General features: G+C 43.8%; 2 protein-coding genes across 4 annotated transcripts; one reads left to right on the forward strand and one right to left on the reverse strand.

Moving 5' to 3' along the window:
- Positions 1–3,913: 3,913 nt before the first annotated feature.
- On the reverse strand, positions 3,914–32,817 carry KBTBD12 (kelch repeat and BTB domain containing 12). The gene is made up of 5 exons (XM_058813045.1): positions 31,748–32,817; positions 30,543–30,813; positions 27,187–27,337; positions 16,532–16,729; positions 3,914–4,294 (listed from the first exon to the last, which is right to left on the reverse strand). The coding sequence occupies exons 1-5, from the start codon at positions 32,815–32,817 to the stop codon at positions 4,125–4,127; spliced, it is 1,860 nt and encodes a 619-aa protein (XP_058669028.1). The 3' UTR covers positions 3,914–4,124.
- A 23,682-nt stretch (positions 32,818–56,499) lies between these two features.
- Positions 56,500–118,514, forward strand: MGLL (monoglyceride lipase). 3 transcript variants are annotated; one of them, XM_058813197.1, is made up of 8 exons: positions 56,500–56,703; positions 57,753–57,891; positions 77,284–77,390; positions 101,645–101,781; positions 103,262–103,372; positions 107,317–107,406; positions 113,205–113,420; positions 114,756–118,514. In XM_058813197.1, exons 2-8 carry the CDS (start codon positions 57,767–57,769, stop codon positions 114,879–114,881), a joined length of 912 nt encoding a protein of 303 aa, XP_058669180.1. In that variant the 5' UTR covers positions 56,500–56,703; positions 57,753–57,766; the 3' UTR covers positions 114,882–118,514. The 3 variants fall into 3 exon arrangements, with proteins under 3 accessions (XP_058669180.1, XP_058669179.1, XP_058669181.1); XM_058813196.1 differs by lacking the exon at positions 56,500–56,703 and adding an exon at positions 56,862–57,171; XM_058813198.1 differs by lacking the exon at positions 56,500–56,703 and adding an exon at positions 57,434–57,472.
- Positions 118,515–121,852: the final 3,338 nt, after the last annotated feature.

Consider the following 121,852-nt stretch of genomic DNA (forward strand, 5'->3'; position numbering starts at 1 on the left):
TTAGGGGAGCAGGCAGTGAAAGGGACCACCCCCGTAGCTAAGACAGCAATCACTAGGTATACAGCTGATTAAAAGAATGTCATTGTCTTCCAAATCAGCAGAAAAGCAACATAGATCTTTGTGAATATATTGTAATATTAAAAAATATATTCTAGCTTCTTTTATTTTTTCACTGATTGGAACATGATCATGGATCTCAGTACACATCTCAAGCAGAGGGGAAAAAAACCCCAGAATCAGGAGATCCAGGGCCGAATCCACCACATGTTGTAACACTCTGGAACCTCTTCCCATCTCTGTTGTCAGCCTCTTGTACAGATGCTCCCTCAGCCTCTTACCTGGAGCATATTTGGGAGTGCTGGTAGAAGAGCTGACAGCTCTGTGCGCACCAAGGCAATTTTCTTTTGGCAAATCAAGGCTTTCTGAGTATCAATGTGTGTCTGCTGGAACAAAATACAGACACTGCCCCATAAATCTCAATATTGCACACATGCGAAATGCAGTGTGTGTGTGTTTGCCTGTTGTGGGCAGGGACTGAGACCCAGGCAAGCAGCCCCAGCAGTGCTGGGTGAGGGTGAGCAGTCAGATGCCTGGTGGTTTCCTGCTTGACAACATGTATGAAAACAGACATGAGAAATCCTGCAGGAATCTTTATGAAGTCAGTTATCTATGGACAATTTCAAAATTAAAACATTAGCTGGGGTTAAAAATTGAGAGCTTCAATTAGCTTTTTGTAGCATTTCACTTTTTTGCTTTTTTCCCTGTGTGCCATGTGACCAGCTACCATTCCAACTTTTTTCTTCATGTATGGGAACCAGTGAAATACTTCAGCACCTCAAGTGAAACTGTGGTGTATGCTTTTGCTTCATAAACCCCCCATCCATTTAAACAGCTGGTGGCTTCCAGCACTGCTTGCATTTTAGAGTTATGGATGATGTAAATTCAGCCTTGATGAAACACTAAGCTAACTGCTGCTCAGATGGAAAGGGGCTGCAGTAAAATATTATTTCAGTGAAACCCACACTTGGTGGAGGTTGGAGAATGCATACTCTGCAATTTATTTTTTGCTTGTATCAGGTTTTGTCATAGAAGAAGTTAAGACTCTTAACAACTTTGACAGCAATGTGAGATTACCCATGGACACAGCAGAGCTGCAGATTCTTATACTCTCAGAGGGATGTTGGTTGACATCTATACCTCTCAATAAGCATGCTTTCTGCTTCTGCCTGCCTCAGACAAGCTGCACTTTCAAATACTGGTTTGGAAATTTTAGTCATCCCAAGGGCAACCCAAGGAACTGCATGGGGCCCACATAAAATTAAGAAGTTAGTGCCCCCATTCTAGATATTTAATCCAGAAAAAAACCCCAAACATTCCCCTGTGCTAGACATTGTGACTTGGGCAGAAACAGAGACAGACACATGGGGGTCCCCCCTGGCAGTCAGACCCCATGGGCAGCAGGAAAGGTGATGCTCAGAGCATGTGAGGGAGGTCACTTGGCCCTGCTGCATGAAAAAAACCTTGTTAACTGGCCGGTGCAGCTCAAGCTCCCTGATTGCAAGGCCATTATATAAAATGTCTGTCATTATTCTCCTCAGTTATCAAGACAGACCTTCTCAGAGTATATACTTTCCTTCCATCCAGCTCATTAAATATCAGTATTAAAAGCAAAACATATGAAGTGAGAAAGAAACAGCAAGTTCACTACTGAAATAAAAGTTTAATTGGAGTGTGCCAGCTGAGTTTCACACACATGTCAAATATTACTAATGAAAGGTTGCAAATATCTCCCTTTTTCCCTTGAAATATTTCAAATAGACTGTCTTTTAGGGAGTGAAATCCAGTAATTAGCCCAGGCTTTAAACCACAAGGACTGTAAGAAATTGACCACAGAGCAGAGACCAAAGATCAAAAAAAATCCATTAAAGAAAAAAAAAAAAAAAAAAAAAGGAAAGAATTAGGTACAGTTACAGAATTTGATGTTCACAAGGAAACCCTTAATGGATACTCAAGAGCATTGCTTCCAGCTGCCTTAAGAGCCTTGTAGAGAAATGAAAACAAAATTATTTCACAGTAACAACAAAAGTCAACAAATTTCCAGTATTGGATGGTTTTTGATTGGAAGAACTTTCTACTGATTTCATTTAAAAACTTATTAAAGCAGAGTTTGCCTTCTTGATCTTACACCTACAACTGCACTTGATGACCAGAGGGGTTAAGATTTTAGCAACTGGTCACTGATTTGCACTGCTCAAGTTCATGGTTGTCACTACTCTGTTCTAGGCAGTTGATAACCTATATAAGCAATGGAAAGAAAAAGAGGATTGCTGAATAATACAGAAATTATGCAAACACAAGAGTACATATTTAGGCTGTGGCACACATTCTGCTTGGGAAATGCAATGGAAGACAAGCAATTAGATGTAAGGCTCATGGATTTACTCTTTTTCTATGTGTTTTCCTTAATTTCTTCCCCTCAAATCCCTTCTTGTCTGAGCATTCCTCAGTGTCCTACAAGAGTTATCAGGGAAAATTAGTCCTCTTCCTCTTAAAGTTTTTATATGACAGCTTAATATTCCCACTGGATATTTATAGAATAATTAATGAATAACACAAGTTGAAATTGGGAAAGGGCTTTTGGATCATCCTCTCCATCTTTCTCTGCCATAAGCAGAGCACTGCAGTCAGAAAAGCAACAAAGAGAGCTGGCATTCTTGCAGCCTAAAACATGATTGAAAGAGAAAATTGAGATGCTCTTAAACAGAAATACTGGAAGTAACTCTGGGTAAACTATCTGATGCACTCCCTCATTTCTTTGCTTTTTTTTTTTTTTTTTGTTTTTGTTCCACTTTTGTTGCTGCTTTTGTAGTTATCAAAAGCCACTTCTTGCTGGCAATGATTATTCTCACACAATATCATAGTTTAGTCTTATGTTTGCCTCTGACATGCAGTCTGCATTGCAGCATCTTCCATTTACAGCTGTGGCCCAAGAGCACCATGAGATTTCCAGTTCTCGTCTGCAAGAGATACACTGCAAGGCAGGCACCAGAGAACTGAGAATAGTTATTGGTAATTCAAATAGGATAGCAATTTTCACTCTAACCTACTGTCTTCAAGCCCTACAAAGGCTAGCACTGCCTTCAGAAGCACTGTTTGAATTGTTCCTCTTCCCTGTGATTATAGCCAATTCTGTTGGTAGAGAATTAGCCTTATTAGCCTCCATTAAAGCTATTACAGAAACATTTATTGTTTAGCACATCTCTCCTTTCCCTGTAGCTGCAATGCTGATATGCAGATAATAGTGGTCTCATTTATTACTTTTTAGTTGGCATTCCTTTATCCATCTCTCAAGGGAAGTTTCCTAACTGAGCTCCAAGATCCTGGTCATACCAGGCTTTGTAATAAATAGGATTTATGTGAAAATTTAACATCTTTCTTGTCTTTGCTAGAGACTGCCTACCAACCCTACTGAAAGGCTCATTTGTGATTTGTTGCCAAAGGATTAATTTTCTACCAGCACAGGTTCAGGTCTATTAGCAAAGACAGGATGTCTTGACTGTTGTGTCTGTGCCTTAGATAGTGTTTGCAGGAGCTGGTGTTCTTGGCTAATGGACCTTGGCTAATGGGATTTTGTTTCAAACAAAGGCTTTTCTATGTTTTACCTTTGCATCAGTCAATTACAGTCTGGCACTTGTTTCTCATCAGCTGACTTACTCTATTTCTTAGCTTCCTGGGGATGAACAGCAAAGGAGGGATTTCCCTGGCTGGAGCTTTCTGCCATGTGTCTGCTGTGAGCTGAGCCCTGGCTGCCACTGTGCCTGTCAGGCAGAGTCCCAGCAGCTCAGGCTTCACCCAGCACTGGAGCTTGCACAGCCAGACTGAAGATGCAGAGGCACACACAAGGGCTGGACAACCTTGCCTTTCAAGCACAGAAGTGCAGAGCACCAGAACTATCAAATTAAGCATCATCAGAGAAGCACAGCTCAAAGGCAATTACGTCCTTAAGCATGCGTTGCCCTTCCCTCTGTGTGGGACCCAGCTGTGATCCAGAGCCAGTGCAGCATTTTTCTCCCCAAATTCTTCGGTATCTGCAGAATCTGGAAGTGCTGAGAGCCCCATGAGTTCTATTGGTCCACTAAATCTGGAGGAGGAGGGATGAGGTCCCGTGGGTTCAGCCGGGCCACGAGGCACACGTCGTAGCTGTCGTGCATGAGGACGTTGGTGGCCACCACGTTCCACTGGTTCTCCCACGTGTCCAGCTCCAGGATCTCCTTGGAGATCACTTCATGACGAGCTGAAAAACAAAGGCAACAGCAGCAGGGAGCAAGTCAAACAGGATCCAAGAGGTTTGGGCAGTTGTTATTATGACCCTTCTGAAAGGGGAAATAAAAAGGTAATTTCTGTGGTACTGACACTGTCAACAAACAGCAAATTAAAAAGTTCAGATGGAAATCTCCACAGTGCAGTCAGTCTTCACACTCTGGGTGCCAGGTGCAGAGACAAAAGCACCAAGTGCTTCATCATTGTACAAGTATGCAGGTGGCAGTTTATCCTGCAGTCAATTGTCAGATGCTCATCTTTTAGAGCCAGAGTGTTGCCTCTTGTTCACAAGCATGCCTGCATGCAGTGTGTTCTTTTCTTGGCCCCAGCCAAGATGCAATTCTCAGGCTGCAGGAAGCACTCCAATACTATGGCTTTTCTTGGGTGCACAGTCTGAACATCCTGTGATTTAGGGAGAAACAAAGACAGAAAGAGCCCCCAAGGCTCTAGATGCACTTTAGATGTTCTGAAATGCTGAGGAATTTGTCATGGACAGGCAGGTTAGAAGAATGTCATTAAATCACAGCCAACCTCCAGACAATAAGCTTTTTACAAAGACAAACAAAACATAAAGGAATCACCATGAGGCAGAGAACCAGCAGTGCTATATCAAAATTCTTACAAGACTACAAATCCTTCCTTTGCTAACAACAGTCCTGAGCTCTGCAACAATTGTTACTCAAAGCCAATCTTATGTAAAAATAAAACCATCTTTCATTTCTGCTCACTTTTTCTTTTCATCTTAAAGCTGCTTTCTCACAGCAAGTAACTTTAGCCTAAGTTTTCCTTACTTTGAGCTGAGGACATGCACGTGCTTTGCTGTCAGATGAGCCTCAGAAGAGATGCTTTAAAAGCCAGGTCTCAGACTTCCAAGGACAGACACTTTGCAGGTACCAGGGCAAGAACCATCACAGCAAGAAACATTGAATACTCAATGCTGTTTTATTGAGTCTTAAGAGACTGGTAACAGGATAAAATTTACAGGCTCCAGAGTGAGATTCCCATTCAGCTATCCCTTATAGGAATTTTTTAATACAAACAAACCTCCAGCAACAGCCCCATCTCACATCTACCTCATGGTTTGGGCACTGCCCTTATGTGTAACTGACGCTGAAGGATTGAAGAAGGGCAAAAGAATGAAAGCAGAAGAGCACCCAGAGACACAGATTGTTCCTCACGTTGGAAACAGACCACATATTTCTCCAGGGGACGGCAGCTCTGGGGGTTGAGTACAAAATTGGTGTTGATGTTATAATGATGCAGTGTGGTGGGATTCAAAATACCCCCCCAGGCTCCCCTGCAAGGAGGAGCTTTGGGATGTGGGGAGGTCAGATGGAAACAAGGCTTCTCCTCCCAGAATTGGCTCCCTTGCTGAGTGGGTACAGGACAGTTCTGTTTCCAGCAGGTTCTGAACATGCACGAGATCTGTGGATGTTGCACAAGTTTTGTGGACATTTCTGCACATTTTTGTCATGCTTATCTAAGGAATCCACTCACCATCACCCTCTTTCATCTGGATACAGGAGGGCAGCACAGCGTTTCTACCCCCGCTTCCACAACTTGTTCTCATTTCCCCCCATAATTTATTGTGGTGTAATTTTTGTTGGTCCAAAGCCAGACCTCTGGGACTCTCATAGATCTCCACAAGCCTACTCTCCAGGAGCTTTGAGCAAGATTGCAGGATACAGTCTCATCTGAACAGTCTTTGTTCCATTCCTTTTTGTGAAACAGGTTATGATGGATTGCTTATTGAACCTGGACTTTATAGGAGGAAAATAATACATTGGAAGTCTGCAGCCATTCAAGACAGAAGACAGCAAACTGCTAAAAAAGCCATGTGTGAAGAGAGAAGACACAACTGAAAAAGATCAAACAAATAACATGTGCCACTACCAGCAAACTCCTGTGTGACCCTGCAAGAGTGAAGAGGTTTTTCCTGAGGCAAATGCAGGAACACAGACCAAAGCTGTGGCACGGGAGGCTCCTGTCTCTGTGGTTTTTTATTAGATCATCTCTTTTATGCAATAAATTTTTATGCCTGGATTTTCTTTGGCATGCACGATGACAAAAATGAGACAAACACAGGAAAAATAATCAAATGCTGGAACCAAGACATTCTGTGAGTGATTGCAACACTTCAGAAAAAGAATTCATAATTAAAAGATCAAAGGCAGGTTCAGCAGCCCTTCCTTACAAGCCTTGCTGTGTTTTTTCCTGACCTGGGTGACTCTCAACCTTTATGTCCCTTGTTTCCCTTTTTCTGTGGGATCTTCTGACTGGTTTTGTTCCACATTAGAAATTCTGCTTTGCAGCACAAGCAGTGTTAGTTAACTGTTAACCCTTGGGAGATAAAAAGAGTCAAGGGAAGCAATAACTTCTCTAGTTTTATCTTGTTTAAAGGAAATTAAGCAGCACCCTTTAGATGAGAAAGTTCATGTGAGGCAAAGCACTGCTCAAAATAGTCATACTTCAGAAAAAAAAATTACACCTTTTCTAAAAGAGAAATTAGTTGAAAACCTTCAGTTCTCAAGCCTTCTTTTAATCTTATTTTTTCTTGGTAAAAACAACAGAAAAAGTGGTGCTTTCCAAAGAGAATAGCACCTTTGATTCCAGGCTATAATGCTGGATTTGGGCTTTAATCCCAATAACAGCTCGAAGGTACAAGTCATTACTGATTCTTCTTCATTGATTTGCCTTATTTAATTGCAATTTTAAAAAGGCAAGGTCATAGATTATTCTGCTCACAGGAGAATCATATGACACCTGCAGAATGATATTGGCTGTATTGCAGAGATCACCTTCCTAAAAAGCCACCCCACACAACTCTCTGTCCTCATTGCATTATTCTGCCTCACCAGACAACCACCTTCCCTAATGAAAGGGTTTCACTCATTTTATTTCTACAGAATGAGGCATTGTTTTTCTGCATGTTCTTGTTTAAGAAGTTAAAGTTTTAAAGAAACTTTCTTACCCTGTGTTTTTCTGCACAGGATTTAAACCACTTTAGATTAGAATTATTCCAATTGTACAAACCTATGCCTGATGCAGATCCTTTTCTAGCAGTAAAACAGTGATTTATTCATATTCAGGAAAGAAAGAGGCTAAACCAGCAAAGGGATCATTAATCCCAGTGTAACTTAATCCCCACCAGAAATGGTGGGGTGTTAAAAAGACTCAGAACTCTTTTGGTACAGTTTTGCCTTCTTGATGTACAAGTCCAGACTGCAGGTTAACAGTGACCCTAGAAATCCATCTCTTCCCAGTGCAAGACTTAAATTACACCTGAAAATGTTCTATTTAGGAGAGTTAAAACTGTATTTTATATATGCAAATACAGTAGTCAAAGCAAAATTAGTTTTAAGATTAACTTTTATATTCTGGTCTGCAAACAAAACACTTTTTCACATCAAATTTTTCTTTGAATGTGCAGAAAGGAAAAGAACACAAATATTAATTTTCAGTAAGTGATTGCCTGCTTTCCATATACACAATCATGTTTTTTCTTGGAAAGGTTTGTGACTCACTCCCCAAATATGGCCAGACTTCACTTTATGCCATAAGTTTTTTCATGCCATTTGAATCAGGATTGAACATAAATCAGGATGAACAATTCTTGGAAAGACACACAGTATGACTGCAGGCAACATAAATATTTCATTTGCTTTTTCATCTGTTTTGTTGTTGGTGGTTTTTTGTTTTGCTTTTTGGATTTTTTTGCTTTGTTGGGTTTTGTGTCTTTGTAGGTGTTTTGATGGACTTTTTTTTTTTACCACGTTACAATTCTGATTTGGAGGCTCGGAATGAAGGAACAACTTCCCATATTACATTAGTATTTATTATCATCCTTTTTGGACTTTCTTTCTCATTTGTAACTGAAAATTCAGGTACAATTGTCAGGTTTTCAGTTGAGAGGGACAAAGGGAGGCAGATGTAGAAGAATTAAGCAATATGCTTAGCAGGTAGAAAATCCATACTCCATCCAGGACTACTAACCACACAGCAATTACACTTGTAAGCCAAGATAAATAAATCCTTTCTGCTGTAGCCTGCTCATTGTCCAGAGGATTGAACTTTAAAAAAAAAATCATTCTGAATTTCCATTCACTGGAGGGAAATCTATGGCAAGTTTGCTGAAATGTGGTTGATATTTCATTGTTTCTTGCAGAAGCCCATTGACATCAGCTGGGAGGTTTTGGGAGGTTTGCTCCAGCACAGGAATGAGGAAGCAGAGTGGTGGAAACAGTGAGAGCAGGTGCCAAGCCACAAGTCATGGTGCCTCTGCATCAGTGCAGAGCAGAAAAAAAAAAAGAGTATTCTGGGACAAGTTCACCTGCCTTCTAGCAGTGACAGAGCCACACTGACACACTGTTAGATGGCCAGCAGCACCTCAGCAACTTTAGCCAGAGCAGGGCCACCTCGTGTGCTGGGAAAAGCCTCAGTCTGTCCTTGAGGACATTCTCACACAGGCCACTTGTCTGAGCTCCTCCTGATGCTGGTTCTCAGGCTGATACAACCTTTTGTCCTTTCCAGTTTGAAGGCTTCTAATACGTTATCTATTCTTTTGCCATAGATCAATTTATATGAATAAATTTTATAAAAAAGACATCCAACCTGTAGCAGTTGGACTGCTGTCTGCTCTGCTCTTGTCATGGAAAAAAGCACCTGAATATCACAAGGTGCTTGCCAATTCAACAGTCCTTGAAATATTTACTCAGGTGTTTCTTTCACTTGTCTGCCCAGTTCTTGTCACCAAACAGCCACCCAGAGCTGCCTTGGAGCAGTTCAGCCTCCACTGCTGGTTTGTACCTGTTTTTTCATGCCATTATCTGCACCAGAGAATGATTTCAAGCACATGGGACTAGCCTCTGCTACTTATCTTCCTCACCACTAATAGCTGCTTCCATAATTACATGAGGTGGAGTTAGGTGACCTGGGAATTCATATTTGTGTGGCAATGGGATAGAAGTGCATTTAGATCATTACTACCAGATGTCCTGGCTCCTCATTTGCAGTAGGAAAAATAATAAGTTCACCGAGTCTGTGGCCTTCAATCCCATTTGTGTGTGTGAGCTGCTCCCTATCTCCACCAGGGAGACACAAGCAGCACCCTCAGGAGGTCAGGGCCATCCATCATCTGTGCCTGTGGGCAGGAGCAGGCAGAGAATCCACAGCTTGGCTGGGCTGTTTGAGGCTGGCCAGGTGAAGTGCCCAGGCAGTGTGTCCCACCAGACACACCCAAAGCTGGGAGGAAGGCGGGGGCTTCAATTCACCACTGTGCACCTTGCTGTTTCCCCAGCACCTGCATGGAGTAAGGTAAGCTATTCATTCTCATAAACAGGTCCTCCCTCATCCTGATCTGCTGTGCAGTTCTTCAGGACCATAGATTCAATAGCCACCCATTCACTGAAAAATCAGTGGAGACAAAAATTAAATATATATATATATAAAGAATGGGCTGGTCTACAGAAGGGAGCTCCTAATTCAGTTGCTTATCCTTGGGACTGACCCAGCTGCTTAAGCTTTTAAAATCTTTCCAGATTTTGCCTCCTCTTCATGGCCAAGGCCTCTTTCAGGCACAGTCTCACAAGCAGGTGATAGCAGGATCACAGGTTACTGAGGCAGCAATATGAATGAATGCAATATGAACTTATATGGGTAAAAACAGCAAATCAGAGTAAGAACTATTTGGCTCAGCCCATCCTGAAGTACTGTTCCTAAATGCCTTACGATAGGTTCATATATAATTTATAGAAGATATAAAACATGTTTAGACTGTGCATGACAGTTTTGAACACAGTTGATGTCACACATGGCTACAAGCCATGTTTCTAAACAACCTATTGACCTATTCAGCAATTAATTAAAATGCATTAAAATATCTATTAATCATTCATTAACCCTTTATAAACAATAAATGAGCCTCAGTAAGAAGCAGGACTGAATAGCTAATACCACTTCCAGAGAGTGAGAAGGTCAAATTTAGATGTGAAATGAGCAGGTGCTGCTGCCCAGCAATTCCCCTGACCTGATTTGGCCTCATTTATGGCAGCACATTTCCAGCTAATGAGCAGGGTAGAGGAGCAGCTCTCCCTGGGCAGGCAGCATTTGCAGGGGTCTCTCCCAGTGCCAGCAGCTCATGCTGGTGCTGGGGGAGGATTTGGTGAAAGGTCAAGCTGCATTTTTTGGGGTGGATGTGGCTTGTGAGCTGCAGAGCCATGGCAGCGCCTGCAGCCCTGAGCAGAGCAAAATGCAAGGGCTCTGAATCCCTTCCATTGGTGGGAATATTTATTCTAATGGCAACAACTGTGGGCAGGAGAACTTTAATTATTCATCTGTGCACACTAAATTTTAACAGAGGGAAACAAACAGTGCTGCAGATAAGCAGCCCGGGGTTTGAACCTCTGCTTTATTTAGCTGGGAACATGGGAAGGTGCTGGAGAACCAGGTTTTGTTCCAATCTCTCAACCCCCAAGCTTCACAAGTGCAGTATTTACTGTGCCAGACTCCTTAATATGTCTATATTTAATTCCAGTAATGTTCCATAACCACTATAATAAAAAACAAGCACTAGAATGATTCTCCATCTAAATCACATAACGGAGGAGACTAAGGGGAACAGCTTCCATGGGAGATTAGTCAAAATAAATAACTATTAAGTTAGTCAGCTATTAGGAGTGGGCAGCGTGGAGATAAAAACTCATTAGCTCAGCTGGAATATAGTAATTACTACACAGTTCTGCACTGCTGCAAGCAGAGCTGCTTCTATTCCAATGCATGGATTGCAGATTATGTAAATGAGGAAGAATAGACTAGAAAATTAATCCACTGTAAATTTTTGTTTTGTTTTGTTTATAAGAATCAAAATTAACACAAGTAGCAGGACTCTGTATCACTGTCACCTATCCTGGGTAACAGTTGCAAGCACAAAATAATTTAGGTTCTTGCATGTCCATTTCACAGATATTTCTTCCCTTCTTTCTTTCTCTGGCAGTAACAATATTCAAGAGAAAAATTTATTTCTACTTGATATGAGTAAGTAAATAACAAAACTGGATTAAGCAGCTCTGGTACCATATAAAACTACACACATTACAGAAAATTTCAACATACATGTTAGGGAAGTACATTCTCCTCCTCTGCCCTAAGCTACACAGGAGGGAGATGGCAAAACTGCCAGTTCAGAGACAGCTCCACAAAAAGCCCCATTACTTGATGAAATTATGAGACCTTTTAGGGGATATGTGCTGCTAAGAGCAGATCTATTAAACATTTCATAATTTGCATTGGGGTGCTTGTACCTGTACTTTGCACATCAGCTGATGTCACATGGATGACAGTATCACAGTAGAGGTGGCATTTTAATTAACATCATAGAATCATTTAGGTTGGAAAAGGCCTCTAAGATCACCAAGTCCAACCATTAACTCAGCACTGCCAGGCTACCCCTAACTCACGTCCCAACTACATGTGGCTTTTAAACACCTCTCGGGATGGTGAGTCCACCACTGACCTAGACAGCCCATTCCGGTGCTTGGCAGTGCTTTAGATGAAGAAATTTTCCTTAATATCCAATCTAAACCTGCCCAGGTGTAACTTGAGGCTGCTTCCTCTCTTGTCCTGTCACTTGTTACACCTGGGAGAAGAGACTGACCCCACCTGGCTACAATCTCTTTCAGGTGCTGTAGAGCCATAAGGTCCCCCTGAGCCTCCTTTTCTCCAGGCTAAACACCCCAGCCAGTCCCAAGGAGGTTTGTGCTCCAGCCCCTTCGCAGCTCCCTTGCCCTTCTCCGGACACACTCCAGCCCCTCAATGTCTTTGTGTAGTGAGGGGCCCAAAACTGATCCCAGGATTTGAGCTGTGGCCTCAGCAGTGCCCAGTACAGGGGGACAATCACTGCCCTGGTCCTGCTGGCCACACTGTCACTGATACTGCCAGGATGCGTTGAGTTAAAAAAACCCAAAAAACAAACCAACAACTCAGCTCTGGATTTCAGTTTCCAGACAGCTGGACCAACACCTATAGCCTGAAACTAAAGCTACAATCCCCAGCCACCAGATACAGGCTACAAGTGACAATGACTGCAGATGACATAGTCCCAGTAAGCAGGCACACACACACCTTTTCTTTCATTACTTTCACCAGAAAAACATTTATAATGCTCAGAAGCAGTCAAAAAGAAAGAACCTGATCTGGCAGGCATTTTATAAGGGTGTAATCCTGCATACCTGAAGAGCTGCTCCCCCTCCATCAGGGAGCCACACTAATGAGGCTGCTTCTGCTGGGCACAGGCTGATGTCAGTAGCTGTCAACCTGTGCAGCCTGACAGGTTTTTGTTCAATGAAAAGAAAATAAAACACATCAACAAGAGCACTGTACAGTCAGGCTGCAAAAGCTGGTTTAAAATCCACAGTTACAGCAGGAAATGTGGCAGTGTTTCAGCAGAAATCTGACTGGCTGTTGCACACTGAGCCCTGCTGAGTATTCATACTTGGGGTAGTGCTTTCACCCTGTGCTGAATTATAAACCAATGGGAAAAAATTAAACATGTGTGATTATCTTGATGAGTGCTACAACAGTGCTAGAAAATGACATTTGTGACAAAAGCTTCATGAGCTGGAGCAGAGACATGCAGGTTAATGGCTCCTGTTTACCATGGACGTTTTAGTAGAATATGAGCTAATTTATATAAACAACTGGACAACAGATGAAGTTTTGCAAGTCTCACTAAGGAGGAGACAGATTCAAAACAAGAAGTGTGTTTTTTGGGTACTTATGACTGTAAAAACATACAAATTAATCAGCTAGTGATAACAATACAGAGGTCTCAGATGTTTGCACCATCAAACCAGACACCAAGTTCTGGATGTCTTTGCCCTAGGTAAGCCAAGTTAGAATCCCTCACATCCTGATTTAAACCTGAAGCTTTAAAAGAAGGAGAGCTCCTCTGAATTCTGAATTTCTTTCTGCTCCTTCAGAGCAGATATAAAGCACCAAGGATCTGAATCTCCCTCTGAAGTGTCTGTGGTTCTCCATCTGCTGCAGGGAGCCCAGGGTTACCAAGTGTAGGCATTGCAGAGAAGTGTCTGAGCTTCAGCTGAATTAATCCCCTCTCCTCTTCCATGGCCAGCTTTGAGCAAGCTTCTAACCTGAGCAAGCCTCAGCAGGGGAAACCTTACAAGCATTACCAACATATCTCAACATTGAAAAATATTCCTGGCAGTTCAGAGGGAATTTGAACACACTTTGGAGTTCACTTATCTTCTAGAAGGACTCCCATTGCTACTGTCATCCAGCCAAGCTGACTTCCCTCTTGAGTAGCTGCAGTTTTTCTTCCTTTTCTCCTGGGGATGATGTTAGGGCTGCACCATTTGTCTTCCCTTCAGGCAGACAAGGACTTGTGACAGGCAATACATATGGAATGGGAATCCTGCCATCACAAAACTTCAGTTGTCACATGGGACTCAGAGAAGATGGTAGGTGAGCAGTACTTATCCTTTCTTCCAAATTTAGGGCCCTTTAAGCAGTTAACAACTGCTTTTCAGCTTTGGCTACAGCATCTCTGGGCTCTAATGATCCACTTAGGTCTGTACACAGGCAGGAAGGCATAGAGAGCATGACACATACCAGTCAAAAATTAACATGAAACAATGTCTTTACCAGGTCAACTTCCTGCTGGATCAAGAGTGGGTTTAAGCAAATGCAAAGGCAAGTGAAGGCTGAAGAGATTAGGACAGATCTATACTATACAGGGGGTTAGTTTCAGCCCTATAGGCTAAGACTTCAATTGCAGCAGTGATTTTGGCTTATTTTCCTTTTTTTTTTCTTTGCTGTGCTTATTCTTGAATGATCACAGCAGTCTTTTGGCATTCAGCAGGCAGAAAACCCAATGACTACAGCTGTGCTTCCAGCTTGTTCCAAGAACTCCAACTGGATGAAAATAAATTACAATGTTTTGTAAAATTGGAATATCCTCTTTCAGTCACATCCCTCACAAAAACCAAAGTGACATGCCAAGAAGCCCAAAGACCAAAACCAAACAAACACATCCTAAAATAATACTATCTTCTACTAAAGCAGCAGAAGCACATGCTGTTCTGTACCTTGAGGCTGCTGAGCAGCTGTAATTGTGAAAGTGCAGGGTCAAGGCACCCTCTCCAAGCTCCCATGTGGCAGTAATAACCCTCCCTCACTCCAAAGGGTAATAAACCTCTCTTCATCAGGCAAGAACCCTTTCCAGCATGCAGAGAGCATGTGGCCAGGGAGAGAGGCCAGCCAGGTGACACCTCCACCCTCAGCTCACGGCCTCTGCCCATCCTTGTCCTGATGATGGAGCCAGAAGCTGTTATTGTTGTGACCACTTAGAAAGCCCTTTTCCTGTACTAACTTGCAAGTCACATTAATCAGCCTGTATTTAAGGCACAGGTTCCTCTCAGCTCCTAAACTATGTGGTTACACTTGATTTGACAGTGAGACTCTTATTTTGGCTGCCTTGTTAATGACTGCCTAACAGCACAACTGCACACCACTTCTTTACTGGTGCACAGAATGCACATGTAGGGGGTCAGAATTCAGGTTGCACAGGTAACTGCAAAACTGGCATTTTGTAACTTTGACTTCTTGTTTTCCAATTTAAATAGCACTATTAGTACAAAGGAGTTCTATACATAATGATACAGAATGCAATTGTAGAGGAGGAATCAGGACCCCATTGAGCTGGCATTATACAAATATACAAAAGACAGCCTTCTTGAAATCCACAGGAGGACTTTCAGCCTCTCCCAGAACAACCACTCTTTATACATGACTCAGTGACAGAACGTGGTGGCATTGTACAGAAAGTGTTTTTTATGGCTCTGAAGTTACACTAGTCAGAAAATCTCATATTAATCTGTTAGTCATCTGGAAAAAAATTGCTTCATTTTTCACCTGTTAATGATCATAGTCATCAAATTGTTTAGGGTGAAAAAGACCTTTAAGATCATCCAGTCCAACCATTAACACAGCACTGCCAAGCCCACCGCTAAACCACGTACCCGAGCTCCTCATCTACACATCTTTTATCTCCCTCCAGGGATGGTGACTCAACCACTTCCCATGATTAGCCTTTTGAAATTCTTACCCACTAACTTTAGGCTCTTTCATAATGTTGCTGAGAAAAAAAAAACACAACTAGAATGGCACAAGATTTGCTATGGAAACACGGTAATTTGTGATAAGCAAAATTTCTCTGACGTCACAGAACTTCCATCAGAGATGACATGGAACACGCCAAACAATTCTTTTCAGGAAGCAGCTTCCTCAAACAGCAGCAAATGAAAGCAGAAGGCAAGTTGTGAACTAGCTGATGAAAATCATAATTCTAAAATAACAGCATCTTTAAGTTTAGACATTGTTGTACAAGTAAAACTGTAATGAGAAGGACAGGTCTCCCAGTGATACCACCATTCCTGATCAACAGTGAGGCTGACATGATATTTATTAGCACTGGATAACTGCTATTGCTATCTGTGCTATTGCTTTCTCCTAGAAAGGAATTTGGGGTGGCAGCTGTATGTAGCAGAATCGTTTAAGTGTGCTTGTTTTGCAATCCTTTGCATTTATAATGAAAAAAAAATAGGTTATGTGCACTGGAGATCTAGATAAAGCTAAGCAAAGTTGGAAGAAAGAAGACTTAAAAGCAGAAAGGTGTCCCTGGGGCTAAGATTATTTAAAATCACCAGACCTAGACCTTCAGTCTTTTTGTATCCCAGGGCCCTCATTAAGTACACAAGCTTTTTCAACATTGATTACAAAAAGCATGTAAGTAAGCAGGCAGAGTGAGATAGCATGGCTAAGGACTGATGGACAGGGCCCTAATCTTCAACAAATATGCCCAAGTTCTCTGATGTCCATAAAACACTAAGCTCCTCATTTCTGTAACTCTAAATATAAATCCAGAATAATTCTGCTGAGGTTTTAGATTCGGACAGGTTTAGAAACAGATCACAAACATCCTTAAATTTTTGTGTTTTGTTAAGGAAAACAGCCAAAGCCAAACATTCAGAACCCAATTCATATTGACATTAGGAGCTGGCAGTCCAAAGGGCAGAATCAGGTCTGTGACTCCAGGGCATGCCAGTGCCACCTGATAGGGCTGATCACTCACCAGGGCAGTCTGTGCCCCGTGGAACTGATTGTAACTCCACAAAGCATGCTGGACTCATTTTAGTACCTGCTCCATGAAATCCTCCACAGAGGTACAGCTTCCCCTCCACGCAGCCTGCACTGGTGGAGTTGGTTCGTAAGGAGAGGAGGGGAGAAGGCAGAGGGGCTCCATCCCTCCAAAAGTCTCCATCAGGGTTGTAAATCTCCACTGCATCAAGGCATTTCCGTGTCTGTCCTCTGTCATAACCAAGGCACCCAATTCCTCCTGCAAAAGATACAAAGGTGAAATGTAACAGTCCCACGTTCTGCTGTGAAATACATTGCTGGCTGCATTCTGCTTGCATCCTCTCATTTCCCACTCTTTCCTCTTTGCAGCTTCAGAAGTTTGTGAGAGAACACAAATCAGGAGCTACAGCACCTTATCCACAGACACCAAAGCAAGATCCCCTCTGAAGTCTCATATCAAAGGAAGGACAAGCAGAATGCCTTCAAAACACAAAGGTATTTTGTTCTATTTTCTTCCCATATGGTAGAAATTGTCATAATTATTTGTTCTATTTGCTGGACAAATTGCAATGGATGAAAACCTATTTTTCAAATACTGTTGCTGGATTTGACCCTCACACATTACTAGCAATTATTTGCATTTTTTGGTGAGTTTTCTTCAATATTATACCTATCTCTTATGCTAAATTACACTTATTTCTTAAAGCAAATAAAATTCCTGTAACAAACCCATTCAACACACAGGAGAGCCAGCTGAGTTATTAGCAACAAGCCCTACTGTTGAGTGGCTAATTAAGGTGCTTGAAGGCAGTATGCAGGATTGAAACAGATCCCAGTTTCCTTTTGCTGGGACAGCCTGCAGGTGTACCTGAGATCCCCATGCACACTGGAAACAGTGGCAGTACTTTGCAAGCTCTGCCTTTCCAAATCCCTTCCAGTGATCAAATCCACATTTTGAATTTGCAGCCTTTGGTTCCCAGGAATTAATATGCTGACATCCTCCCCATGCAGGTTTTCCATCTGTGCCAATGGACACAATACCCTGTAATGAGCACTGATGGAGTTCTTTTGTGCATGTGTGTGCTTGTGGCTACTTTTAAACATGAAATGGCTGCAATAGGCAAGCCATTTCCACATGGAGGCTGGCATTCCAGATACACGTGTGGGGCTGCTCAATTGTGCAAATCCAAAATGCATTGTAAGCATGTAATTATGCCTATGCAAAGGGAAAGGACTGCAAGTGCAACCTGTGCTGGTTCAGCTGCTTTTAAAATACATTGTCCCTAGTGCTGTTTAGCTGGTCTGTCAGAGAAATGAGCCCCTATTGCTCCAAGTTTTACTTGTATATGATTTTCAATCTACCTCTTAAAATGGACTGTGTTATTTTTTAAATCTCTTGTGCATTCTCCAAAAGTGTTTGGAAGAGGAAGCTCCCTATAAATGGGGACTGCAGTGCTCCAAATTTGCTAGCACTCTGTTTCTGATTTGCATTAGCATTTAGAGTCAGGCAAATATAAAAATCAGTTAAACCTGTATCAGAGCAGAAAAATTAGAATGAAATTCAGTGTTCGTTAGCACCAGGAAGTTTTCCTCTGGCTGAAATTAACAGCATTTTATTTTGTTCAATATTTGAAATTGAAAACCTTCATCAAGTTTGGTTTTCATCTCCTTTTCCAGCTCAGGGAACCTTTACTTGCCCCAATACCCGCCAGCAAGGTCCTTGCATTTGGTACTAGATACCCCTTAGTGTGTGCCAACACAGGGCTGGCACTGAAATATGCTGAGTGTTAACATCCTCAATTAAAGCAGCATTTGCTCTGATGGACTCCTCCTCTGAGGCTTGATTCACCTGAGAGCTGAGGTAGAGATTAACTGTGGTCATGGGATTTTGCTAATCATTTCCTTGTCAAAAAGGGAAGCATCACCCTACTGAGCCTTTCTCATGATGGAGGCTCACTGAGCTATTGCTTGGGGTATTTCAGAATTCAGACATTTACTGTATTGCTCTTTACACCAGAAGCATTGTCCTCTCCTGTGCAGCCTTTTCCTCTACTCCTTAATGCCTCATTAGAGAGGTGACACTCTTAGAACAGGACAATAGTCTCCTAAATTTATCAAGAAAAAAATTTAAGAGCTAATAATATTTTTTAAGCTATTTAATTGATTGCTCATCTCATATTGTTTCTGATTGTACAGATCCATTGGCAGATTCATAGAATACAGCATGAAAACAATTTGCCACCAGTTTATGTACAGTCCACAGACTGCAGTGTAATGCAGAGAGATTCTCAAGGCAGTTTTAACTGGGAACCAATAATATTAGAACTCCCCACAGACTAAATTGACCCTTTCAAAATACATCTTTGTGGTGCCAAAGACAGATGGCTGCCGGTTGTCAAGCTAGATATTTTTAAATTAGCCCAGTTGTTACTGTACCCCACTGAAGAATATGCACTTACCCAAAAGAAAAGTCTTCATGTGAAAAATGAAAGAGGTTCTTGTTCAATCAGAGGAATAAATGGCACCAGCTAGGGAATGCATGCAGCATGTCAGAAACCAATAACTCAGCTGATTGCCTTATTATTTCAGGCAGGGAGGGGGAGGTGAACAAAATGGCCCTGAACTTCTTTAGAAGCATAATAGCTGTTTATTTCTTACTGGTTTTTTTATTGCCATTTTCTAAATAGAGTAACTGTGGGGCAAGGTAACTTCAGAAAGAACACAAATAATCAGGTACAAAACTGACAAAGCAGTCAGTGACTTTTTGCAAAAAAACCTCACAACCATTACCTTTTAATGAAGGCATTCAGCTGCCAGTCCAGGGGATCTCCCACCAAATATTTTTCCGGTATAGTTATTAGAAAAGCAGTTTTCCAGGACCTATTGATGCATCTTTTCAAAAATTTCAGAGCTACTACATTTTCAAGCATTTATGAAACCTTCATGGGGTGGTTTAAGCAACTTATATTTAACCTCTGTTAATCCTGTCTTTATCAGAGACAGTCCTGAAGGTACAAAACATTTCCATTTTATTTAAACCCTGCACAGCTATTTCAGCTAAATCCAATTTCATATTCAATTTATAATGGCAAAACTAAGTTCTCAGCAAATAGAAAGGAAGAAGGAAAAACCAGAGGGGAGTAAAATTTAATTTTCAAGCTTAGAAGAAGAGCATTATGGAAAACAAGACATCATGAACTTCAACCTCTTCTCTTAAAGCAATGTTAACACTGCCAGGTTGCTAACAAAGGAACTGAGGATATCAGACTCTCTAAGCACTGTTTTTCTGTGTTCCCAGATGCAGTAGCTGAGAATTACTCCTGTGAATAAGTATATTTTTCCTCTATGGAAATGGATGTCTCAGGACTCTTTCCAAAGAACTGAATACAAAAACCAACAAAAGTCTCAAATTTAAAACAATTCACATCTACAACTGAGTGGAAGAATCTCACATTAACCAGGCTATTCATAATCTACAATGTATATATATATATATACACAATGTGAGATTTCAAATTGGCAGAAAAAGTCCCCTTGCTGTGTCAGACAGCTCTGGCCCCTTTGTGCTCCATCATTCAACAATTCACATCACCCAGAAGCCACTGGCATCTTCATTCATTTTTATGGAACCATCACAAATGCAAGTGGAGACACAGGGAACTATGGTTAACACCACAAAGATTGTCTTGATCTCAGGTTCTCTGGATAGAGCAGCTGAAAAACTGAGCTGGTGCTCTGCTCCTACAGGAGCCTCTACACAAAATGGGGCTGACATTTAGGGAGCAAAGGCAGGTGCAGAAGAGGGCACAGGGGTTTAGGACATTAGGTTTGTGTTTAACTGATGCTCCTGACCTGTGGGCAAAGGGGTGGGTGGAGGCCCCAGGTGATGCTGCTCAGGGTGATCAAGAGTTGTTGGTGCCCTCAGGGTACTGACAGTGTCACTTTTTATCCTATAACTGAGTCCTCAGATCACAATAGCAAGCAATATGTGCTTTTAGTAGTGCCTCTTTGAATTTTTATCAAAGGAACCTGGGAAATGGGGGAAAAAAAAAAAAAAAGGAACTCTTCAACAAGCAAATGAAATCCAAGATTTGTCTCCTGTAAAGTAATTCATTATTAAATTGATCTCTGGAATGCACAATGAATTTAATAGTGCTAATCTCTTATGTAACATTTCCCTTCATTACCAGCACTCAAGCTGAGTCCCAGCAGTTCTATTTCTCTCTCATGCTCTGCTAGGTGGGGCAGGATGGCAGAGAAATGAGGGAGCCATAAAGCAGCCCTGGCAGGCACTTCCAAAGGTGAAACCAAGAAGCAATGTCATCCTTTGCTAACCCAGAGCACAGCAGATGAGGTAATGCAGCTTATAGAAGACACGAGGGCATAAGATTGATTAGAAGCAGGGCTGAAAAATCAGATTGTCTTCCTAAGCATGGTCAATGTTTCAGTTTAGCTCCTTTTCTCATAAAATGCCTTTTCTGACTTCCTTTGAAAATACTTAAGTGTGTAGAAAGCAGTTTCAATCTCATCTGTCAGACCAATTTCTCTGCCTATTTTTGTTCCTTCCTGCACATGGACACTTTGGTGGCTGTTGCACAGGTACAAAAGCTCAGCATCAGACCCATAAGCTGCTACTTGTCACAAGTCCAAAGCATATTTATAAATAGACATGTTTATTTTAAAAGAAAGTGTTTTTCAAATGCACAGTTAATATTCAAGCATGAAAGCTAAAATGTTTCCTTCCAGCTCCTCCTACACACACTTTCTTTTCCAGAGAGACCCCAAAGTACATATTCAAATACGTATTTTTTGATCAAGATGTTCAGTATTTAATTGAACCTCATTTAACTGTTTAAAACTTCCAAAAGAAGCTTTCAGCAAGAGCCCAGGGGAAAAAACCCAAGTTGTAAGAGGTAGGATGCCAATCTGAGGAGGATAAACAAAAATTCTTTGGTTCCTAAATCTTCCCTAATAAGATTTCTCATCTAAGTCCTTCAATACATTATTATTTATAAAGCAGGAATTATACAGCATAAAAGCAACACATGGTTGAAGCTGCCATAGTGATACAGCTTTTTTTTTTACCACTGACCTGTATTTCAGAAACATTAGTTTTACTGAGTGTGTTTTAACAGAAGCAATGAATATGGCATTCAAATGGATTCATTTGGATAAATTTTCCTGATTTGTACGTCGGCTGTGATAAGTTTTCAGAGAAGTAGCTGGAAAGGATATTTTTTAAAGTGAGAGATTAAAATGCATGACCTTAAATAGAGCCCTCCCATCTGGTTTTCTTCCAAAAGTGTCTCAATTGCCTCTGTCATTAAGAACACAATACTGCTCTTTCTTGGGCTTTCCAACAAATATAGTTATGCTCCTGGGAAAATATGGAGAGAAAGAGCTGAGACCAGTGAAAAGAGATGAATAGGAGAAAGGATTTTGAGCCTTAGGAAATGCTGTTCATTTACTTATGAGGATTATGTATGGTGTATAAATAGATGAGAGTCTCTAGGAACATTGCACAACAAACAGACAATTACAGTGCAGGACTGCTGATTAAAACACACGGTACAGGTTCTTGAACAATGCTATTATTCAGACCAAAAACTCTGATCTACTTCTCATTTTCCTTCCATCAGCTTGACTCTACAATAATTCCATTTAAGTCATTAGGGTTTTACAAGCTGGAGCTGGCAATTAGTCTGGGAAGGGTTTTTGGACAGTGACTGCATACTCTGTGCTGTGCTAATAGGACTTTTCAGAAATTAACACTTCAAAGGCTAAGCATCAGATTCTGATCTGGGTGAGAATAAAGTGATCTTAACACAACTGCCATCAGTAGACTACTTACTACAGATTTCCACCTACATGGATGACAGCAAAAATTAAACTTGTCTATCAAAGAGTCTGCTACTTTACCTTATTCAAAGCTAATATTCCATCAATTCTTTCTGCTTCATATATATGATAGAAATTGCATTTATACATCACAGACATTAGAGAGGATCAACTTTCTCTGCAATGATTTTTCATCTGTGCTCTAGAGTCCCTCAATGTGCTGACACCTGTGCAAGAGATCCTGCTGGAAAGAGCTGACAACCTTACTCTATTTAAGGACTTTGTTTCCAAGACTTGCTTGAAAGAAATCTCTCTCTGCATCACTATGTGCCCAGCTAGAACTCTCTCTTTATTTCATGCTTTTATTCCTGGGAAGCAGGGTGTGGTCCTCCAGGCATACAGAAGATATCTGGCATTTACCTGCTTCAACCTTGCCTCCTTTCCTTCCTCTGCCTCCAGCAGCCCCAGGGGATCTCCTCAGCTGACTGCAGGATGCCCATGGAGATTTGCACCCCAAAAGAAACAAGAATGGTAGGAGAAGTGGGGGGATCCCTGTGGGAATTCAAGCAGTGCCATTTCATGCTTCTGAACAGCCCTTTCACAGAGTGTCCCCTGGCTGGGGCTGTGCAGGAGCCTGTCAGATGTGCAAGTTCTGTGCGCACACACTTCACCATGAGAAACTCCCATTAGGATTAGAGAGCAGAGACCCAACCAAAGCCTCTCTCTCACCTACAGCACAAAAGCTTAGACATTATCCCTGAGCTATCTCTGAGGCCACTAGATGAGAACAACTTATGACCTATCACAGCTGAGACAGCCACCATACACAGAGTATCCCCACACAAATTAAGAAGGCTTCAACCCACACACAGTAACACCATACCACATCAGAAGTTTCAGGTGTCTGCCCATACAGAGCAACATCAGAGCACTTCAGAAGGCTGCAAGGGTCTGCTCTTTCTTGTTCCTCAGCCCAGACTTTTATCCCCTCCTGTTGATGCCCTGCACCTGTGTGCCCTCTGCTCCCTTTGGTGGTTGGGCAGTGCCCTGGGCACTCCCTGGCTCACTGCTGCCAGTGCTGCTCACCTGCTGCTCATTGGGGATGAGGTGGGGCCAGCCCCACTCCCAGTTACCACAAACTGTGTGCCTACAATGATCCTCTTCAGAATGTGCCTTTTTGCAGAAATCACCCTTGACAGCATCTTTCTAGACTCCCAGAGTACCTGGCACTTCTTATGAAGCAGGGTGATGTCCAAGGGATGCACAGCTTTGGGGTAAAACCACAGTATAGTGGTTTTACCACTCTCATGACAGTTGCTATTCTTTGCTCTGTCACTCTAAATCTCTATTCTTTCCATCCCCATTATCTCCTGAACATCATCTCCATGATCAAGTGCCACATCAGCCAGATTAGGAGCATTTTCACTTCCTCTCAATGCCATGAGCTGCCTGTTCCCCCAGCTGGAGTTTCCATCACAATTGTGTCCAGAGGAGAGCTGGACCCACCTCACAGGCCAGCAGCCTGAGAACTCACAAGGTAACATGAGCCTGTCACCATAGATAAACCATGGAATGATTTTTTTCTTTCTATATGAGGTTTAATTACAGTTGGTGAGTGTGTGTTTACAGCTGCAGATGAGGCCGTGTGCAGTGTCTGCAGAGTAAGATGCCAGTATCATGTCTGTATCACTGTTTCCAGCCAGAGTCCATTTGGAAATTGCTTCATCACTTTGAGAGGTATTGGAAAATGCTTTAATCTCTCCACAGAGTTTTCAGACTGTGATGGTTAACATTTAGCAACCACATTGTCTTCTTAGTTTTAACATATAAATCTGTTTCCACCCGTACTCTGGCAGGTGGATTTAAACCAACATATTCAAAGGCAGAATTTGTTGACCAATCATTTTTGGCTCAGACTTGTCTTTCAATTTAAAAATTAGTTGCAATATTGTAATATTGTAAATTTTCTTCCCAAGAAAACAAGACTCATGCAATTATATGTGGTCTCTATCTGCAATTACATTATTTTCTCTACCTTACATAGCTTTTGTGCCTGTTGGCCAGTTTCAACTAAATTTTGCAGATTTATGAATGTTAAAGTTTTTACAAGGTTTGTGAAAACTGGCAATGAGGAGGTTGTGAAAGCAGCCCAGACCTAGCTCAAAATGTCTTTTCTGCAACTGATATTCCTGCTACCTGATGGTAAATGATCTGTGTCTGCACTTGCTGCAGTTACACCTTGAGTGGGCAGAGCATCAGAAGGGAGGCAGGCTCAGAAATGTAATGGTAAACATAACCCAAGCTCTCTCAAAAATCTGCTGTTGGGAGCAGTGTGTGAGCTTAGTTACCCTTGGTATAAATCACAAGCAAGTTTGTCCATTACAGTGAAATTAGCCCAGGTTTACACTGTTAAAACTGAGAACAACAGTGGCATTATGATTGTTTAGTTAGACTTAGTGGAAGGAGTGAAGGGTCCAATGCAGCAAACTGTAACCTAAGCATTAAGTGCATTGGTTCCCTTAGGAATGGGCTCAAATAAAGACTGCCATGGGAAGGTGTGTGAACCAGCAAAGTGATGGAGACAGAGCAAAACCCTGCTACCAGCTATGTTCAGATCAGATTGTAGGAAAGATTTTCTCTCTCCCACACACAGAGAATTATTTGTACTGACCAGCAGGTAAGAAAGAATTCAAGCTATTCAGTGTTCACCTCCCTGAATACTGCAGCACTGGCTGCTACATGTACTGAACCAAGGCTTTTTTATTTTTTAATTAGCAAAGTGCTTCTGAAGGTCCACAAGACCAATATTTACCTCAATGCCATTTAAAGAGGCATTTTTTGGATTTAAGGCTCTGTTTTGTGTTCAATCTGTACATTTCATTACTGTAAGCTTTCACATATGCTTCTTGCTTTGTGAGATTTTGAGGGAAGAAAATGGATGCAGTTTTCCCCATTAGCCACTCCTTTTCCCTGAGCCAGTTTCAGGCTTGCTGGGAAGAAGACTGTCAATTTGTTTTATCACATGCATCCCAAGGCAGCTGCTTATTTTTGCTCCCTGACTCCCTGTGTCATCACAGCCTTCGAGGTCTTGGTCTGGGAGCAGTTCTTAGTGAGACACATGAATGTGCTGTTCTCTTCCAGCTATTCCAGCTGCTGCCCCATTAGAGCACGAGTGTCAGTATAAATAATTACATATATTTAACCTTTTACAAAGCATGAAGCCTTCATGTTTTCAAAGCACCTTTGAACCAGGACAGCCAACACTCTCATTATTTAAGAGCACACTGACATTCTCTATCACTAACCTTTGACAATAATGACCCAACTTTCTGTTTTCAAAACTCACTTTTTCATATGAGCTTCTTTTACCCTTCCTCCTGGTTGTGCCTATGGGCCTCTCTCAAATCACTTAAGAGAAAGAAGTTTCTCTAAAAGAAGACAAACGCAGCATTAAAGCCACTTCCTCTTCTGCTTCAAAGACACCTTTCCTGCACACCTCCCTTTCTGCATTACGAGCCAGGAACAAACTGCTTTATCCCTGGTATGTAACAACCAAGACAAAGCCAGAACAACCTGATATAGGAGGTATATTATGCTGATAACACTGTATTCTTGTGTTCACTTTGATCAGCTAGTAAGCAGGAGTATTTGAAGCAGAGGGGATTGAAATGTCCTGAGGTGCTGATAGAATTGCTGCTTTCTTCATACCTAAAGCTGCCCATGAGACCATGGGAGCATGGAAGGGCATGAATCACTCACAGCCCACCTGTAGATTGACTGGATGGACTTTTTTCCTTGCTTCCTCAAGAACTTTCCAGTCATATAGCTATCTACAATAAGATTTTGGGGCAAAAGTTCTTGGGGCAGGTAGGAGATTATTGAACTCATTTGCACAAATTGTAAAACATTTGGTCAAAGTACCGGTTTGAAACAAAAAACCTGAAAGGATTCAATCAAAACTTGACAAAAATAATTTTTTTTTTTTTTAATGCACTGTGTTGAGATAGGTGGAAGAGAATTATTCACTGAGTTTTGTCAGGAGACAATGATATTAGTTTTGGGAAACCAAAATTTTCTTTATCCTTATGCCTTTCCTTCAGGATGCTGCATATATTCCTTAGCATTTCACTGCTCACCTGTGAAATGATGCTTCAAGGCTTCTCTACTCACCTTTTAAAATTCCTTATTATTTATGTCACACCCTGACACCCCAAAGAAAAATATCTTTGTTGCACAAATCCAGAACACTACGCATTCACATACTTTAACCTACATAAATAACAGAAGGAAGAAATAATGTGGGGAACAAATAACTTTATAAAAATACTCCCCATTTATCACCAGCTGTGGTCTATGTACAAATCACAAACAGGATGGGACTGCTGGGAACGTGCCTTGAACTGTTTTATTTTCCAGCATCAGTCTCATTACATGGTTATGACAATGGGAAGATGCCAGCAGCTCACATCCCAGGCAGCAGTAATGTTACAACTTACTTCATAAGGTTTTTGACCAATCACACAAGGCAAAGCACACTGACAGTAGTTCTATCCAACCACTATAAGCACACGTACTTTTGGTTAAAATAATGCTTGCTTATTTTGTATACAATACCTGCTTGTAAGCCTGAAAACACAATGCACAGAGCTCCATTTTTAAGCTTAGAACTTCCTAATATCTCACTAGATATACTTTTCTGCAGCTTAGGGAGTTATTCTAGACAAGCAGGAGTTATTCTGGACATTACTCCCCATTCAGTATGAGGTACTTTGCCCTACGGTACGTAACAAAGGGTGAGATATTTCACTTCACAAAGGCAAATTGCTGGAAAGGAGAAAAAGTAATGGTCCTATCTGTTAAAGATCTGTTTCCTCTTACCCAAGACATAAATCTCCCCATTGACCACGGCAGTGCTGAAGCGGTACTTGGAGAACTTCATTGGGGCTCTCTCCACCCATTTGTCTTGGCCCGGGTCGTAGCGAAACGTTCTGTTACTCAATCGATCCGGCTCCTCGTCAGGCAGATCCATCTGCATGAAATATGACAGCCATGTAATAACACAGCATTTGGAGCCCTCCACACATGCCTGCAGGCAGTTAATCACAGCAGACAGCTCGGCAGATAAATAGCACAAACACATCAATTACAGCTGGGGGGGATTGTTCTCCCCAGGGTTTAGCAGCACCCATGGCTGGTGGCTGGGAGTCTGCTGTAGAAGGCAAAGGAATAAGTGGATGTCTCTATCCTGCAGCAAGAGAGCCAAAGATTTGGATCCTAACAATACATTCAGGGTTAGGGTTAAGGTTCCCAGCTCTGGAAGAACATACCCCCTTCCACAAGGCTGCTGTGCAGTCCTAATAAAAATGAGAGAAAACCAGTCTGTCTTTTTTTTCCTGATAAATGTTGAAATCTCTTTCCACTATTACTCAGACTGTACCATGAGTCTCAGTCAGGTACTTTGCTGGCCTTTCTCAGTCATATGTATATGTATATGTATATGTATATGTATATGTATATGTATATGTATATGTATATACATATATATGTGTGTATCTATTGATATATTTTTTTACATCTTATCCTAAAAACATTTGCATATTTATTTAGTCAGCCTAACCACTGTAATGTTGTTGTTCAACAGCTGTAACTTCCATAGTTTTCATAATAAGCTCCTAACCCCCTCACTATATCTTTGCTGCCATAACACTTTTTATAATCACTCCTACTCCTCTTGTTCTCTCTAATCTTCTTTCCCCTTCTCTGCCTGTCTTATACAATGCAGGGAATTCAGACGCTGTTTTCTGGGTATGACACCCTTGAATGTTAGCAGTGGGATGTGGAGGGAGGATTCTGAAATATTTTGGGATGAAAGTTTTCACATAGAGAGAGTGAGAAGGAGAGAAATACTTTGCTTACTTGTGATGGCGTTACATGTGTCCTTATTTTCTTGTTATTTTTCTTTCCCAAAAAACCTTTCCAACACTAATGTCATGGACAAGGTAGTAGGAGGCAAACTAGAGAGTAAATATAAAGCCCCTTGGTTACTCCCAGTAAGTGCCCGGGGCATGTTCTTTCCCTGTGGTAAGTGTGAAATGCTAATTTATTCACTGAAAGAGGGATATTTGGAAGCTGAGTATTTTCAGCACAGACTAAACATGTACTTAGGAGAAGACACCACTTGACATGCTGTAAATTCACATCCAACCTCATTTTTGTGGTAACATTCTCCTTGGAGCGCACCCTGTTCTCCTTGTGTACAGAAAACATGACTTCCAGCAGCCCTTCCCTGTGTCTCAGGGGTACGAAATCTTCCTCTCAGCCTCACCAAACACTTTCTTCCATTTTAACAGCCCCCAGTTAGCAAGGCTGGAGTCACTTTGTGTTTTAACTGTGCTGGCATCAGGGGCCAGCCCGATGCTGAGCAGAGCAGCGCTGTGATGAGCGAGTCCTTGCCCTCCTAAGCTGTTATTTTATGTCCTGGCTTGACTTCGAATTGTCTTATTTCAATTACAAAGCCTGAGTGGGAAGGGTATTTTTCTCTGTCCTGTAATGGACACGTGCATTTAGGGCACTCTGTCAATGCTGTTGTTAGTGTTTGTTCAGGATTGACAGAACATTCAGTGCTGCTCCATCCAGCACAGGGACAGCCCCTGGCTTGGCCAGCTCATTTGCTTTCCCCGTGCAGCTGTGGTAACCCCACACAGGCAATCACTGCATCTGACAGGGGGAAGATAAATGGTACAAGAAGAATTCAGCACTCTTAGTGCTGGTCTCAAAGCACTTTTTCAAGAGTACTTTAGCTAATTTATCCTGGTCTGCACAGGTACAGCAGAATCTTACAAAGCTGTGGGTTTTGATCAATTGCTGTTAATCTGCTCATCTCAAACCTATTTCTATATAAACTCAGACACCCATGCATTGTTACTGATAGTACTGGTAGGCAGGTATCCACTTTAGGTGGATTTTAAAAAAATTATTCTTGGCTCAATATTCCTGACTCGTGCTTCTAAGCCACCTTTCCCTCTCACAATCTGTTCTGGAAAAAAGCTTAACAAACCTGGTTGTCTGACTTCAACATCTATCTTTGTTATATGACATATCTTTCAGTTCAAGGTTTTTTTTACAGACGGATTGTTTCTACATTAAGTGTTTTCGTATTTTAGTTCTTTACATATGAGATACCCTTACACAGTTGTTTCTCTATCAGAAATATTCTCTGATCTTTCTGTTGCCTCTTTGGGGACTCCCGCACTCAAAATATTCAAAGAGGTGGAAGTCTTGTTAGCTGACTGCATCTCACTTTTAAATACTTTAAGCAGTAATTTATTTCGAGAGGACAGAAACCATTGAGTTGTGGTGACAGTCTGAACATATTGCAACGAGCATTACAGATGCTCCACTTCATTGTCAAGTGAATGCAGGGCTTTTTCCTGAGCACTGAAATTTGAAATTCACCAAGCAATAAATAAAAATGGGCTAGACTCTGAAAAAAACATATTTTGCACTGGGAGAACTGGAGAGAGTGAGCGCTGCCCTTGACATCCATCTTCCTTGGAGCATAGCTCTGTATAATCTCTGTACTACTGAACATGTATCTGTGGCCCTGCTGAAAATCCCTTTAAAAACTTTACATAGCCAAGCAAGGCAGCAGAAATAAATAAATGGATTGTTTAAAGGACTCTGTTTCCCAGAGAATGCTTTGACTTTTCATTTAAAATGTAATGTAATAAAAATCAAATAAATTAACTTTAGTTAACCAAGAAAGCTTCCTGAGAAAGCAAGGTGAACTTTAAATGTCATATAGAAATCTGTCCCTGAAGTGTACTTGTGTACACACTTTTTGAAGACAGGGCACAGTTAAGTGTCCCTGTACGATTAAATGCCATTATTTATTATACCTAGAAAAATTAAGAGGATTGTAAATAGGGAATAGAAAGGACAGAACCTATAATGACAAAGGAGATGTATTTTAAACTCTTGCTCACAGTCAACATCTTTGTGAATAAAAACTGCCCTTCCTGAAGTTGGTATTTACAGTGAGGATGGCATAGATGGATATTATTCTTCTTCACCCTGTTTGATTTTCCTATAGAACATGTTTAATCAGAGAAATGTGAGCAACTTATTCTTCTGTTATCACTGATGTGATTTCCCATGCAAGAAGCACTGTAAAACTACACAACAGTTCCTGTTAGTGCACAAAGCAAACAAAGCAAAAGGGCGCAATTCTCAACCTGTGGTGTCCATCCACCCAGCACGTACAGCTTGTCCTTCACTGTCACCACCACGTGGCAGGCCAGTGGCACTGGCAGGGGCGCTGTGCTTCTCCAGGTGCCTTGCTCCATGGAGTACTTCTCCACACAGTTTGTGACCAGATACTGATTTTTCACTTTCATTTGCCCTCCTATCACATAGAGGTCGTTGTGGGCAGTGCCCAGCGCGTAGAGCTCGCGGAGCTGAGTGCTGCACAGGCTGTGCCAAAAGTGGTTTCCTCGCTGGTGGTATCTGTAGGAGAACCCACAGCTGTGAATGCCCTGCTTCACCCAGGTCCCATCAGCCTGCTTGGAAATGTTGCCCCCTTTAATTGTCAGTGTTTACTCAGCACAGTGACGAGAGGAGCTCTCTCCTTCACAGAGAAGTTATAAAATAGAGCCCAATGTTTGCAGGATCAAGCATGTTTAGTATGTGGAATCCTAGGTGTCCTTCTTTCAAAGATATTTTACCCTAATTAAGACAAGAAGACACTTATTTCTGCATGTGCTGCCCAATCACAGTTTCTGCTGAAATTAGTGGGAGCAGTGAGAACTCAACGCTGCTGAAAAGAAAGCCACTTCACCTGCCTCACTATGAATTAATTTCCTCAAATTTAGGCATTTGCATTTGAAAATGGTGTCACCATTTTAAAAATTGATCTTTAATCCTGGAAATGTCTGGTTTTCTTTAAAATGTGTGCATCTGAAAGGATATGAGTAAAAACAGAATGAGTTTTTTGAGCTATCAATCATCATATTTAATCTATGAAGCATTATCATCAACATCAACAGAGAAGCATATTTTCTCTCTTTTACTGGGCTCATTGGATCATCACTTGGCTCATTTCCCTCTGATAATGACCTAGAAGAGAAATATCCAAGGAAAATACTGAGATTTTGGTAAAGAGAATATAAAATCTACATGCATTTATCAAATTGAGCTCATTTACTCAGAGATACCACAAGAGTAACTCTTCATTCTTTCAGAAGAATTTGGTTGTTTGTATACCTCAGAGCTGTGAAAATAAATTGTGACAAATTGATCCAAGTAGTCAAAATCTCTAAGAAAAAAGAAGCCAAGTCAAAAATGCTTTGTGGAATGGTCTTCCCCACCCCCCCACCCCCACCCCAGGGACATTATTTTAAATTTTGCAATAATTAGGGGATTTCTGACAGAGGGTACACACCTATAAATTTCAATGTTCCTCGTCCTTTGTCTAGACATTTTGACGGCGCTTGCCTCGCCTGCTACAATGATTTCATTTTTCTCAGTGACAACTCCAGTGCAAACACATCCCAAGCCCTCTCCATATTTTGGGGAGGAAATGAAGTAGGTCTTTCCTGTCACAGGAGCATAGCAAAAGCTGGCATCTGCATAGCTGCCGTGCCTGGACCTGATGCCGAGGGAGTTGTTGCCGATGCAGAGCAGGAGATCTGTGGTCTCCATGCCATATCTCAGGCTGAGGGAAGGGTGCCTGGACAGCTGGATGGCTTTCAGTGCTTCCTCGAACATATCATTGCATTCTGAGTTGCACAGAATCATTGTGTTCCTCTTCCGGGCTTCCACAAGAAAAGAGGGGCTGACGAGCACCAGTCTCACTTGCTTGAGGAGCTCAACAAGGTGCTGTGAACGGGACTCTCTGCTGTGCTTGACCCATCTAATGACGAGGTCCAGAATGCTCTCCTCCCTGGAAATATTCAGGTCATCTGATTTGATGAGGGTCAGCAGCTGCTGGAATTCAATCTCTAGTATTTCTTCCTGCAAGCTCACCTCAGCAAAATGCTGATACGTGTATTTCCTCGCTTGGTCACACAAATCATCCGCCCCGATGTGGTTTGCAAAGTAATAGATGCCCACGCAGTTGGAAGCGTCCATGTGGTCCATCATGTACTTCTGACACATGTTGCAGACCTCTTCCATCTGCATGAAGTAGGCGGCGAGGGCGACAGTCTGCACGTTGAGGCCGGTGAGGCGCAGCTCGGCGCTGTACACGTAGTGCAGGATCACCGACACGCTCTCAGCTGAGACATCGTGCAGCACCACCTCCCTCTGCGTGCACTCTGCCAGGCCGCACGTGAACATGGCCCTGAAATAGGCACTGAAGGCGGCCAGCACCACCTTATGGCACGGGAACTTCTGGCCCTCTGCAACCAGCACCACGTCGATGATCTGTGTGCATTCCTTCATGCTCTTCACCTGCTCCAGCAAAGCCAAGCTGTGGCGCTGCTTTCTCTTCTCCTCAGCCTTGCGGTCCATGGTGGATCCCCAAACTTCCTCTCTTTAAATATCCTCAGAACTAAAGGTCTTCATTGGGAATGTCTCTAGAGATAGAAGCATAATGTTGTCCAATAAGAACAAACCATTGGGCAAATGAATATTGCTGTAATTACCTAAAGTTAATAATCTGTATGGTGTGATATGAATCAGTAATGTATAAAAATCATGCCAAATTATGGTGAGGTCTCAGGTTCAAGGCCTCCAAGACAAAATATAAGAAAAATCAACACTTCAAATGACCTTCGCTATTCAATACCTACCCCCAAATTCTGTCATTATTTAAAGATTATTACAGACTTCCCTTCAAAGCAGCCTTTTTCAACTGCCTTCTCCCTCTTTTCCCTGATCTTGATACAGAGCCTATAAAATTGAGCAGAGAGAGTCAATGCAGTGTTATGGGTGGAGGCAGCTTTTACCCCCAAAGACTGGTAGTGAAGTGGCAGGAAGCAATTTGGTGCAACTGGCCAGATTCTTTTCTCTGTCACACCAAAGCATAGGCCACTGGTTTCTACAGAGTTGCTACCAGATTCCTTTGGAATTAGTAAAGTAAATAGTGTAAATAAATTCAGTTAATAGAGGCCAGCCTTCAAGCTGTCCTCCCTCCTCTCAGCAGGATGTTTATGTGCTATAGAGTCACAGTTTTGGTTCCACTCACTGTAAGCTCAAGGGACATTTTAAATTAAATTGTAATTATTAACATGCTCCCTCCAGTTTTATTTACAGGGGGAGAAAATGGAAATTTGTGGTCTCATTTCTGTTTGGTTTTGGGGCTTTTGTGTTGTTGTTGTTTTGGGGTTTGGTTTAGTTTGGTTTTTTGGGATTTTTGTCTTTTGGTTTTTGGTTTTTTTTTGAAGGCAGATCCTTTAATGAATCTCTGTCTTTTTGCAGAATGTGAAGTACAGGTGTAGAATTTCAGTGGGAGAATGACATTTACCATCACTTGAGGGATACCAGTCCTTATCACAGTTTTTGGCTGTAATATGGTAATGAGACAGCTCTGTTTTAGAAATGCATTAAGGACTCGTGTCATGAGTCACCAGTACACGAACAAGTCCTAAAGCTGTGGTATAACCATGTTTGAAACACATTGTAAACATGGTACAAAGTGCTTAATGAGACTGTTCAAATGAGTAACATTCCTCAGCAGCTTAAATACTTGCAGGATCAAGGGCTTGTATCACAGATTGAATTAGTTTTCTCAAATCCTGGCAACACAAAGATAAGTCTTAGTTTCATTAAAGAAACGTGTAAAAATGAGTATATGAAATTCTTTGAAATTCCTCTATTTTTACAAACAGTCCAGATTTTTCTACAGATTTAGATAGATAGATCTTTAAAAATATTACAGTTATTTCCCAGGTGGAAAGGAAACCTACAGCTATATCACCAAACTCAAACCTACTCTTTTAGCTGTTCAGTTGTTTTTGGAACTAGTCCTCATTCTACAGTTAGGTAGATTCCTCACTTTGAGTGCTAATTTAAAAGCCAAGCATGCCTGAAGATTGGCATTTCCTTGATTTGATTGAGTCTGTCCATATTCCAAATATGGAACCAGAAGCAACAAATCTAAGAAATGAAACTGGGTTATTACCAGATTTAAAAAATTAATTTGGAAGACTAAACATTAACCTCTGGATGTAGGCCAGACTCTGAGCTCTTCTTATGATACCTCTAAAATTCAATCAAAGAGCAAGTTTAGTACAAAAAAGACAGAGATGGTATTTCAAAAACTAGATTTTTTTTCCTGTCTCCTTTGAAATTAAATACTGCATTTGAGAAAACATGGGTCTTAATTCTGCATTGACTACCTCTGGAGCAGTCTTTACAGTCAGTAGAAGCCTTTCATGAGATTAGAAATGTTCTTTTTTTTTATTATCCTACATGATAATTAGAACATTTATTGTTTACCCCTTGTGCTATTTCATAATTTTGTAATATTTGACCTTCACTGCATTTTGATAAAGGAACCTCTCTATATCTCAGAAACTGTGCTTCCCACCTCAAAGACCATAAGCACAGACCTCTTAAAGAAGATGAGCTGTTGTGTCCTGAACCAGGTTGTTCATCCCCAGCTGTATGAAAGTGTTAGTGAGCACCAACAAGCTCCAATCCTGTTTCACATTCTGACTAATCATGACTTTTCCTCCAAAATTATCAACTTCAATCTTTTTTCTTTTCTGATGTCAAAACTTTATGCATCCTCCAGGTTTTCCATAATGGTCAAAATGTGTATTTTTAACGTAAAGAACAAGTGAGATAATTAATCACCATAATTTCCCCCAGACTTTTGTACAGATCAGGAAGAAGCTGTCTTAGAACTGAGTTATGATTTCATTTCCTTTGCTGGTCACCTTTATGTTTTCTTTCACTGTTAATTTAGCTTTCTTAAGAGCAACCATTCATCGGTGATTACACTGTTCATTAGATTTGTGAATTTTAAAGTGTCCATACCAGCCATCAGCACATCTGGCACAACACTCTGGCAGCCACCTCCTCTGCTCTTTCATCAGCAGGGCCTCAGCAACAGCATTATTGAGGAAAAACATATCTCATGCCATTAGTGTGCTATTTGAGGAGTTCATAATCTGATGGATAAGTCCCACACCACCATGAAGAGCAGTGTCCATCTGCAGCCAGGGCAGGTGGGCTCCTCTGCCACCCCAAAGCTGCTGGTTCTGCCCTGGATGCCCTCCCCAGGAGCAGCAGCTGGACTGCTCATAGCCTGGGGGCAGGAGATGGGCTGAGCCCCTTCTCCTGGACCTGTGTCACAGACATCTGTTATGAAAAATCCTTTCCTTAGGATTTTTTCTCCTGAGAAGTTGAGAGGCCTCAGGAACAAAATGTAAACAATGGTTATCTGCTGCTGTGGAATGCAACAGGTGCATCTTTTATTGGTCCATGTTGGTTGTTTCTAATTAATGGCCAATCACAGTCGGCTGGCTCAGACTCTCTTGAGAGTCAGAACTTTTTGTTATCATTCTTCCTTCTTTCCTTTCAAGCCTTCCGATGAAATCCTTTCTCCTATTCTTTTAGTATAGTTTTAATATATAATTTTCTTTTAATATAATACATATCACAAAATAATAAACCAGTCTTCTGATACATGGAGTCAGAACCCTCATCTCTTCCCTCTTCCTGGGACCCCTGTGAACACCACCACAGACCTGCTCCATGCCCACCATCCCCTCACCCTGTGCAGAGTCTGCACCTTTCAGGAGGGTCCCTGCAGCCCTCCAAGCTGCCTCCACCCACCCCACTGAGCTCTGCAGAGCCACAGTGTGGTTACCTCACTCTTGCAAGAGGACAATATTCACTTTTTCCTGCCAGAACACATCTTCTTTATCCCTGTGCTTTGACAGCACAGCCAGCTCCTGGCTAAACTGCACTCAGCAAAATCATGCTGTTGACTTGCATGTGAGTCTACCTACAGCTGAGGAAACTGAAGCTAAAAGGTTAAAAAGAAAACAGGATTAAAACCCAGGGGTGAAATCCTTTCATTAACTTCAGAAATTCATCCCTGTGCTTTAGATGCAAACTTGTCACTTCCCTCCCAGCTTTTAGCAGTGCTTAGGTGAGGTCATTGGAAGGATATTAATATTCTCCTTTATATCACTGGAAAGACTATTAAAGGGTAATAATGGAACAGTGCTGCTTTGATTTCCCTCTGGGTTACAGAGGGGAAAAGATGGTACATTGATAGTTAAAGAGAGGATAAGTGTGATGCAAATATAATTTGCAGTAAGACACTGCTCTGAGATTTTGTCAGGGGCTGAGTTGTCACTATAAAACTTCCAGTGCAAGGTTCAAATCCTTTATAATGTGACAAGGAGCTAAAATCAGAGTTAATGCCTCACTCAGAGTTTTGGGATACCTTTTTCTTCTGCTGTGAAAAATGGATTCAGGTGCAAACCTCCATTGTATGTAACTTTGAGAGCTGGGCTAATAATTTTTCTCCAGTTCTCTCTGCTATTTTAATTTTTATATCAACCATTTAGTCAGTCTAATTTCACCCTTTTATTCCCTTTGTGCCATGAACCTTACAAAGAGCCATATATAATGGTATGCAGGAGCTCCAGCATACACTTTGCAAGGCAGTGGCGTGCTGCATGAGCAGTTTAAAACATAAATAAGCACACTGCTGTGAGCTCAGCTCTCCAGCTTTTATGAGGCTATCAAACTATAAATAAATGCAGTCCTCAATTCTCAGTTACACTGCAGGCTCTTTGAACTGCCCCAGTGCAAAGGGACTCTATACCAGATGGAAGTAGCTCATCAGGAATTTTCCCCAACCTCTGGGGGGGAAAAAAAAGCTACTCTGTAATAAGAGACATTATTTTGTCTGTATTTTTTGTCTGGGACATAGATTTTTTTTGTCTTTTCCTGAGGAATCTCCTGTTTCCTTGTCATGGTGGGAGGGTGGGAGCTGCAGGACCTGGCCCAGCAGAGGTCACAGCACCCAGCGTGGGGAGCACCTCCTGCATCCTCCTCTTCACCCTCTGCTATTTTTTTTTCTTTTTCTTTGCCTTAATGAGGCTGCCCTGCCTTCAGCCAGCCTCCCTTCAGGTGCTGAGAGGATCAGAGTTCAATCACATCAAAGAACCAGTGCCTCTGCCCATGAATTATTTGTGCTTCCTTTGTTATCAGTAAGCTGAGAAGCAAATCTGTTAATTGTATGCATTATGACATTTGGCTGACAGCCACAGTGAGGCAGAAATCAGCACCCAGAGGATAATAATGTTATAATCTCAGAGTTCAATTATGAAGGCTGTGCTGGCATTTAAAATCAAGATTTTAAACCGTGCAAAAGATCCCACAGTGCTCAAAAAGGGCAAATAATAATGCTAATCTTGATACAAGGAACAGGTATAATAAGATATATAAAGGAAGCTTCCAATGAATTATAGATGTTCCTGTATCTATGGGATAATAGGAATCATTCTCTTAATTCTGACACCTGGAAAGATGCCAGAAGAAATTATTATGTGATTGAATTATAAGGATTTAGAGGGTAACAAGGTGATAAAAGCAGTTATGGCACCTATTTATCAAGAACAAATTGTGTCAATCCAACCTAATTTTCTTCATTTTTTCAGGGATAATAGGGGATAAATTAGACACTTTGTCTTAAGACCACTGATATGGTCATATGTGACAAATTATGATGAAATCCACAGACTAAATCAAGATCAGTTAGGTGCCCAGCTGGTTGAAAAAGCCAATTCAAATAATAGTTATTGGTGGTCAGACTGGGAAGCATCTCTAGTCTGTGGCTGGAGATCTGTGCTGAAAAGGTCACTGACAGTTTCAGGGAATACTTTCTTGCTTTGATTCAGATATAATTTCTTGAATTAATTACATCCATTCTGTCCAGGTAAAATATACAGACTTATGGCAGCACATTAAGAATCTCCAATTAGAACTGGAGAACAACCAATTCTTTTAGGAAATTTATGTTGATATAGGCATACAGGTAAGTGTCACTAAAAGATGGTTTTCTGTAACCATTATACATTTAGTGCATGGATGTGTTTCAAGTATCACTGTAGCTACCAGCAGCCAGGGTACCTTTCTGGAAGTTTTCCATATTCAGTCAGTTGCCAGTTACTTAGAGAATTAAGATTTTCAGGCTTTCAAAGGCATCTAATTAAGTTAAAAGCCCAGCTCCTGCTTCAGCTTACTGAGCAATGTAGGAACTGAAGTGTCTGCATCACTTTTAAAGGTGAAAATTCAGCCTTAAATAGCTTAGGGAGTTCTAAAAGATTTGCCAGATGATGGGGTCACCTTCTATTAAAGTCATTGAAAGAACCCCCTTGCTCAGCTCTCTTTGGTTTGGTGCATATATTACTGGGCAGGTTGTAATGACAGCCAAGTCACCCTCCTTCATGGTGGCTTTCCAGCATTTGTGCCAATGCTGGATGAGTGTGTTGCCATCTTGGGCAAGAAGTGAGTCTGCCACCCACTCGTGATGTGGGAATTCCACACTGAAGGGTCCCACTGTGTGAGGATTTTTATCTGGGTGAGGCACTCCCTCAGGGCTGGGTTGACCTCAGGGTAAGGCAATTCTGTGGGGTTTGGGTCCATCTCAGGGCTGTATATGGGTTCTGGTGGTGCTGAGGGTTTGGCGGAATCAACTTACAAAGCCATGAAGTGGCTGACAGTCGAGTGACTTCCTTTAACGGCCACCATGATTGTCCCCCATGTAGCGAGGTGCCCATAAACTTTGGGATAAACTGGAGATATCAAAAAGTCTCTGGCCTGCTGCTTGCCATGCTTCTAATCAAAGTGGCCCACTACAGAGAAAACTTTGAACTTGATTCGACACCCAGTCCAGCAGGGTGCTTAGTTTTTTATCAGCCATGTTAATAGACTGCTGATGTAGGGGCTGCCTGACCTGGCCCAAGCTCCTGCTTTGTTCCACCTCCCATACTTTCTCTGACTGGTCTACTCAACCTCCCTCTGAGGTGCATGCACTTTAAATTCCCCAGTTCCTTCCCAAACTCTTGAGTTCCTTCCCAAACTCTTCCCAGATCCTTTTCCTGGATCCTTCCCAGCCAGTTCCATGACCTAGTGACAGCTGCTACCAGAGCAGACCACACACCCTGCACCGCCTTTATGAGTCCCTGTTCGGGCACCATTTGTAGCAGTGGGGAACAAAGTGACACGGATCCCTACTTCATCTGAAGGAGATCACTTTATTGTAAAAATCGGCCTCTTTTTATACCTTTAATTTTAACCAGACGTAACTGAAACCAAACCAAGACCTAACAGAAATTAACAGAAAGAAGGCACCCATTGGCTGGCTCAGATGCCGTGCTGCTGTCCATGTCCTACCATCCAATCAGCTTCTGCTCATATGCTGTCTGTGTGTTCCTTCAGCCAATCAGATTCCTGCTCATATGCTCTCCGCGTGTCCTTCAGCCAATCAGCTTCCTGCTCCCACACTGTCCGCGCGTTCCTTCAGCCAATCACAATCTCCCTTCCAACTGTCACTACGCTGACTCTCCTCCGTTGGCTCCTGCCCATCCAGCCTGCAGCTCTGCCTTTCCCATGGGGACTTCTGGTGAGCATGAGCCTTCAACTCTACCAACTGTAACCCCATATCCTACACAGCCCCACAGCAGGTACAGATCAGGGGATCTGAACTGATTTATTCTTGGCAGAGGAGGAATTTTGAGGTTTTGAAGCTACTAACACTACAAATCCAATGATTTGCCCATATGAGATAAAGTCTAACAGTCCTTCTGAGAGAGATTTTAACTATTTTTCTCCCTCCATCCCTGTGGCACTTTGTTTCTGTTATTGAGAGGGCTGGGTCAGGGCACTCTGAGGTCTCACTAGATCCAAGCATAGGCTGGTTCTTGCTGGGATGTGCTGGCAGGCTCGTGGGAGCTTTCTTAGCTTGCTACAGTCTGAAAGTGGTGCAGAAGGAGTGAAAGACACAGGCTGCTGACCTACAAGCTGCTTCTGTAGATGCAGGCAGTTGTGGCACTGTTGTGCTCCCCTGTGTGCGTCCCTGCATCCCTGCTGCTCCAAAAATCCCACTCCTGCACAGCCTGCAGTCATCTCCACTCAGATTGTAACAAATACAGCTTGGCCTTTCTGCAGAAGCTTCATTTTCCTTCTCATTGCATTGCTCTTAATTTAAAACAAAAATAAAATGGACCTCAACAAGGTGCTATGAACTAGGAGAAACTTGGTGCCTACCAGGGAGATTTTTTAAGCAGTCTGCAAAGCTTCAAAAACTGTGTTTGGGAGCATGATTGACCATTGGAGACCTGAAGATGCTTTGATCAGTTTTCAAAGCCTTTGGGTAGTTTATGATTCTGGGAAGATTTGACAGTTTGAGCTCTGTGTACTGCCAACTCACAGGCCTAGATGTGGGATTGGATTAATATTGATCCTATCTCAGCAAATACCAGGCTTTTTTTTTTTTCTTTAAACTGTTACAGAAAAAAATTCATGAAAAAAATCAAAGCAGCTGGAAATGAAAGACCCTATGGGCCATATTTTCCAATGTGCCTTCACCTGACTTAATCTGGTTCAAAGCTCAGTGAATCAGTGAAAAGAATCCCACAATTTAAGTAGAAAATTGACGTAGCTCTGTTAACAAACAAATGCCTATGGACAAACCCCAGTTTGAGTCAATTATGTGCATTAATTGTATGAGAAGAATAGAACCTAAAGATAGACATACCAAGCCCATTTCTTTTACAGTTCACATATGCAGATCATTTCTCTTACATATAAAAACTGAAATGGCAAAGTGCTCATTCACAGAAGGAAGATGCACAAGCTTTTTACAATGACAGATGCCAGCAGAAGGAAAATGTATTTCTAAAATGCATTTCAGTAGCTCTTTAGGCAGCCTGACAAGGGCCTTAGGAGTTTCTCTTTTGGCATTTCTCTAAATATACTGGCTAGTGTAGGAAAGGCTCACTTTCCAGAACAGTTATATAATATAAACAGGACTGTGTCACATTAAAATAAACATAATTTAATAACTGTGCAAACTAGGCCCTCTTTGCATTTTCACAAAAGATTGTGAACTCTAATTGCTAATACTTACATAACTCAAGAGCATGCATCCCTCTGGTGAGCAAATGCAAGTATGTAAAAACTTTAATAACGTTGTCATTTGGCAGTGAGATTATAATAAAGTGCAAATTGTAAACCCTTATAACTCAATGTGAGGATTCCATTAGTTACTCCATTAGTTGAATCCAAACTTACCACTGAATTTCTCCAGTTCCAATTTCAATCACTACCAAGCAAATATGTGGGTATGTCCATATCCACAGAAGGGAAAATTCAGAGCAACCCATGGCAGCAACACACCACCACCTCCAAAACAGCCCCTTCACTGACACACATATTCAATATGTCCTAAATCTGCAGTCCCCACTGAACCTCATATTGAAAATGTTCATCCCTTTGGCAGGGATCAGTCCCAGGCACGTATAGATACCCTGATTGAAGAGGCAAGAGTTTCCCTGAGCTTCCTATATGGAAGCAAGTCCAGATGTTTGCAGGTTTGTGGAGTATTCAAATTTCCCCACCATGCACAGACCTTAGGCACTGAAATTCCTGCACCCACTGGCTGATCCTGTTCCCACACTGCTGACAAACTCCACATAGCTGCAAACAGACCCCCCCAGATGCTGATCAATGGTTCCTGTGCTAACTTTGTAATGAATCTCTTACAATTCCTGTATGATCTAGGCAGCAGGCACTGTAAGGAAGTGAGAAGGCTCAGTTTTGGCACCAGCAGTGGGTCCTACAGCCTCCTCCCCCTGTTTCTGCCTTGCAGCTGGCCCTGTGTTTGTGCCCCTCCAAAGCACCTTTAAGGATTCCCCAAGACAAACATTCGGGTATCCCTGCCTACAAGTTTCCCATGCACCCAGCAGCCCAAAGCAAGCTTGGCCCTGCTGATTGCCCATCTGTCCCAGCAGCAAACACCCTTCTCTTTCCCGTTCCAATGGGAATGGGATTTAAATGTACCTGTTCCACGCTGGGAGCGGCAGGGGCCCGTGAGAGGGCATGGAGAGGGGAGCAGAGCTCTGACACAGCACACAGAGCTCCTGGTGACAGCGAGGTGCCAGGGCTATAAATGGCCTTGCACTGGGCTCCTGGCTGGGATGAGGAGCTGCTCTAATGTCAGGCTCAGGGGCACATTAGGACACAGCCAACAGGCACCTTCTCCTCACCCCTGTCCCTGTGCTGCCTGCCAGGCACCGTGCTGGGGAGCAGCAGACTCTTCCTGGGGTGGGACAGCTCAGCTGGTGTTGGTGGCCACTGCAGGAATCATGTCCCCCACAGACCTTGCACAGAACCAGGCATATCTCTGGGTGGCAGCTGCTCCTGGGTGGCTGAAGCAGTTCCAGCACAGGAGCATGTGACGGTGTTCGCAGGGGTCTGAGGATGAGGGAAGAGATGAGGATATGACTCCATGTTTCAGAAGGCTTGATTTATTATTTTATGATATATATATTATATTAAAACTATACTAAAAGAATAGAAGAAAGGATTTAATCAGAGGGCCAGCTAAGAATAGAAAAAGAAAGAATGAATAACAAAGGTTTGTGTCTCAGACAGAGTCCAAGCCAACTGACTGTGATTGGCCATTAATTAGAGACAACTACATGAGGCCAATCACAGATCCACCTGTTGCATTCCACAGCAGCAATTAACCATTGTTTACATTTTGTTCCTGAGTCCTCTCAGCTTCTGAGGAGGAAAAATCCTAAGGAAAGGATTTTTCATAAAGGATGTCTGTGACAGGAGCACCCACCTAGCTCTGAGGTGAGGGTACCCAACCACACAGATGCTGTTGCTTGCTGACCCTATCCAAGTCATCCCCAAAACCAAGGCCACTGTCTCCATAGCTGACAGAAATGTTCACAAACTGATCCTCCTGCCCTTCTGCGAGAAGCTGTAACCAAAGAAGGATTTCTGACCAAATTGAGTTGTTATCTGTATATTTTATGGTTATCTTCTTTTTTTTTGTGCTGGTGTAGATCAGAAACAGATCAACTAAATTAGACCAGAATAGTGGGGCTGCACTGATGTACATCTCATACTCTGAAAATTAAAGAGGAGCGGAGACGGCCATAATACACTATTTTTTATTTCCATATGTTTAAGCAAAGATGGAAAAAAGATTAAGCAGAATTTAGGGTTATAAAACTGATTAATGTTGAGCCAATGCTTTTAGTTGAGAAAGACATTAAGGGGTTTTCAGAATGTTCTTTTTTAAATAGCATGAATTTATTTCTTCACCATGCTAATTGGTGGATTGATTGTAATAACTTCTAAGAAAATGGAAAACGAAATGTAGATTCCTTATCTAGATTTTTATTCTGATGATTTTATTACGCAGTTTTTCTAAAAGCCATAGAGGAAGTTTGCAGAAACATTCAACTGCTAAGAGCAGTTCATTTGGTTTAGAGGGAAAATTAAAGTACAGTATTTTAAAAGCATATTTCATAGCATTTGTGAACAAAACTAGGGAAGAAAAATCCCAGTGATTAAAGTTTATTCTTGTCAGAGAATTTGAATGACCAGATTACAAAGATATATATTGTCTAAACTCCCAGATTGTTCTTATTAAAAGGTCAGATTTATCTTAGAAATAAAAATACCCAGTCTGATACCACAGTTCTCACAGAAGCCAAGATAGAGCAGTGTGCTGATGAAATGCCACAGCTGTGATAAAAAATGGACCATATCCTGTGCCCTGTTCTCCTCTAACTTGGAACAATTTATAGCATGGTGCTGGTTAACAATGGAGCATTTATGTAGTTAATTTTATTTATATAAAGGCAGTCCACTACCTAAATAATAATCATGCTTCTTTATGGATGCATTCCTTCTGATAATTTCTATAATGAGCCTGTTTCACAAAAACACTAACATTTTTAAGGAAAATTTCTCTTTATTGGTCATGAAATTCAAGTATTTCTCTTGCTCTTCACTGAATTAACTGGGACACCCCATCATGCAGTAGAGCAGCCCCTGGGCAGATCTCAGCAGCACTTCATGATGTCACAAATTGAGTGTGTGCCCCCCATATTTTTGCTGAAATTAAAAGCTTTTTCTGCTCTAAGCCAAGCCTGTTTTCACCTTCTTCATGTAATTAAGTAATAATCTTTTCACTCTGATATCATTATCTGTTGTCATGGTGATTTTTGTTATAAAAATGAATGGCTGAGATGTGGGCGAAGACAAGTTTTTCCTGAACTTTGTTAAGCTAATACCAAGGGAAGAGTATCTGTGATAATTCAATAAATGTGTGATCTTTTAGCACAGTGTATTTTAAAATAACGAGCAGGACTAGGCATCAGAGACAGAAAAGGCACATTTAATGCAAATTTATCTGTGTTTAGGAAATATGTGTTGAATTTAATGTTTTAGAACCGTGCCTGCATAACACCAGTCATACACTACATGGTGGTGCTGCACGAGCAGAGACATTCCTTTCTAAATCTCAACTCTTAGTGATTCACTTATTGGAAAAATAGCCCTTTTTTTTTTTAGGAGAAAGTCTGACCAAGTGTGTCTTTATCACAGTCCACAGTTTGGGAACAGCTACACAATGTTCACGCCTCACCTGAAAGCAGGACACCTGTTCTGGTGGGTGGGTGCACGCAAAGCGTCCATGGATGAAGCTTTGCTCCAGTTTGCCATGAGCAGGACCATGAGTCACAGTCAGTTCTAGCTGAGCTTCAGAGGAGAACTTCATCAGCTCAGTTAATCTCTGGCAGGCATCAGGACATGGTTTTTCTTTTCTGCCACTGAAACATCTCAGCCGAGGTTCTGAGCTGAACTCACCTCCTCTGTCACTCTTGCCATGGTTCAGAGCTGGACCTCATTCTCCATTGAAAAATACACAATTGTGCCACTAAATGGTGGCACATCATCATGGCTTGGGAGAGGAGACCCTCATGCTTGGTGACTCCATGCCCATGGGTGGCTCTCCAGCATGGGCACTGCTCCTCTCATCTCCCATGCCAGCAGTTTCTCGGGGCTCCTCAGCCTCTTTTCCTGGAGAGTGAGGCAGCCTCTGGTTTGGCAACTGGTACCTCATGTTTGCTTTACTTCCCACATGAGTGGTTCTGGTGTGTTTGTTCCTCCATGTGGCATCAGCTGAGTGTGGAGGAGCCTCCAGGCACCGGCCGATGGCACTGGCACCGTTCATGGCACAGCTGCTCCCTGCACCTCCTGCTTGGGCAGCTTTGGCACCTCCTGCCTGGGCAGCTTTGGCATCTCCTGCTTGGGCCTTCAGCCCTCAGGGTGGGTCTGGACTCCATTACAAGGGTTGCTCCACAAACCATTTGTTGTCAGAACCAGCAATGATGTTTTGGTTATCATATCTGTATAAACAGTGCCAGTTTGGGTACATAGGGACAAAAAAACCCCAGAAATACAGAGACTTCAAGTTTGATTGTATTATTTATTCTCTTATGACAGTCCAGATATGATATTGATTTGAGTTTTTTTCCTTGGGGTTGGTGTTGGCCTTTAGAGCAGGCCAAGGGCAATCTGGAGCTTGTCTGTGACCACAAGTCTGGGAGGCAGCACCCTGCAGCCCCTCTGAATTGAAATCCCTTTCTGGCTCTGTCAGCTGATTCCCAGGTTTCCTGACAGATAATGTAGCATGCCAGCAACCCGCTGCTTTTCCATTTAAATTAATGATAAAGTTGTGGTTAAATTAACACTCCAGCAGAGGTAATAAGGACCAACTCAGCAGCTGCCATGATGTATGCAAATTGCAGTTTCACACATTAGGAGCTAGATGTTGCCTAATTTGTAGGTCTCTCTGTCTTTTAAATGAAAGAGCCTCCATCAAGTTCAGGCAATCTTAAAACAAAAGGCAAAAGAAACTCCCCGAAGTCAACCACTCACCAGTGCTTCTAACTACAGATTCTATTTGTTTTTACAGATCCTAACTACAGTTTTTCTTCTGGGGTTTCCCTCCTGAGCCCCAATAAACAGTTATTACTGAGTTACACTGCACTGCTGGGTGCTTTTAGGCAAAATATCTGCTGATTTCCAAAGAACAGACAGCCTGATTAAGGAGGCACTGCCGTCCCTTTGGTATAAACAGAAACCTCATTTAATTTACAGTGGTGCCACAATCCTGAGGCTCAGTATCCATCAGGGCTTTTTCCTCTGGAAATGAAACTGTAACAGAGCAAAAGAAGAGCTGTGATAGCTGCCAGCTAATCAGACAGCAGAGCAGGCTGATAGGAGAGTCCTTTTTCTCCTCTTACATCAGTAGAGATGGGAATGGAGAGGCAAAGAAGCATGTAACTGGATGGGATTCTAGGAAAGGTTGGTCCCTAAGTTTTAATGCTCCTTAATCTCTCTAAGAAAATTATGTAACTGTGTTAGAGTCAAAAGATTTCCAAATTGACACCAAAAGCGCATCCTCAGAACAGCAGAACTTGGGGTTATTGGAGCTTGGAAAATACTAATGTCCATCAAGGTGTACTCTGTGAGAAGGAGCAAAATATTAAAGCATTCTGAATGAAATTTTAGCTGGCTCAGAAATGTGCAGTTGCTGTATATATGGCTAACAATATACTTGAAGCTCACACAATCTTTTTCAGGTTTTAGTCAGAAAGGCAGATATTTATTCTGAAACAAATCCCATCCACATGATTTAGGGATTTGTCTTATCTTTTTTGCTCTTCTGACTTATGTGGTCAGTTCTCAAAAGCTGTTGCTAGAGGTTTTTGAATACCTTTGGAGGAGATTCTCCTTTCTCTGCTCTTGTCACCAGCCCCTCCATGCTCTCTTCCTGGGATGCCACATGGTGAAACTCTGTACCAGAGACACACAGACAGCCTGGACTGTCTGTCTCTGGGTGCCAGGGTGACTGGGAGACAGATGGTCCCAGCAGGAGTGTGAAGGAAGAACCACCAGCAGGGTTTACCCTCGGAGCCCTCAGTGAACGGTGCACATCCTGACAGGCTGGCACCAGATCCCTCCTTCACCCCAAGATCTGAGTCACAGGCTGCAGCTTTGTGAGTTCTCCTCTGCAGGTTCTCATGAATTAGGAGGTAAAAATCTTGAAAAGATCTGCAATATCACCATCCTTTTAATTGCCCACCTACATTTGCCCATAAACATGCAGCGGATTTTGCTCAAACCTTGCAGCTGACCATAGTGGTTTATCCTAGAGCAGCATAGAAAATAAACAGGAATTGGGATCCTTCAAAAAAAAAATTAAAATTACTTCTATTTCTGTTCAGAAAAAAAAAAAAGGATGAAGAAATGTAGCATCTTCCAAGCTACATCCCATATGGCAATCTTCCAAACCTCTTTCCATATGTTCCTAAGTGTTGAAAGCCCAAATGTTCCCTATCTTGCTGCCAAATTCTCTGCATCAATCCAAATGGCTCTTACAATACAGTTGGATATTGTCTAGAGAAAAAAAAATCCCCTTAGATAGATTGATAATTAAAAATATATTTGATCATCAGAGAGATATGAGTGGCCAAGGGGTGCTGTGCTGAATGGATCATTCATGCTCACATATTTCAAAGCAGAAGGATATCTTTGTGATCTTAATGGAGTTGCCCCAGAAATCCTTAATTGTTGCAGAACATATTGCTGAAGAGATTTGAAACTGGGCACAGAGGAGGAGGCAGATGAGGCAGAGCAGAGCTCCGTGTGCCGGGTGCAGCCTGGGGAACGTGGCTGGCTGGCTGCAGGGGGAGCTTTGGGCTCCAGCAGACATCCCTGCATTGCTCTCAGCCCTGCCTCATTTCACACAGCCCCACAAAACTAAAGGAGGAATTTATCCTTGATTTAAACCACAGCATATCTGCTGCTGTAATCCCATTCCTAGGGGTCTTGGCAGAGGTCTTGGGATGGGGTGAGGCTGCATGTGCTGGTCAGTGCTTCTTGTACACATTTCATAGCACGGGAGGGAAAGAGAGACTCTCCAGCTTAGGAGCTGAATGTTGCAGCCTCCCATGTGCTGTCCTCTTCCTCAAACCCCCCAAGGTCTAGCACTGATGAAGCTTCATGTAGATATCTCCATCCAGGAGCTCACCCTCCTCTTGTGTCTGAAAGTGCAGCATCTCCAAACCTCAGTTTCCATTTAAAAACTTACTGTAGCTCCAGAGGAGGTTCAGTAATGTACCTGAAAAAGTCAACAAGTGAAAATAAGCACGTGCTGGTGTCAGAGCATAGTACTGTGGGCTGGAATGTTCCCATCTGCAAGAGTTCAGGAATCCCCTCCAACAGGTCTGCAGCAGGAATGTGAATTGGTGTTAGGAGTCCCCAGCAGCTGCAGATGCCACTGCCTCCCCAGCACAAACAAAAGCACAGATACCTGTGCTACAGGAGAGTCAGACTGCAGCCAAGATAAATGGATAACTTGTGTTGGAGGAAACAGGATGAGGTCTGGGGAGTGAACTCTCAGATACTGTAACTTGTGATGTTATTAACAGTACATGCTACTAATTTTACAATAAGATCAGATGGCAGGTGTTGATGGCCTTGGGGGTTGAAGACACATCTCTAGCGCAAACAAGGCTCTGGTAACCATCCCTTCATGTCCTGAGATTGTCCAAGAAGCATTGCCATCTTACACAGGAGATGCTTTGGGATGATTTGTCCCATTTTTCACTGCAATGCTTCTCCTTTGACTTCTCCTTTCTGTGTACTCCTGAGTCAATTACCACATGCATTAATTCAGCCTAGGAGAAAAATCAGTGAGTGCATTCTTCTGGGGTAGAAAGTATAAAATAATTGTAGCAGACACTGTGAAAATTAAATAAGTGAGAGGGAATAATTATGAACCAGATGCAAGCAGTGATGAGTACTTAGTACAGAACAGGTCACCTGTGATTTCATAGTATTAGGGCACAGCTGAGCACAACTGGGCCTTAGTTCTGTTGGTCACCTGGTGCCACCACAGTAAAAGAGCCCTCCCAGAAGCTAGCAGTGCATTTGGGGTGAGGTTTCTGCAAGACATTAAGATCCTGCCTAACACCTATACCAGGGTGACAGGGTATCTGCCACAGTTCTTTTGTTGTTCCATAGCACAATGCTTTATTTTTTTCTGCAACATATATTTCACACTATTTTTTATTTTCTCTGGTGCTATTCCAGCTGTGCATCAGTGTGAGCAGGATCAGGCCTCCAGTTTGTTAAATAACCAATGCAGCTGTTTTGCTGAACCAGCTTCCTGGCTGGGAAATGAATCCAGTAGCTGTGGATCACAAACCTCAGTAAGGGAGATTTCAAAGATTTCATACATTAATTTTTTCTTCTTAATATTTGAAGAGTTACTTTTCTTACAAAATCTGTTAGGCAGATGTTAGGAAGTAATTACTGTACATGAATCAGAAGGAGAATGCACATCTTATATTGAACATGAGTGGACTGAGTAAAGAAACTGATGATAGATTAAAAAAAAGCTAAAATAGGTCTGAGTGAAATATACCTGAATTTGCCTCAGGATTATAAGGAGGAAGGAGCACAGGGCAGGCTCCTCTCATGAGCCAGGTGTTCATTGTCTTTCCAACACAAGCAGCCACTGATTTTGTTATCAGCAGCACAACCATTGAGAGAAATTGGCCCTGGCTGGGCAGGGAGAGTTGCCATCAACACCAATATCTAATTGCTTTCCAGGCAATTGCATCAGTGTCCAGTGTGCTGGGCAGAGCTCAAACATCACAAAACTAAAATACTCTCAAGTGTCCCAAGGAATCCTTAGATCATGGAGCACATGGATATGGCTGATAGGACTGATCATATCAGTTAAACTCTTGTCTCCACTTACAGATTTATTGTAATTTTTATGTATAAATACAAACAATCTTCAAATGATAGTGGCAGGAGTAACAGCACCAGAACAATATCATAGAAACAAAACTGTAGGGAAAATGTTGCCCTGAATAATGCAATTGTCCAGGCTGTGGTATTGTCCAGGCCACAATATCCCATATATTTACAAACCTGGGCAATATTCAGTGGCTGAAAACATTGCTGCTTCCACTGTACAGAGTGCTCTGATGGATAGATTTTGAGATGAAATTGGAATTAGTAATGGTATAATTGGGTAAGCAAAACCAGTAGCATTAAGAATGGATTCTGCCCTCAGCTTGCCTCCAGTATTGAGCCCTGATTTTCTCTGCACTGGTTTCTCCTATGTAAAATACAGAAATCATTCTTTCTTTCTGAAGTACTTTAAAATCTCAGGTTCAGAGTACTGCATTAGAGTTAAATAAAATATCTCAACTACTGATAATAAAAATACTGTGAGTCTTTTCCCATCATTAGCAGTTAATGCCCTTCAGAGATGGGGTTTCTGTAATTACCTTTATGCCACAATGAGGCTGGAGCAACGGAGGCTGTAATCAAGGAAATGATTCACCTGTACTGTGAAAGCTGCCTTAAGATGCTCTTTAGGGACATAAAACAGACCTTCAGATTGTGCTTATTGTCACACATAAAGTCAATTTCATTCAAAATACAAATTTCACATCAGTGACTACAGCCTTCTAAATTCCATCCAGAGTCTATAACCTATAAACACCACAAAGAGAAATGTAACAAAGGAAGCCTTTAAAATTACAAACCAGGCAGAATGTTTAATATTTAAAGTCTAATTTACAATATAAAACCCAATTTTGAGAAATGCTATGAAAGCATCAGGGTTGGGTGCATTTTAGAGCAGCATTTGTCACAAAAAAGAGCCTGAACATTTGGGTTGCCAAGGCAGAAACAAGCACCACAGACTCTTTTCACCCTTATGGGGATTCATCAAGGTTGTGCAGTGCAGCTGTTGTCTTAGTAAAAGAAAGTATCAGCCCCTGGCTGAAGGAAACAGAAACATAATTATGTTATGATGAGCTGGAAAACGTGCAAAGAAAAATTGGAATGCAAAGCGTGATAAATGATGCCTTGTCAATTGCAAAGCAGGCAAGAAAAGCAGGCAGCACAATAACAGCCCTTCTCCAGTCAATGCTTCCAGTTCAGCTACCAAAATAAAGCACCACTCTCAGCGTGGCAGGGCAGGGCTGGCTTTTGGCTGCAGCATTTAGCCCTGGTGCAATAATGCTGGGTTTGTAAGAGTGGGTTATGCAGTCAACCTGAGGAATAAAAATGAGAAAAGAAATGGCCAGGTACTCCTCAAAACTGTGACCATAATTCCTGCTAGAGAAAATTCATAGTGTCATCTTACTCTGATTTTTATGCATATTAAAATTCCAAGGTTTGGACCTTCTCCTTCAGGTTCCTTTTGATTTTGTTTTCTGCCCCCAAAACCTTTTTCTGCCACGGTGGCCAACATTTTATGAACATTACTATGGCCATATGCAAGGAAATGCCATTCTGTGAAAACATCCTTTAAGCTGTCTGTGCTCACACTGACAAGGGCAGGATTTCCCTTTCTCCTTACACCACTGAAGTACATTCTAGGGATGAGTACAAATCCAGAGGGAAAACTGGACTAATTATATACCAGTACAGGAAACTTTTATTTAGACATTGCAAAGATAAAAATGGACAGATGTCTAAAGAAAACCTCTAGATAAAGGGTAGAATGAATAAAAACAGCCCAAACCAGCCCAGCTGAGGGTTTTTTGGTCGGGCTGCAATGCCCACATGCAGCAGAGCTGAGGCTGTGCCCTCTAGTGCTGGCACAGCTCAGCCTGTGCACTTCCAGACCTCTGTGAAAACCTCTTCGTTCCCAAGGCAGAGCTGTTCTCAAACCAAAAGGCTGCCAAAATAACTCCATGAACCTCCCTCCTATGGAAAAAAGCTCTAGGGCAGAATTTCCACTCTCATTTTGAATTTCCTGCCTCTGGAAGATGCCTTCCTCTTAATACTAAAAATGTCTCAGAATCTGGTACTAATAATCTTGTGGGGGTTTTAGTTAAAAAAACTCAAACAAAAAAACCAACTGAACCACCCAACAAAATACGCATTGCTTCTGTAATGAAAAACAACCAGTTCTCAAATTAGCATCTGTGTAGGATAGGTAATCTTCCCTGCATCAGTTTAAAAAGCTGAAACTGATATTCAATTACTGGTTTTTTAAGTGTGTATTTTTTGCCCTGTCAAATAAGCAGCACAGGCAAGATAATAATCACTCCACTCATACAGCTGCTGTTTGCAAGTCACAGATTTATGACTTTTCATTACAGCATGATATGCAAGTTTTTATTACCTACAAAAAATTAGGACTATGTTTGCCACTAATTATTTTTATTTACATGGTAAAATTGCTTTATTATTTGACTGTAGTTTACATCTAGGGGTATTAACCCACTTGTAGCTTAATCTAATAGTTTTATTCCTACTGATTAGGGAAGGTGAGATTACTAAGGGGCCACAAATGAGTGGAAGCCTGCAAACAATTTCTGTGATACTCATGTGTTCCCTGTGCTTACCCTTCAGCCTTTCTGCTGTCACACCAATTTGTGAGGCCGTAGAATTTTGCAGAACAATCTTGAGCTACTTATAATTCCTCCTGACATTGTTAAGATTAACCTGATCAATACAGTATTTTCCTCTAGTATATTCTTCCTCAGTCTGGTTTGCCTGACACCAAGCTTCTTTTTTGGCTGCAAGACATTAAAAGAGATATTTTACAGGCAAGTGAGAACAGGTGATCCCAGCCCCCACTCCTGCCTCATCCCCATACATGTCTTGTTCAGGAAAACCAACAGAAAAGCAAAGGCAGATTACAGAAATAAGTAAAGGTGAATGCCTGGACTCCATCTAAGGATTAATAATAATAATTTAAAAAACAGCCAAAGAGAAGGGAAAATTCAAATTAGTTACTCTAAACTGACAGCTTTAGTAGCATTGGCTTCTTTGATTTTCACTTGATTTCAATTCTTCCTCTTCATGCTTCATTTCCCATCATTTCCCAGATGTTCTATTGCTTGTGCTGTGTGTTGCTCTCTCCAGCTGCTCCCTGGCTACTGTAACTTCCAGCATTTTTCTGGTTTTGCAGCAGATTCTTCCATAACCACATACTACTAATATATTTTATTATTCTGTCCTCCTTCTCTGATGTTTTTTCCTCCTTCTTTTCAGCAAAAGTTCACTTTGTGGTCCTGGTGAGCAGAATCCCAAGTGGTTTAGCACACACAGCCTATCAAATCTACTCCTCACACGAAACCACTGCTTTAAAACTTAGGAACATGGTGCTGTCAACAAGAGCAGGAGGGTCTCATACAGTCTATTTACCTTTGCATGCCAACAGGATAGGATCCATTAAAAATTCATTTTGGGAACAAAAGCCTAACTGCAAAGAAGGTCCTTGTTCCTTGTTCCCTTACCCTGCTATCAGAGCTACACACCAGCCTCATCCTTCTCCTCCTCCTCTCCTCTCCTCTCCTCTCCTCTCCTCTCCTCTCCTCTCCTCTCCTCTCCTCTCCTCTCCTCTCCTCTCCTCTCCTCTCCTCTCCTCTCCTCTCCTCTCCTCTCCTCTCCTCTCCTCTCCTCTCCTCTCCTCTCCTCTCCTCTCCTCTCCTCTCCTCTCCTCTTCTCTCCTCTCCTCTCCTCTCCTCTCCTCTCCTCTCCTCTCCTCTCCTCTCCTCTCGCTGTGATATCAAGTTTCATTACATGTATTTACTCTGTCATTCTAGCAATTGATTCTTTCCCTAAAATTTGCTTCATCTGAAAGCAAATACCCCTTTTCTCTATATTTCTGTGCATACCTTGGGGATCAATACAGATATTTAATTAAGTAGGGCTCAGCCTTTAATAAACCAAACATCCTTCCCTACAAGGATTGAGTAATTGCTGAGTTAGTATAAAGATTCACCAAATGTGAATTTATTTTTTATTAGAAGTTGATTTAGCCTAAGCTCTGCTTCTGAAATGTATTTCACTCTACCAAGACAAGAGGAGATGTTACAATCTCATAAATACTGCATGCTCGGGCATCCCTTTGATTTCTCACAGGGAGGCAGTATGCAGCAATTGCTCTGCTGAAACCTGGGTATCAGGTACATGAATTCCCCACACACAATCCAGTTTTCTCCAGTGGCTTTTCATTCACAGCTTAAACTCTGCAAAATTATAAGACAACAAATCAGCAGCTTCTCCTCATTCATTTTCATGTTGCTGACACTGAGATGGGGAAGTGTTTGTCACCCATGGGAAGAAATGCCCTCAAACTCCTGGGGTCTTAGGGAAGCTGGTGAGAAGGGAAGGAGCTGCTGGTTGATTCTTCATTCCAGTGCTGTGGTGAGGGCCTGGGCCTGCAGGGAGGGCAGGCTGCACCACAGTTATGCTGTCTCCAATTTTAGCCACACTGAGGTTAACAGGGCACCAAGGGAATCATGTATCTGGGCTGGCCAGGGCAGGCTCTCAAAGTCAGGGTCTCGCCCTTGTGTCCCAACAAAGGTCGTTTTCCTTGAGATGCTATTTTTATCCAGAAGTTTAAAAAGAGATTTTCTCCTCAACTCCCTCCACCCTTCTGTGGCCCTGGGAACTCTGATATTCCCAACACCACAGCAGGAGAGGAGCCTGTTCCTGGCATCAGATTTCATGGATGGCTGTAGGGAAGCAGTAAAGTGTTCCTGGCAGATAAACCCTGAGCGGGGGAAGAGGCTTCTTTCCTTCTTTCTTTTCTTCTTAATCCAGTTATTATCTGATCTGTATCATTTAAATAATTATATATGTTCTTGCTTCTACCAACTCTGGAGCTGGCTTGTGATAGCTCTTTAATTCCACCCATTCATACTTAGATAGTAACTGGCCTAGCAAATGGTACAGCTCCAGGTACAGCTCCCAGCTCTGCTTAAGGGCCATCTGACCTAAATCTCACTCATTATAAACAACCATAAATGTTGGTTTTGTTCACTTTTTTCCCCCAAACAACAGCAGTTACAGGAATATGTAATTTTGCTTTTTCCATTTATAACTAACACCCCCCTAGGCATTTAATATAAATGACCCTGAAAGATGAGTAAAATAAAATATAGTTTTGATTTCCTTTTTATTTTTATATGGGCCATTTCTGGGATTTTGCATTTATTGTTATTAGTGTTAGCATGCATTTCTTTCCTTTCTTTGACCTTTGTTCACAGATTTACACTTGATGAGCATGTTGCTTCACTTCAAAAATAAGGTTAATAGCTGCCTCTTCTTAGAAAGGCTTGAGACCTCTAAGCATATGTAGGCATGTAAAAATGAAAGGAGCTGATGAAATCTAAAAGGCATGAATCTGTGCTCAATCAATGCTAACCACTTAGCAGTATTAAATGACAAAATTCTCTATTGGGATAGCTCCCCTTAAAGCTGGGGAGCTATTTTGGCTTCAGGGAACCTTGCTGTGACAATTTTTATAAGCAAGTATCACATACCACCAAACAGATCTCACATTACAGAGTAGCAGCACATGTATTGCATATAGTCTATAGTGACATAATGATTTATGTGAGTATAAATCATATGCTGTGTTTATAAATGGCCTTTACCCTGAATGAGGCTGCAAAGCTTGGGCACGTCTCTGAACTGGTATCGGAGTGAGCTCCCCACTATGGCTCCGAAGCCTGAAGAGGTGAACATTAAACAGCGAAGTTTGGTGTTGGGATGCCAAGGAGCTGTTCGGACCGGGATGCCCAGGAGGCAGCACGGCTCCATGGTGTCCTGTGTCTGAAATTCAGCTGCCACTGCCCCGGTCCCCGGGCTGTCTCCGCTGTCCCCCAGCCCGCAGCTGAGCCGCTCCTGTGCCCGATCCCGGTGCCCGATCCCGGTGCCGGTGCTGCGGGAGCGCTGTGGCCGCTCCAGCCCAACGGGACGGCGGAGCCGGAGCGGAGCCCCCGCGGGAGGGCACCGGGCAAGGGGCGGCCGAGCCTCCGCCCGGGGCACCGCGGGGCTCCCCCGCTGCCCGCCCAGCCCGGCCCAGCCCAGCCGAGGGTGCGGCAGCACCGCCCGCCCCTCCTCCATCCTTTCATCCATCCACGCATCTATGCATCCGTCCATGCATCCTTTCATCCATCCACGCATCCTCCTTCCATCCTCCATCCATCCCTGTATCCACCCGCCCACCGCCCTTCCGCCGCTGTCCCTCTCTCCGGGATCAGCCCGTGCGCACCGTGCGGTGGAGCCACCGCGCTTCGGCTCCGCGGGGCCGCCGCGCCCGGCCGCGGCTGGAGGATGCGTGTGCGGGGCTGGCGACCTGGCATCGCGTCGGTGCTTGGATCCTCCCTCCTCCCTCTCCTCCTCCTCCTCCTCCTCCTCCTGCTCCCCTCCCTCCCGCTCGCCGCCTGGCAGCGCGGGGCTGGGGAAGTTGCGCTGACACGAGAGATGGCTTCGCAGCGGGGATCGCTTTGAGGAAAGGTCTCCCCCTCCCTCGCCTCCCCCCGGCGCCGCGGCCTCCGAACTGTAAGTGGCAGGAAGGAAGTAAAGTTGCAAACAACCTGCCGCGGCAGGAACTTTGTGAGCTGCTCCAGCTGCATGTGCTCAAGGTGCCTTTGATGTGCGTGCAGCAGCTTCTGGAAAGTGGACTGCAGCTTTCCCACCCGCCTGCCCTCCCTCTCCCCAGCCCTTCCCAGCCTCCCCTCCCACCACCGCCACTTCAGCCCGCACACGCAATTTGTTTGAGAAGAGAAAAAAAAACAAAAGTGATGAACGAGAAGTGGTGAATTACCCAAGCGACTTTCCTCCGAGAGCGAGCGAGCCGGGAGAGGAGCCGGGGCGAGCCCCGCGCCCGCAGCGCCGGGAGGGACCCGCGGGGCTGCCGGGCTGCGAGCGCGGCTCCGCAGCGAGATGCAAAAAGCCTCCTCTGCTTGCGTTTGACTTGCCATGCCTGCTCCTCTCTAGAATGCAAACCCTTGCACAGGATGAAAACAGGTTCGTGGCGAATTCTCTTGGAGATGTTTCACTCCCCGCCGCCGCCGCCACCTTCCTGTCTGTCAGAGAAGATCTTAATGATGACACGGTGGCAGATACCTCTGCTGTGTACCCACCACTGTTCTTTGGAGATGTTCCGCCAGAGATAAATCTTTTATGCAGCTGTCTTTTCATATCTGTAGCGATTGCTGCATAATTTGCTCTTGATTGCAGTTAAAATATTCTCTTTAGGATCCGCTTCACAAAATGATGCAAAATAAACTCAGATGGGAGAAGTGTGGAATAGAAAGCCGTAAATGAAGTACTGATGGTGGATTGCTCTTCCTTTCTTATTATTCCCTCCCCCGCTTAATGCTCTACCTCTAAATGTGAGCCTTTTCTGAACAAAAACATTTGCTACATTTCTGTTTAACGCAGTGATTTTGGGGGCTCTTTGGCTGTTGTTTTGGGAGCAGCCTCCCATCAGTGGTACTTGCCTTACTGATTGACTTTCTTGAGTGTCTGTGGCTGCTAAGCTCATCAGCTTTTATCTTGTTTCCACCTGTTTTAAAGTATGTCTTGTTTCTTCTAACACCTTGCAGGTCATTCTTCCAGAATGCCAGAGGAAAGTTCACCAAAGCGGAGTCCTCAGAACATCCCATACAAGGATCTGCCCCATATCATCAATGCTGATGGGCAGTACCTCTTCTGCAGGTATTGGAAGCCAGAAGCATCTCCCAGGTGAGCACTTTCGAACAAATGTCCTTTCTACTATCACTAGATACGATTCTGTTAATGAAATTATTATTTATAGCTTGACTGGCATTACTGGGCCCTGTACATGGAGCTTTATAGAGCCCCTAAGAGAGTTTTCTCTCAGGTGAGAAAGTCCCTACTGTAAAAATTGCATTCTCCAAACCTTAACTTGCTTGAGTCAGCCTTGCAGGTATAAACGTGGAGCTGCTGTCATTCCATGCACAGCTGGCTTGGTTGGCAGTTCAATATTCTGCTCTGGCAGGTGGCTGATGCCTATCAGCAGTAAACAGCTATCCCCAAACTAATAGCACAGGCAGTCATGGAGGGCACAGATACAGGCTTTGGAATGTTCACTCTTGCTGATTTTCTCACTGTCAACAAACTTAACATCAGCATCTGAGTTCAGTTTCAATAGTAGTAGCAGGGCAACAGGCAGAAGGTTTGACTGCATTGCTTTTGGACTGGTGTTAAATTATTTATACTTAGTAAATGATTCAGGGAGCTCTCTCACTGGCAATTGCAATTTCAAAACTGACCTGTGTAATAAACGCAGATAAAGAATCAGATAGAGAATTTTTTCTAATATTTTGTCATAATTTAAATAATCTCTTTAATAGCTTTCTGTGCTAATTATGATCTGATGTGGCTCCCGTAGTTATGATCTTTCTTCTTCCAGCATCTACTGGCTTGGCATGTATTTGTGCTGCCACTAGTTATTTAGGTATCTACTTCATAAAAATCTGGGTATTGCTTAATTGTTTACTTTTTTTGCAAGCCAACAGGAAGAGCTGTGTTGATTTTATATAGCTATAGAACAGTCACAGGAACAAGTTGTTCAATCTGTAGTAGGGAGTTAAACTTTATCCTTATTTATTGATGACCCAACAGGTTAGACACCATCCTCTGCCCAAACCAGCCTGGCAACTGCTCTGAGAGAGGGATACAGGACCAAGTTAGCTGGCCTTGGGGTTTATGCCTACAAAACTAAGGGACAGTGGGAATAACATAGGGCTGGGTTAGCACTCAGGTAGTACAGAGGGCGGGCAAGCACCAAAATGTACTGGCCCCAGAGGGGAGGACAGTGCAGCCACCCCGCCACAGCTCCATGGCCCAGGCTGGGCTGTAGGGCAGAGTTCTGGGTCAAGATCTCCTGGTCTACAGAGCATTTCATAGTTGCTTCTCCTCACTGCCTTTCAGGAAGGTTTTTGGCACTGATGCATTACATAGTCTTTGCACAAACCTGAAAATTGCCTTTATGGAAAAGTAATGCTATGAAATTAAAGTTCTACAGTAAAACCAGGCTGTTTTGTATTATAGTGGTAATTAATCATTAACTACCCATAACATTTATCACCCAGTTGTGGAACTGCTTTTTTATCACTTTTAATTTCTTGCTAAATTAGTGGTGGGTGGATGGATCTTTGTTCCAGAAATGATAAGTAGCTGAGAGTGAAAACTTGGTGTCTAAGTCCTCTGGGTAGTTAATTTTTTAGTGGTCTGTGCACCAAGCAGTTAATTAAGAGTGAACTTGTCCTAGTTTTGTGACAAGAAAAGTGGATGGGATCAGTGTTGCTCATTTACAAGGAGCTCCTGTGTGTGTGTTTGCATGTTTGTGTATAAGGAGGGGGCGTATTGTTTATTATTAGCTCTTCGTGAATTGTTATATATGAGACATGGTAAGTGACTGAATAACAAGTCAGTGCCTGGATCCTGTGATCAAGACTGCTCTTGAAGTGCTTTGATAGGCAAACCAAAAATACATTATTTTGCCCCCTTTCACTTTACATAAGAAGCTCTGCTTTTTCTTCTTCCTGTAGAAGCTCAGCAACTTTAATCTAATTTTAAGCATTCAGCAGAACCGATCTCTCTATATATATGTATAGGAAGAGAAAGAGAGACACCTCAGGGGACTTTTACAGGCCTGTTACAATTTATTTCAAATACTGAAAGCAATTCTTTCAATCTTCTAACTCAATTGTTGATTCAGGTTCAAATCTTAACGCTAATGAATGATGCTATAACTGTCAAATGGTGAGATCTTTCATTGATCCATTATGTGCCTAATCCCAGCTAGAGCTGTGGAAATACCTCTTCACTGCAGATGCCCAAAGATTATCATTGACTTGTCTTCTATTAGAGTAGAACTTATCGCCCTTGATCCCTCCCCCAGGGAGGGGGAAAACCCAGGATGTCTGCCAAAGGAAATATTAAAAAGTAGCCCCAGCCTGGGCTTGAAGAGCAGACAATGGCCAGGCAGTCTCTGAAAGTGGGGATGACTGACAGACACCACCCCTTGGAGCTGGTGCTTCTTTTTTATCTCGTTGAACAGACTCATAAATGTGGATAAAAGTCTGTAGCAGATTAATGTGTTATAGCATATTTAAAAAAAAAACACAAAAGAACAACCACCAAAAAACTATTTTTTCAGGAAGATGGAGAAATTTTGAGAGGCATTACTGCTTCATGCTCACAAATGCCCAGGCTCTGATCCGGTGTGGTGTTGATCTGACTGATCAGCCCATACTGGTGCACATATGGAAGCTTTGTTGTAAGTGCCACTGAGGCCAAGGTTGTCCTGCCAGTGAAAGGCACCTATTGTGAGTTCCTCAGCAGGGTCTCCTTTGTTTCAGAGGGGGATTTAGGTGATTACTTCACAGGAAGCTGACACACAAAGCCACTCAGATGTCATAATGATTAGATGGGGTAGATGGAGTAAGGAGTAATGGGGCTAAGGAAGAAGAAAGACAGTGTTTTCCACTTGTTTTTGGCGTGGGAAGTCACTCCCAACAGCAGAGCTGGGCCCTGGGTGTCGTCTTCTCTTGCTGCCTGCTGGCAGCAGTACAGGTGCAGCTTCCCTGGCCAGCAGCCCTGCAGGCTGCCCAACTTGTTAAGCCAGTTCCATCTTAAAGTGTAATTAAGTGGTCTCCCCTTGCTGAATGCAGCAGGGAAGAAAAAGCAGCGTGTTCTGGTGGTGTTTTCATGTTTTGTGCCAACAGCAGAACTTGTGGACCATGAAAATGGGTAACTCTTTGGCACCAAGTGCTCACTGCTGAGTGCAACACTTAGGATCTGGGCAAGGCATGGCACTTTCAGGTCTCTGTAATGTTGTTTGAAAGAATTAAATCATTAGAACCAAACAGGGCTGATCTCATGCCTATAGCATGTCCCAGTAGCCAAAGAAACCCTACTTAACAGGAAAGCAGTCACTGTGTAAACATAAGCAAGGCTTAAACCTCTGTCACCACCCTGAGCACTCTGAGACAAAATATGAGGTAACAGGAGGTGAGGAATTAAGAAACCAAGTTCTATTCTCAGCTCTCAGACAAAGCTGCTAAGAATAGATGCTGGTGAGGAAGGGGAAGGAAAGTTGGGAAGAGAAGTAAAGACATTTCCTTTGAGGCCCCTAAAGGGCCTGGGGAACTTCAGAGGTGACCTTCTTCCTCTGTGGTCTATGTCCCTGCAGCCTTTTCTAGATGCTTCCTCCATTCTTGCCACTACCTAGATAAGCACAAGTAGCTTTTTGTGAGGCACTTTTAGCCCCTCTTCTTGACCTCAAGTATATCCTGTGAGATTTATTGACTCAGAGTAGTTTTTTCAAAGGTGCTCATAGCTGTAGCTGCCACTGACTTCAGACAGTGATGCCCAAGTCTCTCCTGGCAGATCAGTCACTTTAAGCTGGACACTTGAGACTCTTGAAGCTAAAGGATGCACTTGAAAATGTGATTTCCAGACATGTATGAATGTGAGCTTCCTCAGTCACCAAAGAGAAACCTTAACCTGGCTAGTTAGCATGGTGCTTGAGTGTCTCTCAGTGGTCTCTAGGTGGACTTAGAGGGTTGCCTGGATCCCCTGTGGTTCTCTGTCCGTGGGTCACAGAGGCATTGCTAGGCCATTGTTAACTTACACTGGAATGGGTTGGCTCAACTTCAGACATGGTGAGCACAGTTTAAGTAAACAGAGCTGCAATTGTCTGAGTAAACTGCCTTTCTAAGAGTTCTTTCAGTTCTACACCTGAGATGTGTTTAAAAATACAAAATTAAACAAACAAAAGGCACCCACTTCTCTATTTACTTTTTACATTTCTTTTACTCTTTGAAGAATGCCTGCCATTCTTTCTGACTTGTTAGTAATGCAAGGCCAAGCCAATAAGGAGAAAACAGATTTCTCTGTTCCCCAAAGATTTTGCAGATGTGCCTGTGGTGCAGAAATACAAATTGCTTTTGTATTTGAACTGGCCCTTAAATTGTAAATATTGCTTGATGGTTTTGGCATCTCATTGCCAGCACTTCCATGCCATTTCCAGAAGAACAGCGCAGCTCCCAGCATGAGCAAATGACAAAATTGAATTTGACTTTCAGACCTTTCCAAAGTGAATGAATAAATAAATAAGGCAAAGTAAAGTCAGAGCAAAAGAAATCAAGTCACTGATTATAATGTCTTTAATTATAGTGTATTGTGTTAGTCTCTAGAAATATTTCAAGCAGTTTCTAATTCAGCATCATTCTTGAAGAACACTTTGTTTGTACTAATGAGGTCAACTCAAAATTAAAGCCAAATCTGTAGGATGCAGAGTGACTTATGTCAGCACAGTTTGCTGTAGGATGAATTCAGCCCCTCTGTTTTTCTGATCCCATTGCACACACTGCAAAGGGAAATGACAATGATCATTGTCAAATCAACATTCCAGGCTTTGCTTGCTGTACTGCTACTGCCTGAGTTTCTAAAGCATCCCTTCTTCTCATCAGCTGTGTATGTGTTCCTTTAATGCCTCTGTTATCTCTGCTCCATGTGACTGTCTTATTCACTGTGAATGGGGGCATCCTTTTATGATTCCTTATGTGGTTCCAGAGGATGGGCAAATTAGCAAAGCAGCTTTGTGTGAGAGGGACTCTGACAGACAGGGGAGCTGCTTTGGTTCTCACTGCAGATACTTCCAACAGGCTTCTTCAGTATCATAATTTTTTTTCAGTCCCCACAGGAATGCCCACCAAGAGCAAATATGCCTTGTATTCCCCAGAAACCAAGGGAAAAGGTGAATAGCAAATGGAATAACAATTGTAATTAAACTGTCCCTTTTGCTCATTGCCCTGTTAGGATCGGCCTCAGAGCACAGGCGTACAACTTTGTGACATCAGTGTCTGGGAACAAGGTGACTTTTGGAGTTCCCTGTTGTGAGTCTCAAAGCAGCAATATTTCATCCTGATCCTGAGAGCAGCAAGAAAAAGCAAAATCAGTGTTGGCTCTGTGTGCCACCTGATGAATTGGAAACATTGCTGTCCAGCATGGTGAATATAAGAAGCGGAGGTAGAAATAGGAGAAAAGAAGAAAAACGGTCTAAAGATAATTTTTCTACTAATTATTCTGCCAGAGACTGAAGGATAAGCAAACCTGGCATCTGTAAAACAAACAGTTCATTTGCTTTTAATTGGAATACAAGTGTGATGATCAGTACTGGCTTTGTGCCATGACTCCAATGGATGCCCAAGTTGGTCACTCAGCATTTAGAGATCTTTAACCTGGGCAGATCCTCCACTGATCCTTTTTTCATCTCATCAGACTGGGAATGCTCTGAACCAGATATTTGATGGTAGTGACACAATAGCTGAAGCAAACAACTCAGTGATCATAGCAGGGTTCCAGATGCAAGAGCACTTTACTTCACTGCTACAAGGAATATATGGGTTGAGTGAAAATAATAAAAGAGCTGCACACAGTTCCTTCCTTCAATTTCTCTAGCACTCCTGGAACATCCCTTGGGAACACACAGCAGCTCTTTTAGATCACTGTGGATACATCTACAAGAACTGGCTGTACAGCTGTTCTGGCTGGAAGAGGCTATTTTTTCTAGATGTCTATAGCAGAGGAGTTGGCCTTGGAAGTTCCCTTCAGACTGCTGTGACTTTGTCCTTTTCAAAGTCAGGGTGAACATCTGACCTCTTTGTTCTTCTAGGGAAATTGCATTGTTCCAAGAGCTGTCCCTGCAGACAGATTTGGCTGAGCTGCCTTCCCTAGGTTCAGGCGTGTCATTGTCCTAATGTGTTCCCACTTGAATGGAAGCCACCAGAGTTTGAACCCTCCTATTGTCCCTTATGCAAGAGATGTGACCCAACCCTGATAGCAAATGGCTGATTATTCCAGGTATCCAAGGAGATAGTGTTGCATCTTGCCCATGAGATCCCTAAAGATATGCTTAGGCAGGTCCTTTACCTCATCCCACCCCAGTCACATCCTTAACTACACCCAGCCATCCTTGTCCTGTACTGCACAGCACAGCCATTCTGACGCTGTGTCAGTATGACTTATTGTCCATGACAGGAAAGAAGGAAATCAGCAAACATCAGGGTAAGTAAAGTTTTTAGACATCATTAGAATTATATCTCCTCTAGGGTTTCCTCTTCCACTTATGTTAACTGAAAGAAAAATACTGGTGCAGCAATCCCAAATACCAACCTTGGGCTAGTCCCAGCCACAAATATCTTCTGAAGCAACCAGGCTTGGGTGAGTCACTGGGTGGTGGTGGCAGGAAGGCATCCCCAAGCTGACCAGAGTCACTGCCCACACAGTGGTACCAAGGTGTGGCCTTGGAGCCAGGAGGGGAACAGCTGGTGGCAGCTGTGCTGGTGGCCACAGCACTGCAGTCAGATTTACCTGCCTCCAAGCTTGCTCCTATGGGATATCCTCATCAGTAGGAGAGGGGATAGGTCTTGGTCTTGGTCTTTTTCTGCTTGGGAATGTGCTCGTTCCTCTCAGGCAGATGCAGTATGTTTGTGTCTGAAGGGAGCCTTGAGTGACACCAAACTTCATGAGGCACGAAGTTTGAGTAACACCAGACTTCTACTGGCATGGAGTCCCTCCTTCTGTGTCAGACACTGGCTCTGCAGCCAGGAACTATCTTTGTTTCTGCTTGGCAGGCACTCACTTGATGATGGAAGCCTCTGAATCCTCCCATACTGAGTGGTGGCAAAGGCAACTTGCTAGACCTGGAGAATTTAGTGTCAAAAAACAGAGAAAAGGAGACAATGAGGAGCAGAGAACAGGCAAAACATGGTCCAGACAGTCATTAGACACAATGAACCAGTGATTTACAGAATCAGACATACAACTTATCCATACTTTCATTTCCTTGTCTACAACTGTGTGTAGTCATCCAGCCAAGTGATACAAACTGGGGCTGGAGTCTCCAGATGAAAGTTGCCAGAGAAAGTAAGTTATTTCTTGAGCAGCTGGTGGTTGAAGAATGCTTGATGTTTTAAAAGAGATTTTAAATAAAATCTCCTAAGTGATGTATTAGTTGTTCTCTGCTGAATTAGTTTACTTCTGCTGCAAGTAAATTGTCTCAGTGGCAATCAATGAAAAGAAAGAACAGGGGATAAAAAGGGAGACAAAATATTGACAACTGGGCTAAAGGCAAACATTCAGCAGTAACTGGGTAGTTATCATTTGCTCTGGTGTTGTGTACAGATAGGTAAGGAGAAAATGTACAAACTACTATAGATTTGGTGTGCAAGAAAGACTGCTGATCTTTTTCAGATGTCTGTCTGACCTGTGATAAACGTCTTGCTCTGTATGTTTTCTTTCTTCCTTGCTCAAGCTTGAAGCTTGCAGAGAGAGGGAATAAGACCTAAATCATTGGCCTTTCTTTAAAACAGAATTTGGTTTAATTTGCAGTAGATATCAGGAGGTCTGTTGGTTCACCAACAGACAAGATGAGCTTATTTTTATAATTTTTCAACATAGTTTTAACTTCTATGTTCAAAACTATCTCAGTGGGCTTTCAAATTCAATTGTCAATTCCAGAAATCTGCAGTGGTTTAATTTGCTGGGTGAAAGGCATTAGGAGTGACAAGGAAGCAGTAAGTAATTAAATTTCTGTGAGATAACATCCAGCTGACTTAATGGTTAAGCTTTTTCTTCATTTTTTCAATTTTATGTGAGAGCTAGTCTACAATATTTGGAGCATTAAAATCTGTATTCTGAGCAGCATTCATAACCTCATGTTATTAAAAAGACATCAAGCAATCAGCATTCAGTCAGCCTCTGTCTGTCCCCAAAACAGAGATGTGGAACATCTCAACCCAGCTTGTCCTGAAAATGCACAGAGCATCTTTCTGACATTTTTAGATGCCCAAAAATCCATTAGGACAGAAAGATTTTTTTTTTAATTGACTTTATTCCTTCCAGGTTCACTGTGGCCCCCTTCCCTGTAGCACAGGGAGCCCATGGTGATGTCTGAACTCTGCTGTTGAGCTTCTGCTGGCTGCTTTAGAGTCAGGTTTTTACTCACACTGTGTGTCCATCCTTGCCCCTGGCATGCTGTCCTGCCGCAGAAAAGGCTTTTTACCTTTGTGCTCAGTTTATGTGGCAGTGGGAAGAAGGGTTGATCCTTACTTGGGTGGGGCAATGGATCAGAGAATCTCTTGAGGTGCCACTCATCCCTGCCTTGTGCAAGTGCCCTGGTTGCACCATTTGTAAAGCATTTTGGGTTTTCTGTATGAGGAGTGTTGTACAAAAGCCAGCTGCTGTTATTATTTATCCTGTTTATTTACTGGTCACATTTCTCAGAGCGGGGGAATGGGAAAAAAACAAGCAATCAGCAGATTCACTTTGTTTACATTTCATTTCACTTTCGGTGGTTGGGGAATGCTGATTTGCTAAACTCTATTCCTTCCTTTGAAGCCTGTAATTTTGCATAGTGGAAACATTGCCTCATTTTTACACACAGGTTTACATTTCTGTTCTGAAGCATTATTTAAGGGTCCTGCCCATCAGGGGTTTGCTTCCTGCTGGGCACATTCTCCTGCACACCAGCTCTCACTCTTCCTTTGCCAGGAATGGAAGGAGGGGAAGCTGTGGGGTTAATAACTGTGGTATTGAAAGCATTTGCTCTGGATATTGTTGAGGCTTTTTTAAAATGGTCAGAAATAAGTGGTACAGTCTCTGGTGAAGTGTTCCACATGAAACACAGCATTCCTGCAGCAGAATAACAGCTTGTGGTTTAAATAAATGTTGTTATTTCTGCTCAGCTGTAGGTGTACATGTATGTTTTGGTTCAGTGACTGCCAGATACTGTAAATGAGTATTGATTTCCTTTTCTATTTTAAGCTTCTCTGCAGAAAAGACATCCCACATGCCTTTGGCTTTCTTTGCCTGCATCTAAAATGATTGCAGCCAAGGACTCATCTAACTAAATACTCTTTTTCTTTTATTGTTACCACCCATCTTTATTCTAGTAGTTGCACCACCAGTTGGACAGGTCCCCATTCACATTTTGGAGCTTAAAGCTATTACATACAGCCCTTTTTGAGAGCAAATCAACAAGGCAGTGATTAAAACTCATGGCAGGTATGTTCCTTATTTGTGTTAGCATGGCAGCCCTCACTGAGAGAGGTGAAGCTGCATGGGTGTTAGAAATAAAAACATTTTAGGAACCAAGCAGCAGCTAAAGCCTTTGGACACCCAGATTAGCTCAGTGCAGCCAAGAAATAACACATATTGATTTGGCATCCATAGGCTGAAGTCTGTATCCAACTCTTAAGTCATCTGTAGGTAAGTCATTGCACCTCACCTGTGACTAAAATTCACTTTGGTCCAAAACATGAATAAACATTTCAGCCTTTAAAGCTCCTGTTGCAGTCATCATTGTCTTAGCAGCATTCCATGTCTCATGTAGAACTGCTTACATTAAACTTTCCTTCCTACCTCAGGTCTACAGCAAACATGGAATAGTAAATTAATTGGAACATGCTGAAAGCCTTGGCAAACGCTTTGCCTGTGACATTCCTAATTTCCCAGAGGAGTAGCTGCTGATATTGATTTTGACAGAGCCTGTAAAGCCTCTTGCTGCAAAGATTCCTCTCATAGCTGGGCAAGGCTGAAGTACAGCACTGGGATGTGCCAAGATTTCATTGGAAATTAATGTGTTTAATCTCAAAATATGTTAAAATATACATAAGCCCTTTATGATTAAGAAATAAATCCTTGAGCTTCCAAGTTTATGGGATAATTCCACCCTAGAATTTGGAAAATCATGTGGAAAAACTTGGCAATTTAGAGACCCATGCTACCTCTGACATCTGAACTTATAACGAGTTTGTCAGTTAGTTAAGGAAAACCAATTAAGATCTCTGCCAACACAGAGGACTGCTGAAAAAATTGGGTCAGGAAGGTAAAAGTGAGGATGGGCAATTGACTCAGTGCAGGAAGTAATCAGGAGTTCCACATTAGGAGTGGAATTGCCTGGCCACAAACAGTATTACTGGGTCTAGGTATTTCAGGGAATTGAAGTCTTTTTTAAACCATTGCCATACAACTAGGAATTGCACTGACAGTGCTTCATTAAAAAGTTATAACAACATAGTATCTTGACTTCACAGAACAGGTAAAGTGTCATCTCCTTTCTTGCTCCTTCTTTATTCACAGCTCTCTCCCTGGAAGGTGTCCCTGACCATGACAGGGGGGCTGGAACCCAGTGATCTTTAAGGTCCCTTTCAACCCAAACCATTCTATGATTCCAAGCTAGTGAAGGTTTGCCCACATAAGCCCCAAATGCCTGATCAAAGGACTTTCAGGAATATGCAGGAATAGCTCAGAAATGTTCAGACCCTCCTGTGCCAGGTGTGTGCTTCTCAGCCCCTTCCCTGCACAGGTGCTGGGGTGCTGAGCTGAATTCTCCCTGAAACAACTTTTTCAGTACTGCTGGTCATGAGCTGTCTGTACCACCTCTCCCTGAAACAGCAGCTTGAGACTGGAGGTGATCAGAGTCATGCTAGAGCCTGAACCATGGAAAAGCCCATTTTTGAGACCCATGGATCTGGGGGGAGGATTGACTGTGAAGAACCTCTGGTGCACCTGGGTTCTGAGTATGAGTGATGTCCTGCATAAAAATTCCTTGCAAAAGAATTGAGGTCAGAAGAAGGCTGCAGACTTGTCTTACAGGACTCCAGCAGGTGCCATAAGTGGCACCACTTAGATGTGATATTCTCTGGAGCACTTGATTATTTGTCTCACACCACAAGCCCTTCTTAACAAATATTTGAAAATAACCAAGCAAGCAGCATGTTCCTAAGAACTTAAAGATTACCATGTACTTGTGTGGATCTAACCAGGGGGATGGCTTTACTCAATAAAATAATTTCCATCATTTGGAAGCTACAGAGGCATATCTAAAACTCCTCACCTCAATAACTGAATACTGCTGTCTATTTCCATCTTCTGTGCTATGCCAAAAAGTGAGATTAAATTGTAAAAATGTGGCTGGGATGCCATGTAAGGAGCATTCTTGCATGGCTTGAGCTCATCCCGTAATGAATCACACCTTGTTCCTTTCTAGGAAGCTTCTCCTCTATTAGGGTTGAGTTGGATTTCAGGCTATGAACTTACAGCAGCAATAATGACTTGTCACTGGAACAGGTTCCAATGCTCTGAATATGCCAAGACTTCAAGGGAGTTCAGTAAAAAGGAACTGGTTTTGCACAGCTACTTTGAAACAGAGACATACTTTTATATTAAAAAAACCCCTTTTTTGTTCACAGAGCAGGTGTAGTACTGAACTAGTGAGTAATGCTGAGTTTCAGTGATAGTGACAGTGCAGAAGCTTCTTGCCCTTCAACTGCAGCTTTTTCGTGCTTGGAAAGGACAGTCCATCTCACCACACAGGCCTTCCTATTTCCAAGGCTTTGGCTCACTAGGCAGTGTCTGCATTTTGATTTCAAGAAGAAACTGCTACACGACTGGCTAAACAGTCATTTTTGTCCCTTTGGAAATCATTAAACATTCAGTGCAAGTGAAGAGGAGGGAGAGTCTGAGAAAACTGTTCTTGCTCTTACTCCCTGTCTGTTGGGGCTCCATTGAGAGTGGTGGCCCTGCAGTGGCTGTGCTTCCAAGTCAAAATGAATTTTTAATCAAACTAACCAGAAGTACTTTATTTTTCCTGATTTCCAAAGGGATCTGTGCCAAAAACTCTTTCGTTTCTTGCCATATTCTCCCTCCACACCCTAAAGCTAATCTAAAAAATTTGGGGGTGGTTTCAGGTTGACTTGAATTTTGCAGCTGATGTCTTCTATTTAAGCAATGTTTTGCACAGTTTTTTCAGACAGACACTGACTACTTTGTGCATCTATCCCTGTAGCTCCCCTTGGGAGATATGACCTCCATTTTATCTACCTTGTACTGAGCAAGGGCTGAAGCAGACAAAGCACAGTGCTGGGATGTCCAGTTCCAGAATTCCTCCCAGTCAGGTCGTGGGGCAGTTCTGTTCCCTCACATCATCCCTTCCTTGGTCCTGTGTGTGTGACAATGCCTACCCCTTTTCTTGCTGGAAGCAGAAGTCATAATCCTCCTTTCCAGGCTTCCTGAGCTCTGTAGAAGGGCAGCAGCCACAGGAAAGCTCAGATCCAGCCCTGGGTTGCCCAGGTCTCCAGGGATCTTGCAGGTTCAGAGCAGCAGGTCTGGCAGCCAGTTCTGCCAAGGCAAATCCCATCTCTGATATCAAAGTGGAGGAGTGTCCCCCCAGAGCAGTCCATGGAACCCTAGAATCCCTCCTCATCCTCAGTTTAATCAAGAACGGGGTGGGAAGATCCAACCCATGAATTTTAAGCTACACACCAGGCATTTCACCTCTGATCTCGGCTTCATGTTCTCTAAAATATTGCTGCAAAGCCTCCTTGAAACAAAATACAGCTGATCCTATGTGCTAACTTTGCAGAGATTTACCCAGAGCTATGCAGTTGCAAGGACCCAATAATTCTTTCTCTCCCACCCCCACCTGAAATTTCCTTTCTCTCTTCTCCTGGTATTAGACCTCTCATGAGTTATTCTCAGTGAGGGCTTGCTTTTTGAAAACCCACAATAAATCAGCTTAAACTATTTCTCCACATTGTTTTGTGCTGGCTCTAGCTGGATCCTGTTGAACCTTTTGTTATGAAATATATTTGTACTAACCGAATCCGTCTCTGCTCTGCTGATTTATGGCTGCACTTTGTGAGGGGGTTGGAAAACTTAGCCATGCTATCCCTTCTGCACAGTTTCAGAACATGGCTGTTCTGAAATGTCCTCCTAACCGTGTTCTTGTGAGGAGTTGTGATTTTGAGATGTCTGATGAGACCTGGCTTGTTGCAAGAGGGTTGCTTATGGAGCAGGCACAGGTTTTAAGACTGAGCCCTAAATCTCTATGATGTAAGACAGCAAGATGGGGTTTAAACTAACAGCAGCCCTTTTGGAAGGGCTTGCATGGGAATTTCCAAGCCTGAGGAAATGAAGAAATGAGGAAAGAAAGCAGGACACAGAGCTTGCTGAAGAGGCTTGTTTTTTGAATGCCAATTTAAGATCTGGACAGGAATAAAGCTACTGATTCTACTAGTCTAGATCAAACCACATCAAACACAAATGTACAGAACCCTCAAGCCCCACAAGCTCTGTATAGTCAAGCAGAAATTGTGTATTGTGAGCACAGTGCAGGTTCCTCTGACATGTTCCTTCATGCATAAAGGTTTTTCAAAGTTAAACCCCAGAGATAAACTCTCCAGATTCAGAGCTCTGTGAGGTATCCATGCTAATGCTGTAGGTCTGTGATTTGGAGAGAAGGTTGACAGAGACTCAGCTCCAGGCTATTGACACTCTGATTTGCTTGGTCTGTGATTTGGAGAGAAGGTTGATAGAGACCCAGCTCCAGGCTATTGACATTCTGATTTCCTTTTTTCCCTGAAGTGGGAAAAGCAGTGATAGAGCTGCTGGAGAGAGTTGTCTCCCCAGAGCCTGGCAAAGCTGTGGGGCAGGAGGGCAGAGGCTGAGAATGCAAAAACCTGATCAAGAGAGCCAGAAACGCCCTGGGGTGTGATGCCTCCTTGAAACATGGATTGGAATTGGGAGAAAAGTCACTCCCTCTTACACCTTTGGGGGACATAGCTCAGATGTCTCCTAGAGGCAGAAGGATGCCATGGAGGGAACACCTGACTCCATAAATATTCCTGTCCAACTGGAGACACCAGGCTGAACTCATGGCCAAGTGTGTAGGTCACAAGCATTCATAACATGAGTGAGATTGCTACAGCTTTTTGTAACCCCTACACATGGCCCAAGTTTTTTCAGGGTTGTCTTGGGGGACAAATCACCTCCAGAAAAAAGAATGCAAAAACTGACTCAAAGAGCAGAGAGCGACAATCCCCTTCCAAACTTTGGGTCTTACACCCAAAGGAAGGGCATGGAGAACCCTCCAGAAAAGAAAAGATCACCAATTGTTTAGATCACAAAAAAAGTTATTCTTCATTACATATTCTTTTAAACTATTAGCTGATTTTTTTTGGTAACCTTTAAGCAAATACCAAGGGTAGAAAATCAGATTGACACTTAAACCTCAACAAATATTATATGATAGATAGCTATTCCTCATAGTGAGGCCCATTCACCCAGCTAACACAAGAATGAACACCTTCCAGTGACTTTCCATTATAATATACTTTGGAAGCAAAATACACACATAACATTTTTAACACACTAAAAGATTTGTGAGTGACTATCCTCTTGCTTGTCTAAAAATGTCACCAGTTTTGGCAAATAAAAGTTAATTGTTCAGCTACAAAGGAACTGATAAATCAGCTCAAACAACACAACAAAATGTAGTACTTAAGCCAGTCATTTTTCTGGCAGCTCAGCTGGCTCAGAGCTTTCCTGTCAGTTTGTTTTTAAAAATTACTTTAGGAATTTAGTGTCTGCAATTCAACACTGTGCAAGTCAGATGTTCTTTGTTAAAGTTGATCTGGTTCTGGTAACAACCTCCATAAGACCAAATGAAAAGCACAGTTGCCTAACGTAGAATAACATGTTATTCTGTATGGTATTAGCTTAAGTTGTGAGGGCTTGATTCAGGAAATCACTTGTGTGTGTGATTAAATCAGTCCTTGTTCCGGACAGCATTTACAAATCCTCTTTTAACTTTCATCCTTGTACTTGGAGAGTCCTGTTGACTTTCATGTGTTGTTGAGGAAAGTTTCCTGAGGTTAAGGCAAGTACTTAAATATTTTTCTGAAGAGGGATGCTTTTGAATGGGGTGGAAAAGATTGCATTTTTCATACATGCAGTCATAGGAAGCTTGTCTTCCGTTCTTTGGTTCAGCCCTAATGTTTTGGGTTATTTTCTGGCAATAAAAGAGCAAGCATGGGGTCCCAGAGAAGTGGCTCTGTCCCCAGAGGACACAAGATGTTAAATTCACACCATCCTGCTTGCAACCATCTCTGTCTGGCTCAGTTTCAACATGAATTTTGTTCAAAGCAAAGCAAGAACTGTGGGTCCTATGCCCAGCAGGACCCAAGCCCTGAGTGGTGTTTCAGGCCTGCCTGAAGTGTCACAGCACAGCAGCTTTCTGGCTGTGCTTTCAGTGTATTTTTCTTCTAACAGTCTTGGTTTAAGAGGGCTCTTGCTCATGTGTGTAAGTCCAGTGCTGCAATTTATTTTGCCTAGAATTGTTCTCCTCCAGTTGACTGTGGAATTTCATCTCTGAGCAATTGTCAAAAAGACAGCAAAACAGAAAGTGAGAACCTTTAAACCTGGAATTGCCTTTCTACCTAGAGCTGCAACCTAAAGCATGACCGTGCCCTGCAAATCAGCTGCCTACACAAGAAGAGAAATATTAGTGGATGTGAAGCTACAGTGAGAAATAGGGAAGTCTTGGGCAAGGCTAAAGCTTGGATCAGGTGGTGACCTCTCCAAGAGGCAGGACAGAAAAGAACAACATGTTCATGTGGATTTGTGCACACAGTGTTGCAGCATAGCCTCCACAGTTTCCACACTCTCTAATAAAGGACAGGGTGTGCTTGCAGGTGCTTTGTATTAACTGCAGGTGTGGCATTGCTGTGTTTTACAAAGCTTGACAGGCTGCAGCTGCAATATAGGAGGGACTGAGAGCAGTCAGGGGACATGTGGGAGCAGGGACAGGTCATGGGTGCATATAACCTCATCATGGAAGAGAACTAAACACAGCCTGTAGTTGATTTGAATATTAAAGACAAATATTTTTCTTCCTTCTTGTTGCAATAAGCAAGTGCATCTGTTTGCCAAGCTGTGCAGTACCAGGAGGCATAAACCTGCAGTGGGGAGGGGCCAGGAGGAGGAGGTGATAAAGGCCATGGGAAGGGCAGGAATCTGCAAAAACCATCTGTTGCTTTTGCAAGCAGCAGTCAATAAAGTGGTTTCCTCTAAGAGCCCGTAATTGCTGTTGCAGGGCCGGGTGAGAGCCAGAGCGTGGGACCCAGTCCCACCCTGCTCACAGCTTGGCTTTGTGCTCAGAGCCAGCCCAGCTCGGGGCAGTCCTGCTGCCCTGGGAGGAGCTGATGCCCTGAACAGGTGCCAAAGCCCTATTTCCAAGGTGTTCAGCAATCACAGTTCCACCAGCCAAAGCCAGCTGAAGCACCAGAGATAGAGGAGCTGTCTGTGCTGTGGTCAGAGACATTAGAACCAGCAGGGATCCAGGCACAGGGCACTTTGCAGAGAGTTTTGCAGCTGTGCACGGTGTTTTCTACCTGCAAACTTGCAAGGATTTCAGCAGCACAACTGCAAGAAATTTCTCCCCCTTTTTGAACAAAATTTTTATTCTCAACCTTTTTTGAACAAAATTCTCATTGAGACTGCCCAGAGAGGCACTGCAGCCCTGCAAAACCACGAACACTGCAGGATCCATATTAATTTTAAATGATTCTGTTGAAAGCAATCTCTGATAATCTCTTATTCCAGCCATTGTGGTAAGGAAAAAGAAGACTGTGACTTAAGAGCAGGGATATCTGCAAAAATGTTTACATACAGGAAAGAATTGCTGTCAGTCAATCTAATAGTTTGTTGTATTTTCCTGGCAGCTTGCTAGTGAAAATATGTTAAATCGTATTTGTTACACTGCCTTCAGGTATTATTTGCCAAATCTAAACTTACTTTGTCATGGAAAATTGGAGATTAAGTGAAAGAGCCAAATCCTTCAATCCTTGTTCAGATGATACTCATACTGATTTCAATTTTTGTAGGTTGTGCTCAATATGTGGCCCTTGTGCTTAGATCTGAAAGCTGGAGCTAAAGAGCTGTGTAGATGTGACCTAGTTTTTAGTCAGTAAAGCCACTCTCACTTTTTATTGAACAACAGGATAGGCTGATTTTGTTTCAGTGTCACAAATTGGAAATTTTATGCTTTGTTTATGATACTTGCTAGGACAGAATTTTCAAAAGTATCTAAGTCCTTTCAGCAGCTACTGTCATCAGAGCTCTTAAGGCACAAACAGGCTCAGGGGTTTTATTCAGGATTTTGCAGACAAATAATAACCAGGTCTGTTCCCCATGGTGTGCAAAGGCTCAGTTCTGTGACACCTGGAAATTGTGTTCCAGGTGGAAGGAAAGGTCACAGGAACACCTTGCCTCTCTCAAGCTTTGGGTTTTTATCTTTTCTCGCTTGGTTTCACATAAAGTGAGGGCTCTCAGCATCTTGAAGGATGCTGTATCAGTGTGAATAAAAGCAAAACAAGGGCTTTGCTGTCACAGGGATGAAGAACGTAGAATTTCCTGGAAGGGATCTCTTTGCCAGCTTCCCATTAGGTTTCATTCACTTAGTGCCATTTAGTGCATTAATTCAAATAATATTTCTCTGAGAATCGAAGGGCTTTGTTCATTCAGCCAAGGTGCACCTTTGTCTCTGTGCCTAGTCAGCAGAAACAAATGTAGGTCCCCTAAAGAGATTAAGTAAGACATTGAGCAAGGAAGCTGTCAAGCTTGAAGGTAGTGGGAGGTGTGGGAGTAGGAGGTGTGGCAGAGAGACTTAGCCTGGCTGAGTCTGTTGAATATCAGGCCAATGGGCCCACAGGAAGAAATTTAATATTCTCCACTGAGTAAGCAATGTCTCACTTTCTTCAGTATTTAGAGGTACAATAATAGATCCTGCACTCCAAAAATCAGTTATCACTCAATTGATAACTTGACAAATCAATTGATCAGGGACAATGACAAAGGAAGGAATGACTGCTCCAGACGGATTGTTTTGCAACCTTCAGTGACACTTAAGAGGATTTGTAAGGCACAGCAAGTTAAATATGGTACATGACCTAATGTCACCCTTGCTAATTGGTGTTAGATACCAGAGCATCTTTGCCTTGTTGCTTTTGTGTTTGCAATGGACTCTGTACAGTCCTTCTGGTCTAGATGGATGCTCTTTTAAATTGCCCAGCTGGGCAAATGCTTTAAAGCAAGTGCTAATTAAAGAGCTAGGATAGGAGTCTCTACATCATCCAATATGTTTTTTAAGTTTAAATATATTTAAGACCTAAGCAGTTCATTGCTGTGAATACACTGTCTAAAAAGGTATTCAAAGCCTCAATTAAGATAAAGTTGAGGAATTTCCTAGCTGTTAACTGCTGTCATTGTTTTATGTTGTCAGTTCTTGTAATATTTCACTGTTCATGTACTGAAAATGTCGAACTTGTAGCCTTCAAATGGCTTTGTGGTTGCTGATGTTGCAAGGACAAATGGTCCTTTTAAACAAACAAGTTATGTTTATGTTGCTAAAACTGGATTTTAAATAGTCACCTGTCAAATCCTGCAGAACTTCTGTAATCTCATAGCTACTTCTGCTATAGTTCTAGCCCAAGTCTATACTAATTTTATCTAGCAGAAACACTGGGGAGTTTCAAGTTCTGTCACTTTGATTTGATGGCATTCTAGTAAAAGTAAGGTGTTATTCATAAAACTGGAATATTCAAATATAAGTATTTGCAAAAATAAGTGTCTATTAGACTACTTTTTATTATCTTGGTCTGCACAGTGGCTATGTAGGAGTCATTTTAATCATAGAAGTGAAGCAACTGTTTTGGGGCAGAAACTGGAATGGTAAAATTAACATAATTGGGTGAAAAGATAAAATTCCAAACTCCAAGCAAAGTGCTGGGAACCTATTCTTTGGCTAAAATTCCACCTTAGAGTGTTCTGGGGCATCAGACAATGTTTGAAGTTATAGTGTTAAGGACAGTGTTGGTATTTGAATCACAGAGAGATACCAGTCCCGCAATAAACAGATGGCATCACTTACACTGGAGGAGCCGTGTAGAACCTCAAGCCCATGGAGATATCCAGCTCAGGGACTGATGCTGATGCTCACCTGCATCTAGAATTTGCAGCAGACCCATGAGCAGTTGCCTTCCCTGCAATCCATCCTACAAAAACCTGTTGAAGGCCAGGTCGATGGCAGGCCAGGGTGACAACGGTTTCCCCTGTGTTCAAACTCTGCAAATTCTATACCTGCCTGGTGTTTGCTGATGTCTGAAATGCTGTTGCTGAATTGGGTGGTTTCCCTTGCAGCTCTGCACTGTTTGCAGGGTGGTTGCCACGTTAATGATTGTACATTGATGCTCCTCTCAGGGCCCTGGTGTTCATCGCGCACGGCGCTGGGGAGCACTGCGGCCGCTACGACGACCTGGCCCAGAAGCTGACAGGACTCAACTTGTTTGTGTTTGCCCATGACCATGGTGAGTAAAAAACTCTGCTTGATTAACAGCAGCTCAGGCCTTTGCTGAAGTAAATGCCATTACAGCTACTCAGCAGTGAGAGAAGAGCCAATAAAATATTCACAACCAGACGTAAATGAAAAAGGATTACCTGTTGCTTTGTCGAGATCTGCATTTGAATCTGTAAAAGCTAAACCTGTTTGCTTGGAGTTTTCTTCAGCCTTTTGACCTCACTCTAAGGGATTATTTCTTCTTCACCTGTCTCTTGGGGGTGAGGTGGTATTGCCCGCTGTGGAAGTGGGACCAGGAGCCATTTCTGCTGAATTCACGGTCAATGTCCTAAGTGATCCCAGAGGGGACGCTGAAATGTCAGCACAGCTTTCATATGCTGATACAATGAGACAGCTGCACCCTTGAGACATGGAGAGGCAAGGAGGCATCACTGACACCTTTGAGCACATCTCCACACTCCAGCAGAGAGACTGGAGCTGGCTGTGCACGCCTCAACTCTGAGAGAAACCCTCTGAGGAGGGTGCAAGGCTGTGACAGCACAGCAGCATCCCTTTGGCCCTCAGCCAGCAGGGTGGGGCAGTGCTGGGCCAGGTACACAGTGCTGGGCAGGTGTCCCTGCCTCTTCTTGCTTGAAGGGCTCTGCTCTGTGTCCCACGCTGTGATGGAGATGTGCTGGGTGTCACCAGGTCTCTTGCAGTGCATGGATGGGGACATCCCAGCAACATATTTGAGCCACCCGTCCTGGCTCTCTGGTAGCCTCCTGTCTCACATAAACCCTTGCAACTTCATAACTTATGCTTGGAGATCTTTGCTTTGATTTTATCATTGCAGACTACTGCTCCCTGTGACAGCCACTCCATCAGTATCAGTATCAGCAAAATGAATCAATGGGATTGATGATGGCAGCGGGCAAAATGCAAGGCCAGATTCTGAGCGGACAGGTTGAAATGAGATGGATCTTGGTGTAAATCTGATGTCCTTTGGGCAGATTGGAATCCCAGGTTGAAATGGGATGAATCTTGGTGTAAATCTGATGTCCTTTGGGCAGATTATCCACTGACATTGGGAAGTATACTGCAATTTACTTGGCTGAAGCCAAGACTCAAACCTGCCCCCAAGGTCTCCTCAAAGACAGGACTGTTTAACTTGAGTTTGAAGATCCTGAATCTACATTAGTCATTGCAACATTTACCCATGAGAGGAAAGGCAAAACCTTACTTAATCTTGGTACCAAGGCTTTCCCTTGCTCTTGCTCTTGTGACTCACTTTTGATCACAGCACTGCACTTGATATGCAGAAATGATCCCTATATTTTCTCTGAAAAAGAGAATATCTAGCCTTCAAGACAGCTTGCAAGGAAAATAAATAAAACCCATGTGACATTTTATTTTGGAACAATCGATCACATGCCATTTTTGAGGCTGGCTTCGCACAGAGAGTTGACCTGTGCAGAAACATCCTAACTCAGCACCTAGGTCTCTCTCTCCCTGTGTAGGCAGAGTGTTTCTGAGTGTTGATTCATTCATTTTGATGCACTTCCTTCTGAGCAGGAGGCAGGCAAGCAGGAGTCTGCAGTAATCCCAGTAGGAAGTGTCTCCATCCCCCTCTGTTTGTCTGCATGGCATAAAGTTCATGGGAAGGGGGATGGAAGAGGCCACATGCTGCTCCCCCTGCAGCTGCTGCTAGCAGACCACAGCCACTCCATACAAAAAGGCACTGAGCTCCAGGATTGCAGTTGCTCTCTGTGCGTGTTTAACTCCATGTCTTAGCTCCTCATTTCCATAAAGCTTGATAAAGGTTCTAAGAAGCGGAGTTAAAATAGCATTAATTGAAGCAACAAATCAAGAAGAAATTATAAAACATTTATTTATTGCATGGATTTGATACAGAGAATGCTTCTTCTATTGATAAGGAAGGATCTTTGAGATGTGTGTTCCTGTCAGGCATGTTTTGTGCTGTGTGACTATTTGCTCTCTTTTTCCTTGAATATCTTTTTCACTAGATAAACATAAATATTTCTTGGTGTTTTAGGTTTTGGCTTTTTTTTTTATACCTAATATTGCTGGATTAAACAGTGCAATTAGTACAAATCTGATTTCTCAGGTCAGTTAACAACTTTGTTCTCCTTGTCAGACCTAGAGTTTTGTTTGTAAATTCCGTTTTCCTGATCAGTAAAGAGGAGAGGATGAAAAGGAACCTGAAAGCAGAACAATGGAAACACAGTTGTGTTACACAAAGAGCTGATGTAACTGAGCCTTGATTCACTGTAAGTTAGAAAGACAATTAACATCTTTTAGGCTCTGTATAATAATCTTTGCACTTAAAGAGACAACCACAAAGGCTAAACTTTGATGAAATACAAATTATATCCTGAGGTAAATGCCAGTGAAAGCTGAAGGACATAAATGCCTCCATTGCTAAAACTGCTCTGGTCAGACTGGGTGGTTTAAAATTTTCCTCCAATATTTTATCTATTCCAAATCACTTCAGCAGTGTGTTCCCTTTTGTGTCCTTTCCTTTGGATACGTTTGGGTAATATCAATTATTCAATTCTGTTAGCACTATAATAGCTGTCTGTTCCCTACCTCATGCCATGGCTCTTAGTCGTGTGAGCTCAGTGTAGACTTCCTGACCTGGATATTTGTTCAGGTTCTGGTATTCTCATGGATAAAATTCCCAATACAGGTGCATTATCCATGAGATCATTAATGCAGTTCCACAGCGTGGCAAGCGAGATTTCCCAAATGACTCGGGAAGTTATCAGGGTTGGAGTATGTGTGAATTGATTGATTTATGTTGTGTCTATCCTTCAGTCAAAAGAAGGAAAAATAATTTCCATTTTTATTGCTGACTCTGTAGGAGCTCACACATGGGCCCTAAATCTTGCCAAAGGCTGCTCTGAATCAGTGTTTCCTCTTATGCAAGGCTTGACCAAAAAGGTGCTTCACACAGTAACAAACACTGTGCACTCCAATTTGGGTCTTAGCATTGCCCCTTAGTGTAAGGAACCTCTGGCTCACTTTTCTCAGTATGTGAAGATTTGAGCATTCACTCTTTGGGATATTTCATTGTAGTCACAAGACTGCTGGACCTCATAGATATGTATTAGAAATTTTCCATGGTGACAGTGGATATTGAATTCCAGAAGACCTCTTAACCTTAGCTTACATCTAATATTATTAAATGGCTTTGGTTTATATCAGCCCTGTGAAAGAGGAAAATGGAATTTCTGTGTAATACAGCAATTTTTTTTTTCCTGTGGTCTCTTATAAGGAGTTTCTAACAGGCAGGTAACTGCTTCCCATGATTTCTGGATCTGCTTGGCATGCACCTTCATGATGGCAGAATTAAGGCTGCTGGGATGACCTTGCTATTTCTTCAAATTTAGCTATTTTGAAACAAAATATCACCTTTTCAACTTAATTTCTGTGCTAATATTATTTTATTATGGCAAGATTCTGATGACAGAAGAAAGATACAAACGGATTATTGGCAGTCAATTTAGGAAAGCTCTCAGAATGAATAACTGTGGGGGATTCATCAAAGTGGAGTGATATTGCAGTTCTTCAGTCAGCTGCAGATTGCAGCTCCTTTAGTTTTAACACAGTAATTTTAGGGATCTGTAAAGCTGAGAGCCAAGGAAAACAAGAATAAAGGCTGGAGAATGTGGCTTTGTTTCCTCATACCAAGCATTTTGAGTTTGTAAAGCACATGATGTTCCAGCTATCCTTGTCTCTCTTCCTGTAACATCTCATTTGCTGAGATCTAATGCTCTATGGTTACATTACATGGCCAGAGCCCAGAAAAACCACAATTTCACCTTCAAAAGTACATGTCAACTAATAGCAGTCAGAAACACATTTGGAAGATACAGGGACCACAAAAATGTGTTTACTTTTTTTACGCTTTTTAATCATAGTTGAAATTAGGCCTCTTTTTCACTTGCACTTGCTCATGCTACTTAGGGGTATGGTGTCTGTTTTACATAAGGATGAGGAGGATGAAATTCTCAGCCCTAACCTGGTGGCAGTTCCTAGCCACCAGATTCACTTTCATTTTTCTTTCTCCAGGAGGAATAAACCCTCTACCTGTCCTGGTACATGAAGACCTTTGACTCTTTCACCCTTTTTGAAGCTGTTGAGTTTCCCACTCTCGAGTTATGTTTAATGTCAGATCAAAGCAGAGGGGAAGGTTGCAGCTCTAACAGCTTATTCACATTCCTTAGATGTTTCTAACTGAAGTTCAGCTTGCTCTGGCAGCCCTGCTGCTGCTGCTTTGTGTGTGGGGAGCATTTCTGATGGGTTAGCAGGTCCCTCTCAGACACCCACTGGTGCTTCTTCTCTCCATTAATTTTTTCACTGCTTTCTCTGTTTAATGAAAGATTTATTTCTAAAATGTAGAAAATAGCTTAAGCAGATATTTTTAAATGCACCAAATATTAGCTGCTTTTGTTTTGGTTTTTTTTCTAAGTGATTGCTATGTTGTTCTTGCAACTGTTAAAAGACCATTTTGTTGATGAGAACAGAAGGCTTTTATTTATTCATAGCACTGGGAGGATTGGTCTACACAGAAAGATTAAAAAGAACTAAACATGGTCAAAATGGGAGGGGGAAATGACCAAGAAGGGTGTCAGAATTAATAAGAACAAGAGTTAGGGTGGCACTGTAAGTGTGAAGTAACAGCTCATGTACATTAGCACGCAGGAATGTTCTGGATGAGCCCATCGCACCAGGGCAGGAAAGGTTTGAAGACTTTTCTGCAGAGCTGTGGGGAAGAATGGCACTCACTGTTTCCTTTCCTTTGACAGGAGGCTTACAGTGGGTTGTGGGCTTTTTCACTTTTTTCCAGCTGAGTGCTCTGGGTTCCTCTGACAGGGGACCCAGAGGAGATGGCTCTTTGCCCTGCTGGTACAGCACTGCCAGTGCTGTTTTATCCCTGTTTTGACTCCCTGCTCAGTATAATCCCAAACCTTTCCCTGCCTTTCCTTCTCCAGATGTTGGGTGAAGGTAGCAGACAGGCTTATCTGCCTTCCAGATAAGGAATACTACCCCTGTGTGGGGCACACAGGAGCTGAAACCACAGATTGCAATTGCAGGGTGAGTTCAGATACTGCAGTACACCATGGAATTCCTTAGGCAGTGAGACAACTCTGAGAACCTGGAGAAAAGTCATCCTGTAAACAAATGGCTAGTGAGTAAACTTAGTTCTGCCTTCCTTCTCTAACTCTGTTTTGGTTGTGGGAATTCTCAAGGAAGGAGATGAGCTGAGGTCCCACCCTGCAGCCATCACGGAGCTCCAGGCAAAGGGAAATCAGTTGTTTCTAACCTTCAGCTCTTCTGGAATCACTGATCTTGTAACTCTGGATCTCAGAGTAGCAGTCACAACTTGCTGAGGAAACTGGGTCATGCTGTTTAACCTCTTTGAAATTATAGAAATGATAAAATTAATGCTATGGCTAAGATGCAACTTTTCCCATGCACTGAACAAGCTCTTGAACACAGTCTTTCAACTGGACGGTCTATTTCTCTGCTTTTTCCCAAGTTGCTGCATGAGCCTGGGTTCTTTTGGTGGTTGTGAGATGGTACCTCCCAGAGGGACCACAGCTCATGCAGGAAAAAATCCTCTGGATACACCTCCTATAACATAGTGGTGCTGAAATGTGCCCATAATTATATCATAACACAGTGTAGCCCTAGGGGAGTATCCTGTGGCACAACAGGCAGTTGTAAGCACTCTGAGATGGGCTTTATTAAATGGAGGTTTCCACATTATTCTTGTTATTTCAGGAGATCATTAGAGACTTCTGCAGCCCAGTCTTGCCCTAGTGAAGTGATCTCTGCTGCTTTAGCCCTCACCCTTCATTCACACTGGAACCACACGGTCCCAAATCTCTGGATGCACCATGTGGCATCTTTCAGGGCAGTCAGAGTTGTTTCCATTTGAGAGGAGCAACTACACAACAGAAAGAAAACTCTGGGTGAATCATGAAAGCACATCCTTGCAGTGTCTCTTGCTCTGGAGGAAGCCAGGACTTAGAAAGGCAAATGCAGCCTTTGGGGTTTTTTTTGTCATGTGAAGGCAGATGAAACAGCACTGTGGGGCCAGGAAGCAGCTAGACCACAGCAAACTAAAAATAAATAAACAGTCAGGCTCCACAGAGCTGGTGTGTCTGATGGAGCACACATATGCAGCAGTGTAGTATTTTGTTTTAAATATTTGGGTTAGGAAAGGTGCAGGGAATACTCAGAGGTGTTTCCTCTCTTCTCCACTCAGGGGCATTTATTTGTTTCATGGACTTCCCTGCTGATGTAAAAGTGGGGAAAACAGTCTTATACCAGTCTTTCAGGCAAGGGAGTTTGGAAATTGTGAGGACTGGCTACACCTTTATCACAGATGCATAGAAGAAAGAACACCTGAAATCAGACACGTAGTGTCATCTACTGTGAGCTATGAAAACTTGCCAACCACACCCAGGCTGCTCAAAGCAATTTATTTGTTTATCTGACCCTGACCAATTATTATTTTTTAAGTCAGATTTAATTGTGGTACAGTCAGTGAGGTAAGACAGGTTAGCACCATGCTATAACCCAGAGCTGGATGCAGTCACTGTTGATAGGGGGAAAGACAATGCAGATGTTCCTTCATCGCTGCCCCTGTATGTGGACATCACTGGATGGTCATGGTGGGCTGCAGCAAAGATTGCAAGAGAATGGTTGTGATTTCCTCAGTTACTCTGCTCCTCCCAACTGCTCAACCATTTCCTCACTGCTTTGTATCCTCCCCGTAACAAAAGGTTATTGAATAAACAACATGTCATCCAGCTGAACAGGATCTTTGGCTCAGGCCCTGGCTGAACTGAGCTCACTCGTCATCCAGCAGAGATGTGCTGTGAGCTCTGAGGGAAGCAGGGCTGGGACACATCTCAATCCAGGCATGCCCCATCCACCCTCTGGCATGAGCCAGTCTCTTTCCTCACTCCACCAGGTGATGAGAAGAAGGTGCTGGAGAGCCAGCTCCCCTGGCTTTGTTTCAGGCCCACTTTATGAGGGAACCCCTTTTGGGGCACACCAGTATCTGAGGGCCTGGCTTTTTACTCTGAACAAAATGGGCCAGGCAACCCACCCCAGTTCTAATAATTCCCTGCTTACTAAAGAGCAGGAGGAGAAACGTCAGTTGGTCATTCCATGAGACAGGACATCTTCTCAGCAGCTGCTTCTCGAACAAAGCCTCGCTGTTGGCCTCCACACAAGGAGGCGTGAGGCTGGAACAACAGTCCCAGTGAGCGTGGACACGGCAGCAGCAGGAACAGAGAGCTCCCTTTGCCACAATGTCAGCTCTGCCCACTGCCCAGGCCGTGCTCCTCAGCTGTCACTGCTGGCTGTTAGCTGTTGACAGACAGGCAGCATGACAGACAGACAGCATGACAGGAGAAAGATGGGTCATTCATTGGAGAAACTTTAAAAGGCTTTTCCTTACCATGAGGGTTGAGTCCTTCTGGCTTCCCTTCCACAGCTCTGCCTCTCAGGTGAGAGATAAACTCTGTGAGGGGAGTGGACCATTCAATTTGTTTTTCATGTGGTGCTGAAAATGTTGGGCCTAAGTGATAGGCATTTTGAATGAGTGGTACCAATAACCAGGAATAAAACATCCTGCTTTTGGACAAAGGTTTCACTTTGGTGAATTTGAGAAACTAAAGAGGAAATAGCCCTGACTAAACTCAGCTCACAATCATCTTCCAATCATCTTAATTTCATCCGTTGTTTCACTCTTGTTATTTCAAGATTCTGGGCAGTTGTCATCTGTGCTCAGTCTTTACCTGTATAAATTAATCCCCAAATCAAGGGCCAAATTCTGCTTTCACAGCTGCTCATATAAATCCACGATAACTCTGTCACAATGTCAGAAAGCAGGTTCAAGCTGCAACTTGTAGTTGCATTTTGTGTTAGTGCAGAAGGGCTGGCAACCTCCTGTAATGTTTTCAACAGCTTTCCTGCTCTCCATAACCAGCCCTGCAGGCTGTGGACATATGTCTGCATGCAAGATACTGGAGGGTGGAAGGACAAGGACCAGATGGTTATTAGAGCTAAGGCTGAGAGAACAGATCCTTTCATGTTCCCAGCTGTGTCTGTTATCTGGGGCTACTGGACAGACGTCAAACTTGCTTCAAACTTTGTTCCTTGACTGACTTCTGTGGTAGGACATTAGTTCATATCATCAGGGACTCTGACCTCAAGAAGCATCAGAGGAATTTGTATTCTTCAAGAGAAAGAATAACAAATCAGTGTTGCTTATAATATCAGTGGACCTTTTCCATTAGTGGTGTGGATGATGGGATGGAGAGACTTTCAGCCAGTTTTCAGGGTGGAAATTGAGCGTGGAAGACTGCTATTCACAGGGACCTTGCCGTGCAGAAGAAAGGGACTGGCAGGGACCTTGTGAAGTTTCAAAGGCGCTTGGGGGGTTCTGCATCTGTGGTAGAGTAACCCCGTTCAGCATTAAAGGCTGGGCACTGAATGAATGGAAAGCAGCCTTGCAGAAAAGGACCTGGGGATCCTCACAGACAAGCTGGACATAGGTCAGCAGTGTGACCTTGTGGTGGAGAAGGCCACCCCATACTGAGCTGCATTGAAAGACTATAGCCAGCAACCAAAGAGAAGTGATTGTTCTCTTCCACTCTTCCATTCAGCGTTTTTTGGGACTACATCCGAAACACTGGGTCCAATTTGCTCCCCAGTAAAATGAAAACATTGACATGTTGGACCAAGGCCAGAGGAGGGCTGTCAAAACAATTAGGGTACTGGAGGACAAGATGAGCGAGGAGAGGCTGATAAGACTGGGCTTGTTTAGCCTTAGAAGAGAAGGAAGCTTTAAGAAACCTTATTTAGGCTTAGAAGAGGGGATCTTGTTGCTATCTACAAGTCTACAAGTGGGAGCATGTGGTGACAGCAGGGCCAGACTCTTGGAGGTGCCCAGTGATGGAATGAGAGGAAAGTGACACAAGTTACAGCACAAGAAATCCCAATTATGCTCAAGGAAAAATGTCTTCATCATGAGGGCACTCAAATGTTGGAGCAGGACCCAGGGAGATATTTTAAACCCAGCTCAATAAGGCCCTGGGTAACCTGGTTAAATGGGAAACACTTTGAGTAGGGGCTTGAACTAGATAATCACCGTATGTCCCAGCATCAATTATTTTTTATGAACTAAAGAGCATTCTAGCTGCTAGTATTTGAGATGTTTTGCTTCTAAAAATAAAACATAGAGGGTTTTGAAATGGGTGAAAAGAACTACCTTCTTAAAAGCAGACTTTAATAGTACCTATGGTTAATACCAGCTTCATCTTCAAGGAGAGGCTTTTTGACATTTTTGCACTGTGAGAAAAAGAAAGCGTGTTTATTTCCACCTTTACAGGAACAATTTTCCCATAGCAACAGCATTTCATTAATGTGCTTAGCTTGCCTATTGTTTTTCAGATGTGATATTTGGATGAAGTTTCAGAAGCTAATTACTGATGATTCCTCACCTACAAGAGTATCTTCATACAGGTGTGGACTTTGTCATCCAATTGAGTTACAAATGACTGTTCCAAGTTACTGAACACCCTTTGAAAATTAAAGGGAAAAAACATACTTTGTTTATGTAACTCCAGTTGGATTAAAACATTATTTGGATTCCTTCAGTACCTTTTTAGATGGATAACAGGAGTCAAAGGAGCCCAGCCCAGCTCAGATTAGTCCAGCCCAGATTAGTGCCTGTTTCAGCACTAACCTGGAGAAGAGCCTGTTAAGGAGTGGGGTGTGCAAAGAGAGCTCTTACTTGCATGAACAAAGGCAAAGGACAAGCAGATTTACAAAGAGCTGTAAACATATAACCAGTCAATGAACAGCCTGAACCTGCAATTTTAATTTTGTCTTCATTTTTAATGCTTTTTGTGCCCTGCCTACATTGGAAACTGAGAATAAAATCCTTCTTGCTGAACTGAACGGTCACAGTATCAGGGGAAATAATTCACTAAAGCAGCAAAACTTCCCCAAACTTCCAATAAGAGAATGGTTTTTCCTTATAACCTCCTTCTGAAGTCATGGGAAGGCTCACTTAAGTTGCATGCATTTGTGTGTTTTGATCAAAACTGTGGCACTCAGCCTATTTTTCACCAAAACTTGCTATTAACAGACTCCCTTGGCCTCCTCCAGGCAAACTTACCCCACAGTGTGTGTTGGCACAATGTGAAATGCCAGGAGCTGGTGCAGGGTCTAAACCAGCTCCGGGGTCCTTCCAGGCATCAGCTTCCTGCTCCTTCATGGCCCAGGTTCCAGAGCTCCACTTGACAAAATAAAGATGCAGCAGCAGCCCATGTACTGCTTTTCATAATTTGTAGTTCTAGTGTGGATTGTTTGTTTATTTGTTCATTCATAAAGTGTAGCAGGTTTTTCCAGAGCTGAAATTTCTCTTTCCAGCTGGTGGATTTTCTCCCTGCTGATTTTCCTGGGAGTAGCTCTACTTGTTACAGACTGTGAGCAGAACTTTTAAGGGACTCTCAGAAGTCCTAAAACTAATAGTGATTTTTTAAATAACAAAATATGTAGAGGTTTTTTTAAAAAACAGAATATTCTCTGTCAGTGCCTCCAAATGAGTGCATATTGCAGAAACAAGCCCCAGAAGGAAAGTAATTAGTGAACAATAGGAAAATTAATCCTTTGTTGATTCACATATTCAGGTTCTTCCCTCTTCAATAAGTCCAAGTGTTGGAGAGAAACAGAATTGGTTCTGCAGTGTCTGGTGGATTTAATTTAATAGTGCTTCTCCTATTGCACTTTCATTTTGAATGTTAAAAGAGGGCATTTATTTTATTATTAAAACATACTCCTGTTAGCAGCAGGGGCAGAAAGACACTCCCTGCATTATCTAGGCATTTGTTCCTGCAAACAGCATCCTCTGTCTTCTTCACAAGTGGTCAAAGATCAGTTTTTAGCCAAGTTTGTTTGCCAGCACACACTGTGGCTGCTGAGCGGGAGGTTCCAGGCTCTTGCCCCTCTGACTCTTTGAAGGTCCTCATTTTTTGTCCCAGTGTATTCCTGCCCACATTAGGGCTGGATGCCAATGTTTTTCTCTTCTCCATCTATAGTTACCCACAACATGTTCGTTCAGAGCATTTCTCCTTTGGTTGTCTGTGGGGCCTGGCAGAGCATTAATAACATAAACTGCTGTCCTTAGCTGATGTCTTTAACTTCTGTGCCACACATCCCCTGGCCCCCTCCTGGTTCAGCCTCTCCTTTCCTCTTTGAGACATCAGCTGAGGGATCAGATTCCATCAGCTTTGCCCCCCTCTCCTTCAGGGATGTGCCAGTCCCTGTGTCCCCAGCTCAGCCCTGCAGCCTCTCATTTCTTCCAGAATGCATCTAACTTACAGCCAAGTTTATAATGTGATTCTTATGTAGTTTGGGGATTTATTCCTTAGTTGCTTGAGCCTTAATTACTTCTGTGCTGCTGCACCCAGAATACATGTTTGCATCCTCTGAAGGCAGTAGCTAAATGCCACTAACTTCAGTAGGACTAGGATTTGACTCATAGGTTTTAAGGCTTTTTTTTCCTATTTTAGTAAAAAACTTGCATATCTTGAACTATTATTTTAGAGAATAAAATATCATTTTAGCATTTAAAGTGTTCAGGGAGCTATACAATCATAGTTAGTGCTTTGGGAAAATTATTTCAGAATTTTAGGGAGTTAACTTTGATAATTGAAAGCCTCAGGCAGTGTGATCCTCTTCACTTCTGAGGCCATTGGTAAAGTAAAGAAAAACATCTGGTTAACCTCTGGTTCATTCTCCAGCCCAGCTGAGATTCTCCAGCATCCCAGTGACACTCCTTTTGGCCTTGAGCCTTCTCCAGAATAACAAAATGAGGATTGCAAAAGCTCCTACAAAACCTAAGGCCATCTGGAAGAAGTCTTACCTGAAGACGTGTGTGAAGTTCACTTTGAAGTTTTCTGTGCATTCTGGCAGTGAGGGAGAACTGCCATGGGGGGATTTTGGTTCCATAATGTACTAAGACATGAAATAGGGACTCATCAGCCAATTTCTCTAAGTACCAGCCAGTCCTCAGATGGGAGCTTGTCCTGTCTGTGCCAGCTGTGGCCAAATTTTAGTGACCTACACTAGAAAAGCTCTTTTTTTATATATTTCTGAAGACTTTCCTGGGTTTCACATCACTTTAAGTTGGCCTGTGTTATGTTCCAGCAGTGCTGCAGTTTTGGCTGTGGGTTTCTCTTGCAGGTTCCCTTCCCATTGATCAGTCCTGTGTGACTCAGATCAGGATGGGGCTCATTCTGTAGCACAGTAGAAGGCTGTGCAAGAAGGGGTTTGGAAACTGTCCCTTGGCTCTGCCATGGGTTTGGCTTGGCTCTCAGCAGTGACACTTCCCCTCAGTGTGTCTCAGGCTATGCATGAAAACACCTGAATGTGATGCTGACCCACTTCCAGGGAGCTTGCAGCTGAGGAGCCCTGAGCTCCAAGAATGCAAAGCCATGACTGTGAATGGTTCTTCACAGGCTGAGAGGAGGATTCAGCCAGTGAATAGAGCAGCTTATAATAAAACATCTCACCAATATTGAAAGGGATGGGGCAGAAAAATAAGAAAGGTTAAATTGCACCTGTATAGCTTTTCCTTTTATCCATATTCTAAGCAGATGCTTTCAGAGCTGCTAAGGAATGGGCTATGGATGGAAAATAAACAATCAGATGTCAGGTAATTACAAGCTGCTTGACTAGTTTGGTAGTTACATGTCCTTTGGTTGAATTCAGGATTCCACCTGGAAACTTGAGCACTTCACCAACAATGCAGGAAAGTTACTGTGTCAGCCATTCTAAGTTATTCTAAGCCTGTGCTTTACCCCACCTTTCATCAGTGTTGCTCCATGAATAGGAGAGACCTGTTCTAACCACAGGGTGAGATTTCCCAGAGCATCTAAACTGATGCTGCAGAGCTTGTCCTGTGGCACTCGAGGGTTAATTTCTCTGAAGATGCTGTCTGCAGATTCAGTTCTTGGGGAGAGCTGTTATACCCACAGCATCTCTAATGCTGGCATTTATTCAGGGCTTGGCAGTACTCTCTAATCTGAGAATTCTTGCTTAGCTACCAAAATAAAGTTTAAAAAAAAAAAGTGCTGAATTGTAGATGGCACAAAGACTAATGCTCTCAACCCAGTTCTCTTAAAATTGACATTCTCCATGCTACATTTATTTTCTGGTTCCAAATTTATCCAAGACAAAGGCTGCTGACAGATCCTGGCAGTTTTTCTAATGCTCAGAGCAGGCAGCCTGACCCACGGTGGTGCCAAGTCCCTGCTCAGCTCAGCAGAGGGCTGGGGGAGGGAGAGGAGGCAGAGGACACTGGTGAGCTGACCCTGCCTGGTGCCACCTGCACTTTTGGCTGCAGCCCTGTGCCCTCTCATGCACCTTGCACCTCTCCTGCACAGATTTTGTAGAGATCTGTCCCTGAGCTGCAAATACGCCCTTGCTGGCTGGTGGTGAAGGAGATCTCCCAGCCCAAAAACAGCATTTGGGTCTGTAACCTTCAATAGCTCAACACTTGTATCTGTGCATTGTTTACTGAACTGTAGACCTGCCAGCCAGGATTCATTGCCTACTGTCACCCAGGCATGGCTTGAAATGAGTAATAGAGCACAGAAAGCAATAACCTGCCTGTTTGATCCTGTTTTTTTTAGGGAAATATATATATATAGTGAGGACAATTTCAGAGTTGCAGTGGGGAAACATACAGAGAAAAGGGTATGAAGTGGTAAAAAACGACCACAACACTAACTTTGAAATCAACCTCTACCAGGAAAGGACAACAGCTTTGCTGCAGGACAGATTTAGGGGAGCTATTTTCTGCCCTGCCACCTCCCTGTGACTTTTCTGTGCACCATCTAAATGCCACCCAGCCATAAGCCAGCTGGCAGCATTTGTGCACACTGGGCAGGCCTGACCCACCCAGGAATGCTCCCTGCCAGGCCAGCTTCATCAGGAGCTTTTTTCCTTAATTGTGCTGCTCCCAGATCTGTTAGGGTTTGAGTGAGCTACAGATCTGAGCGGATATACCCTGCTTAAAAAAATAATTTTAAAAGCCTGCCCTTATTTCAAATAATGCACCTGCTGCTCACCCACTGAGCTTGTGCAAAGTGGGTATAAAAAGCTATTGGCTCTGGGAGAGTGGTATTTCCTTCGTGCCTTGTCAGGAGCAGGGACAAATCCCATCTAATGAGGGTGGCACTGCCATGTGGAAATAGGAAGGAGTGAAGCAAAAAGGGAAAATCTTTTTAACTCTGTGAGAAAGCTCCCTTTGGACAGGGTGATTGAGAACTGGAAGTGCAACCCATGGAGAGAGCTGACCCTGACTGAAGGGTCTTGAGATCTCAGGTTTGTTAATGACCTTTTGGCAGATTAATTGGTAAAACACCTTACTGGTATCCTAGAACACGAGTCACTCTTTTTAGAAACATCATTATTCATTTGCCAGTTGCTTAAAAAAATTATATAACCAACAATTCTGTGCCAAGATTGCTTTGGAATAGAGAAATGCTGTACTCTGGTGCCAAGAATCTCACAGACTAAACAGAACCCACTGGGAGCCCTTGCTCTAGATGAGAACTCGTGTTTATTTTAACATGTAAATAAATTGAATGAAAAATGGGTCTTTTCAAATTTTTTTGTTGTTGTTGTTGTTATTGATGTGGGTCCCCAATGGGTGGTCTGCATGGAGAGGAACCTTTTGAAGAGAGCTTGAAAGGAAGCTGTGTCCATCTCCCAAGGCATTCCTCAGCAGCATGAAGGGAGCTCTTACATGATCCAGCTTTCATCTTCTTTTCTTTGTGATGCCCAGGCTACTGTAGGCAGGGAAGAATTGGGTCTGTCTTTCCCAAAATTAATTGATTTGATTGCTTGCTCGAGCACAGAGCTACCCAAGGCTCACATCTGGATTGTGCAGTTTGTTAAGGGAAGAAATGGAAATGTTTTCTAGTTGATCAAGCTGTCATTTAGGAGTTAACAGCGTGTGTGTTTTGGAGAGGCAGCACACGTGCTTTGGAATAAATGGGCAGGGAAGGGGAAGGGGAGTGTGCAGCTCCACTCCAGCACTCCAAAAATATTTGTTTTCATTGAAAATCCTGACATTTTGAATTGGTGTCCCAGCTGTTTTAAAACTGCATAACAGAAAGTCAGTGCAAATAGATTTTCATCCTTGTTTTCAGCTAGGAAAAAGTACAACTTGCACTTTTTTTTTTTAATTTTTGGGGTGGAAACAAGAGAAGAAAATTATATTTGTTTAAAAGCTAAAATAAAATACCAAGGGAGAGATCCCTTGGCTGCTTGCCTCTTCCACTGAAGGTGAAACTCTAGCTACCATTAGTGATATCTCAAGTCGTATGTGGACAGCAGAATAAAAGCTCTTCTCTGCTCTTAGATCAGCAGCATATAGATCAAATGAGCTTGTGAGACCCTGGATTAACTCCAGCAAAGTCCATGCATTTTTCCTGCAGTATCTGAGTGTTGATACTGGTTCTGTGTCATGCCAGAATAAGTCTTTGAAGACCAATTCCACTACTAAATAAAGTCACCTCACCGATTCTTCAGGAAATTATGTGCTCCTCATGAAAGAGAGCAAAATCTCAGTGCAAAACTGCAAGAATAACTATTAAAATTATAGTGCCTTATAAAATTTATTATAGGCCCTAAATAAAATCCCTTAGTGCTTGATTAGTTGGTGTCTCTGACTCCTTAGAGCCATTGTAAGTTGTGCTTTGCTGATTATATATCTTATATTGTGTTGTGATCTTCATCCCATAGGAGAAGAGACTAGACAGGAATCATTTCATTCTGTCTAAAAGAAACTCTTTTGCAGAGGAGCTCAACAGTTACTCAGCCATCCACACTGGCTTTGTGCAATGTTTTCAAACCATTGATCCCAGCAGTCTGGTAGGAAAGGATTTTTCTGGGAGCTGTCCTCTGCTTTTATGTTCTTAAGGACTGGCTTGGGAGGTGCAGAAGGGCCTGAGGAAGAAAGTGGAATACTGTTGTGTGCTTTGTGGAGGAGGAAGTGGGCTCCATACTCCTCTTTCATGGACCTTGGCTTCCCCAGGCACGCCACAGCAGCTTCCTGATTTGGTGACAGGGATGACAAAGCTGCCCCTCTGCAGGCAGTGTGGGAGGTGACCATGGCGTGTGCAGGGTCTCACACTGCCTTGGCCCCTTCCTCTCATGATGCAGGAGACACTCAGGTTCCTAGGCTGGCCACAGTGGCTGCTCTTTGTAAATGCAGCTCCTTCTTTTGCAACACAAACACTCAGATGCGTTTTTTTAGCATGTTTGCATGAGCAACATAATGTTCCAGGAAGACTTTTAAGGAACTGCAGTTCAGAGCCAAATTCAGCAACTGCATTAGAAATGGGCAAGTCTTGTAAAGCCAAAAGAACTATGTTTGTATCCATTAGAGCAGAATTGGCTCTCAACATTGACAGAAACAGTTTGCCTTGTTAGCCAGAATTAATGACTGCTCTGATACATACTAGGTCATTTTGTTTGTCATCTCTGGAGTACTGAAAAGATCTCAAATGGCTTTAGCAAGATGACTGGTTGTCTGCTCCCTAGCAATAAGGCACAAATAATTTTAGTATAGAAAATTGACTGTTGGTTTTTTTTTCCCCTAACCAAGACAACAAACAATATATCTCTGTGTGCACTATTCTAAAAATATCTCATCTCTGCAAATGTGTCTCTGATGTGGGAGGAGAATGCTTTCAGTTTGCTGCACTCTTTGTGTGAGGCAAGTGAATAAAAACTACCCAGCAAATGCTGAAAGGAAAATTATTTTGCTAACCTTGGAAGGGAAGAGGGAAGCAGATGGACTTGTGCCTTCAGGACAAGGCTCTTTTTTGGTCAGAGTGAGGCAGAATCCACCTGCAGTTCTTAGTTACATGCTTCATACATAAAACACCTAGGGGAAGAGGTAATTCTGTTGGGTGCCATATTTAGTGGTTGTGTAATGTGGGAAAACCCAGTGTGTTCACTGCATCTCTGCTGGAGGTGCTCAAGAAGGGGTTGCCCAGATGTTGGTGAGGATAAGCATATGTTGAGCTGTATTTCGGGTTCTCAAAGAACATGAAAGTGGAAGCAGTGGTGAGAGACAATCTTCTCCTTTTAGCTCCTAATGGTTCCCATCTGATGTGAAAGAAATCTTCCTGGGAAAGACCACAGGCTTGTGTCAAACTGGTCTTTGTTGAGTGGAAACCAGAGCTGTGGGAGGGGATGAGGGCACAGCTGAGGCTCAGTCAGGTGCACACTGAGACACACAGCTCCGAGGTAAAATAAGCACAGCAGCTTGATCAGAGTCAAGGGAGCATGACCTGTGTCCTAAATCCCAGGACAGCTTACCCTGCTCTCTCCTGGCTCGTGTGGCTCTGTCCTGGTGCCAAAGCTCTCCACATGCAGCAAAATGAAGAGTAGGTACAGATGGAAGGCAGAAATTTCATAGTGCCCTCGGTGCATCAGGCTTGGTTTGGTTGAAGATTGGGGAAATCAAACAGGAACAAGCTCCCTTACTGTGATAAGTCTGTTCTGAGGGCAAGAAAGATGCTTTGTTGAGCAGGAATCAGCAGGATGATCTCTGAGGTGCTTCCTCTGTGTATTTGTTCTGCCAGTGGAACATTTGCTTTATGTGTTACTGACAATAAAAACACAGTCTGTTGACTTTTCCAGATGTTGATTGTCCTGCTTTGAAGCTTCTTCCTGTTGTTTTAGTTGTTTGTGTGTCTGAATGGTGGATTAGATGTACTGCTTGTTAAACAAATAATTAAACACTGAGAGCTTTGAAATCCAGTATGTTTAATTAATGAGCTTTGCTCACTTGCTGAAAAAAGATGTGTACTTAAATAATAACAAAACAAGTATAGTTTTTTAAGTAGTGAGCTGTTATGACAATTTGAAGCGTTTACTATTTCATTAATAATTTTTTCATTAAACCTTAAAAAGTCACCAAGCAGAAAATCAAGGCTTCACAGAACATTTGCTGTGTTGCCTTGGGTATTGTGTCCCCCAAATTCTCCATCTATGTGCTTTCTCCAAACTCCTCCTTTGCGAAACCATGCTGCCTTATAGCCTGGGATTGGAGTTAATTATTACTTTTAAATCTTGCTGTACCTTGGACCAAGGTCTGTGGTGATGCCCTGTGGTGCTGGTGCTGTACAAGTGCTGAAAAAAAAAATAAAAATAAATAGAAAGAAGCAGAGGAGTTTCAGTAGAGATTGTAAATACAGGCATCAGCTGCAATGCCTTGTGACACACTTCATTAACTGCTGCACTGGCTGCTGAAGCTGAAACACTCTGGAATATTGTATCTGCTATTGTATCTGCTGCATCTTGTGCTCTTAAGTTTTATCTCCAAGTCTGAATGCATTTTGTAAAGGGCAGAGAGGAAAGCAGAGGCAGGCAAGGGCTGCTGTCTCCCAGTCTGTGGGGTTTGGATAAAAAATGAGGTGCTGAAGTGGTTCTTTGCCCTGGCACTGGGGTCTCAGGATAGGCTGGGGCCATCACAGTGAGGTGCCCACCTGAGCAAGCAGCTGCAGGCTCAGGGAGATCCTGGGTGAGGGTTTAGGCTGGCACATTGCACCTTGTGCTCCAGAGGAACCATCCATGTTTCTGCCACTGGCATCTTCCTGCTGTGGGCTCCAGACCCAGCATCATTCCTCTGTGTGGGTCACCTGCAGAGGGAAAGCATCCATGAGCATTTTTAATTATGTGCTTTATTCCCTAAACCAGAGAGCAAGCAGGACACAACTATGCCAATATTTGCTCTTACCAGCAGCATGACCTGTGGTAGGGTGAGAACAAAAAAAGGGTGAGGTAGGCTCCCCTTCCCACATGTGACAGTGTCTAACACCAGTGAGAGGTCCATTCCATCTCCAATTTTGGACAGAAAATAGAGGCAGAGGACATCAGGAATAAGACAAATCTTTCCAAAAGCTAATAAACACACAATAGCTTCTTTTCCAAAAGCCATTTGGGAGTTTGCTTCAAATGGACCTATCAGATTCCAACAAGCTTATTGATGAAGAAGGCAGTGAAAGAAGAGGATCTTCAGCCTGAGCTTGGCTGTGGGCTCTAACACAAATCCTTTTCTGCACACCACTGTCTGTGCTGTAAGGAGCTGCTGCCCACTGCTGTGGCAGTGCCGGTGCTAAAGCAGCAAATTCACCTTTTCTGGCCTACAACAGCCCTTTGGGAACTGACTCACATCATGCTCCAGCTTATTAAATCAAACTCTCCAGCTCCAAGCCTTGCCAATGATGGCCCCTCTGCTATCACTAAGAATTTCTTTCCAGTGTGGGGCTCTGAGGTACCAGAGCTGCTCCTCAGCTGTTTCTGGGAATCATTGAATTCACAGTGGTGGCACTTCTCACCTTTAACCACTGAAAACTCCTGACACTCCTCTGTTAATACCATTGCAATTCAAAATGTGTCTGTGCTGAGAGAATGCTTAGCCTGGAATTCCTGACCTAACCCCTGGCTCTGCCTGTTCCTGACTCTCCCACTCTAAAATCTTGGAGTTACACCTCTAGAGAGGAAAACAGAAAGTATTGATGGATCCTGAGGCAGGAGTCGAGTCAAGCCCTGCATTCCTCCTGATTGTTTCTACTATCAGCTGCCAGGGGAGAACATCTCATCCTACAAAGGTGGTGTTCTCACTGCAATAAAAATGGATCCAAACCATCCCCTTCCCCCAAAGCTGGAAACACCAAAATATCTGAAAGGCCAAGATACAAATTCTTCCTGAAAAATTACTGTTCCCTAGGCAGATTTCTCCTGTCCTTTTTGTTTTATGGCTTTTCCATAATAGATAGGGGGCAAAGGCTGAAAAAACAACATGGTGCATAATTTCTGCTTTCCCATGACTGTAAGCTTTAAGGAGCTGCCCTGAAATTGGTGAATTTACAGCACCATGGCTGAGCTCAACATTTGACCTGCATTCCCATCACCTCATTTTCCATAGCAAAATGTTCCTGCAGAAGGTCAGAGGGTCAATTCAGTCCTCAGCTGAGCACCCAGGGCCAGGCTCCACTTTTGTCAGGAGGGTTGAGCACTTGGAAAAAGAAATAAATATGCATGGTGTGTGGCTTCTGTAAAATTCAGTGTTTATAACAAAACCAGGGCAGGTATCAGAGGGTGGGCAGGGTGTGGGGACACTCACCATGCCCAGGGTGCCCCTGAGGTCTGAGGCACCCCACACTGAGCAGGCACAGGTACTGCCAAGCTCTCCTCTCTGCCTAATATTCTGCTTTACTGCATTTAAGGATGGATTTCTTCAGCTCTGATGGATTTATTCAGCTTGTCCCACAGCCCCAGCAAAAAAGCATCATGCTGGTGGAGATCCAGCCCAGGTCCCCTCATCAGGCTGAGTCTGCCCAGCAAGTCCAGAGCCCATTCCTTCAGGCAGTTCCCATCTGGCTTTCAATGAAGGGAAAGGAGTGTCAAGTTGGACTGGTTTTTATTTACATGTTTTTCAGGATATCTCCAATCTGAACAGGACGTAACCTTTCTTTGAGGCCTGTGAGCCAATGTCAGCTGAAGAGCCTGGCTGCTTTGGAGTGGTTTTCAAAAGCAAGCCCCACAGCATGAGAGAATGTGGGATTTGAGGAATGAAGGGACTTGTAGATGTATTTCCAGGGTCACAGGATCTGTTATGCTGGCAGAGTCATATTTACATGGCTATAACTGACTCCCCAGAGACCCTCAAATACTCCATCCCTGAACTCTCAGCTTTGTCTCCCTGGGCAGGCAGTCAGTATTATTTTATCCAGAGAGATGTGTAGTTCTGGAGGATCTATAATCATAGGTGGAACCACGCTCTGAAGTCATGCTCTCTGACAGGACTGACTGAATTGTTTGTTGTTCTTGACTCCAGGGGCAGAGCCACAGTCTGAGCATGCTCATGCTGAAAGATAGAGGGAAGAATTAAAAAACTGTGTGACATATTGGACCAGATGATCAAGCCTTTATTTGGATTTTGTTTGGGCAAAGTATGTTAATTTGCAGAGGTGTGTTTGGTTGGAAATGGATGCTTAAACCTCCTGATTCTAGATTTGCAACTTGAAAATATGTGGTTTGGATTCTCACTTTTAAAGGCTTGTGGAAAGGGTGCCTGCAGTCAGGTCAGTACACACAACCTGAAATTATCACTGAGCCACTGCTCAAACACAGCACTAGCAGTGAACCACACAGGCTGGGTGTGAAGACAGATAGATGGGAAACAATTTAAAAGCTTTTGGGTGCTGTGGGGACGTGCACCAGCAGTCACAGCTCTGTGCACTGCACCTCACACTGCCCACAGCTGAAACCTGTGGGAATGCTGGGATGAGGAGCTCATGGAGCTGGTATTCTTGGACACTTCTCTGTTGTCAGCCTTGGTGTTGTGTCACTTGGGTGTGGAGCAGTCTCTGGTTAGTCCAAGTTGCTAGGGGAAGGTGGATCCACTCCTCCAGCACCCACTGTTTTGCCACTGGCATTGTGGAATCACTACAGCGGCTTAAATCCCAGCAAAACCCAAAGATAATAACTTTACATCAAGGATGAACATGACCTTTCATTCTTAATGGCTCTAAAGGCAAAAGATCAGAGAAAAACATGTCAATATTCCTGACTGTATCAATGTTTGGTTGTGCAAATATCTTTCATCTAATATAAGGGGTCTTAGTTCCTCACCCTGAAGTTTGTCAGCTGGGAAATTCAAACTTGCAATATACTCACTCACTGGGGGAACAAGTTTGGTTTCTTGGAGAGGAAGAACAGAAAATAGTAAAATAAAAGACCATGAGCTAGCAATGCCCCCTGGCTAACCTTGTGCAAGGGGCAGGGAGGGTTTTAAAGCAAAAACTTGCATGGCTTTCCTGTCCCACATGTGCAGACAAACTGCTGCTCAGGCTTTGTGCCATCTGAGTGGGGAACAGGAGTTTGGTATTTAAAACCCAGGGTTAAAAAGGGGGGTTCATTAAGTTATTAATAAAAAAAATGGAAAAATTTGAAGAGGAATTTGTCACAGCATTGCACAGGTATTCCTTGGATTCCACAATCATTGCTTTGACTGTTACAAGCAGTGTCACTGTTATGTGGTAGGAGCAGGGGAAATTCTTCACACTAGAGCCAAGGAGGCTTTCCAGACCTCCCTCAGTCTCATCCAAAAATAGGCCAAGGGCTCCCAGTTCCAGAGCAGGAGTCATGGCCCACTGACAGCCTGGCCACGGGGGTTTGCTGTCTCTGCTTGCACAGCTGCCTGAGATGCAGAGAAGGAGAGACTGCAAGCAAGTGAGGCAGCACTGGAGAAAATAAAAAACTGAAGTGCAGAGCTCTGTTAGGGAAAATGTTCCTCTCTCTGGACTGTTCAACTCACATTAACCTGCTACATTTGGAGTTAAATAGTAGGCAGATAACACATTTGAGGACCATAAAGTGAGTGGACTGAATGTGTATAAAAAGTGTAATAACCTCACTTTCCATCTGTAATAAAAACCAGTTTAAAGTCAATAGTTCCTCTAGCCACACACATGGTTTCACTTCTGGAGATTATCATGACTTGTAATTTAATTTGCTCTTCGATTTGTTTCTGGCCACTGATCCATGGAGGATGCTTGCTGCACCATATTTTGGCAGGAATTGGAGTGTGTGCATGGAAAGCAGAACTGGTAAAATGTTATTTATAATTGATCAGCATGGTGTGTATGGGTTTTTATGGCAGCCAGGGTGGCTGATTGCAGCCTGCACTGCCAAAAGACCCAGCCATGGAGATCACCTGACAAAAAAACAAGTTTGGGGCTCAGTTTCTCCTAGATGGAGTGAATTTAGTCCAGATTTTTATTAGAAGTTCTGCCTAATTTGCAAGGTGATTTTTTTGGGTGGCTTACAAGAAAGTTGAGACCTACTGATTCCCACTGGTATGACCACTGCCAGCAGATGTGACTGACTACCTTTGTGGCTGTGTCAGTGGTGCTTTTCTTTGCTGATCACTGCAAGGGGAACCATCCAGCCTGTCAACAACTATCAGCTTCACCTCCTTTAACAAGCCATTGTCCCTTTGTGTCTATAAATGTGCCTCAGTGCCCACTGGAGAAGGCCTAAGCTGACACCCAGCAGGAGGGAGATGTTTAACACCCCCTATGCCCTGACCTACATGAGTGGGATGTGTTTTCCCCTTCACAATTTTCCTTAACAACCTGCATGGAACAGAAACAAGCAAAGGGCTGTTTCTAAGGGCAAATCCTATTTGTGATAGACAATAACATGCATGTGCGGTCAGGTAAGCATGCAAACTGCTTCCCCAAGGTGGGATTAATTTCAAGCCTTTGCAAGCTCAAAATTGCCTGGGGCTGTGTTGGTGGTGATGCTGGCTCCACCTCTGCCAGGGATGCCACTGTTCCCATGGCAACTCACCAGCTCCCATTTTAATCTTCCCCTTCCCTTCCATGAGGCAAGATAATTCCCAGACACGGAGCGAGGAAACAGTGTCCAGGTGTGGTACAGCTGGCATTAACACTCGTTTAGGAGGAGGATGCCACTGGATACTTGCCCACTGCAGGCTGCTGCAACCTCCATCACTTGACCCCTTACCTCACACAGAGCTTTCCAGCCCACCCAGCACTGCAGGGTATCATGCGAAAAAGCAGGACTGTGAAGTTTATGCTCATTCAGGCCCTGGAAAGGCTGTGTCCATGGTCCATTAAGTTTATAGCAACTGTATCTAGTCCAGAATCTTTCTGGTTTTGGCCAAGATGCTACACAGCAGTTACAGCTGTTCAGTGAGCCTCCAGACCCACGATCCCTGAGGCAAATCCCCATTTCCCAGGATGCAGTGACCCTGGGATCAGCAAGGCAAGACAGCCCTTCCCCACCTTGATGGTGGAGGTTGCCAGAACTAAATTGTTTTGAAGAACAGATAGAAACATGGGGGAATAGAAGTCCAAATTTAAAGGCCCCTTGCAATCTCTTAACATTCTATGATTCTATGATGTTTTTTTAGAAGTCAGGTCATGGACAATATGTCACTTGACAGGTCTGTGCAGTTTCCTTTGCATTTCTGCAGCACTTTTTCTGTTGAGAGATGACTGCAGGAGAAGGTCAAGTTAGGACAGGAACAGTCCAACAGGTTTATTTCTGCCAGGTCCTTTCTTGACTGTACCCAGTGCTTCCAGTGACTTATCTGTGTGCTCTGCTTCTCCCCTGCAGTTGGCCACGGGCAGAGCGAGGGTGATCGGATGGTTGTCTCGGATTTCCACGTCTTCATCAGGGACAGCTTGCAGCACATTGATCTCATGAAGAAGGAGCACCCCAAACTGCCTGTTCTCATCCTGGGGCACTCCATGGTAAGCACCATCCCCTACCCCTCACAGCAGCACCCAGGACATGTGTCACAGCCTGGTGGCACTCATGGGGATGGCAGGAAATAACTCCACAGCAGGAAAACAAAACTGCAAAGAACCTTCCCTTCCACTTCATTCACTGATTGATTTGCCAGCATGCTACAGCCCTGAGATCTGCCTTGAGTAAAGACAGTCCTTAACTTTCCACCCCCACCATGGCCCTAATTAGCCATTTGCAAGGAGGAGCCTGCTTTCTAACATGACCATTCACTCCCGTGGCTGTGTGGTAAGGCTCACCAGCTCCCTGCAGCATCAGGTTTCCCCTTTTCTTTTAACCAGTAACCAGGAGGTTAAGCCCTCCAAGGCTTTGTGAGCAGCATGGGGATGAAGCATAAAAATACCCTGTAGCCTTATTCTGTTAAACAACCTAACAGGAAAATGTACCAGGGATTAAGGCTGCAAAAACAAAGGCACTGATTTGGTGAACAGATCTGAAGCCTGATTCTGACAGCACGGGCCAAATCCCTTTATTCAAGCTAACAGTATTCCCACTGATGTCATTGATCTGCCCTCCCTGCCTTCCCAGAGGAGATGAAAATGAATGAGTACTTTGGGATTCAGCCCATGCTCAGATAAAGAAGTGTTCTGGCATAAGAAGGCATGGCATGGTCTGAAGGGCTCTCGTGCTCCAAAGCCACCGTGTAACAAGGAGCAATTTCCCAGTGAAGCCTTTGAGATCCTTGCTGCTGCTCCATTTAACAAGCCCCTGGTTCTCCAGAAGTGTGGAAGTTCACCAAATATTTCCCTTAGCAACTAATCCTCTGCAAACTTTCCCAAGCAAGCCCACGGGATCCCTTCCATCAGCACCCCTCGCCATCAGCCTGTCCTCGTGCAGGACGGCTCAGCCTGGCTCTCATTTAGCTCCAGACCATGGCTGGGTGTTTGCTGCCAGGCCCTTGTGGGACACTGAGGAGGAGAATATTTAATTCCCATTAATTAGTGAAGATTTCCACATGCCAGTGGCAGCACTGCTGTTGCCCAGGTTACCAGTGGCACAGCACGGAGCAAGCCCGGCTTCAGGGCACCTTCCCCATGCAGCACCAGACTGTCAGCCTGATAAAACTCAACTTATTTTTCAAGTCCCTCCTGAACTACCACTTCAGATATTTTCTTCCTCTCAGTGCTTTAAAGTAAGGAGGACACAAGACATCCTGGGGAGCTGATGGACATTGCATGGAGAGTTGAGTTGCGTGACGTGAGGGTTTGTAGCATGAGAACAGAAACCAGATCTCTTCTCCCCCACAAAGCCAGACACTTCCAGTCTCACTTCCACTCCTCCAGCCTCCCTTGCTGACCCCACTGCACTCTCAGTGGGGCAGAAGTAATTGCTTGCTTGGACTAAACCCCTTCCAGCAACAGGATTACTATACAAACAAGATGTTGGCACCTGTATTAAGCTGTGGGCTGTTATTTTGCATTGCAGGGGGGAGCCATCTCCATTCTGACAGCCAGTGAGCGGCCCAGCGAGTTTTCAGGCATGCTGTTGATCTCTCCTTTAGTGGTAGCCAGCCCAGAAGTCGCCACTCCCATCAAGGTAAGAGCAAACCATTGCACATGGTCACCTTGCTCTTCTGCACCAGGAAAAGTGTTGACACCTCTGGCCCTGAAATGCAAAACCCTCCTGGGATCTGTGCCACCCTGATGCCAGTCAATACTTTTCTTCTGAGAGCCTCCCCCATATTTCCACCTACTTTTCAGAGGGGAAGTGAATCCTGAACCTGTCCAGAAAAACCTGTTTAAGCAAGAGTTGGGTACTGGTGGTAGCAGACTGTGCTTTCTTCACCTCACCCTGTGGCAGCCCACACAATGCTGTCCTTTCCCTTCCTCTCCTACAGCTTTCTTCCTGACTCATGCAGAGTCTGGTATGGTTGCAACACAGGCTGCTGGCTAAGTCAGGCCAGGGTTATTTTTGGCATTTGGGGGATGACCAATTTCTGAACAGAACTAGAGCTCCTCAGTCCCAGAAATCCTTTATGAGCCTCAAAAGAGGCTCCCAGCTGAAGCATCAGTGCCCCAGCTGCATCCCATTTGGCCTGGTACCACGACTGGTTCTTGTCCAGACCATCTCTTTTGGTTTGCATTTTGGCTTTATCCCCCTCCCATCTCCATCTGCCCTCCAGAGCTGTTTCTGATCCACAGTTGCATTGCCCAGTTTGCCCTTCCCCAGGGAAGCTCTGCAAAGCAACTGAGCCTCAGTTCTCTCCTCCTTTTTGCATTCTAAAAAGAATAAACAGCAATCCTAAAAGAAGCTGCAAGCAAAGGCAAGCAGCAGCTAAACCAGCACGAAGGACAGAGCCTCTCATTCCCACAGGACTCCTTCCTTTATCCTCTCTCCTTAGACACTTCTCCTAGGGCTAGCTTCTTGTTTTAATTTACTTCTAAGCTATTTCTCCTTTTTTTTTTTTTTTTCCTCTGTGAGGAAGCAGACAGATTGCCTCAGCTTTCAGTATAATCCTGTCCCACTTTCTGCTGTAGCCAAAGCCATCTACAGACCTCACAAATCATTACAGGCACCAAAGGGTGCTCCCTAATTACCTCTTTTCCACTGAAAAAAAATGCATTAAGACCTCTAGCCTTAAGATGCAGAACCCTGCTGAGATCTGCACCACCTGGATGCCAGTCAATATTTTCCTTCTAAGTGCTTTCCCATAGTCCTAGCTAATTTTAAGAGTAGAAGTGAATCTTGAAGTAATCCAGCCCAAGTAAACTTATTTAAATAGTAGCCAGGATACCAAAGTCTGATTTTAGGAGGCTAGTTACTGATTCTTCATGTGAGGTTACATCTGGCATAAGTGTCCTGTGAGCACCAGTGGCCCTGCTTTTCTTATCTGGGAAAGCAAAAAAGAATAACTATTAAGAAAAAATAATAAACAGTCTGAATATGAAAGAGACTGTTATCATTTTCTTTCTAATCAAGAGAAATAGAGAACAATTTTTGTAGCTTTACCTTTTGCTGGATGCTAAACCCTTTCTGAACAAGGACTCACCAGGTCTGTGGGAACGGCATTACTGTAGTCTGGTTTGTTGCAGATCTGTACCAGGTGTTGCTTTATTTCTGTGTAAGAAATAAATGCAATGATGCATTACTTAGGTAGGAAATCCTATTCTCTAACTGGTGTATTTTGGAGGTTTTTATATGGTCTCTTTCCTAGAAAGTCTCTCACATGCAGTAGTACAAAAGCACAGTCAGTTTCTTTCTCTTTCAAATCTATTGCATCTCAACACTGATAAAAAATTAATTATTCCTGAAATAGCTCTGTTCTGTCACACTCAGTTGAAATAATTTTGGGAGTTGAAAAGGTATTTGCAAGAGGAAGGATTGAAAACAAGCAGAGTATTCCTGCATAAGCCACATTTTCCCATAAAGCTGTGTGGCTTTTTCCCTCTGAGAGTCAAAAAACATTTCATGGTGATTGTGCTTCTGAGGAACAAAGGCTTAGTTTTCCCTTGGAACTGGTACGACTTCTGAGCCCTGGGCCATTTCCCAAGGACCGCTGCATTCATCCCTTTGCTGGGGAAGTTTCCAGCTGAGCAAGAATTTACCTTGGCCTGAACAAATGAGGGCTCAAGACAACAATAACAGCGAGCCAGATGACACACTGGGTCCTTCAGACCCTCTCAGAAATACCTTCCCTGGCTGCTGAGCCAGCCCTGGCAGCAGTAGGGGCACAGCACGTTGCAGGCTCTGTGCAGGAAGATCAAATGCTGCTCTTTGCAGAAACTATTTCATCAGTGCCCTATAAATCCTGTGTCCTGATGGAAGCATCCAGTTGCAAATCCAGTTTTGTGAGAGGGATCTTGCTGCCTTCCCCCTTTTCTTCTCAAGTGACCTGGACAAAATTCAGCTCTGAGTCTTTGCAGTTTCAAAGGCTGCAGAGACAGGAGTCACAGATGCTGGCAAGGGGCAGAGCAGGGGTGAAAAGCATCTCCCTCTACATTTCTGCTATTGAATGCTTTGAAATCAGGTGGGCAGGACATCCCCTTAGGAAATATTCCCTGGTGTTTAATCCTGTACTGACCCTCAGCCTATTGTTTAAGGACTCACTACACAATATTGTCTCTTTAGTTTTTGTGTTTTCACCTCTTGCTGATCTTTTGCTTTCTAACCTGACTGGACATCACATTGCTCACTGTCTTCCAGTCTGAATCTGCACCCAGTAACACTGCAAAGGACTTTTCCTAAGGTGTAATCAAACGGAAAGAAAATGCTATATTGATTTTTATTGTTGTTGTTGTTGCTTTATTCCTTTATTCTGTTCAGTTTAGCAGAGATGATAATCATCAGGTTCAGAGTCATAATCCTGCCTAGGATACCTGAAGGTGCATAGCTTAAATCACCACTGCCTGGAGTTAACATGGAATGAGGGAAACCCCATTCCTTCTTGGATAATCATAAGCTCATACCTGCATTGTTGTGTAGTAAAACTTAACTTTGCTGGCACAATGTCGTAGCCAGTGAGGGACTCAAGGCAGTGACACTGGCTCCTGCTCGTGTCTACCCCAAGGTACACACGTGTTACCAAACCTGCTGTGAGTCTTTACTGCTTTTCCCTCCTCAATGACTTTGACTTCAACCTTGTGTTATTCCCCTAATATCATAATTAATCTGTCATGTGTCATCTGTGATCCGAAGTGCCAGGGAGTACTTCAGAAATTATTAGGTATCTGCAGAAACAGAGGGCATAGGGACAGCCTACCTCCAAGTGTTAGCTGTGAACACCACAGCTCCACAAACCAGACAATGAACACTCACTGTGCATTTTCTCACTTAAGCAGCGATCACTTAATTAAAGGCAGCTATCAAAGATCAGAGAACTCTGATATCAATGTGCTTGTAGTGCTATTGAAATAAAAGATGTTACCCTTTCTTCTAGCAGCAGTTTCCAGCCCGGGCTGCTCAGTGCTTTTGTGCGTGGTTCCCAGGAGATGTGTGAGCAATGGATTCCCTTAGCCAATGCATGCACACTTGGCTGTGTTGTTTATTTACAGGTTCCCTGGAGAATATGCTTATCAAAATGAGTGCAGCCTAGGCAACTGCTGCAAATGGCACCCAGCATCACTTATGCACTGCAGCCTGAGAGCAGAGCTGTGGCAGCAAGGAAAGGGCAGGAAAACACCGAAACCCAGCCCTCTAAGAGCTGGAAACGACCTTTTCCTATCAAAGCACTTAACTGAGGCCTTTCAGAAATTAACTGAAGAATGAGGAAAAGCCCCAGCACAATGAAGTTGTGCTGCTGCATGTGGACGGACAGCTGACGGCATTTCAGTCTAGCACACCCACTCCCTGCTCCCAGGAGCAGTTTAAACACTTTCCTCGTTAAGAGAAATGGTTTAAATATAGGACAGATCTTTCTCTAGAGTTAGTTGACAATTCTCAACTGTTTAACTCCTGTGCTGATTTCCATCATCTCAGGATTTGGGATTCTATGTTCCCTCTCGTCCTCTAACTGGCTCTTTGTTTCCTTTCCTCTCCCACAGGTTTTTGCAGCAAAAGTGCTCAACTTTGTGCTCCCAAACCTCTCACTGGGGTCCATAGATCCAAGTGCAATTTCCCGGAACAAGAAAGAGGTGAGAACCTTAATGCCATTTTAATTCACTGTATGGTTGGCATCTTGTCCCAGTCTTGCAATTTTTCTTTTAGAAAAATCCACAAATGTTTTGCTAAATCAGGAGGGCAGAATCTGTGCTGGTGCAGAAAGGTGACATATCTCTGAAGCCAGTGGAACTGGCTGCTCACAGAAGGCTGTGGGGAACCAGCTGCTCCCCCCTGCCTTGCACCCACAGCTGCCCTGGGTACCAGACATGGCAGAGAGCTACAGCTGCGGGGGGAAGCACGTGGGAGCCACATCTTTGTCTCTGCTGCACCACCACCACTCATGACAGCAGCACAACCCAGATCAGGTAGCAAACACACTGCTAAAGTCAACTTTTCCACCCCTGGTCCTTGCAGTGAAATCATGCAAAACCCTGCAGTCCTGGGGATTGGTTTTCCTGCTTCCAAACCAGGATCACATCATGCCAGATGCATTCAAGCAGAGGACAAGAGCATGCTTGAACCAAAGAACTTGTTCCAAGGTCTCCTGGACCACACTCTGACTCTGCTACAGCCTTTCCAAACAAATTATATCTCCATGCTGCACCCAAGAATAATACTTTAGGGAATTGAAGCAACTGTTGTAACAACACAGCTCCAGCCTCACCACTGTGAATGTGCATGGAACTGTCCTGGGTTGAGTTTTTACAGTGCCACAACAGCCTGGGACTGTCTCACTCCCACCCACTCCTGGTGATAACCATGTCAGCCTGTCCGTGCCATCCCTGCACAAACAGGTGTAGCTGCAACTGCTGCAACACCACCAAATGAGGGTTTTTCTTTCTCACCACTGCGGGAGGAGTGAAAGGAGATAATCACAAACCATGTCATTATTAAAAGTGAATGAAGGTGCTTAGGCTAGACCCAGAACTTGGTGCATTTCAGAAAGCACCATTTTTTCTTGAATTATAGGAAATGGCACTCAAGGGTGTCTCAAGAGCTTTGCTGGTGCAAAGTGGTGACTTGTTCCTGTGCTCCCATGCTCACATCTCACTGGCAGATGCTGTAATTTTCCCTGCTGTTCATGCAATGGTTCATACTTTAACTAGGAATTAATAAATTGCCTTTCTCTGAGAGGGCAGCTTGACCAGCATTAGAATTGAAGCTGAAAGGATCAGGGGCAAAGACAGTGCCAGCACCTGTGTGAGTGCATTTGGCCTCAGCATATCCCACATCTTTGGCTCACCTATTCAGAAAACTGGAAAGCAAAGAGTTTCCCAGAATAGCCTCAAGGCTCAGGGTTGTTTCTTGGCACTGCCAGAGGGGTTTTTGTTCCAATGACTTTCAGTTCACTTATCCTTGAATAGAGCATAAGATTTCACTGTGTTGGAGGTGGAAAGATCCAAGGAGCTGAGGAAAAGAAGACAGGACCAGTGTGGAGTGAGATCATGTGCATCCGCTGATGCACCATGTGACATATGCTCCAAAGCACCAGATGAGGCTGCACAAAATCTATGCCTGGGAAGAAGGCTGAACTCCAATCTAGCTGTAGAAACCTGTTCCTAATTGCATTCAGCTGCCATAACTCGTTGCATATAATTCAGAGAAAAGGTTTCAACTAGACAATCGATTCTCTAAAATGGCACAGAGCAAAGTTTTCACATCTACATTTGTATTTAGAGGATAAAAGCAATCAGTGCTTTGGAGGGGAGAGGGATTGGAGAGCTTTATTCCCTACCTGAAGAGTGAGCATGCCTGTGACTTGTGGGTCTTTACCTGCCTCTGCTCTGATTTGTTATGTGACTCCTGAACTCTGCTGCAGCTGCATTTAAAGGATGTTTTCAATTTAAAACATTTAAAGATATTTTAAATACACTTCCAAGAGCTAGAAGATGCAACTGCTGCACTCGATAGCTTTGTAGGAGAAAAGTGATGATGTAGGAACATCCTGAATAATAATAATGCATTTAGGGAAGTGTCAGAGAGCTCCTGAAATTGGCACACAGCATTGACTGAGCACTTCCGTGTTGTGGTGATGGTAGGAGTCACCACAGCAACCACTGGACATAGTTTATCATAATTGCAATTGTGTTGTCTTTCTAACCACGTATTTGCTGCTGCTTGGTCTGTTCTGTGATGCTTCAAGTCTCTAAAGGTTCCTTGGAGCGTTGTTTTGCTCTGCCCTCTCCCTCTCCATGGAGCAAGGGGAGAGCCTTTTGCAGTGGATAAAGGTGTAGCTCTGCTTCATCAGAGCCTGCCCATAATGGAGATGTTTTCCAAATGAGACTCCCTGTGTGCTGTGCTGCCTTCTCACCTGCCCCTGAGCACACAGCTGACAGAGCAGCTGGGGTAGTGATGTAAAGCACTTTCCTGACCCCCTTCAGACACCAGGATTTGAGGGCCCAGGCACTTACTGAAGACGAGACAGCATTTTGGTTCTCTGCCTGCCTCTAAGCACACCCCACCCTCCTTTTGAATTCAAGACACTCAGATTTAAAGCACACAATGTGCTGGAAACATCCATTATTTATATCTTACACATACTCTCCTGCCAGACCAGCTTTCTATTCACTAGAAATATTTTTGGGACAACATCCAAGAATTTCCTAATGAGTTTGTGTTCCCAGAAAGCTGTCTTCAGGCTATGGGGACTGAAATATGGAATGATGCAGAGATGTTTGTTTGATGTTTGCTGTACCAAACACAAGAGAGGAAAAAGAGAGCAAGAAGCAACCTTAAAAACCAGTCCTGTTATTCCAAAGAGGAATGACATCACAGTGACAGGAGCCTCTTTACCCCTGTAATCTTTGTTAGCTGCTGTTGATTTAGTGGAATGGTCCCCCTGGTCCAAGCCTTGTTCCTGCCAAGTCCACATGGGATGGGGCTGCAAGAGGAGATGCAGACCTCTAAACAGGTCAATGCAATGCAGCAACCTGAGGGTTGCTTCTGTATTGGAATTACATAAAGATAAAAACAGCTGTTGTGAGGGACCCTGGAGAGCCTTTGCCTGGCAGTGTCTGGAGCAGTCACAGGCTCTCCTGGGATCACCTTCTGTTCTTGCCCCTATCTCAGAGCTTGGTGCAGCAACAACAGTTCTGGGCCTGCAGGGTTTGCAGATTGTAGCCTGCAAAACATGAAGCCCATTCCCTTCTTTCCTCCCTCCCCAGAGAGCTGCTGCTTGGCACTCACCCCATCACTGAGCATTACTCTGACAGGGATTCCTGTTCACTGACTATGAACAGGATACTGCCCCTGCATTCCTGATCATTTTGGGCTGGGACTGGATTTGGTCTTTTTTTTTTCTGCTGCCATCCACTACAAAAAAATATTTGTTGGCTGCTCAGTAGCTAAAAAATCCCCATTCTTTCAGACACCAAGAGAAAGAAGAAACCCTTCAAGTTATTCTTGTAGCATTTATGGGGCTGGGGACAAGGTCAGCTCACATGAATTCATCAACACTCTTTTACTCCATGGGAAGGGACCTTCTGTCAGTCCATCCACCTATCCCTCCTGAATCCCTGCTGCAAAATCTCTTATTTATTACACTCAATTAAAAAAATCCAACCAAAAAAACCCACCAAACTAAAAAATATTAAAACCATTTCAAAACTCTGTTGCTTTAGCACAGCACTATGACATAGGTCCAGATTAGGTTGAAGCCAGTTGCTAAGTAGCCAAAGTACACTTTTTTTGCTCAAAAAGCTAATGAGGGTCCCCATGTTTGGCTGAGCATACCAGGGTGGACCCAGCTGTCAACAGGAGAGTGAGCTGCACCCCACCAGGCCCTTGGTGTTCTGAAAGTCAAAGCTGAACTTCTTCCATGAGCACATTCCCAAGGGAACAATTTCTTCTAAACACAGGCAGCTTCTTGCCCTGCTTGAAAGACTTTGGAGAGCAGAGAAGGTGCAGCTGAAGAGTGCAGGGGATAAAAGATGCAGATGGAGATTTCTGCACCAACAAGCTGGTTGGGCACTGGGATGGTCCATGCAGAGCCAAAAGGGCTGTGAGCTGTTCAGTCTCTGCTTCCCAGGGCCATTAGCAGGAGCAGAGGATGCTTACCATGTCCCAGTGTCTTAACCACAGTCTCATCTTTACAGTTGCCTCTTACAAGCAGTTTTCCAGACCTTCAGCAAGCACATACTTCTTTGAAAGGGAGATGCTGTGTGTAATATCCTAATATGATGAGCTGTGATGATTATCTTTGTCTCCCTGCCAAAAATTACCCCTCACTTCAGAGCAGACATAATCTTGCAGAGACCAAAATACAACAATAGCCTTAATCAAATCCTAGAAACATCCACCACTTCCAAGGATCCCTAAGTGAGTTCTCTGACTTGAATTTTTTCAGTCCAACACAAAGTGGAGTGGCTGTACAGCTGACCCTCCCTGGACCATCCTCAGTACTCTGGGCTGGGTCTGAGGGGTGTCAGCCACTGACAGTCCCAAATTTCCCCCCACATCTTTCTCTTGCTGCATGTAGGGATAGGAGCCATGGAATCAAGCAGTGGGACATTGTGGGGACTGGAAGTAAGAAAGTGATGGGGAAAGACTTGGGAGCACCAGAGTGCCACTGCCACCTACATTTTCGGTGTTTTGTGCTCCAGGTCATTGGAGATGACAACAGGAGAAACTGCCTTCAAACCCTCTGGCAAGTGAATGCATCCAGGTGGATGCATTCCCACCATGCATTCCCACCATCCCCACCATGTTCTGCCACCCTGAGAATCTCATCTCACAGGGAACTGAAGACAGAATTCACCCCAAAACCTTTCTGTCCTACAGTGCCTGCCTGTGCTACCCCTACCTTAGCCCCTACAAATGGCTAAGTGTCCTTGGGTGGCCTTTGGGTCACCTCTCACCCATGGTCCCCTCAGGGCAGGCACAGGCAGAAGCAAAAGCACCTCAAGTTAAAGCCTTCAAGGTAGAATTTGAACAGACCTCAGTGCCTGTGAGGAGAGGAGGAGACTGTTTTCAGCTAACCTATAAATAACCATCATTTCTATAAACATCTGCCAGGGTTGGGAGAAAGTGGAGGCTGTGCCAGAGACCAGCCCATAATCAAAGCATTCTGGCAAATATTGCAATAGTGGGGTCTGTGTGGGCCGTCTCCACATACAGTATACAAAATATTTACTGTAGATTTGCCTGCTGCAGTAACTACTCCTTCCTAGCAACTTTCTGTACCAGCACTTGAGCATTTTTATCCCCTCACAATCTGGCTAAGCAAGTTGTTGACTGCTTTTTTTTGCCTACCACCTAATGCCATCATTTGCTGCCTTGTCTGTCACGCTTTGCAGCCAGAGATGAACCCTTGGCTTTGCAGTCACCTCTGTCATCTGTCTGGAGGTGTAGGTCGTGGTCACCACCCCCAGACAGCGAAAGAGAACATTTGAGCCCTCAGCAGACTCAATTGGCCTGGAGAACATTAGCTTTCAAATAAAACATTTTGAAGAAGAGATATCTCTGTAGAAGAGATATCACATTGGAATGACAGAAGGGCACAGCAGAGGAGAGGAATGCAGGCAGGAGTCCCTGTGGGAATGGTCTTTGTCCAGCACTGGTTGTTTCCCTGCAGGAGCTCCTGTCAAAGAGCTCTGGCTTGAATATTTTCTAGTGATGTAAGAGAGAAACATGCAGCAAAGAGCATGTCAGGTTGTGTGAGTGATGCTGGTAAACCACAGTACCTCACCCTTGACTCTGATGGCCGGATGTCCTGAGAGAGTGGGGAATGACCGTGCAAGCCAAGGGAAGACTCTTCACTGCCAGCCTGACCTGCTTTCTCTCATATGCATGAAATACTGCTAATCTCAAACCACCTCTGTCTCCCTGCCAGATGGAGTCGTACACATCTGATCCCTTGGTGTACCACGGCGGCATGAAGGTGTCCTTTGTCATCCAGCTGATGAACGCCATCGCCAGAATCGAGCGCGCGCTGCCCAAGCTGACCCTGCCCATCCTGGTGCTACACGGCTCCTCCGACAAGCTCTGCGACATCAGGGGCTCCTACCTGCTCATGGACACCGTGCCGAGCCAGGACAAAACACTCAAGGTCATCCTGCTTTCTTGGTGGTTGGGAGATTGTGGTGTCAGTGAGCATGAGTGGCTGTGAGGGGTGGGAGCTGCTGGCCTCCAGAGAGATGGAGGCAAACAGAGCTGGTGCATGGGGGAGGCTGGGCAGGTGACAGCCCCTTTAACCAGCCCAAGCTCAGCCCTCCCTGGGCTCAGTGTGGTGGCCTTTCACCAGCTACAGCCTGCCTGGGGGCAGGGGACGGTGGCTGCATGCCTAGAGGGTGTCTTGGACATGAAGCATATAATTATCCAACCCAAACCTCTGTCATTCGTATCAATAAATCCCTCCTCTAGCAAGCCACCCGTCGGTCCAAGCACTACCCCTGAACCTGAACTTAAGCATCTTTGACCAATTTTCAGCCCATCCTTCCTAGGAATCCCACTGATCCTCATCTCAATAGCATTCCCAGCTCTCCTACTAACATCCCTAGACAATCAATGAATTGCTAACCGACTCTCAACCCTCCAACTATGATTTATTAATCTAGTTACAAAACAACTAATAATGCCCCTGGACAAAAAGGGACACAAATGAGCCCTAATTTTAACATCCCTCATAATCTTCCTCCTACTCATTAACCTTCTAGAGCTACCCTACACATTCACCCCAACCACCCAACTATCTATAAACCTGGCCCTAGCCTTCCCTCTTGGTGTGGAAGTAGAGCAAGTGTCTGAGCAGGTAAAGCATTGACCCAAAAAGCTCTTCTGAACAGTGCCAACTGTGTGAGCACCAGCCTTACCTCATGTCCCAGCGTGTAAAGGTGCAGGAAGGTCTTTCCAAAATGCTGGACAACAAAAGCCACTTCACATCTGCTCATTTCAAGAGAACCACAGCTGATTAACCAATTGTTAGCACATGAATAAACCTGAAAGAAAAGGGAGGGAGACCAAGGGAAAGCTTTTGTCATAGGAAAAATAACTGGATAGTCTGAGCATAAAAGGAGTAAAATTGCACAAGGCATGATGGGAACATCCCCCATTGTCCTTTACATTCCAAGGGCATGATAAGTATTTCCTCCTCCCTAGTGGAATGGGGCTGGGACATGCATTATGTTCCTAAAGGGCAGCAGGGTGCTCTGGTACCCACAGATGTCAGGCAGGCAGCAATGTCAACACCTTCCTGCTTGTTGAGGGCCAGCACCACCAGTGGCATCTCCTTGATTTCATAAACTGCGGCATCTTGGAAAAAACCTGACAAGTGGTGGGCAGGAGGTGTTGGACCTGTGGGTGTTGATGAGAGGGGACTGAAGGCTGTTTTGTTCATGCAGATTTATTTTTTTCTGTGCTGATCTGTACTTCTCCCCGGTTGCAGGTGTATGAGGAAGCCTATCATGCCCTCCACAAAGAGCTGCCTGAGGTCTCTACCTCTGTCTTCACAGAAATACTGACATGGATTGGCCAGAAGGTCTCAGCAGCTGGGGAAACCAGCCATACTTAAGAGCAATCACATTTGCAGCTCTTACTGGGGTTTTCTAGGAATAGATGTTTTTCTTACTAGAAATCTCTTGGGAAAAGATCTAACATGGAGGGATTCTTGGAATATTTTATCACACACAGCTTAAGGGAGGGTGGGGGGAGAGGCACAGGGTGGGGCATTATTTGCTGATGTAAATGGCCACTGCCCTAATCTGGAGAAGAGTTGATAGCTGTGGGGTGCCCCCCACCCACCAAACTTTCTCCACAGCTTCCCCTTCTCTGCTTTCGCTGTGGTGACTGGGGTGTGTTTATACTGCAATAATTATTGGTATGTAAAAGAAATCAGTATCTTCCACTTCACGGTTTTGATGCCAGGTGCGTCCCTTGTCCCCACCATCCAGCACCTTAAAAAACCCTGGTCCCTGAGAGGAGAGCACTAACAAAGGTGCTGGGTGATGAGGAGAGGCTGAAGATGGAGCTGACAGCTCCCTGAAGGTGAAAGGCTGATTTTCAAGACCAGACCCCTTTGGATACTACCTTTTTAATCAGACCAGGCCAGGGGATAGAGATGCCTCCCCCACCACCCTGCACATCCTCTGCGAGTTTGCACTTGGGGAAAGCATGTTGAACAGTGCTTTGATTTTCATCATCCAGGCAGGATCCCAGAGGGAAGAGCAGGAATGTGGATTCAAACCCACTTAGCACATTCAATTCCCCTGCTTTTCCCCATGTCAAACCCCATCTCCTCTGCAAGATTAACTATTCTGTAAATATCCCTAATATCCCTAGGGTCAGGGGTTTTTTCCTTCTCTCTTCTTTTTTTTTTTTTTAACTTTCCTTTCTTTTTTCCTTTTGGAATTAATCACTTGTGCTACTGAAAATGAAAAAGCAAAGTCAAAGTTATAAGAGAATATAGTAATATAATATATGATATAGAGGTGGCTGGAAGCTGGGAAAGAAATGGGAGGAGAGCAAAGAGAGCAAAGGAGGAGTTAATCATTCCTTCTCTTGGCAAGGAACAATGTTGTCCTACCAGGATCCGGTCCTTTCACCATAACTTTACAGTCATAATCTGTTGTTTTCCTTCATCAGTTGGAAAATGTCCTGAAAATAATGCTAAAGAGAAGTGCAGAGCATCTGGTGGCTGGGGAGTAGCAGTGGGTGTCCTCATGGTCCACTGGTTTAGCAGGAGCCCCCACAGCATGAGCAGAGATCCTGTCCAAGGCCATCCCAGCCTCCTCCCAGTCAGCACTGGGGTGGATCACTGAGCTCAGCCCTTCAGGACATGTGGGGACTGAAGGCAGAGTGAGGAGTAAGATCATCCATCCCTCCATCCCTCCCACCTGTACCTTGTGCACTGGGCATCCACAGACCCTGCTGAACGAGCTGCTCTGGAGGAGCCTGTGGACAGGTAAGGCAAATTCTTGAGCTGCCTGAGTCTCTGCTAGCAGCAGGGTGGGAGGAGAGAGTTTAGACCCTGGATGAGAGCAGAGCCATTGTACTGGCACAGTGAAAGCTGCACAGTGATGGCAGAGTGACTGTGCAGGCCGATTTCTCCAGCGTGATGGCCTCAGCATGAATATACTTGGCACTATCCAAAGGGAAGGGGCTTAACCTGCACCTCTCCCTCTGCTTTTGCAGAAGAGAATGCAAATGTTGCACTATGAGAGAGTGGGGCATCTGACCCAGGGACACACCAGCCCTTACTGCCTTCCCTGGCAGCAGCAAGAAGCACCAAGCACTGTGCCTTGAGCTGCTGTCCCCAGGGCTGGATCCCTCCTTTGACAGTCAGGGGATCACCCACCTCTTCTCCCTTTGGAAGCAGTTCTAGCAAGGTTCAGGAAAGGACCTCTGTGCAATAACAGTCAGAATCAGGGCTCAGTCCCATTCAGTCCCAGCAGCACGGATGGATGAAAGACGTGTGGATGCAGGTTGTATCCTTGTAGTTGCCCTAAGGGGCCCAAGTCAGGGAAGCTCTTTTATACAGGTTGATCCAGGCACTTTGGCATTTGTATTTTCTTGCCTCTAAAGAGAGGAAAGAGCTGTAGTTCTCCCAGCAAGGTTAGCTTTTAATTGAAATATTATTCCAGTGCAATCAGCTGTTCTCAGCAGCCCCTGCGAAACCTCTGGTGACACTTACTCTGGGAAGGAGCAATGAGCAGGGCACCTGCTTTCCATCTTCCAGCAGCCTGGCTTGAGGCAACTTCTGCTGCCTGAGCAAGCTCCCTCCTGGCCAGATGCTGCTGGAGAAAGACTGCAAGAAGAGAAACACTCCAGCAGTGATAAATCTCACCTGCTCCGTCAGCTGGAAGGGGAAACAAGTGGGTGTGATCCAGAGGTGACAGACGTTGCGGGGGTAGTAGCAAGATGATGATTTAAGGATAGGATTTTTGAAAGCACTTTTCTTGAGGAAGTCAGGAGGAGTAAATCAATGCCCACAATTTTTACATCCCTTCCAAAGTGACAAGCACTTTGCAGGAGGGGAGAGGGAAGTGACCCTTCAGCAGAAGGGTCAGAGCCCCTCTGCTCCCTCCAACCTGGCTTCAGGCAGAGGAACGTTCATTGTCAGTGCCTTTTGCTAAAACGTGTCCTTTCACCCAAGAAACATCTGCAGCTGAACAGAAATAAAGGGAAACCAATTACATTGATCTGGGGAAGACTTGTCTTTCGTCTATAGCTCAACTCAGCAGTGGCACACAGCCTGGGGAGGCTGTTTGAAAAAAGGTTTACACACAAAACCTACAAAGAACAGCAACAACAACAACAAAAAAAAGCCAAATGACCCCAAAGCCATGGCAGCAGGTATTGCCACCCTCAGCCAGTTTTCTGAAGAGTTACCTTCTGAGCAATTAACACAGGGAAACCTATCCAGAAGAAGCTGACACTGCCTGTGCTGACCCCACAGACCCCAGGCTGGCTGCTGAGCAGAGGGGCCACAGCCCCTTGGCAGGTGGGGAAATGAGTGCAGAGGGAAGGAGCCAGGAACAAACCAGCCTGGGCCAGGTGAGACAGCAATCTGCACATTCCAGCTCTCTCTGCTGTTGCTGATCCCTTTCCCTGCCTGTAAGCTCCTTTATACTGACCTAGTTAGGTTTCACCAAGCCCCGGAGGAATTCTTCCTTGGCTGACCAGATTAGCAATGAGCAGAGCAGCTGCTGAGGGAAATGTAATTACACTGTTTCCAGCTGGCAGGTACCACTTGCAGGGAGCACAGCCAGCCTTATGAAAGTTGCTGTGCAGAGCTGCACCAGAGTCTGCTCTGCCTTGGAGAACAGGTGGCACCCGTGACTGAGCAATAGCAACGTGTAACTACTGTATATCTCACCACCTGTAGCACTGAGAGGCCATTTCCCACTGCCTAACCCACCCTGTTTTCTATTTAGCCTATCCTTTTTATACCACTCACCTTAGCACACTGCCAGCACAAACCCCTTGGGATCACGTTTCCTTTTACAAGTAATTCCTGAGGTTGTCTCTCTTGTTCTGTTGTGTTCCAGTTCAATAAAATACATTATATATATATATATATATATACATATATAAAAAACATATATACATACACATGTATTTTCAGTGGAAAAACCATATACAAGTTTAGGATTCTTAAAGGAATACAATGTATATTGCAACTAATAATAAAGTTATGTTTTCTGAACAGAGTGTGTCTGAGGGTGTCATTGGTGCTTCCCACAGCCCAGATCAAACAGCAGTGTGGAGCTGTTGGAGGACAGGCAGTACCAGGCAAACTCAGCCTGCTTCAGCAGCTGGCTCCCATGCTTTTAGAAACCCATTACAAATGTGGTGTTGGTCCTGAACTAAACCCAGTTCCAACAGGAAGCATCTGCACTGTGGCCAGAGTAACTGCTGATTAAATCCTACATTTTGACCCCAACTGTGGCTGCAGATCAGGCTGGGGCTGGCTCTGATGCTCTCAGCTCCCAGGCAGTGCCCAGATGCTGTAAGAGCTCCTGGTCCATGCAGAGCCAGGGGTGGTGCTGTCCACACTGCAGAGCTGCCCCCTCCTGCCCAGAGAGTGGGGCTGGGCCAAAGAGCAGCCTCAAGGTCCCCTCCTCCTCTCCCCTCTATTCACATTTCAGGACAATTGACTTTGTAAGGCTCCCCAGCCACTCACACTCCACACCCTGTGACAGCTGCTGCAGCAGGGCACAGACAGGTCAGGCTGCTCCCGTGCCGGCCCTCTGGGCAGAGCCATCAGCAGCACCAGACCCAACCTGCAACCTTCATCAACTCATTTCATCTTCCTTATGCCTCAAGACCCTAAATCAAGAGAAGAGTATTTGCCTTCTGCAGTCCTGTGCAGGCTCTGTGTCTGATCACACATTAGCTCTGGCCAAGGGCTTTGATGGCCATCAACACAGACAACAGGGGCTTTTCACCAAGCCAGCAGGCACACTATGCAAGTAAGGAACATCATTAGTAACAACATTTGCTTCATTTCAGGCAAGTGCACAGCTCTTTCTTCTGATATTTTGGTGGCTTGTTAAGCTCAGCACAGTTTTGAGGGTCACTGGAGGGTGCTCACCGTGGTGCTGGGACAGGGACTGAGCACAGGAGGGAGGGGACAGTCCCTCACAGGGCTGGGAACAGCAGCAGCCCAAAGGAGCCCTTTTGGTAGTGTGCACTTCTCCCAGTGTCACCAGCTGATGGCTGTTGAGCTGTCACATAGGTGGCCTTCCTGTTTTTAGCCTGTGCTTCTACTGTGATCCTGCAGGAACCTTGAAGCTTTTGCCTTTTTCTCCTCCCTCAGCCTGGTGTTATCCAAGGCTGGCTCTGGGGGTAGCTCCCAGCTGGGGATCAGCCAGGGAATGGTAAAGCAGGAGCCAGAGCAGGGTCAGGGTGTGGGGAGAGCTCCTTGGGAGTCCTTTCCAGCAAGGACAGAGCCTGCATCACCACTGGCACGTAAGACAAGAGGTGCCATACTCAGTCACAGAGCAGCAGGGACCAGGCCTCTGGCACCACCCAGGCCAGGCTCAGGCCCTGAGCAGGCAAAGGCTGCAGTTCCAGGGAATGGTGAAGAATTTCCATTCAGATCTGCTCAGCACATAACCCACAGTGCTTCACCTCCATTTGCTGCTGGTTGAGCATCACAGGAGGGAGCAGTGGGGCTGCACCCACTGCAGAGCTGCTGCTGGGGGTGAGCACGGACCTCTCCACCCTGCCTGGCGTCAGGCAGAATTCCAGCACAGGAAAAGGGAGATGGAGCTGAAGGGCTGTGCAGGTGCCAGCACACCACCAGAGACAGGGGTGCCACACACACTGCAGCCTGGCACCTGCTACACTCCTTTGCACACAGAAACAGGGTCATGCTCTCCCAACTTATCCATCTGGGATGCTCTTTCTCCTTCTGAGGGGGAAGCTGCTGATGTGGAGCTGCCACTCACCTCCCTGCTGCTCTCCAAACTGCTGCCTGATTTAGCCACAACTGAGCAAACTCTGCAGAACCCACATCTATCTCCCAACAGGCACAAGCCAAACAAAAGCCTTCCCATGGCCACCACTCCTGCAGGGGAGTGGCACAGGATTCATTTCCCTTCTCTCTGGAGGAAACTCCTCAGTGGATGGAAACATTCCAGGAATTTAGATGAAAAACAATTCCTAAGAGATCAATTAAGAGCTTGGATAGATTGCATGATATGTGCTATCCAAAGGGAACTTGGCAAAGAAAGCTACTTGGCCTGGGGGGGAGCTGATGGGAGGGCAAGATGTCAAGCATGGAAAACACTTGTCTTCTAAGAAAACACAGAGACAAGAATGGCAGAGGGGAAGGAATGGCAGCTCAGGGGCAAAGGACAAATGGTACCTTAGGAAAGTCCATGACCAAAGGCAAGCAAATATCTGCCAGGGCACAGTAAACCTTGGTGTGAGACAGAGCCCCAGGAAAAGCTGGGCTTCCCAGACCTCCCAAAGTCAGCAGCCTTTGTGTCAGCATCTTGTCTTCATTTACATTTAAAAAAAAATAGATGGCAACACCAGCAAAGCTCTCTGCAGGCTGACACAGTGAACCCTGGAGCAGATTTTTTTTAGCAAATAAACAACCCACAGTTCCCCATACAGAGAAAAATAAAAAAAAGCAGCTTTTCCCTCTGGCTGGACTGCAGGGTCAGCCTCATGCTGAAATGACAGTGAGCAGTGAGCATTCTCCCCGTGGGCTGCACAGGGCAGCCCTTGTCTTTGTCACATCAAAGCTTCCAGGGTTCACCCCGTGCACTTTTAACACCAAGTCCTCTCCTCCCATGCTGAGCTGGTGCACATCCCATGCTGAGGCTGGTCTGTGCCAAACCCAGCCCTGAGGCCCTGGTGTGACTGGAGAGTGCTGGATCCCCAGTAAATGCCTGATGTGCCCCTCACTGCAGCACCACGAGCACTGTGCTCAGCAGAGACAGAAGCACTGACCCCTGTGTGCCTTCAGACTGGGAAGATTGATGTTTATGTGCATGCCTGATTGGAAAAGGTCACAAAACCAGGAAACAAGAAATACCATGTTCCCTGCCCCCAGCAAGAGAAGGTGCAGCCACCCCAGGAGCAGCATGGCCAGAACCTTGAACAGCTTTGGAGATGCTGTGCCTGACTGGCACTCAGGCCAGAGAACAGCACAGAAGAAAACAACTCACCTGAAGCATTTTCAGCTTCTCAAGAAGAGCTTTTCAAAACAGGAAGGAGATTGAACTTGCCACTAGCAAACTCCTTTTGAAACTCCTGGATAATTTTTAGTTTTAGATCCATGGAGAAAGGGGATGGAAGGAGCTCTGGAGAGCAGATTGCTGCCTCCTGTTACGGAAGCAAGCTTAAGAAAATTAATAGAAATATTGGTAGTTCTGCTATGCTGTGCCAAGAATGTGTTAAAATAAAACCTTCTGAGCACACAGGAGAGATACAATGTCAACTCAGCCTTGATATGAAAGATCAGCCTGCATCTCCTAAAGCACATCCCAAGGAGCAGTAACTAACACGCCAGCTTTCCTTCCCTTTCAG

Source organism: Ammospiza caudacuta, chromosome 12 (genome assembly GCF_027887145.1).
Source record: "Ammospiza caudacuta isolate bAmmCau1 chromosome 12, bAmmCau1.pri, whole genome shotgun sequence".
NCBI lineage: Eukaryota > Metazoa > Chordata > Aves > Passeriformes > Passerellidae > Ammospiza > Ammospiza caudacuta.

Excerpts from the sequence above, each read along its gene's own strand:
- KBTBD12 (XM_058813045.1), bottom strand. The coding sequence starts at position 32,817 with ATGGACCGCAAGGCTGAGGAGAAGAGAAAGCAGCGCCACAGCTTGGCT. Across the intron at positions 16,730-27,186 it reads TGGGGAGATTTATGTCTTGG|GAGGAATTGGGTGCCTTGGT; the intron begins GTAAGAGGAAAC and ends TATCTTTTGCAG. Across the intron at positions 4,295-16,531 it reads TGGAGGATTTCATGGAGCAG|CTCGTCATGAAGTGATCTCC; the intron begins GTACTAAAATGA and ends TTTGTTTTTCAG.
- MGLL (XM_058813196.1), top strand. Across the intron at positions 77,391-101,644 it reads TGTGTTTGCCCATGACCATG|TTGGCCACGGGCAGAGCGAG; the intron begins GTGAGTAAAAAA and ends TCTCCCCTGCAG. Across the intron at positions 113,421-114,755 it reads GCCAGGACAAAACACTCAAG|GTGTATGAGGAAGCCTATCA; the intron begins GTCATCCTGCTT and ends CCCCGGTTGCAG.